Raw genomic sequence first — 105,608 nt, forward strand, 5'->3', positions numbered from 1 at the left:
ATCTTTTTCAAAACAAATTGAAACTGTCACAGCCGTTTATTAATTAATTACAATGTCTTGTGGGCCCCACTGGTTGGGGGGCCCAGTGCGGGCGCCCTGCCCGCACTGGGTCATGCACGGCCCTGACTCAATTTCGCTATTTACGACCTCTTTTCAAAATTGAGATCCAGGAGAAAACATTGCTTCTTTGTATGTTTGCGGTTATCTTTTTAATAAATATGTGAGGAAATCAGGACCATATATTTTGGCATTTTGTCTATTGCCTCTTCGAGATTCCTCTTTATTTTCTCCTGCCTGTGATTCTTAAACCACATTCTTTATATCATCTTTGTTTGTATTTTCATCGTTACTAATATTCTCAAATTCTCACTTTAGAGAACTTTTCTCATTTTCTAATTTACATGGAAATATGTTTTAAAAAAAATGTAGCATTTCTTGACTCGATTACCGTATTAACATGTAAGTCTTGAATTTCAGATTTATGTATGAGAAATCGGTATGCACTACTATTATGTGCATATCCTATGAAAATACAATCTATAGTTTTTGGTCCAATTTTAACCTTCTTAGGTGTTGGAATCGCCACTTTAACTAAACACCCCCACACTTTGAGATATTTATACGAAGGCTTTACTCCTTTCTTATGAAAGCAATCCCCCCCCCCCCCCCCCCCCCCCCCCCCCCCCCGTCACAAATTTTGGGGTAATCTAGAATTTATAAGTACTGCATTCATCATTTCTTTTAAAGTTCGGTTTTTTCTTTCAGCAACTCCATTTTGCTGAGGCGAATACGAAGTTATGGTTTGATTATAATACCATTTTCGGCACAAATATCAACAAATGGTGATCATATTCACCACCTCTATCACTTCGCAAAGTTTTGATATTTTTATCGAGTTGATTCTCAACTTCACTCTTATATATTTTAAATTTTCTACGACTTCATCTTTACTTCTTAACAAGTAAAAATGACAATATCTAGTACTATCATTTATAAATGTGATGAAGTATTTTTTTTTCCTACCTCTTGTTTGAACCGTTTTTAAGTCACATGTATATCACTATGTATCAATTCTAACGGTTCCGTATCTCTTCCAACTGAACGGAAAGATGATTTAGTCATTTTGGATTCGACACAAACTTCACATTTATATATGGTTGGTATTTAATTCGAATTTAGGTATAAGGTCCATGTTAAGCAATCTTCTTAAAGAATCGTAATTAACATGTCCTAACCTCTCATGCCACTTAATACAAGAATCCACAAACATAAGCGGAATTATTAATTTTATTAATCTTAGGAATAACAGTCAGTACATTCATCTTGAATAAACCTTCACTTAAATACCCCTTTCCCACGTACATCCTGTATTGGCAAAAAACAGCATTGGGCCTTCCTTATGCGCCCACCCTCGTGTAACATAAGAGGGGTGCCTTCAGTAGCCTCTATGGTCTAGCAAGGAAGCCCACCGAAAGCCCAACACGCCTCGCAAGCCCAGAAATTCTAAGCAGGCTTACACAAGCCCACGCTCCTGGCATGCCAAGATAAAGTCTGCCATGACGATCCACCCACACTCCAGCTAGTTGTGCGTACACGTGGCCAAGTTGTTAGAGATTGGGTCAGCCCAATCCTAGCATTCTGCTACACGTTGGGGTCATGGTAGAAGACCGAGTCTTGCGCTACTTTAAAGGAGTGGTGGACTATTTCTACTGGCAATGAACAGGCTAGGGCAACGGGTATCCTAAGGCTACCCTTCTCTCTCAAGAGATCAACGGCCACGGAAGCAGTCTAGTGTGATCCTACTATTGCGGATCCAACAACCCTGCGCCCCCAAGAGCGGTTACTATCCTCTACACCCTATAAATAGAGGAAGCCTCACTCTTGGAAAGGGTTCAGACTCTCACTCGAAAACTACTTATTCTCTACTTAGCACTCAAGAAGCTCTACTCCGATCACCTCACTCACTCTATACTAAGCTCCGGCTACGAATCACCTACCCCGACGATATCTGGTCTAAGCTAGCCTAAGGCAGAGATTCTGGTTAGAAGCTTCCACGAAACCACATCGAAACTTGCTAGAGGCTTCTTGTTTCTCTCATTCCCCGTTAATCTATCCTTCTGTAAGCAGGAGTCTACCCTTCTGTAAGCAGAGATCTACCCTTCCGTAAGCAGAATCCTACTCTTCCATAACCGGAAGTTTACTCTACTGTTTAAGTAGTCCTGAAGCTACCACAACTCACCATTCCGTAGAACCGAGCTCCGGCCACTCTACGAGTCGTGCCACCCCGACGCTACAACGATTCTACCATCAATAGTAACTCTACCTTCGGTTATTCACTTTATTACATCGAACTAAGTTACTGACTTGACCGTCGGAGGGTCCTTGGCCGACACCATCTCCGGTGCCCCCTTGGACTTCACGATTGTGTTTCCCTTGTGCAGGTTAACAGGCTACTGGTACCCGTTTTCTACCCTGGCGTTAGCCCGACAGTAGCTGTTTCCTTTTCTGACGTTTGCCTACCCGTCTACCCGGCTACCCGGCTACCAGAACCGACCTTCTACCCGTCAACCCGTCTATTTGAAGGCCCGAAGCCTAGTTGCTGGTGCCCACCCGACGATCCTTCTAACCGTGTGACTTTCTACCCGTCCACAGTTTGGCGCCCACCGTGGGGCCTCAGCAACAACTATCAAAGACGACCTTTGCAATGGCAGACGACATGGTAGCCACTCCGATCGATGTTTCAGCACAGATAGCTGCTCTCACAGCCCAAGTACAGGAGAATGCCCAAAAGTTCAAAGCTCTAGAAGAAGAGAATTCTCTGGTGAGAGCAGAAAACCAGCTACTTCAAGAGAAGATCACCGAGCTTTCTGTACCAAGATCAACAGGGCTAAGGTTTCGAGCTCCTGTTACTTCGATGCAACCTTTCACTCCAGAGCCAGGAAGTTCTTCCACCCAACCACCCATGCAATCGGGTACTGTCAGTGGTTCTACAACACTACCTGCAACTCAAGCTGGCTCTACAACACCCTTCATAATGCCTCTGCCTTCATTCCAGAGCTCTGCTTTGCCCCTACACTCTACTCTGCCCTTACACTCTACTGCTTCTCCTCTTTTCTCCTCTTTAATGTTTACTGTTCCCCCCTCACACACTGTGACAGGTGGGACGACCCTTAACTCACAAGCTGACATCCTAAACTTGTCTTTTACAGGTACTCCTCTGGAGCAGATCATGGCTAGGAAACTCGCAGAGATGGAGGCAATGATCACCAGGATCCCTGGAGTTCCTGCTCCGCTAAGGAAGAGTCTGCCCCAGAGCTACGCAGACTCACCTTTCGTTGATGCTATTGCCTTGGTAGAAATGCCTAAGAAGTTTTCGTTCCCTAACATGAGGATGTACGATGGAACTTCCGATCCAGACGATCACATCGCATCATATAAGCAGAGGATGTTCACCGCTGCAATATCAAGAGATCTCAGAGAAGCATGCATGTGCAAGAGCTTCGGTTCAAGCCTTGTTGGTCCAGCCTTGCAATGGTACACGAACCTGCCCAACAATTCGATCGCCTCCTTTGCCCAGCTCACAGACACATTTGTAGAGCAGTTTGCCAGTAGCAAAAAGCTAGAAAAGCTATCTGGCGACCTCTACCGAGTCCACCAGAGAAGGGGCGAGCCACTCAGAGACAACGTGGGGAGGTTCAACCGAGAAAAGGTGTCGATTCCCTACTGCAACCAAGAGACTGCCGTTGATGCGTTCAGAAAAGGCTTACTCCCAGAAGGAGAGTTGTACAAGGAGCTTACCAAATTCAATTGCACTACCATGGAGGATGCCCTGGCTCGCGCTTGGGTAGAAATTCGGTGGGAGGAAGACGAAGCCCACCGAAACAAATATTATTCTTATGATGACAGGAACAGGGACCGTCGCTCTAGACGACCAGATCGGAGAACAGATAGCAGACCAGGGGAGCCCTACCCAACTTCCAGACGTGGCCCTCCTAGAGAGAACAGAAGGCCACTTGACCCTCCATCAGGTCGCCCAACAGAGAAGCCTCAAGGACCCGTTCGTACCAGGATTCCATAGTACAACCTAAGCATTGAACCAGTCGAACTAGTAGCGGTTATGAAGGGCATGGGCAGTACTGTAAGATGGCCAGGAAAGACAAAGACTCCTGGCGAGAAGAGAGACACAACCAAGTGGTGCGAGTTCCACGGAGATCACGGCCACAACACTACAGATTGCATAACCCTCAGGCTAGAAGTTGCAGAGTTGCTGAAAAGAGGCCACCTTACCGACTTGTTGACAGAGAAAGGGAAGAGTACCCTGGCACAACGAGACACCCAAGTCAAGGAACCAGAGCCGCCGATTCCTACGAAGACGTGTCTAGTAATCTCAGGAGGTTCAGAAGTGAGTGGAGTCAGCCACTCTGCAGCCAAGAGGAGTGCTAGAATTGCAGCCAACCCTCTAGCCCACTCTACAGAAGTTACTCCTCATGCCTACACCAACCAGACAATAAGCTTCATAGACAATGAAGCCACAGGGCTCGTCAACCCTCATCATGACGCTCTTGTTATCTCTCTTAATATTGCAAATGTTCTAGTTAAGCGTATTTTGATAGATAATGGTTCATCCACTAATGTGCTTTTCTTGAATGCTTTGCAAGGTATGGGCTTAGATGAATCTTGCATATGTCGACGCTCTACTGTTCTGGTAGGCTTTAATGGAGAACAGAAACACACGTTGGGAGAAGTCACACTTCCCGTCTTCGCAGGAGGAGTCAACCTTAGCACTGTGTTCGTCGTACTGGACTGCCCTTCTGCCTACAATATCATACTCGGTAGGCCATGGATCCACAGCATGAGGGCAGTACCATCTACGTTCCACCAAGTGCTCAGGTTCCCAACTCCCTGGGGTGTCCGAGAGATCAGAGGGAAGCAGAGTACCTCCAGGAATTGCTATAAAAACGCAATGAAAGCCCCGAAGTCAGCCTTATAGCAATTACAGAAGGAGAAACTCAGTAGCACCGATCCAGACTGCCCAAGTATAGAAGATCTAGATGAAGTCCAGATCCACCCAGACTTCCCGGATCATAAAGTACAGATTGGTTCTAAGCTCAATTCTACCCTACGGAGCAAGCTCGTCGAGTTCCTCACAACCCACCACGATTGCTTTGCCTGGTCTCATGCTGACATGACTGGAATCGATCCTGAGGTAATGGTACACAAATTGCAGGTAGATCCTAGCCATCCTCCAGTAAGACAGAAGCGTAGAAAATTCGCTCCAGAACGAAACAGGGTAATAAATGAGGAAGTTCAGAAGCTGATCGAAGCTGGGTCTGTCCGAGAAGTCAACTACCCCGACTGGTTGGCTAACGTAGTCGTGGTAAAGAAGAAAAATGGGAAGTGGAGAGTCTGTATCGACTTCACAGACTTAAACAAAGCTTGTCCCAAGGATTCATTCCCGCTACCTCACATCGACATGCTTGTCGATGCCACTGCAGGCCACCAACTACTCAGCTTTATGGACGCATTCTCTGAGTACAACCAGATTCTGATGCACCCTGCAGACCAGGAAAAGACTGCCTTCATCACAGAAAGAGGCATCTTCTGCTACAAAGTCATGCCGTTCGGGTTGAAGAACGCAGGGGCAACTTACCAGAGACTGGTAAACAAAATGTTTGCAGGCATGCTGGGGGACACCATGGAAGTCTACATCGACGACATGCTAGTCAAGTCTCTGATAGCTGAAGAACATCTCAAACATCTCCAGCAGGCTTTCGACGTACTAGAAAGGTACAATATGAAACTTAATCCTACTAAGTATTCCTTCGGTGTTTCTTCAGGGAAGTTCTTGGGGTACATGGTGACCCACAGAGGAGTAGAAGCCAACCCAGACCAGATCCAGTCTGTGATGAACATCCCTTCTCCCACATGCATCAAAGATGTACAGAAACTAGCTGGTCGAGTGGCAGCACTCAGCCGTTTTATCTCACGTTCCTCTGAAAAATGCCACCATTTCTTCTCTACCTTACGAAAGGCCAAAGAATTTGCATGGACTCCAGCATGCGAAGAGGCACTCCAGCAACTGAAGGAGTACCTGACCTCTCCACCCTTGCTATCCAAACCTCAGGAGGGAGAAAAATTGTATGTCTACCTAGCAGTCTCCGAAACAGCAGTAAGTGCAGTGTTAGTACGGGAAGAACAAGGTAAGCAACTACCCGTTTATTATGTTAGCAAGTCCCTGCTTGATGCAGAGACCCGTTATAGCCAGCTAGAAAAGCTTGCATTGGCCTTAGTAATGGCTGCCAGGAAGCTAAGACCCTATTTTCAGTGCCACCCGATAGTCGTAGTTACGGCATTTCCATTAAAGAATGTGCTTCACAAACCAGAACTATCTGGTAGACTGACCAAGTGGGCTGTCGAATTAAGCGAGCATGATATTTCCTACCAACCTCGTACTGCGATTAAGTCCCAAGTGTTGGCTGACTTTATAGCCGACTTTACGCCTAGTACTCTAATTCAAGCCGAGAAGGAGTTATTGTGTCTTGCAGAGCAGAAAAAGCTGAAATGGACCCTGTCGGTTGATGGCTCCAGTAACATGAATGGGGTCGGGATAGGGCTAGTCCTCCAATCCCCTGAGGGAGACCAAATCCAGCGTGCCGTCAGATGTGAGTTCAAAGCCACAAATAACGAAGCCGAGTACGAATCATTGATCGCCGGGCTAGCTCTCGCCAAAGAAATGGGTGTTCGAAGGCTAGAGATAAAGTCAGACTCCCAACTGATAGTCAACCAAATGCAAGGAGCATACCAGACCAGAGATGCCAGGATGACCGCTTACCTAGCCAAGGTAAAAGATATGCTAACTGACTTCGAAGAGGCCAACATAACACAGGTACCCAGACTGGAGAATGGCCATGCTGATGCCCTAGCCAATCTAGGCTCATCGATCCCAGCCAAGTCAGAGCAGTCAATCCCACTAGTTACCCTCCAGTGGCCAGCCACATGGAAAAATCCTGCCCTGGAGGTAGCAAGTGTAGACTCCAGCAACAATTGGATGACACCAATAATAAGTTATTTGACCACCGACGAGCTACCAGAAGACAAGAATGAGGCTCGTAGACTAAGAGCAAAAGCAGCTAGGTTCACCATGCTGGAAGGTCAACTACTTAAAAGGTCCTACTCTGGACCCTATCTCAAATGTGTCACTCCAGAGGAAGCCAAATACGTGCTAGCCGAGCTTCATGAGGGAGAATGTGGCAACCACTCAGGAAGCCGTAGTCTAGCCAGTCGAGTCCTCACAGCCGGCTACTACTGGCCTACCATGCGAGCAGATTCTATAAGTCACGTCAGGAATTGCGACAGTTGCCAGAGGTTTGCCAACTCCTCCCATTTACCTCCAGAAAAACTCAACTCCATACTTTCACCATGGCCGTTCATGAAGTGGGGTATGGACATCGTGGGAAAACTACCCACTGCTCCAGGGCAGAGAGTTTACATGCTAGCCGTAACAGACTACTTCACCAAGTGGATCGAGGCTGAGGCATTCCACCAGGTCAGAGACCGCAAGGTAAAGAGTTTTATTTGGAAAAATGTTATTTGCAGGTTCGGGGTACCCAAGGAGATCGTTACCGACAACGGTTCCCAGTTCATTAATTTCGACTTCCAGGACTTCCGCAAGGGATGGGGAATCAAGCTTAGCTTCTCTACCCCACGCTACCCTCAATCTAATGGGCAAGCAGAGTCTTCTAATAAGACCATCATGAAAACTATGAAGAAGAGGCTCAAAAAAGCTAAAGGGGCTTGGGCAGACGAGTTGCCAGGGGTTCTCTGGTCGTATCGAACTACTGCTAGAACCCCAACTGGCGAAACTCCTTTCTCCCTAGCCTACGGTTCTGAAGCAGTCATACCAGTAGAAGCTGGAGTACCATCAGTACGTTGTCAATGGACTACAGAAGAGTCAAATTGGGATCAACTCAACCACAACCTCGACATGGTCGACGAGCTTCGAGATATGGCAGTAATAAGGAATGCAGCATACCAGCTAAAGGTAGCCCGTCATTACAACCGGAACATTAGAGCTCGTACCTTCAAAGTAGGTGGCTGGGTGCTCCGAAAGGTTTTCCAGAATACCAGAGAGGCTGGAGCAGGTAAACTAGCCCCCAACTGGGAAGGCCCTTACCTAATCACCAGGGTGATAGGCCAGGGAGCATACAAACTCCAAGCAAAAGATGGGCTCAATATCAACAACAGTTGGAACGCCACTCATCTAAAGTTGTACCACTTCTAACCCTACCTCTTTACTTTACTTACCACTTCTAATAACACTTGTTCTGACTTAAGCATCGGAGAGTCGGTGGCCATGCCACCGACTACCCCTCTCACCCATTTTGTGACAGGATTCTTGACAATAAAATGGGACACACCCCATTAGACCTGCTGGTCTACCAGCGTAGACATACACACCTGGTGAAGTTGGTTCAACTCCCAGACCAAGGAGCATAAGGGCAGTTGCGGCCCCAGTATAACTCGGTAGCATACGACATGCCCACACCGAACCCCTCAGAGGGGAACAGGGAGTACCACATATTCTTATTTCCTCTGTCCATTTTCTGTTCTCTCCTCAGAACATTACTGACTTGGGCGTCGGAGGGTCGATGGCAATGCCATCGACCACCCTTTCTTCTTTTCTGTACAGGTTGATTATCCTACGGTAGACATGGGCAAGCTGGAAACAGAACACTCTTCTCCCACCTTGCAGCATCAACAAGGATGACGACCTAAGCCCAGAACAAGCCTAGTCCGACCTTTAACCTGAGGGAGAGTAACACATGCCATTACCTCCTTTGTATAATTTTTTTTCTTTGTCATCTCAGGACGTTGCTAACTCGAGTTTCTGAAGGTCGATGGCGTTGCCATCGACCACCCATCATTCCAGTGTGCAGGCTGGTTATCTAACGGCAGACTTGGACAAGCTGGGGAAGGACGCCCTTCCCCCATCCTACGATGTCGACGAGGATAACAACTTAAGACCAGGACAAGCATGGTCCAACACTTTGTCTAAGGGAGAGTAACACATACCTCTACCTCCTCTGGCTATCTTTTTTAACATGTAAAAAAGTCACTAACTCGAGTTTCCGAAGGTCGATGGCATTTGCCATCGACCACTCCTCTTGCAGCGTGCATGATCGGCAATCTAATGGCGAATTTGGACAAGCTGGAATAGGACAACCTTCTCCCATCCCACGACGCCAACGAAAATGACAGCCTAAGTCCAGAGCAAACTAACTCTACACTTAGGCTGGGGGGACAATAGATGGCAAGACAGTGTTCACACGGACAATTCGACACCTCTGCCCAGATGACGCTTCCCCGCCGTTGGCATGCATATCCCTGCCCGGGTCGGAGTAGTACAAAGCAAAATGCGGGGCACAACCTACCCTCTACTCAACAAGACATGCAACGTCGATCAACGAGTCCACCAAAGACTAACAAAGTGTGCGCAGCCGACGACTCAGGCTACCCTGATGTGCGCCTCTCCTTACCCCAGCCCTAGGCTGCCCTGGAGCACCACCCTTTGTCCTAAGGCTGCCCCAGAACACCACTGTTTGTCCTACTACATACTTGTTGCACTTTTTATTGAATTACTGTACCCAATGATTACTAAATTCGCAAGTCATCAATAAAGCATAGTTAAAGCAATTCTAGCTTCATTTTTAAAAGTCAAACCCAGAAGTTAGAGCAACAAGGGATACTACAGCCCTCCGAAAGTCTAAGTTTAACACAAACTAACGACACAGCATTCCTGACATGGCCCCATGGGCAAGCAAAAGAAAGTAAACCTAACTACCACTCAGTGGAAGAAGCTAGCCCAAGGGTAGCACAACTCAACGGGCACGACTACCCGACGCTCTAGCCCTAGCTTGAGCCTGCTCTGCCTCTTCGATCGCCCTATCCTCCGCCTCCTGTTGGTCAAGAAGCGCAATCGTGCCAGCCGGATCCCAGTCGGTAAGGTGCGTCCCCGCCACGTACTCCCGCATAAGCATGCCCCTTGCATGTATCTGTACCCGCGCCTCGTGATCCTCCACCGCCTCATCGAACTCGTCTGTTTTTACCTTCAACTTGCCTTTGAACTCTTCAGCAAGGCGCCTCTGTTCCTCGACAAGACGAGCCTGCTCCTCGGCAAGACGAGTCTGCTCCTCAGCAAGGCGAGATTTCTCCTCGACGAGAAGATGCTCTGCATGGTATTTCTGCTTCCACTCGTTAATCTGCTCCTCTTGAAGATCTCTAGCATGACCCATGCCAGACAAAGCCTGCGACGGAAGCACATAAAAACACAACGTTAGATGACAAATCGATACGAGGGATGCTGAACACACCTAAGTAAGAAAGAAGGAATACAAACCCGATAAGCCTGGGTCATAGACCACTCCATGGTCCCGCCATACCCCATCTCCCTAAAACCTGGCCTGTCCCACTCCATGAGCAAGTGAGGGACCACCTGTGGCACGAAAGAAGAATCGTGAAGCGTTGACGATGGGGGTGACACCTCGAAATGCACCACACTGCCACTGCTACCCGCCGAGGGAGCCACGGTCATAGGCAGCGGCTCGGCACTTGCAACAGAAGGGGAAGGAGCGGCAGAAGGCCTGAGACGGATGCGCAGAGGATGAGGAGGCGACACTGCCGTACTTGCGGCAGCTGCTTTTCTAGCACCAGGAACCTCGGGCATACGATACCTCTTCTTCGGCATAACGTCCTCTGAAGGAAAATAAACACATACTTTAAAAGCACCAAAAGCAAGAAAACGGAACAACGAGATGCAAAAAGGATAAAGCACATACCAAGGGTCACTTCATCAACTCTCTTATGGCCAAGTATGACCTCCCAATGCCTCTCGATGGGGCTAAGAGCCAGGCAGAAGTCGAAACGCCTAACAGCGTCCCGTGCTACAAAGTCAATTTCGTTGCCCTGCCCGCTATCTACATGAACCAACAGACCAGGTAAGGCAGGAAACGACAAAACTCGCGTCAACATCGACAAACAAACAATAAATATCACTCACTAGCAAGTCTCCACCCCAGAGACATCCACGACACGTCACGCCCACCAAACAAGCTAGGACCCTGCGCGAAGAAGTACTGGTCGTATCGCCGCCTCTCGCTAGTAGGCAAGCCTGTCACCACATGGGTCCTACCATCTCGAATGCGAAACTGATACCGACCCTTGTCGAGTTTCAGGAGGTAGAATGCAGACACATCCTCTCCATGCAATACCCTACCCGGCCCAGCCAACTGGTCGAGACACAACAGAACCCTCCAAGCATTGGGCATCAGCTGGGACGGGTGAATCTCGAATCGCCTAATGATGTCATACACCAAGGTAGGGATTGGAAGCCGGAGGTCAGTTTCGAAGCAATGCTCGTATAGAGCAACCCAACCTGGCGTATCACCGTCTACCAATTCAGACGGCCCGGGAGCTCTAAGCTTCACATCCTTAGGTATCTTATATTTCTTCCTGATTCTCTTCAAACATGTGTTGGTAATAGCAGATGGAGGGTTTATCAACACCACAGGTCGCCCAGCAGGAACACGCGAACTAACCCCGTCTTGTGTCGAAGCCCCAGCGTACTCACTAGAAGAGTCGCCTACCCGTTCGTCCATCCTACGGAGCACACGTTCGAGTAAGAATAAGGTACTCCTACCAAGGATCTAGCCTACCCCTCGCAGTGGTGGCAACAAGGTCCTACCCTAGACAACTTGGCAACTACAAGACCAGCATGATTCTGCCCTGTAGTTACACATTTTCTGCCTAGCGTGATCCTACCCCGTCACCACACATGTTCTGCTATGGATATGTTAAGTTCTCTACACTAACAAAGCACACAGAGAACCTAATTTGGCCGAATTCTACGCCTACTACAAGAGTAAAGCAAGGCAAACATATGGCTACCCTAGCCCACATAGTCATGGTAAGTAATCTCTACCCTAGCTTGCACGGCTACCACCAGCCTAGCGTGATTCTACCCCGCCATTACACATTTTCTAGCATGCATGTGTCGAGTTCACTATACTAACATGGCAAGCAAGAAACATGATTTGGTGGAATCCTACCCTAGCTACCTCAAGCCTAGCGTGATTCTACTCCGCTGTTACACATTTTCTAGCATGCATGTGCCAAGTTCACTATACTAACATGGCAAGCAAGAAACATGATTTGGTGGAACCCTACTCTACCATAAGATCAAAATACGGAAAACATGCTACAAATTGTTGTTGAGGAGATCAAAATATAAGTTTTTCTACCAACATACGAAGAACACGAAGAACGCTGAAGAAAAATTCGAAGATTACCTCAAGATCTTCAAGTTTTTCTCTCTCCTAGCTTTTTCTCCAAACTCCACTCCAAAAATGACTCCAACAAACCACAAGGGTCCAAGACCCCTCATCCCCTTATATATGAGTCGAAAAGTAAGTTAAGCGGACCACGTCGTCCGACACATCTCATTGCTACACGGCTCGTCTAGAACCTTCAAAGGCGTCATGGACGAGATGCCACCAATAAGAGCAGAACTTGGCGGAGTAATTTTGCGAAGACTCAAGGTCGAGTGAACGACACTGGTCGTCACGTGCCGAACCGGCTTACTTGTCGAACCAAACCAACGATCCGGGAACAAAAACTTCAAGTACCCTTCTCCAATATATACTTATCATATATATTATATATATATGTAATAAAAAATAAAAAATAAAAAAATAAAAAGAGGCTCGGGACAGGAACCTGCTCGGGACAGGGCAGGAAGCTTCCTGCCCTGCGCGCTCCTGCAGGGCAGGACGCGCCTGCCCTGCGCGCACCTGCAGGGCAGGACGCGCCCGCCCGCCTCAGCTCCTCTTCCTTCGGTCAACCCGACCATCTCTCTCCCCTGACTTGTCGCGTCCCGAACGTGGCCAACGCTCTGGCATCCGTCTCTCTACCAATTACAAGCCTCCTTGACTCGTTGCCCACCAGTTACGGTGCCGCTCCATCCGACTCATGTCAAAACGCTCCGGCGTACCACACGGGAAAACGAAACAACGATACAAAGCTTCCGGGCACGATTTCAATAGTTCCAGCTACAACTACTCCCTAAGTCAGCCACTCGCTAACTAAGGGAGTGGGGGACAAACTGTATTGGCAAAAAACAGCATTGGGCCTTCCTTATGCGCCCACCCTCGTGTAACATAAGAGGGGTGCCTTCAGTAGCCTCTATGGTCTAGCAAGGAAGCCCACCGAAAGCCCAACACGCCTCGCAAGCCCAGAAATTCTAAGCAGGCTTACACAAGCCCACGCTCCTGGCATGCCAAGATAAAGTCTGCCATGACGATCCACCCATACTCCAGCTAGTTGTGCGTACACGTGGCCAAGTTGTTAGAGATTGGGTCAGCCCAATCCTAGCATTCTGCTACACGTTGGGGTCATGGTAGAAGACCGAGTCTTGCGCTACTTTAAAGGAGTGGTGGACTATTTCTACTGGCAACGAACAGGCTAGGGCAACGGGTATCCTAAGGCTACCCTTCTCTCTCAAGAGATCAACGGCCACGGAAGCAGTCTAATGTGATCCTACTATTGCGGATCCAACAACCCTGCGCCCCCAAGAGCGGTTACTATCCTCTACACCCTATAAATAGAGGAAGCCTCACTCTTGGAAAGGGTTCAGACTCTCACTCGAAAACTACTTACTTATTCTCTACTTAGCACTCAAGAAGCTCTACTCCGATCACCTCACTCACTCTATACTAAGCTCCGGCTACGAATCACCTACCCCGACGATATCTGGTCTAAGCTAGCCTAAGGCAGAGATTCTGGTTAGAAGCTTCCACGAAACCACATCGAAACTTGCTAGAGGCTTCTTGTTTCTCTCATTCCCCGTTAATCTATCCTTCTGTAAGCAGGAGTCTACCCTTCTGTAAGCAGAGATCTACCCTTCCGTAAGCAGAATCCTACTCTTCCATAACCGGAAGTTTACTCTACTGTTTAAGTAGTCCAGAAGCTACCACAACTCACCATTCCGTAGAACCGAGCTCCGGCCACTCTACGAGTCGTGCCACCCCGACGCTACAACGATTCTACCATCAATAGTAACTCTACCTTCGGTTATTCACTTTATTACATCGAACTAAGTTACTGACTTGACCGTCGGAGGGTCCTTGGCCGACACCATCTCCGGTGCCCCCTTGGACTTCACGGTTGTGTTTCCCTTGTGCAGGTTAACAGGCTACTGGTACCCGTTTTCTACCCTGGCGTTAGCCCGACAGTAGCTGTTTCCTTTTCTGACGTTTGCCTACCCGTCTACCCGGCTACCCGGCTACCAGAACCGACCTTCTGCCCGTCAACCCGTCTATTTGAAGGCTCGAAGCCTAGTTGCTGGTGCCCACCCGACGATCCTTCTAACCGTGTGACTTTCTACCCGTCCACACATCCCATTCTTAGTAAGAATAAAATTATCAGATTCAAATACAAGCTTAATGTCGTTCTTACTTAATAAATAACCAGAAACTAGGTTCTTTCGGATGTCGGGTACATGAAGCACATGTTTCAAAGTTACTTCTTTGCCAGATGTGAATTTGAGTACGACTGTCCTGTTGCCTTCAACTTTGGATGCTGCCGAATTTTCCACAAATAAAGGTTAAACATTTTCTACCTTTTTATAAGATGAGAATACTCCTTTATCTGAACAAATATGACGAGTAGCACGAGTGTCTACCCACTATTCTCTTGGATTGTTTATGAAGTTTACTTTAGAAATAATGGCACATAAATTAATCTCTTTCACACCGTCGGACAAGTTATCTATCACTTTGTCTTTGGTCTTTCTTTTCTTGTAATTCTTCTTCCAAGTTTTGGAGCGACAATCTTTGGCAAGATGTCCTTTCTTGTTGCACTTATAACAAGTCCCTTTGAACTTCTTTGAGTTTCCGTGATATTTTTCTTTACCGGATTTTTTTTTCTTTTTCAGCCCCCCTTCAACCACATTCACTTTTGAGATTTCAGAAGGCTTCTCGTTCTTTTTCTTGGCAAAACGACTATCTTCTTCAACTCCCAATTTTAAAATCAAGTCCTCTAAGTCCATTTCCTTACGTTTATACTTAAGGTAATTTTTAAAATATTTCCAAGATGGTGGCAATTTTTCAATGATTGCTCCCACTTGATATGACTCACTAATCACCAATTTCTTTGCCTTTAATTCTTGTAAAATTAATTGGAATTTTTGAACTTGAGTAATAACAGTTTTAGGTCTGTCATCTAGAAATCTAAGAACCTTCCTATGATGAAGTTTTTCACTCCGGCAGTTTCAGACTTATATTTATTCTCTAGTGATTCTCATAATTCTTCTGCCGTTTTTATCACACTGTAAACGTTGTATAAAGAATTATCGAGACCATTAATGCTGATGTCAAAAAGTGGCCTTCCGTTATCAGCATGAAAAATAAGGGACTTGAATGCATGACAGCGTCCATTAAGGTTAAAAGTTTTGTTACATTGATTGTGGTTTTAGATTCCTGCTTTGGGTTCTTGCTCTGGTTCCTCGCTCCTGCTCTGGTTCCTCGATCCTGATCCTGCTCCTCGATCTTGTTTCTCGATTCTTGGGGGACACCTGTAAAGGGTTTGAAAACCGCTCCGACGCTCAAGACAGTCAGGTTGCTCTTTGTAGTAAAATAATAAATATTGATTGATCCTTTTGAGGGCGAGTTATGGGAACTCTGTAATGATGGGGGATCTCTCTGGTTGGATATATCGTATGAGAAGCTTATGTTTTCAGTGAGAAGCTTGTCCAGTGGGGAGAAAGCTCGTCCTTTGTAAAGGACAATGGGGGCCCTTTTATAGCCTTAGTTAGGCCGACTGTGATTAGACGGTCATGATTAGGCGGTGATGATCCACCGTTTAGGTAAGTTTCCCACTGTTCGTATCTCGTATCTAGGACAAATAGAAGTTCTTAGGTTTAAGGATCCTTCGTAGATATCCTACCAAGGTGAGAAATCTTTGGGGGGATGTTTCCTCTCGAGGGACTCTTGAAGCCCAAACTTGCTTAAACACTTAAGATCTGTAGCCGACTAAGATCTTTAACGAGATTTTAGGATTGAGTCGGTAAGTTCAACGCGCTTTTGCCTCCCAAGTTTAGGGAGTGAGGCATCGACTTTACTTACCCGGACCCCCCTCATTCTTTGGAGATTCCAGGGTAGATCTGTCTGTGCTGAGGGCGAAACAGGGATGTTACTTTCAGCTGACCTCCCAGTTAGGGGTGTAGGTAGCGAGGCTTAGCCATTCTGTTTACCTTAAGCCGGGCTGGCCCGTTGGACTTCAGGTCCGTTCTTGACCTTTTGACGTTAGTCAACATCTGGACGATTTATGCATCATCATGATTCCCGCCACTCCTTAGTCGAAAGTAGAGAGACTAAGAAGTAGAAGTGACTCTGGGGATTGGTCTCTTAGTGTTTTAACTGGCACTGAGTACAAGGGGTATACCTTGACCAAAGCTATCTCGTGAAGCTCGATTATTCTCTTGAGTTTCCTGAGCTCTATCTTCGGAGCTCATTTTAGCGGAACCGTTGATGAAGTTCTTTTTCTTAACTGCACTGGAGGGGCGTTGTTCGTTAATGTTGTCTTGACCAGAACTGATTGGGTAGTGGTTTGTTGGGTTTGTATACACGTAATCTGCTCTGCTGACACGTTTTCAGTTTCTGCCCGAGGAGAGTGATTTCCGCTCCATGCGTGATTTTGTGATGTCATAGATCCGATTTTCTGATAGCGTGTTTTCGGCGTTGATCTTTAGGGTAACTGCACACGGTAACTTCTGCTGCCATGTCTGGCCACGTGGCATTTCGCGACTGGAGACGGGCGAGTTCTGTCGGGTCTTATTAATTCTTTCTGACCTGGTCAGTCTTGAGCCGCGCGTTAGCACTTAGTCATTTTTACTTGGTGCGTTACCAAGGCTATTTTTCTTTCCTTTGATTTTATTCTCTTTATTTGTTTGAGCGAATCCCTTGGTCTTCTTCTTCCGTTATAAATTGCCTCTTTTAACTTCTTTCTTCAACACTTCTGATGATGTATAAAATGTCCAGACGTTGACTGAAGTCAGAAAGTCAAGCCTTGACCTGAAGTCCAACGGGTCAACCCGGCTTAAGGAAGCAGACCAGCTAGGCCCTCGACGCTCCGCCACCTACACCCCTAACTGAGAGGTGTGCCAGGACAAGCTAAGAGGCATCAACTCTGTTTCGCCCCCGACACAGACAGATCAGCCCATGAATCACTGAAGCAAAGAAAGGGGGGTTCCGTCTAAGCTACGCCTCTATCTCACGCCCTAAACTGAGGAGACAGAAAATTGCCTACAGCTTACCGACTCAATCCGGAATCTCCCTAAAAGATCCCAGCCGGTTACAGATCTTAAGTGTTTAAGCAAGCTTGGGCTTCAAGAGTCTGAGAGGAGAAAGTATCTCCCCAAAGATCAATCACTTCGGCAAGATATCTACGAAGTATCCTTGAACTTAGGAACTTCCATTTATCTAAGATCCGAGATAGACTCTAAGGGAAACCCTAGATACAAATAAGAGGAAACTTCTCTAACGGTTTGACGGCCACAACCTCACCACAACCACTAATCAAAGTCGACTTAACATTGCCTATAAAAGGGCCCCCATCGTCTTCCACAAGACATGTGCACTTTCTCTGAGTAACACAGACTCGCCCCCCAAAATGTTCAATCAATATTCAATCTTTTACTACAAAGAACACACTGACTGTCTTGCGCGTCAGAGCGGTTTTCGAATCCTTTGCAGGTTTTTCCCCCTGGAATCAAGGAAGCAGGAGCAAAGATGGAGGAGCTTGGAGCAAGGAGCAAGGAGCAGGAGCAGGAGCAAGAACCAGAGCTGGAGCGAGGACCAGGCGAGAGAATCAGACTCAACATCACGGAATATTCATGCATAACGGAGGATGTCATGCATCAACTCTCTTTTTCATGCTGATATAACGGAAGGCCATTTTTCTACATCAGTATTTGGCGCTAGAAGGAAGGGGGCATTTCTCTCGCAACTCTATCGATTCGGTAACCCGAAATTTCTATTTCGCTATCAAAACTAACCGTTTTCACTAGCTCTTTAGGCAGCCATGTCGTCAGATGAACACACCTCTGAGGGGTCCCAAGCTAGGCTCCCAAACTCGATCGTGCTGTTAGCCAAGATCGAACAACTCAAAGTTGATCAACTGCAGAGAGAAGCAAAAGTGAAACAACTACAAGAGAACCTTCGCAAAGCAGAGGCGGCAAGGAGAGAGCCTACGATTGAAGAAAGGATGGAGGGATCAAGAGCCAAGCTCGCCAACTCTTCTCGACACCCGCATGACCTTTCTCAACGGGTTTGGCATCGAGCATAATTAGGTCTGACGACTAGATGTATCTGGAAAAGATGTGGAACGATGCTGGAACATTGAACCCGAACCTGCCCTACATCCTTAAGCCTCCTGGATCTAGCTCTGGATGCACAGATGACCCGACCCTCGGCGAAATACTCTTGCACCAGGTGGCAGAGTTGACTTGGCAAAAGGAGAAAGAAAAGATGTCGTCGAAGGCCATAATCAACTTGCCGCCCCTTTGCAAAGAAATCTTGGAAGCCGAGAGGCCCAATGACTTCAAATGTCCTACGCTGGAGCATTATCACAGGGTAGAGGACCTGGTGGTCTTCGTCAAAAACTACGTTTCGGTTATGAACCTCAGCACAGCCGAGCATAACGTATGGTGTGTGGTTTTCGCCACCATTCTAAGAGGACCGGTGCAAGCTTGGTACCAAGGCTTGGAACTAGGGTCAATCAAATCCTTCGAAGAACTCGCACATGCGTTCTGTAACACCTTCAGATGCAGCATCACAATCAAGAGAAAGACAGCCGACTTTTTCAACATCGTCCAAAGAAAGAACAATCCCCTCACGGTTTACTAGCAAAGATTCTGAAACCTCATGGTGCAAATTCCGAACCTCGAGCGAAAGTTTGCCTTTTCCGCCCTAAAACGGTGCCTTAGGCAGGACGACATCTTGCAAGAAATCGCAACAAAGAGCCCGATGACCTCGGAGAGCTGATAGAAAAGGGCGAACAATTCATCAAAAAAGAAGAAAATTACCAGAGAATAAAAGAAATAACTAGCATCCAATACGAGGCAGAACCGACTAGGAGAAAGGAGAGAGAGGAAGAAAGACCCACTAGGAAACGAGACCGTAGCAGGCAAATAAGACCCGATTTCGCTGCATACACTCCCCTGACTAAAGGCAGGAAAGAAATCTTGCAAATCCTCGTTTTATAGAAGACGGTCCAGCTGCCCAAACCTAATGACGATCAGGAGGAGTTTGGCCCCAGGGACATGACGGCATGGGCGCGTTCCACTGAGGGTACGGATACAGAACCGACAATTGTCGGCACCTTAAGAATCTAATAGAAGAACTCGTAAGAAAGGGAGAACTGGAGAAGTATATCAGAAGGTAGTCCCAACCCTACGACTACAAGAAGGAACAACAACCTACCCGACTATAAAAGCAAAAAGAGTTCAGGCAAGAGAGAAGTTGGGTCCGGTCTGGACACCAACATGTACTTCACATCCGCCAAAAAAACGGCTAAAGGACCCGATGAACACGCAAGCATTATCAGCACTATCCATGGAGGCCCGACCCTTAGTGGAAATACGAAAGGTGAGCAACGCAGATTCGCCAACGAAGCAAAGAATCCTCCAGCCTTATTCGTCAAGCCCAACAAGGAGACACCACCGATAATCTTCACTGATGAAGACTTAATGGGCATAATCACTCCACATACCGACCCGTTGGTGATAACGGCGTTAGTATCTAATTGGAATGTCGGACGAATATTGGTTGACACGGGAAGTTCAACCGAAGTAATGAGGAGAACATGCTTCCAGAAACTGGGGGTAAGCCCTCAATACCTCAAGACTTACAAGTCTTGCCTGACGGGATTCAGATACAATCAAGTTGAAACTGACGGGATCGTACAACTGCAAATGCTGATCGGAGACGGAACGGCCAACAGAATCATGATGCTCAATTTCGCTGTAGTCAGAAGACTAAATGCCTACAATATCATCCAGGAAAGGAACTTCCTAAGAGAATCCAGAGCTATCATATCCATGAACCACCTGATGATGAAATTCCCGATTCAGGGGACGAGCCTCGTAGGGACAGTTCTAGGAAATCAAGAGGTGGCTCGGGAATGTTACCTAATCTCGACACGAAATTGCAAACGGGAGTCAACAGTTCTGATTAGCGTTAGAGAAGAAGGAATCTTCTACGACGATCCCACTGCAGACATGCAAGAGTAAGACACAAATCCCTCAGGTATAATGAGTTGTACTCCCTTTCAATTTATCCTACAATAAGGCCAGTAGGCCATGATATGGCAATAGCTGCAGTATTTATGAATAAATAATACTTTTCGGAAACGAGTATTATTCAAGGAGGAATCCTAGTTAAACTTACTTTGCTTCGCCAAAACTTATAGCTCTGCTAGCGGAAGCAACGACCAGGGGCCTTAAGGAGGAGTCTTAGTTAAAACTTATTTTGCTTCGGCAAAACAGATAACCCTGCTAGCGGAAGCAACGACCAGGGGCCCTAAGGAGGAGTCCTAGTTAAACTCACCTTTATGCGAGCGAAACAGATAACCCTGCTAGCAAAAACGACGACCAGGGGACCTAAGGAGGAGTCCTAGTTAAACTCACTTTGTCTCGGAAAAACGGGCAACTCTGGTAGCCAAGGCCACGACCAGGGCCCAAGGAGAAGTCCTAGTTAAACTAGTCGTGCTCAAGCCGACGAAGCAGCCCTGGTAGCTAAGGCCACGACCAGGGGCCCAAGGAGAAGTCCTAGTTAAACTAGTCATGCTCAAGCCGACGAAGCAGCCCTGGTAGCTAAGGCCACAACCAGGAGCCCAAGGAGAAGTCCTAGTTAAACCAGTCGTGCTCAAGCCGACGAAGCAGCCCTGGTAGCTAAGGCCATGACCAGGGGCCCAAGAAGGAGTCCTAGTTAAACTAGTCGTGCTCAAGTCGATGAAGCAGCCCTGGTAACTAAGGCCACGACCAGGGGCCCAAGGAAAGTTCCAGGACTACCTCCGAAACCACTCAGAAATTATTATACAGGGCTAACTCGGGTTCTATATTTGGAGAGGGAAATAGTAAGATTAGGGCATGATAGAATAAGTATAATTTTCTTCCTTTTTGCAGAAGCAATCATGTGGAGCATGCGTAGTAAGTTAGAAGCGATGCATTAGTAAGATTAGGGGTTTCACAAATAATTGTTCCATGTTTAAGTGTGTGTGCAGGAAAAAAAAACAAAATCAAGAAAGGTTGTCAAGGAATATACATCATCGACCATTTACATATTAGACGAAGAGGAAGAGGTGGGAGAATGAGAAAACAAAGAGATTACATCAGAAGGAACTAGTTCTATAGAGGTTCGTATGATCACCGCCACAAGACGTCCGTCCATCGATCGAATTAGGTATCCCATCACTTCAAGGGTCACCGGCCGACCATCATTCACCACCTCTCTCGGGAAAAATGCAGGGGACAGAAAGGCTCGCTAAACTGAATCATCTCTAGATTCTCGAAGACAGACAAACCTATGAGGCAAAAAACCCTGATCGGACTTTCGCCTTCGACATCAACATGATAACGACGGACGAAAACTCATCAGTAAGGAGCGACAGGAGAAAGCTAATTCTACGATTATCACAAGGAAGAAGCCTTTGGATAAGCAAACTCGCATGAAGGAGACGAATGAAATTATCCGTCCATCCGAGTCATATTTATAGAACCATGGCATGGGAAGGCTGAACGAACAAATGTTTCGGTCGGAGCAATTTTAATAAAGCAATAAGTAGTAAAGACGAGTCGGCGCCCCTTCACGAAAAGGCGGTTGATACTCAGAAAACAGTAAACAATAAAGGAAGAGCAACAGCAAATGATTTTATTCATCACTCAACAAAGTCTATTATAAAAGAAATTGCAGTTAAGGACACCAAGACAACCGTGGGTGTCCGGGTCTATTACAAAAGAAATTGGAAAAATGGGTATAAAATCCACAAAAAGTAAAGACAGAACTAGGAGGAAACGGAAGAATGCAGAAGGATAGAAGACTACTTGCGCAAGTCGGTTGAGAGAAGATCATCCCGAGAAGCCACCTTTCCAAAGAATTGCCAAGGCAAGAAGACAACTGAGAGAGAAGATTCTCCTCCACCGCCATCACCTTCTCCTCTGCACCCCAGTTGGAGGCAGCACGGGGATCAACCCCTCCCTGGTAGTACATACCGAAATGGCACATGGGGTTACCACGACCATTATGAAGAAGTCCACCCTTTACCACGGTCACTATGAAGAAACGTAAACAGAACAAGGGAGAAACCAAGTATGAACTCGAACAGTGGCCTCATCTCAAAGTTATCAAAGCAGAGGAGCCAAAGACAAATCCTCAAAAGACAAGAATAGGTGGAAGAATTGTTCATGGAAGAAACTCAAACACAAGGCGGCTATTTATAATGGAAGAAGAAGATCGAAAGCCTTTCTCAACAGGCAAAGAGGCAATAAAGAGAAGAATTAAAATCCCCTCGGCAACACGCGAAGCCATAATGACAAGGCGTCTAGGGTGCGGCTCTAGACTGATTAGCGTCAGAGGAGGAGTTAATGATCGATAAAGACTAGCTCACTCGTCCAATTACAGAGCACCACGTGCCCACACATGGCAATAGAGGTGGCGTGAGAAGTTACCCAAACAACCAACGCTGAGAGCGCGTGATCAGAGAGCAGGACCTATGGCATCAGAAAATCGCGCATGGAAGCGAAATCCGTCTCCTTAGGAAAAAGTCGAAAAGTGTCGAACCGGCGATGACAGACCAACACGTTTCAAAGGAAACCCCGAACCAATCAGTTGGGCACTAACAATCCCGAAAAACAAAAACTTCATCAAACTTGAGAATAGCTCTTCAAAACAACTCAGCCAGAAACAACTTGGAACACGGAGCTCAGGAAAATCAAAAGAACTGACGGGGATTCACGAAACAGCTCTGGTCCAGGTAAACCCCTTGTTTTCAGGGTCATTTAAATTAACTTGACTTGAGAATTACTTCTACTCCTCAGTCTCATTACTTTCGACTAAGGAGTGGCGGGACTCATGATAATGCATAAAATGTCCAGACGTTGACTGACGTCCGAAAGTTAAGCCTTGACCTGAAGTCCAACAGGTCAACCCGGCTTAAGGCAGCAGAACAGCTAAGCCCTCGACGCTCCGCCACCTACACCCCTAACTAGGAGGTCGACCAAGACAAGCTAAGAGGCATCATCTCTGTGTCGCCCCCGACAAAGACAGATCAGCCTAGAATTACTGAAGGAATGAGGGGGGTTCGTGTAAGCTACACCTCTGTCTGACGCCCTAAACTGGGGAGACAGGAAAGTGCCCATAGCTTACCGACTCAATCCTGGAATCTCTCTAAATGATCCCAATCGGTTACAGGTCTTAAGTGTTTAAGCAAGCTTAAGCTTGGGCTTCAAGAGTCTGGGAGGAGAAAGTATCTCCCTAAAGATCTATTACTTCGGCAAGATATCTACGAAGTATCTTTAAACTTAGGAACTCCCATTTATCTAAGATTCGAGATAGACTCTAAGGGAAATCCTAGATACGAATAAGATGAAACTTCTCTAACGGTTTAACGGCCACCGCCTCACCACAACCACTAATCAAAGTCGGCTTAACATTGCCTATAAAAGGGCCCCCCATCATTTTCCACAAGACAGGTTCACTTTCTCTGAGTAACACATACTCGCCCCCCCAAAAGGTTCAATCAATATTCAATCTTTTACTACAAAGAACACCCTGACTGTCTTGAGCGTCGGAGTGGTTTTTCAACCCTTTACAGGTTTTACCCCTGGGATTAAGGAAACAGGAGCAAAGAAGGAGGAGTTGGAGCTTGGAGCAAGGAACAGGAGCAAGAACCAGAGGTGAAGCGAGGACCAAGCGAGAGAATCAGACTCAACATCACAAAATATTCATACATAACGGAGGTTGTCATGCATCAACTCCCTTTTTCATGCTAATATAACGGAACACCATTTTTTGACATCAGCAACTTCACTTTTTCCCTAATATCTTTTCTTCAAACATTTTTTCTCTATTCTTATTTAACCCCCGTTTTGTTGGAGATATAAAGATGAGGCCCTTGTTCGAGTTCATACTTGGTGTTTCTTTGGTAGATGTTTCTTCATAGTGACCGTGATAAAGGGTGGACTTCTTCATAATTGTCGTGGTAACATTACGTGCCATTTTGGGACGTCCCACCAAAGAGGTGTTGCTCTCGGTGCCGCCTCTTGTTTCTCTCATCGGAAAGATGGTGATGCGAGTGAAGGAGAATTTTTCTTCAGGGTTGTCCCATTCCTGGGCAGCTCTTTGGAAGATGCTTCTTGGGGTTTCACGATTTTTGTGGCTCCTCTGATTCATTCCCCGCGATCTGGGTTTTCTGCTTCCTTTTCTGTTTGTTGGTTTTATATCCTTTTTTCTTTCTTTTTCTCCGGTGCAGGCTTTTTGGAGTGTTGATCCGTTCTCTATCTTTTTACAATTTCTTTTGTAGTAGACCCGAACACCCACAATCATCTCGGTGTCTTTGATTGCAATTTCTTCTGTAATAGACTCCTTTTGTGAATTAATAAAAGTGTTACCTTTTAATTCTTATCTAACCCGCGTATGAATCTGTTGGTCTACTATTTTCGTTTATCTCCTTTCGTTGTGACCCTTCAGTGATTGTGCCTATTTATCATGACTGTCGTGTTCTATAAATATGCCTTGGATGGAACGAAAATATTGTTCCTTTTGTTATGGCTCTTCTGATGGTTTGCGGGACGCTGCTTGGAGGCGACGTGAGGACCATCTTCTACATGGATCTGAATGTCGATCATGCGACCATCAAGCATCTTTGTGGGGAAGTGGTCGGTGAAGGTTTTATCGACATCTTTCGCCCTCGCGATCTTCTGGATGAAGATAATCTCTCAGTCTTGCTTTCTGCTGATCCTCTCTACCCTTTAGTCTACTCACTGAATGGGACCTTGAGTAATTCCCAACCAGAGCATTTTTCGGCGGTCAGCTTTCTGGTTCGTCGGCCCGAAGGTGGTCGTCTTCTCGTCTTGTTCATCAAGGCTTCGGTAGACGTGATCGATCCTCCAACTGCTCTTCCTTCTAATATGTAATCATCATAGTTCTGTCTTCGTTTTTTAGATTGCATATAACGAATTCTACTTTTTGTTGACGGTTATTCCATTCTTCATCGTTGCCATTTGCTACTTTTTTTTTACTACACAGAAACAATGACGAAAAAAACACACGTTATAGTTAGTTCGATCCTAGGCTTACTAATGAGATTTTCCTAACTAACTACGCATGCTCCGTATGATCGCCCCTGCAACACAATTTGAGAAACTCAGTCCTATTCTATCATCCCCTAGTCTTATTAGTTCCTTCTGCAAAACAAAACCCAAGTTAGCCTTGCATAATCGATTTTCGAGTAGCTCTGGAGTTTTAACGAGGGCTTCCCCTCGGGCCCCTGGTCGTGCCTTTCGCTATCAGGGTTGTTTCGTCGGCTTGAGCACGTCTAGTTTAACTAAGACTTCTCCTTGGGCCCCTGGTCGGGGCTTTCGCTACTAGGGTTGTTTCGTTGGCTTGAGCACGACTAGTTTAACTAGGACTTCTCCTTGGGCCCCTGGTCCTGGCTTTCGCTACCAGGGCTATTTCGTCGGCTTGAGCACGACTAGTTTAACTAGGACTTCTCCTTGGGCCCCTGGTCTTTGCTTTCGCTACCAGGGTTGTTTCATCGGCTTGAGCATGACTAGTTTAACTAGGACTTCTCCTTGGGACCCTGGTCGTGGCTCTCGCTACCAGGGTTGTATTTGAGCAGAGCAAGTTTAACTAGGAATTCTCCTTAGGGCCCCTGGTCGTAGCTTTCGCTACCAGGGCTATCCGTTTTGCTTTAACAAAGTTAGTTTAACTAGGACTCCTCCTTAGGGCCCCTGGTCGTGGCTTTTGTTACCAGGGATATCCGGTTTGCTCGCGTACAGTGAGTTTAACTAGGACTCCTCCTTAGGGCCCCTGGTCGTGGCCTTAGCTACCAGGGTTATCTATTTTGCCTTAGCAAAGTAAGTTTAACTAGGACTCCTCCTTTGGGCCCCTGGTCGTGGCCTTAGCTACCAGGGCTATTCGTTTTGCCTTAGTAAAGTAAGTTTAACTAGGACTCCTCCTTAGGGCCCCTGGTCGTGGCCTTAGCTACCAGAGCTATCCTTTTTTCCTTAGCAAAGTGAGTTTAACTAGGACTCCTCCTTAGGGCCCTTGGTCGTGGCCTTAGCTACCAGGGCTATTCATTTTGCCTTAGCAAAGGGAGTTTAACTAGGACTCCTCCTTAGGCCACCTGGACGTGATTTTCGCTACCAGGGTTGTTTTGTTGGTTGGAGTACCACTAGTTTTGCCAAGACTTTTCTTTAATATAATACTTGTTTAACAAATGTATTATTTATTAAGAAATACTACGGCTTGTAGCGCTACACTCCAGCCTATCGGCTTTATTATAGTAAATAAATTAAAAAGAACTAACTGTGAAAGTTGCTCGTCATACCTGGACGATCTTTGTCTTATTCTTGCATGTTAGCTGTGGAGTCATCGTGAAAACTTCCCTCTCATCCAGCGGTGATTGAAGTGCCCATCTCTTTCCCGCAGCTAGGGGTGTACTCGAGTGGAGCCGAGCCGAGTTGTAAGATGTTCAAGCTCGGTTCGTGTATTTGACTGTCGAGCTCGTTCGAGTAATTGTCCACTTGTTCAAGCTCGGTTCGTATAAGTTTGAAAGAGCTCGAGCTCGAGCTCGCATTCTTTTAAACTCGTTTATCAAAATACTTCAAATGAAAACTTTCTAAATTATCAAAATACTTCAACGATCATTTGTCACATAATGATTTATATTCCGATAATTTTTTAATGGTTGATATTTCATGTACAAGTTTCAATACGAATACGTAATTATGTACTACAATATTATAAGAGTATGTTAAACGAGCTGTTGGTGATAAGAATACAAATGTAAAATATCAAAGTGTTGCTTAGAAACAATACAAAAACTAACTAAGTTGGTGATCTGACTTCACTTGATATAAGAAGGCAACAACAATTAATTAACAAGATGTGGCCAAACTAACATAAATGTTCATGTGAGTGCCTCTCCAAACAATATGCATTTACGTCCGATAGCCAACATTGTTTTGGTTCCAGTGAGTGATAAATTATTAGTTTATGCAAATTAGCTAACAGATTCAATTGTAATGGTTTCAATGACTTCTAATTTAACCAACCAAGTGATATTGCCAGAGAATTAGAGAAGATAGAGAAAGCAAACAATTAATTCGCATGCAAAGATAACTAAGTCAGAACATAAGGAAAAACTCTTATTCTGTTTTTAATTCTAACTATAAGGCCGAAAAGGTTAGATCAAATACACTACTTGTCGAGTGAAGTCCGATACACGGAATAACGTCTTAAGATTGTTGGACAATATTTGATTAATCGTTCTTCTTGAATATACAATTCTGTTATGCCAATCGGGATTAATATGATCAATACGAGTAATCAAGCAGAAGTAATAAGAAATAAAGAACAATCAAGAACAGAACACATAGATTTACGTGGTTCAGTTGGTGAGACATACTCCACGGCGACAATGGCGCGATGATTTCCACTACGATAAACAAACAAGTTACACAAGAGATTACGTGAGATTGTGCTACTGATATCTCCTTAGGGTTTAGTTTATATAGCCACTAAACCCTAATCCCACCGCCTTAACGACTCTCTCTCAAAATCCGAATTATACACGGATACGCTAACACTAATAACCGACATAAACCCAGCTTCGCATTCTAGCTCTGTCTCGGAGTCCAGCTCTGCCTCGGAGCCCTGCTTCGCATACCAGCTATGTCTCAGTAATCCATTAACGGGTCTAAAATTCGCTGCCAAAACCTAAGCGGGTTGGCGGGTCGTAAATCGGGTTCGATATCAACCCATATGCAAGACACTTTCAACAATTCTCCACCTTGACTTGAATATGCTCCTCTTGACTTAAATCTGCCACCATCATAGCTCAGCGCCTCTGAGCCGTCGTTGCTCCAGCCGTGCTAGGGCTCAACATCTGGAAATTTCAATCAAGTCTAGGCAATGCTTAAACTTGAAAGTTGTAGCTGTCTTGGTTAACATATCCGCTGGATTATCTGTCGTAGAAATCTTCTTCGTCGTGATCTTCCCTTCTTCAATCACGTCCTTGATAAAGTGATACCTGACATCAATGTGTTTAGTTCTCTTGTAATACATTTGATTTTTGGTCAAATGAATCGCACTGTGGTTGTCGTAGTAGACCTTTGTCACCTCCTGCTTCAGGCCCAAATCACCAACTAAACCACTCAGCCATATTGCCTCCTTCACCACCTCTGTTGCTACCATGTATTCAACTTCCGTTGTAGACAGAGCTACTACCGACTGCATCACTGCTCTCCAACTAATGGCACTCCCGCAGAGTGTGAACGTATAGCCCGTCAGCGACCTCATCCTATCAAGATCCCCCGAAAAATCCGAATCTACAAATCCAACTACGGAACCAGAAGTGTCAGGCCTTCTTTCGTAAACCAACCCAAACTCCGCAGTTCCTCCCAGATACTGCAGTATCCATTTCACAACCTGCCAATGACCTCTCCCAGGTCTACCCATGTATCTGCTTACTACACTGACAGCATGTGAAATATCAGGCCTTGTGCACACCATAGCATACATAATGCTACCTACTGCATTTGCATAAGGCACCCGAGACATGTACTCTGTCTCTTCATCAGTTGTCGGTGACAGTTCACCCAAAAGCTGAAGTGTGCTGCCAATGGAGTACCGATAGGTTTTACCTCAGTCATACCAAAACGTTCCAACACCTTCTCGGTGTACGTTTTCTGAGACAAGAACAGTTTCCTAGAAGATCTGTCTCTCCGTATTTCCATACCCAATATCTTCCTTGAGGCACCCATGTCTTTCATCTCAAACCCACCTTTTAACTGATCCTTTAACATGTGGATTTCTGACATATCCTTGCTAGCTATCAGCATGTCATCCACATATAGAAGTAGATACACATAAGAACCATCTGATAGTTTCCTGTGGTACACACAACTATCATACCTGCTTCTGTCATAGCCGTTTTTAACCATAAACGTTTCAAAACGCTTATACCCACTGCCTACGAGACTATTTTAGTCCATAAAAGGACTTCTTCAGCAAACAGACGTGGTCTTCTTTCCCGAGAATCTCAAACCCCTCTGGTTGACGTATATAGATTTGTTCCTCCAGCTCCTCATGTAAGAACGCAGTCTTAACATCAAGCTACTCCAATTCCATATTAGATCTTCGGGACTTTGAAGTTTAGTGTTATTGGTTTAGAACCTTTTTTAAGATCTTCAAAAATCACCGTTATTGGTTTAGAACCTTTTTTAAGATCTTTAAAAGTTAGCGTTATTGGTTCAGAACCTTTTTTAAGATCTTTAAATGTCCGCGTTATTGGTTTAGAACATTTTTTAAGAACATTTAAGTGACATGTTATTCATTTTTTACAAGATTTTAGAACTTTTAACCTAAAATTTGTCCGTAGATCTTCTGGAGACAATTTTACTTATATTTTTGTCTGATTAAAAGATCCACCTATTTAGGTGAAACTTTGAAATTCAAATTGTATTTGGGTGTGCATAAAAAATGTACGGCTGAAACAACCAAAACCCCTTTTTCTCCCTATAAACAACGACTTATTTTAATTCTTTTCCCCTCATAGCCGATTCTCTATTTTCTTCTCTTCTGTTTCCAGTCACCTCTCTTTCACATCTTTTCTTTCCTCTCTTCAAAAAAGTACTTCTCTATTTATCTTCCATCTTTTATTGTATTTAATAGGTTATTATAGGTGTAGGTGTTTCTTTTGTTGAGCTATTCAACAACTTCTATGACAAAGTTGTAGTAAAAATTGTATTATTTATTTTAAATTAAAATTGTTGTAGTGAATCGAGGGTTGTTGATTTGTTATTTGTACCGATCTTCAAAACTTAGTGTGTGGATTGATGTTGACTTGTTCTTCAACTTTTTACAAAAAGCCATCCCATCATCTTTATCCTTCCACCTAAATTAACAGACTAATGTAGATTTGTTTTTCAACTTTTTACAAAGAGAAAATCTCTGGACCCATCCCATCATCTTTATCTTACAAACATATGATACATAGAGAGATAAATATATGGCCTACAAACATATGGTACCTAGTTAGTAATATATTTAGTTCAACAAAAAAAAAGTTAGTAATATATTTAATTAAACTAAGCATTAAATCAATGTAACAACTTAACCAAATTATGAATGAAAAAAACAGAGTTCAATTTAATCCAATGACAAGAATGTTGATTAGTCAATATTGAATAGCCTTACTTTTGTTTATTTAAATTATGCATGTGTAGTGAAAATTAAACTGGTTATTTTTAAATTATGCATATTGGTGGTTGTAATGGTTAGAGTTAGAATTTATTTTTATTTCCTTCTTCTCTTTAATCTTAGGTCTTTTTTCTTCTTACATTTATCCTTTCAATAGAACATGTGAGCTTATCTTTATCTTAGAGAATACTATTGAAGCTTGTTTCAGAGTTAAATAGAATATGTGTTTATCTTGGTATTTCATGAACTAAACAAAATGTGTGTGTGCCCTTTCAATTTGTTTTGATTAGATGAGTTTAGAGAAAAAAAAAAGTATATGAAATGGACTACAACTGAAAATGAGTTGCTACTTCAACTTGTTGTTGAAGCCGTGAATAGCGATAAATGTGGTAAAGATGGTTCGATTTCAAAGAACTACTATGAGCAATTTGTTATTCCAACTCTCAATAAAAAATGTAACGGGAATAATACATTGGAACACGTAAGTAGTAAAATTAAAAAAATGGAAAAGCAAGTATAAACAAGTTAGAGACTTAATTGCTTCCTGCTCCAGATTTGGTTGGGATGCAAGTACCGGTAAGATTACCGCTCCACAAGAAGTTTGGGATGATTTTTTAAGGTAATTAAATAACAAATTACGTTCACGAATATACAACATATTTCCTACTTAAATATTGATTCAAGTAGTTTATTGCAGAAACACCCAAATACTAAGGATTACCAGAATGGAAAATATCCAGAATATGATGATTGGTGCACGATTTTTGAAGGGTCTTATGTCGTTGGAGATCATGCATGTGAAGCATCAACTGAAGGTTTACAAGGAATGACTGTAGACAATTTTGATGTCAACTTGGATCCTTTTCCTAGTGACACTAACTATGACGAACCTACCGACCCTTTAGGTGCGAAGGACAATACTTGTAGGTCACAACAACCTCATAGAAGCAAACTACCCGTACAACGAAAACGAACAAGGACACATCATGATGAGATTAGTGAAAGAATGGCTTTGAGTCTTGAAGAACTAGTTCAGACTACAAAGAGTGCAAACGATTGGTGTAAAGCACTTTATGATATTCCTGATCTGGACACCTCAATGAAAATGGAAGGAGCAAAACTTTTTAAAACACCAGAGCAAAAAATGATGTTTGCCATGATGGATGTGGATGAGCGAAGAAATTGGATACTATCTGAGCTTGACAAATGAGACTTTAGAGTTTAGAGATTAAGATTTATAGGGTTTGTTTAGTTTATGCTTCAAACGTTATTTTTCCTATACTACTGCATTTACATCATAGTTTTATTAAGACTTCGTATGTTAAACTTTCATGTTAATCTTATTAAGTGTTATGGAATAACTTTTTTTCTTACGTATTTCATGTATATGTTTATTTATTAGGATTTTTCAGATGGATAATGAAGATGGTGTCCAAGATGATGAACAAGTAGCAGTAATTAATAATCAAAATCAAACTATTATCCGTGCAGTTGCTATCACTTGTAGTTATAATATCCATGTAGGTAAACCTAATGCTCAAAGAAAGTCAGTCACTAGTAAAGGATTCATTTACATCCAACAAAAATTTGATGGTTCGCCTGATGAATTTCGTGAGATGTATAGGATGTATCCAGATCCATTTCTCAAGTTATGTCGTATTTAAAGGAGAAGTGGTTATTGGAGGATACACCCTACGTCAATGTGAAAGAGATGGTTGGGATGTTTCTCCTAACGGTTCGCCAGAATAATAGTTATTCTGTAACTCGATAAAGATTTGATAGATCCAAATTTTGTACAAGCATAAACTTCAATAAAGTGTTGAAGGCACTGACTTTATTAGCTCCTGAATTAATGGCAAAAACTCCAACAACCACCTCATTGAAGATCCTAACAGATGATCGCTTCAATCGTTACTTTCTGGTAACAAAAAAAGTTATTTATGATTAAATTCAATTCAATTTTATAATCAACAATATTGATTTTTTTATGTATCGAACACAGGATTGTGTGGGAGCAATTGATGGTACATATATTCCAGCTATGGTACCAATAAAAAGTTTGATTGCTTATCGTAATAGAAAAGGAATTGTATCACAAAATGTTTTAGCGGCTTTCACCTTTGATTTGCAATTTATATATGTTCGTAGTGGGTGGGAAGGTTCAGCAAATGATGCACAAGTATTAAAAGATGCAGTAGAGGGAAACGATGGATTTAAATTTCCTCGAGGTAAGATAGTTATTATTCATATCAAATTATTTTATATATATTTAGTTTGTATATGAAAATATAAATTGCATCAAATTTAATTGTTATCACGTGACTATTTTAATATTTTCAATATAGTTATACGCTGAAAAGCACGGAATATTTGATTTTTGTCTACCGCATCTCGTGTTTACATAAGAATATCTAAATTTTTTTGTCTCATTTTTACTTGGAATATATATTGTCTCGTATTTACATAAGAGTGAGATAAAGAGATGGGTAAAGAGAAAGATAGATTGATTGCGGGAAAGAGATTGGTGGTGTTTGGTGAAGAATGAAAATAAAGAGAAAATAAAGAAGATAAGTAAATATCTAAAGTTTATCTTTTAAAATATTATATCTTTTGTTTTAATCTCAACCATTAGTTTTGAACGACTTAGATTTAAAATGGACCATTTAAAGTTCTAGCAAAAAGTTTAGGGTCTTCAAAGTGATAATAAAAAATGTTTCAGAACTTAATGGTCTAGGAACTTAAAAAAATTTTAAGCATTAAAGTTTCGGAGCCTTTAACGTTTGAAACATTTATGGGCCAAAACTCTTAAAAGCTCTGAGATCTTTGGAGATCCGAGACAAAGAAGATCTAGTAAAAAGGTCTTAACGAATAACAGACCTAATAGAGCTATGTTTAACAACAGGAGAAAATACCTCATTGAAGTTTATCCCTTCTCGTTGTGTAAACCCCTTAGCTACTAACCGAGCTTTGTATTGTGCATCTTCCAACCCTAAGATTCCTTCCTTCTTCTTGAAAACCCATTTGCTACCAACAATCTTCTGACCCTTAGGTTGTTTGGCTAATTCCCAGGCATGGTACTTACGAAGAGACTCGATCTCTTCATTCATGGCAAAAACCCACTCGATTCATCACTCCTCATAGCTTCTTCATAGGTGCATGGTTCACCTCCATCAATGTTTTCCCCCACACTAGGTGTGAATGCAACCATATCTGCCATTTCATACCTTTCCGGTGCCCGAATGACTCTCCTTCCTCTGTTCCTCGCAACACTGTAATGAACCAGCTCTGGTTCATCTTCCTCAGCTTACTCATCTACCTGAGGTCGAACCTCTTCCGGAGTGTCTATCTCAAACTCCACCTGTTCTCCGTGATCTTCCTGCTCCACCTATTTACCAATACCCTCCCGAGCCTCTACAGGCGTTACCTTCTGAGTTACCATGGCTAACTCATCAAAAGTAACATCTCTACTGATAAGGAACTTCTTTGATTTTCCATCCGGATTCCACAACCGATAACCTTTCACCCCAGGCTCATAACCAAGAAATACAATTTTCTTAGGCCTCGGATCCAGCTTACCTTCCTTAACATGTGCATAAGTTGGGCAACCGAAAATCCTTAAGTTCTCATACTTCGTAGGATAACCAGACTACACCTCATTAGGAGTTTTACACTCAATAAATGTACAGGGTGAAATATTTACCAGATACGCTGCGGTGTTCATTGCTTCAGCCCAGAACACCTCCGACAACCCTGCATTTGAAAGCATACAACGAGTTCGTTCCAATAGAGTTCTGTTTATACGTTCTGCCACACCATTATGCTGTGGTGTCTTTCTGACTGTATGGTGTCTCACATTCCCTTGGTCTACACAGAACCTATTAAACTCGTTTCCGCAAAATTCCATGCCATCGTTAGTCCTCAAGCGTTTGATCGATTTTACAGTCTGCTTCTCGATCAAGGTCTTCCACTGCTTGAACTTGACGAATGCCTCATCTTTGCGTTTCAGTATGTAGACCCATACTTTCCTGGAAAAATCATCTATCAATGTTAACATGTATCTAGCCCCACCATATGAGCTAACCCGGGAGGGACCCCAAAGATCTGAATGGATGTAATCCAGAGTTCCTTTGGTAGTATGAACCGTTGTACTAAACTTTACCCGACACTGCTTCCCGAAGACGCAATGTTCATAGAATTCCAGTTTTCCAACCTTCTGCCCACAGATTAAACCCTGCTTGCTCAGTATAGTCATCCCTCTTTCACTCATATGTCCTAACCGCATATGCCATTACTTGGTAGTCTCAACTTTCTTGTCTGATGATGATACCACTACAGATCCGGTAACAGTGTTACCCTGTGGCACATATAGACCATTCTTTTCAACCCTTTCATAACTGTAAGATTCTCTTTAGAAATCCAAAGAACACCACCTTCACCAGTATATTTGCAACCATTATCATCTAGAATTCCCATAGAGATTATATTCCTCTTCAAATCTGGAACATGTCGGATGTCTGTTATAGTCCTCTTAACACCATCATGTATCTTGATCTGAATAGTACCAATTTCAACCACCTTACAAGGACCGTCGTTTCCCATTAACACCTTACCGTCATTAATGGTTGTGTAAGTGGGAAACCTTCGTGTCCCTCCTTCTTACAGTTAAAGTACCTGTACTTCCTAGGTTTCGATTTAGACCTAGACCGGCCCTTCCCATCGCCTGGTTGCTGCGTCTCAACTTCCTAGGTTTCGATTTAGACCTAGACCGGCACCTGTACAACCAAACCAACTCCTGAGCTGCTTTCTTCCATTGACCTTCGTCTCAACTCCTTCGATTTCAATGCTGCTTTAACATTCTGAAAGGTTGTAGTTGTTTTACCAGACATAAAAGAATCAACAAAGCTCTCATATGATGGTGGCAGGGATGCAAGCAATAGTACTGCCTTAGCTTCATCTTCGAATTTTGACATCTATATTTGCCAAATCTAAGAATACTCGGTTGAGTTCATCCATATGGTCTTTCAACGATTCTCCTTCTAACATCTGTAAACTAAATAAATTCTTCTTTAGATACAAACGATTAGTTAGAGATTTCATCGTATACCTTGTCTCCAGCTTACTCCATAGCCCATCGGGTGTAGTTTCCGTCGCTACTTCTCGCAAGACCTCATTGCTCAAACATAGCAGAATTTGACCCTGAGCTCTTTCCATGAGATCTTCTTTCTCTGCTTCTGATAATGATTCAGCGAGTGCAGCCTTCCCATTCAACGTCTTCAGCAGACCCTGTTGAAATAATACTGCTCGTATCTTAATCTTCCAAAGATTAAAATCGTTACTTCCATCGAACTTCTCTATCTCGTATTTCGCCATCACAAAAACCTCAAAACCAAAACTCTAATACCAGTTTGTTATGCCAATCGGGATTAATATGATCAATACGAGTAATCAAGCAGAAGCAATAGGAAATAAAGAACAATCAAGAACAGAACATATAGATTTACGTGGTTCGGTTGGTGAGACCTACTCCACGGCGACAACGGCGCGATGATTTCCACTATGATAAACAAACAAGTTACACAAGAGATTACGTGACATTGTGCTACTGATATCTCCTTAGGGTTTAGTTTATATAGCCACTAAACCCTAATCCCACCGCCTCGCCGACTCTCTCTCTAAATCCGAATTATACATGGATACGCTAACACTAATAACCGACATAAACCTAGCTTCGTATTCCAGCTCTGTCTCGGAGTCCAGCTCTACCTCGGGGCGCTGCTTCGCATACCAGCCTTGTCTCAGTAATCAGCTCTGTTAACGGGTCCAAAATTCGCCGCCGAAACCTAAGCGGGTTGGCGGGTCGTAAATCGCGTTCGATATTAACCCATATTCAAGACACTTTCAATAAATTAGACAATGATTCCGCTCGACAAATTATGGAAGCAAATAAGTAGAATAATAGTAATAGTTTTATGACCGAGTCGGGTATTGAATACTCTCTCCTTAAGACGTTATTCGTCCCGCAATGGTGCTAAGGCGGTTTGTATGTACAAAACTCTCCCAGGATAAAACAGTCTTACCTTCTTGAAGCGCAACACTTCGATCTTTAAGAAACTTCGAATAAAATATGCAGAGAACTCTCTTGATCTCTTAGACTTCTAATGCAAAACTCTAAACTTAAGAAATCTAATTGATTTTTTTATTAGCCCCTAAAATGAAAACTCAGTTATATATATAGAGAGAATGGTGACTATATGGAGAGACATAATCCTAGAGATGCGTCTCTGCTAATTTTAATTCAACCAAGGCAATGGTTCCCAATTGCCAACAATCCCCTCTCGAATCTTTCTCTTTTAATCTCTTTCCATTTATGTCGAGCTCATGTTCTCCGTCTCTGTATTTTCTAACGTTAAAAAGAGTAAAAGAGATAATAGAGGAGATGGGATTTTAAAGCTAAGAAATGGTCAAAGAGGAGGAGATATGGTGTAATATGGAGTATTGCAAGTTCTTGCTACGACTTCTCTGGATCGCAAGATTGAGCGGGATCAGAACTTACCGTTAGATCTTCACAAGTTGTGGTCGGTTGTATTGTAAATTTCTGTCCTGGGATGCATTAGATCAGGCATCCTTGAACATCCCAAAATGCACCCGCCAATGCCCGAAGATATACCGAAATATTCAAATTGTCATTTTGGATTTGCGTCACGTGTTACGGAAAGATCTGATTCAGATCCAAACTTTGACTGCCTATTATGCTCTCATCCAGATCCCGATTTGACTTCGGATTTTGCCGTTGGAATCGTCTTCCACTCTACTTTTCATACAAGCCCCAATGTTGGCTAAAATTACCAGAGTACTCTTGTCACCAAAATGACTGCAATGTCCCTTTGTGTGTCTGTCTCTTGTTTTTATCGGTTTATCGTGCACAATTCTTCAGAAAACACCTGGGTAAGAGAAACAATCAGATCATCAGAGTAACTGCTCGAAACGAACTAACTAGCCCGAGTTAAGAGATTCAGATAAGGCATTTTCATGTCTCACTAGTGGGCACGTGGTTTCATGAATAATACCATGCTCTTGAAAATAATGTTTTAACACATGCTTAAGATATTCGCCACCATTATCTGAACTAAGAATCTTAACCGTAGTAGAAAATTGTGTTTGTATCATCATCTTATGAAAAATTTGAAAACATTCTTGTACGTCATTTTGTGTTTCATAGGATACAACCATGTCATATGGGTACAATCATCAACAAATGTTAGAAATCAACGATCAACCAGTATTTCCATCATTCATGTCATATGGGTACAATCATACAACCATTTTGTGTTCCCATCACTCGCCCCCAAAAAAGGATCAATCAATATTCATTCTTTTACTGTAAAGAGCACCCTCGCTGGCTTGAGCGTCGGAGCGGTTTTTGAACTCTTTGCAGGTTTTCCCCCCTTGGGAACAGACGAACAGGAGCAAGGAGCAAGAGCAGGGAGCAGGGAGCAAGGAGCAAGAGCAAGGATAAGGGAGAATGAGGCAGAATAGGAGGCAGAGCAGAAAGTAGAGCAGGACTCAGAAACTCTAAACCAACCAAAAACTCAACGTAACAGAATAATCAAACATAACGGAGGCTGTCATGCATCAACTCCCGATTTCATGCTGATCTGACGGAAAGCCATTTTTTGACATCAGCAAGAAGCATGGTGGCTTTTTGCTAAATTGCAAATCTCACAATTAAAATTTGAAATATCACAACCCAAAAATAGATGAGGAAATAAATGTTCCAAGTAACCAAATGAAGCATGACCTAACCGCTTGTGCCATAACCAAATCTGATCTTCCTTAACATGAGATGATCTTGTTACTGTTATCCCTTTTCTGATGCAGACATCGTCCACATAATACAACCCCCTTCTCTTAGTACCATGCCCAAATATCTCCTTGCTGTTGAGATCCTGAAGCAGACAAAACGAGGTTACATTAATACTAAACAATTTAATTGTTCGGTCACTTGTGCCAAAAACAAAAGATTATAAGATAATGTAGGAACCAGTGATGTGTACTTCAGTGACAAAAAAGGGTGTTACATTAACAGTTCCTGATTTAGTAATGGGTACAAATACACCATAAGCGTTATCGATATGAGAGTAGTGAGGTGCACCGGGATTAAATAAATTACTGACTGGTCTGCTCTTTCAACATAAGTCCCAGAAACAGCTTCCCAAATGGCCTTAGCTGTTGGTAAACGAATAAATAAATTCATCACATCTGGTTCCATTGCACCAACAAGCCATCCTTTAACAATTGCATTTTCCGTACATCACTTATCATTTAGAGGATCGTGTATTTGAGGTTCAACATTTCTACCATTAATATAACCTAATTTACCTCGTCCAGCGATAAACTTCTTAACCACTTGTGACCAAAGTGAATAATTGATACCATTTAATTTTACACCATAAGGAATAGACATAGGCTTACTAGTATATATAGACGATTGTCCGGTGGTCATAGTCTGCGAACCAGACGACGCCGTCATTGACATATCAGATGAACTAGACATCTTACAATGTAGGATGTATATAATATATATTGATAATAATAAAAGATGACTTATAATCAATATATATAACACAGCCAACCTTAATAGTAGAGATAATTGATGACAAACACTGTCAACAACACCAAAAGAAACTGAATATGCTGAAAATGAATAAAAGAACCTCGTAGCCAATCAAGATTAATACAGCCTAGATCCAGAAATACTCTAGATCTGGACACAACCAAACCTTTATGTTACGAATAGTAAAAGCGACCATCAGTGATGTATTCTCCGACAGTCTTTTAGCGGAAGCGGAAACTGTTAAATAACCTGCACTTATGCCATGTTTAAAAGAGCAAGATTGATTTTGAATGATACTTTATTCATCTCATACGAGGAGTATATATAATGTTACATGGTAAACAAGAATAGGAATAAAGATTAAGTTTATGCTACAATTTCCTAACATTGATAATTATATATCTACAAATAATATTATTTCCTATATGATAATATTATTTCTTATATGATGATATTGGGTGATTCAAGTTACCATGTTTCACGCCAACAAGATAGTCCATAAAGGTCTAGCCAAGAAAGCCAACTCATGGAGGTTTAATCATATTCAAACCTTATGGAGGTAACTAAATCTAGGTATCAAATGGAGATTAACCTCCTCAAGGCATTCAACGTGTTATTTTATAGTGATCAACTTCATATAGAGTTTTCTATATACGGGTCATTATACTCATTGTAGAAGAGATATAAACTATCATAAGTATAGTGGGTATAATACAAGATACAGGGAGTCGATACATCCAATTTTATCTCTTATTATATCTTATCAATCTTTTTCTTTCACTATTAATTATGATATTTTATCAGCACGAGTTTCAACCTACTGGGTGAAGAACCGCTTTTATACTAGCAAGGATGGATCCATGGGGGTGCGGCCGCACCTCTTGGATCCTCCCGAGAAATAAATATAGTAGTAGTGAGGTTGGGGGATCGAATACCTTCTTGGGCATTCTAATTTTTTTTATTTATAATCCTGTGTACAAAGATAACAAGCAAAAATTGGCTTAGTGGTTGTGGGCTTGAGGTGTTGATATGTGGATAAGTGGGAGCATTGAGGTTGTCACGTCGAGTCTCATCATATATGCATTTGTATGTTAATTTTTGTGTTTTGAATTCATTCAACTCAATTATCCTAAATTCTCATAAAACTCAATTTAACTACCTTAAACTCTATAAAGTTCAATTCATCTACCATAAACCTTATAAACTTCAATTCATCTACCCTAAACTTTTATAAATTTCAATTTATCTATCATAACCCCTAAATTTATGTTCATATGAAACTACGAAGTCGATTATTAGTGATCGATGTGATGTTACCTTCTCTATTTTGATTGACGAAGCACGAGATATTTCTATAAAGGACCAAACGGATATTGCGTTTTGTAATGTGAACATCAAAGGGCGTATTATCGAAAGGTGTTTAGGGGTTGAGCATGAAATGGCATTAGATTCATTTTGTGCAAACATGATTTATGTATTTCTCGCTTGCGAGGCCGAGGATATGACGGAGCTAGTAACATGCAAGGAGTATAATGGTCAATTGTGTTTGTAATCGTTGATGTATTAATTTAATTAATGAATACAAGTATTTTGATAATTACTATGTTTGCAAAAAGAAAATTATTTAAGTATATAAGTTCCCACCCCCTAAATGAAAATCCTGGATCCCTCTCTATATACTAGTATATCTCAAAGAAAATCAAGTCATTACACTGGTGATAAATTTATAGTATTTGAAGTTCTAATTTTATTAATCACAATCAGTAACAAATATGTTGTTACAACTCTATATTTATCTGAAAAAGCTACCTCGAATGGGATGTAGTTAAACGGATTTTCATATACAAAGGTCATGAAAATACTATTATATAATGGAAAAATGAAAAGGAAACGACACCTGCATATTCTCTTAGTTTCATACTGCGTCACTTACATGATGACCTGGAGTTCGAATATTTATACGTGGAAGAACTTTTTTACTTCATGAAATGTTTTGAAAAACATATTTGACAACTTAAAGTTAGTCATCTTCCCTAAAGTTTGAAACAATTTCATTTATCTCTGTTTGCAAGATTTACTTTTATGTCGTCTTATAATTATGCTATTTATAAAATAGTCTTACAATTACAATTGGGTAAAGATACTATAATAGAAGAGAAAATGATTGACAAGACAGTAAGGACCTTTCACGCTTCGGATATAGTGCAACCGACTCAATACCGGGAGCAACATTTACCTAAGTTTTCTCAGTTGCTTACTTGTCTTCTTGTAAATGAATAAAACAACTAGTTATGGTTAAAAAAATTAGGAATCTCGACCTACATGATTCGCACCTGTGCATGCATGAAGCACAAATGTTGTCATCATATAAGCATTGGTGGAAACAAAACCACAAAGAGAAACATGGTTCCAAAAGAAACAACTGATGTGCATACCACGCCTCTCAACAACAAAAAACGTGCATACCACACGAATAAATGAGAAAGAAACAACAGGCAACCCCTTTATCACAATAAGTAGGAAAAATGGAGAAAGTTCTGAAAATAATACAGAAAAAAAGGATAGAGGAAAGGGTAAGGTGAATAACCCTCCAAATTTTTTGGGAACAAGTCTGTCGCCGATGTCGTATCCTTGGTCACTGGTCCTATACCTGTCGTACAACGAAACTCTTGGTTGATTTGCATCAAGCATCTCTGAAGCTTACAACTGCACCCGCGATGAATCTTAGATGAATCTTATGGAAATGGATCCACCAACCCGAGATGAATCTTATGGAAATGGATCCAACATTATATGTTGACTACCTAATGAATCTCCTTGACCGAGCTGATTAGTCGAGTGATATGATCAATAATACTAAGTAACATGTTGACTAATCAAACTACTTACTTTTGCAATGTGAAGAAATTACTTTTTTTATTTTAAATGTTTTTCTTTCGTTTGTAATAGTCATGCTTAAATACAAATACAAATACAAATAACGTATTTTTTTATACCTTCTCTTATTTACTTTGTTTTTTTGAAAGGGTATGGATGTCAGAAGAAACATATCTAAAGATGATGAAGATACCCGTCTAAAAGAAAATGGGACCACAAATTCGAAATTTAGAAGTACTAAATATTTTTGTTGCCTTAAAATTGTTTGAGGCAAATGCGATCACTATGAACATCTCATCAAGCCTTATTGAAGACTGTGAAAAAACTATTATAATGTCGTTAGGTGGTGCAAAGCTAACAATAGACAATGCTTTACAATCGACTTATCCTTGAAAATTTTGTTAAGCTCTAAAGACATACTTTGAAATAGGAATCACTTTGAATCTAGGTGTGATGGTAAAAAAAGTAAATGTATATCAACTCAAATTAACTACCTTATACTGGGGTCAACTAGAAGTTGCACAATCTAAATATGCTAAAAATTTGTTCAACAAAAAAAAATGCTAAAAATTTGGCATGATCGTCTTAGACGCACAGAGTCAACTATGATTAGTACAACCATAGTTTATAGTACAAATTTTTACAATACCTCAAGGTTTGTTATCAGATTTATTCATCAAACACTTTATGTAATTTTGATGTTTAATCTTTCAGATGTGTCCTAGAACCCCAATAATCTTTGCTTCATTGATTTGTAGATAAAATTTTAGAGAAATAGAAAATAAAAGTTACGCAAAACTTTAGAGAGAGTGAGAGATGGTGAAGGTGTTTAGTGAAGGGACCCAACTAAATAGTATCTGGACATGGTCAAAACATCATATTTTCAGATTTTAAGTCTCTCTACCAATTAGAAAAGGGGATTGTTGTTAGGGATTTATATTGAATAAGTTGATTTTTATTAGGATAAAAACTAAGGTTAAATACGGGTTAATTTCGTTTTAGCTCCCAATTTGTGACCAATTCTCCGTTTTGGCCCCCATAAGTGCCCGACATTTCGTTTTGACCCCAATTTTTACCTATATTATCCATTTTGCCCTTATGAATTTTGTAATTTTCTTTTCTTATTTTTTTGCTTCATGCTTCTATTTTTATTTTTTGGTTTCTTTCTCTCTCTACAATTGCCCTCCGCAAGATTTGACCCAATTCCTTCTACATATTTTTGAAAGTATAAAACTAAAAATCAACTTGTTAGAAGAGACAAATTAGGGCACTTGTAATGAAATAAGTTGGGGGGGTTTTCCCACTATACTATTTTCTTCTTCTTCTAATCACTACTTAGAACCCAAAACGCCCAAATTTTTTAACCCAGCAACAATGGATTCGTTGTTCTTCTTTTTCATATTTGCAGCTACATCACTAGAAATTTCTTCTCTCAAGAAGATTTGATATATGATCTTAAAATGTATTGGATAACCCTAATCAAAGAAATCAACCCAGAATTAGAAAAGGACATCCCTACTAAATACTCAGACAATTTCATCCAAATTTATTACAAAACCAATCTTTTTTCTTGGATTTGATTTTACTAGTTCATGTAGCTTCATTGATTCATGACAATTTTGCCTTGTATGGATGATGATCTTTCCCGGCTGAAGACCAACTAACCACACAATCATCGGTCTATATGGAGATTTTAGCACGAGATGCACAACTTTCTCTCGAATTTCAACACAACCTTAAAAGTACTCCATCTAATTGAGTCCTTGAAGAAAGAGCACTGGCGAAATTATAGAGGTACGGAAGAGCCGTGGGGATACTGTATCAAGCGGTGGATGATGGGTTGGAAGCAAAAAAAAGAGGAGAGAGAAAGTGAAAGTAGTTAATGGCCCTTGTTCTAATATTCTTCCTTGCATAACTTTTTAACCAATCCTGCTAAGGATTCACAGAAAAGTTGATACCCTATTTATAGACAGACACCAGCACAGGAATCCTAACATTTTGGTTGGACTTGAGTAAACAAACGTATTTATAGTAGAGGCCACAAAATTAGACATTTTAGTCTAAGGATTTCCACCTTTTTAGCTTCGAAAGAAATTCTATCTTCATGTTTGTAGTTTTGGAAGAATCAATCAAAACATAAAAATATGAGATATTAGTACCAAAACATATAGCACTCCAGTGTTGCCAAGAAAACCTTACAAACAGAAACATAAAAGCTAATCCTAATTTGTCCCAATATCGTCTAAATCATTGCATAGATTAAAATAAACGGATAAAAAGGATCCTACAGATCAGTTTGTTCATGGATCTGCAATAGTGACTTCGACCTCAACACCAGGTTCAATTGTGATTGAAGTTATCTGCTTCACAACCTCAGATGAGCTGACAAGATCAATCACCCTCTTGTGAACACGAAGTTCAAACCGATCAAATGTGTTTGTGCCTGTCAAAAATAACAGAACCGTTAACAAAACCCTTTGAAAATAAAAAGGATACAATAAACAAGCAATTTATTAAATAGAATTAGAGCAAATGAAACTCATTCCTTGTAAGAAAAATAACATCTTAAGAATGAGCACATAAGCTGGTTAAAATCCTACTCAAACTCAGTTTTGGCTAAACAACGTAGTACAAGTATTGGATATCATATTCTAAAGATGTAAACCTCGAAAAAAACCAAATTTTCAATTCAAAATGTATGAGAAGCTGTTATCTGACAAGCAACAACATAGATATGTTATTTGTTAATTAGCACTCAGGAACCATAAAGACGGGTCAATTTGAATTCAAAACTTAAGATATGAAAACTTGGGCACCTAGAGATGTCAGAGTGACAAAAATTAACTTTACTTTACATCAAGACAGTAGAGATGGAATACCATTCGCAGATCAAATCAATACTCATCAATGTTTAAGGAAGGGTTTTACAAAAAAGTTAAATCAGTGTTGAATAATAAGTAGTTAAATCAGTGTTGAATAATAAGTGTTTGAACCAAAAAAAAACTTACAAAACTTACCCATATCAAGTAATCAATAAAAAGTATAATAAACAGAAATTGTTACTCAGACAGTGGCAATATGGACTCCAGCCGTTTTACATGGAGTGCAACAAAAAATTTAAAACAAAAAAACTGTTGAAGTTCAAAAGAAAATGTCAAACTATACTTGCAACACATAGCAGACTACCAAGTAGCAAATAATACAATGCTGTAAAAATGTATGAACACAGCTAACAATTGGTTCCACATCAAAAACATGTGCGGATACTCCAACAGCCATCGAAATTATAGAAATCAATAGTGGCTGGATAGACAAATCAAGGTTATTTTATACAAATAAGCTGGAAAAGTTTAGACCTATTACGGGAAAGGGAACTTATCACGAAGAGACATCAGAATATAAATATTAGTAACCAATGATGTTTCTAACACATTTGTTAATTGCAAGAGAGGATAAACCACATACCTTCACCACAAGGAGACTTTCTGGTTGTGATGAGCAAAGTTTTTGTTGGCATCCTTACTGGTCCTTTTACTTTCAACCTCTTGTTTTTTGCTCCACTAACAAGATCAGCACACACTGTTACAGCACCGAAGAAGATGTTATTAAGCGCTTTGCTCAGACCGGTGAAAAAAATGGAAAGTTACGAAACAGAAATGTTATTGACCTTTCTCGAGATTCTTGACATTCTTGGATGAAAGGGTAATCCTAATGCGGTGAAGTTGTTCCTGTGGCTCCTCAAATCCAGGTTTTGCAGGCTTCATCATAGCAACAGCCGCCATACTTGCAAATTCAAATTATCTACAATTGCAAAGATTTACATATAGTCACCAATACCATTCTGAACAAGTGTATTAGATATTGTCGAATAAACGCATTTATTAAGTAATTATCTCTAAGATCAGTGTGGAACAAAATAAGCTTATAACCACCCAAATGGATTTCATCAAATGGCATAACGCGAAATGAAAATGAAGAGGAAGCAAACTAGATTGGGATGTTTTCTAAATCAATCATCAAACGAGAGCATCTAACCTTGAATAAAAGGAACCAAAAAAGGATTATTTCTATACCAAAAACCTCAAATGAGAGCAAAACATTAAGTAGAATAAAAAAGGATGATGAAGTTTTGACAAATATGAGAGATTTTGCTAACATATTAATGATCATGTGTATTAGATTTTATCATCAATTATTTTAAGCTATTAGTTTTGAAAAGGGAGACACCAGGTATCAACTGCTTTACGCAATTAGCACGAAGAGGGACGAAAATAAACCCTAGCAACCATTAAACTTAGTAGTTATAGCTTCATACGAGCTTAGCTGAGCCTCTAAAAATGATATTTAGTTAATATCTGTATCAATAGTTTCTCATTAATACTTACAATATGAAACTACATATTCAAAACCAGAAAAACGAATCCTCTTGCAAATCATTAAACAGAAAAACTCAATACAGAAGAACCAGAAAAATGATATCAAGTATTTGAATGATAATCTAAGCTGCCATTAATGATATGAAGAACTCGTTGAGAATGAAGATCTGAAGGGAAAATTAGATTAGAATAAGTTGTTACCTGCTTAGGATCGACTTCCTCGAGCACTTTGGTGAGACGGATCTGATAGCGGAAACGGCTACTGAAGCAGATATGGAGGCGTCAAAACCAAAACCCTAGTTTGATTTAAATCCTATTTTCTCTACCGAATAAGCACCCTTTGCATTTTTACGTATTTACCCTCGAACCCAATGAGATGGGGCTGGGCTCTTAATTTTGGGAGTCCTCCTGCCTGAACTTTTCGTTTCTAATTTCGTGTTCCCACATCCCAACTCAAATTTATTATGATGTACTTTTGTCGAAGGCTTTTGATCGGATTGAATGGAGTTATTTAGAGAACGTCATGAGACTGATGGGTTTTTCTCAGACTTGATTTAATCTAATTAATACTTGTCTTACGACTAGCTCTATGGCGGTGCTTAACAATGGTCGTCCTGGCATGACATTTGATGTTAGTCGAGGGATTAGACAGGGTGACCCGCTCTCTCCTTTCTTGTTTGGCATCACCATGGAAGGCCTCAGTCGGTTATTAGAGAATAATAACAAAGATACTCCTTTCATAGGATTTCTCATCCCTAACATGGATCTTACCATAAAGCATCTTCTTTTTGCAGATGATTGTATGATCTTCGGGCTTAATTCTCTCGATAATAACACCAGCTCAAACAGATTTTGAAGGAATTCAGCGCGGCGTCAGGGCAAATGATTAATTACTCTAAATCCAATATCTTTTTCTCCAAAAACTCTCACCCTAAATTCAAGCGTATTATAGAGAACTCAAAGTTCATCAATCTTCCGCCGGTGATAAATACCTCGGGACCAATCTTTTCATCAATCGGAGCAAAAAGCAGGCTTTCCAGCCAATTCTCTCCCAAATCAAGAATAAACTCGTCAAATGGAAAACTAACTTTCTTTCCCAAGCTGGTCGCTCGGTAGTAATCTCCACTATTGCAGCGGTTGTTCCCCGATACCAAATGCAGTGTTTTGCCATCCCTAAAGGCATTTGCACTAGCATTGAGTCCCTCCAACGGACTTTTTGGTGGGGAAAATCCAAAACAATCCACACTCTAACCTGGACCGCCATATGCAAACCCAGAAAACTTGGAGGATTGGGGTTTCGTTTCCCACTCCTTGATAATCAAGCCTTCCTCAACAAGATAAATTGGCGTCTCTTAAATAACCCTCAAGCTAATTGGTCTCTAGCTTAAACTCTACGATCCCTAAATCAATCGGACTTGATGATCTTATACATCAATTGTCCTATCCGACAAATTTTTCGCATTGTCACCTTGGCCGAAGGACATCTCCTTCAACTCCTTCAGCAGCTGGCAAAATAACATTAGAATTTTATGTTAAGTGGGGTCGTGACAAGTCAGGGATTGAATGACTTAGAGGAAGATTTTCTATTTTTAATAGTTTCCGAATTCTATATTTTCTTAGTTTTAGTAGTTTTAGAATATTAGTTACTTTAGAGATAATTTCCTAGTTTTTAGCAGTTTCCTAGTTTTAGTTATTTTCTTAGTTGTTAGCAGTTTCTAGATTCTAGATATTTTGGAGTTTTAGTAATTTTAGACTTCTATTATTTTAGGGTTTGAAGCCTATAAATAGGTCTTTTACGTTCATTGTTAAGAGAGCTTAGTTTATTGAATAAATTTTTATTTGATTTAATCAAGAGTTATTTCCTATTTGCCCCCTACTTTGTGACCAGCTTCCTTTTTTGGCCCCATATTTTTCATAAATTCAAATTTGACCCCCTATTTTCATGTAAATGGCGTAACTACCCTTCCTAATTTCAAAATAAAATATTAAAAAAATCTATTTCCACCTCACCCCCTCTCTCTCCACCTCACCTCTCTCTCCCTCCACCGAACCTATCTTTCTCTCTCCACCTAACCTATCTCTCTCTCTACCTAACCTCTCTCTCTCTCCACCTCACTCTATCTTCTCCGACCAAGTTCACCGGTCGGAAAAAATTTCGGCCGACGACCTAAAAAAAAAACTGTCATCTCTCTCTCTAAATATTCGGGCGAAGGGGTTTCCCTTCGCCGGAAATCTGTTGAACCAGACAACAGATCTAAAGGTCTGTTCCGAGCAGACCCTTCGAAGGTTTTTTTTTTAAGGTCGGAGAAGACAGAGTGAGGTGGAGAGAGACAGAGAGGTTAGGTGGAGAGAGAGACAGAGAGGTTAGGTGGAGAGAGAGACAGAGAGGTTAGGTGGAGAGAGAGACATAGGTGAGGTGGAGAGAGAGAGAGAGGTGAGGTGGAAATTTTTTTTTAATATTTTATTTTGAAATTAGGAAGGTTAGTTACGCCATTTACATGAAAATAAGAGGCTAAATTTGAATTTATGAAAACTAGGGGGCCAAAAAGGAAACTGGTCACAAAGTAGGGGGTCAAATAGGAAATAACTCTTTAATCAATCATAGAAGAGCGATCTCTATACTTTTAATCTCTTGCCTACTACGCGCAGCATCAGGTTTGCTTTTGAACTACTATGACATTTTAATTGGTTATTAATGTTACTATGACATTTTAATTGGTTATTAATGTTGGTTATTATTTGGAAGATCAAATCACGATTCATGACAACAATCTTACAAAGTCAAGATGTTGAAGTAAGCTGATAACCCAAAACCTTCAAGTTACAAGGGGAGGGTGGAAACCGATTGTTTGCAAATTTATTCAAATTCTGAAACTTTAACCTTACCCCTCCTCGACGATCAATGGTTGAACGAATGGTTCATAGACGCTTGCCGAGCAATTGTTTTCACCATTGATGATAATTGCAATTGTTCGCAAGAAGTCGCATTCTCTCTCACACTCACACACACACACACACACACACACACATACACAGATTGCCCGTCTCTCTCTATCTTTGTTGCTCGATTTTCACCATTGCTGCTATTGGCAATGTGTAAGTTATGCCACTTATGAGTCTCAAAGGTACGGTTTCTTGAAATATATCGTTACTTCATCTTAGATTGTATTTGCTAATTTTCCAAATTCATGAATTAGTAGAGTTTCGTCTGATAATAGAATAAGGTGAACTATATCAATAAGGTGAACTTTATAATTAGTAGGCTTTGTAGATCTAATATGTCGAAATAGGTGTTAGAAGATAACGGTATATTACCACCACCTCCTAATGGTCCAGATTTAGTTTCACGAAGATATATCAAGTGGTTGAGATTTAGTTTATTAAAGTTGGTTGGCCCACATTTAATGGCAATTCATCCAATTGTCTACATGTTAACAAAGAGCATCTACTCAAAGATCCTATTTTTCTTTCCCAAATTTCGCAAGTGTCCACATTTCTGTAAATTAATCATAAAGGTTTCGTTTTCCGTATGTTAATGTTGTTCAGCTGAGAACTGGTGCTATGAAAATTCTTATTTTGATGTCAAAATGTTAATTTCTTGATCTAAAATCTACTTAAACTGAAGTCGTTACTGTAAATCTAAACCATTCAAAATCTGCATTTGATTTAGTTTTGGCTTCAAAAGCAGTCCACCTTAAGTTAAAATGAAGACATTATTCTAAATCATTATCTTCTACGGATGTTAGTTTTTAGCACTGGTATGAACTTCTTTTTATTTGTTTGCAGCTTGATACGAGCATCGGGGATATAATGTTTGTATGGTTACAAAAGGATCACGACAAGTTCAAAAAACAGGGTGAAGACCTATTTATAGATCACATGTAGGCTCGGGCCGAAGTCTTCTGTGGGTTTTAGTTTGTGGTTGTCCCGTTTGAGAGTTAGGCATTCGCTTATGAAGACCAACTCTAGGAAATTTTTGTGAAGCTTGTTAAGATGCAATTTTTCATTGATAAATAGACCGTCAATTATACTGTGATCATGGTATTTTTGGTGATGTTGTGAAATCTAATAACAGTATGAATGTGCAATTTCATTCAGGTGATAAATGATGAGGAATGTCGATGCCCATGAGGTCGTTTAAAAGGAAAAAGCTATAAGTACATTTCATTGTGGAGTTTCCTGACTCTGACTCTAGAGCAATGCAACACACAGAAGACTGTGTTCCTGTAAGGGAAATAACTCAAATGATAGTTATGGAATTGGACGAATGGAAGGAAACAACAGTGCATGATGTGAACATTAAGGAATATATGATCCTTCTATACCAAGTTCAAGCTCCATAGACATGTGAAGAAGATGAAGATACGCATGACGATGCCAAGAATATTCAATGTGCCCCACATTAAGAAGGGAGTTAATGAATTGATTTTGACTATTTTTTTTTAAGTTAGTTTTTTTTAAATTGATTTTGGATGTTTAGCTCATGCTTATCTCAATAAAAGTTTGAGATTGTATGTTTAACGTTTTACTATATTCGAAAGAACTGTCTTGTGCCCCACGGGCACGGGTTACACACACGTAATAATACAAGACTTGACTATGAATCTACCCGCGAGCAATGATGAGGAAATAGGGAGAATTCTGGATCGAGAATTAGTAGACCGAAGACAAAAAATGACATTTTTACCCCTCTGCCTTTTCTACATGACGCATGAAAAAATGATGTGTTGGGAAATAACGTATTAGGAACAAACGTTTCGGTAGTATGATAGTTAAGGTGTTATGAAAAATACGGGATTCTGAAGATAGAAATAAAACAACAAAAACAATATGATCATTTCGATAATGAGATTTTTCAACTATATACCAAAAGAGTCATACAAAGATTGTCTCTGTAATATTATAAATGGACAACAGAATTCGTTAAATGAAAAACAAAATTGGTTTCTATACATGTAACAATATTGTGTTTAAATAGCTGATGATATACTTGATCTCCCTCTAATGGCGTTAATTATGAACTAATGATAAAATCTTACCTCTAATAGATAATCGAAGCGTTGATAGCTTGCATACGGAGGTGGAAGAAGACGAATTTATTCGAGATACTTGTTCAAATTTATTTGATTCACTAGTTCGAATTTATTTTTTACTCATGACATATCATGAACAATTATATTGTGCGAGGTTATTCATAACATATTATTTTTGTTGGTATAAGTATGTTTTTGTTGATAACGTATTATTTTTTAGGGGTATTTTGGTCTAGAAATAAGCACGATTATGCTTATATAAAACCTTGAATCTATAAACACAAAATCTCCAAATACATATAGAAAAAATTAGATCAAAACTAGATATTATCCAACAATTATGCTCCATTAGGGGTTGAAATATTCTAAATCCGATCAGAAAACTACTTATGTTTATAGGACTATGATAGTGTTAAGTGCAAGAAGGATTTTGTATGGTGAATCAAGAGAGATTGAGAGATAGAGAGAGTTTGTGAATGAGAAAGAATATCCATGTTCGGCAACAATTTGTGTCGGAAAGAAAGAAAAAGGCTGAAAGGTAAAAGTACAGAATTACATGAGAGGAGAGAGATCGCAAATCCGGCAAGAGTGAGTAGGAAATGGGATTTCTCATGTAACAGGTGGTAAGATTTTTTATACAATTCACACATTTTTTCTCACAATAAATCGATTTTCACACTCAAAGTCTATAATGAAATAGTGAAAAATTCATTTTTTCTACGAAATCAATTTTCCAACCACATTTTCACACGTATCAAACAAAGCCTTATTAGTAACTGATGTTGTTTATCTGGCATTCAGAAAAACCAAGAATCCGATCTTCTTGTCTTGATGAAAACGGGGATACACTTTATAGTGTCTTTCTGAAATAAATTCAAAGATCACCTTATAAAATTTTATGTCTAAAATTCTTACTATTTCCGAAATTCATGAAAAGAAAAAAAAATATATAATTTAAACAGAGATTAGAAGGTTAGAGAGAAAAAAACTGAGTCGAGTTGTCTCTTTCCTTAAGACAGTGAACACCCTGGTATTTGTACTAAAACTAATCAGATGTTTTGTCTCCTAGGATACAACGGCTATACCTTTCAGGATGACGACTAAGAGTACTTCTTCAAATTTCTGAAAACGTGCGAACTTTGAACAAGTAGTAAGAATGACAAATGAAATTGACTTCTTAAAAACTCTAAATGCTCATGTTACTTTGAATGCTAAAATTTTTCGTGTTTTGTTTGCTGGAATCTGTTTGGTATATAAAAGAATATTGACAATACTTCAGACATGTGCCTATAGATGAGTGAATGCTTCACAACAGTCATATTTGACTATTGATTTCGGGTAAAATCATGACCGTCAGATCTTAACGGATTTATCTAGATCTTGTGCCTTGGACGCCCACCGTTAGAGCCTCAAAGGATCTATCTTAAGGGCGCCAAACATCTTAACCGTCAGATCAAATTTATGATCGTAAAATGAAAGGCCCCAAATGCCCACGCCTCGCGTGCACGGTTATGAGGTGGAAACCACGCAAAACACCTTTCCATTTCAACTAACATACCATAAATATATGGAAGAATTTTTTTTTTGTTGAAACATGGAAGAATCTATATAAGAAAATAATACTTCTCCAATGTCATAGATGTGGTACTAACTCAAAATTCCAGTTTAGAGTTAGTGGTACTCATACCAAACTTAATTTATTAATAACTCATTTATGCGGAATGGGATTTGGACAAAATTTAGGTCTAAATTCAAGAGCTCCACGAGACGAATCCAACAAGACATCTTGTTCGAGATTTTGATCTAGATCTCTTAAATTTAAAAAATACCGGTCCAGCTGATTTTGAAGTAGGTACCGTTTCCAACAATCGAAATGTTCCCTATAGAGAACTAGTCTAAGGACTAATTTTCCTTAAATGTGGATATAAAATTTCCCACTATTCTTTAAACACTATTCAGAAGAGCCTGCCTCCTAATATGGGCCCAGAATAACCAAACCAGAGTCCAGCTCCACTAATGAACCCATTATTATGGCAGTGAGAAAACTGACCTACTTTTCTTAGTAGGAAAAGAGAGAGAAAGGGTTGGCGAGAGAGAAGTGGGGTAGAGACTAAAGAAAATGTTGAAGTTTCTATCGAAGGTAAGGATCGAATTCAATGCATTAGACCCAAGAACTGCAGCGTGCATGGAATTTCTAGCTCAGTGCAACGCAAGGAAGGCAAAGGAATCAAACCCAGGTTGTCAATTACAAGTGAAACGAAGAACTGATGATCATCCTCCCCAAATCACAGTTACTTTCGTTAATGGTGTAGAAGAGAACTTCGATGCAACTTCAACATCAGCACAGAGTATAAGGCAGATGATATTAGATAAGGGTCAGATGCTAGAGACTGAACAAATGTTTAAAGATAATGGTGAATCATGGCCTGTTGTTATCCCTGAAGAGGAGCTTCATCAACGCTTCCCTGGTACCAAGGTACCTTACTTTCTCTCTCAATTTGTTTCCCCACTATTTTAAATTGTATGTGTTCTCATTGGGGCATTTCATCAAATAGGTGTGGGTCATGTGAGTTTTCTTTATTAGTTTGTGTATGATGAAGAACAAAGAAAAACCCTAAAACCATAAAAGAAATAAACAATCACACATGAACCCTGAACCCAGTTCGCCAGTTCGGTCATAAAACCTAGTCTGCCTATCCGCGATCTCTCCCTAAAACCGATTAACATAACAACTCCCCCTACTCTATAGACTAGGGCTACATATTGTAAATGGGTCGAAAGAAAGTAAACCGGTTAGGTCAAAATTTTGGTCGGGGCTATGCCCTTGAAATGACGTGCGATCGACTCCTATTCATTGCATTTTTCACCAAATTTCGATCAAATACAAGCTTTTTTATTGGTATCTAAGGGAATAACCTCGTGTTGTGTCTGTCTGACTTGGTTACTTAGGGCCAAAATTTTATCTCCCTATAAGGTTTTATAATGTGGTTCTTATTGGTCAATGGTGGCATAGTTTGGTATGGGAAAGAACACATAATACCTTGTTTCAGGCTTACTAGTATAATAAGACCATAAAAATAATAATAAGATATTTGAGTACTAATTTCATATTTATCGGGCTACCGGCGTTTGAAAGTATTGTTTTGTGGGTGATGATAACAGTTCCTTGATCTTGAGAAATACAACAGATAGTTGATTTATCTTATCTGTCGAAGTTTAGCTAGAAAAAATTGTTTAGGTGATCTCAATTTAAAGAGAACCGTGGTGCGGGGAGGAGAATGTCATAGTCATGAGATCGTTTGATTCAAGGAGTAAGGAAGAAGGGTTTGAATATTTGATACATAAAAGAGTAACAATGTATGGATGATGATGAGCCAGTAATGGGTGTTTCAGTTGACATGTATCATATGTCTACTTGAGAATGGCGGGCAATGGGAAGAAGATGACTCTTTATTTTGTCGTAGAGTTGGCAACTATTTTACCGTGTCATTGTTATTACTAGCAAGGATAGATTCAAGTCAATTGACTATAATAGTAAAGTATATCTATGACGGTCTGAGAATATGAAGAAAAAAAATGACATCGGGAAGCTACGGATGAACCATACTAAGAGAGTTAGAGAATTTTGATTACTTGCAGATAATGAGATAAAGATAACATAATTGTTGATATTGAAAGGCACAAGGAGCACAACGTGCAACTTCATTTATTTGAAATTGAAATGATATTCTGTAACACCCCCTAGTACTAGCCATCTTTCATGATTTCGACGCCAGCCAGTTCCTCTCAACCCGGGACGACATGGTAGAAGACTTTCACTTAACATGGGCTTCTCCTAGACCAAATCGGGTGTCCCCATCTTACCAACCAAGAATGCAGAAGTACCGAAAAGGCCTAGCTCATATCTAGTGTGAAGTGCTACCCATACCCTAGGTTGGAAGTGTCTTCCCTACGCAATGTTGGAACTAGTGTACGTGAACTTTCCAGCTTACATAAGCTGCCGTACTTTGTTGAGCTATTCGACAAGCCAGTATTGACATTATAGAAAAAGACAATTTGACATTTCCATACTCTGATAATTCTCATTCATGGCCAAACAGTTCTCTTTTGAGAAACCTAAGAATGCTCATCGTCCTTACCTATTGTCAGCATCTTGCTTAGACTTTCCATTTCATTAAATTCATGTACAACTTATCTAACTTAGTATTTATACACCTTGTTTTTCAGCCGAGGAAGGCAGAAGAGAAGAAGCAATAACTTCACATAGTGACTGCTAGTTCGTTTTAAATAACCACTGTGAACATTATGAAGACAAGAAATTGGCATATCAAGAGGACAAATCTAAAGTAGTCTCTCATTGTTTTCATATATTCTGGACATGACCATGGTTGTCATTTGTTGATTTTATGAAAATTCTGCTTTTTTTTTGCTACTGTTGTTTATGCATAGGATGAAGTATTTATCAGCAACTTATACTTTCTTTGAGGGTTAAACCTATATCTAAAGTTTCTTCTTCCGCCAAATTTACACCCACCATAAAACCTCTATGAAGGTGATTATGCTCGATATGAAGATCATTTTATTGGAAACAAAGGATTTTGGCCAACAATATGAAATATGTAATCATAATTTTCGAATGAGGCCAACAGAGTCTTGATTGTATATGACATTTTTCTTATACATCATCTTTTTCTCCTTGAATATTTTGTGAAATAGGGTTTGTCTGTTGTGATAGTTTTCTAAAGATCAGGATTAAGATCCCAACCGGGGGAGGTAGACAATGGATGTTGCAACAAATCTACATGACCCGCCTCCTTGGACTCCCACTTGAACCGACTGTGAGAGAAACAAGGCTTTCCCTCTTCACGTGACTGAACATGTGAGAGGAGAGATAAATTCTTGTTTCTCTCACAGACAGTTCAAGTGGGTTGAGTATAATTTTTGTAAAATTACAATATATGTACCGGACATATTATTATTAATATTGTTATAACAGTTGATGTTATTATTATTAATTTAATTATTTAAAATTATTTTTATAAGGCTAGTTTTAAAGAAGCCCTGTAAGTGTTAAAGGTGCTCCCCAAAAGGAAGGGAGCGCCTTTAAACATGGCCGCGACTTTGGGGAATAAAGAATAATTTTCGTGAAATAAATTCTCTAGGGAAGCCATGTTTTTTTGTATATTCTCGGGGGAATATTTTCTTCTAGTCTAAAAACTCACTTGATCAAACATTATCCGTGATCTTCATCCTCTTTATCACCTTCACCACAACAACTTCCCACCACCGCCATCCCGACCACCATTACCACCTCTTCTCTTTCCTCTCTTCTCCTCTCTAACTCACTGTTACCCCCTCTCTCTCTCTCTCTCTCTCTCTCTCGCTTTCATTGGAGACCACTCTCATTATTTCTCTCGTTGTAGACATATCTCTTTCTCGCAGTCTTTATCTATCTTTCTCGCAGTCTCTCTCCCTCTCTCTCATTCTGTATAGATCTCTCTAAGGAAATCACAGAGTTCGTGACTACGAAACGTTTTATGGCCATGAAATCCTCGAGGAGGGTTTCCCCAGAAACCTTCCTCGATCTCAGGTTCTGACGAAGGGAACACTTCTCTTTGTCGAAGTGGTTTCTGTGTGAGAGACGGAAAGAAACAATGAGAGAACGATTGAGAAACAATGAGAGATTGAGAGAGAAACAACGAGAGATCGAGAGATATAAATAGTCAGAGCAATAGAGAGAGATAATAAGAGATAGACAATGAAGAACCGAGAGAGAGACTAAGAGAATAATAAGGAAATAATAAGAGAAAAAGAGATCGATGGTGCGAGACAGTGGGAGAGAGTGAGAGCAATAGGAGAGAACGATAGAGAGAGAGAGAGAGAGAGAGAGAGAGAGAGAGAGATAGGGAGTAAGAAGATGAAGATTAGGAGGCAATGTTTGATCACGTCAATTTTTGGACTAAAAAAAATATGCCCTTGAGTCAATATTTATTACTAAAATCTTTATTCCCCAGAATTTTTTTTTATTCCTCAAAGTCGCGACCTTAAACATTCCCTCGTTATTATAATTATTATTATTAGTTGTAGTATTTCTATTATTATTATTATTATTATTATTATTATTATTATTATTATTATTATTATTATTATTATTATTATTATTATTATTATTATTATATTTCTTAATCATAATATAAATATAATTGCAGACTTTTGTAGACATCTAGATATCTGTGGACACTCATGGACAATTGGTAGATACTTATTACTATAATATTATCATTTCGTGGCAGACCTAGGATTTTTGGCTTGTGAACATTAAATTGCAAATATTAAATGAAAACTCCAATCTTTCAACAAAAAAAAAAAATGAAAACTTAAATAACATAAAATTCATATCTATTTACTTATAATACAATAATTAAGTAGTTGGCCGCTCCAAGTTTCCATCTTCTGAAATCGCTGCATAATAACTTTATTATCGATAAAACCAGAAGTATCTCTTTCAACATATGCAATCAAGTTATCGCTCATCCGTTCATCTCCAATCAATTGTGTAGTCTATTTTTTTTACAATATTCATACTTGAAAATACACACTCTATTATGGCAGTTACGACCAGAAGGTTTAACGCCAATGTCAATAACACGTAAATCAATGGATACACTTTATATTTCATTTTCTCGTTCATCCTTTTCGTAAAATCAGCTAGGCCTTTAAATTCAATAAATTTGTTCTTATACTTGCATATCAATTAAATAATTTTCAAGCACTATAAGGTCGATGCTAGAAAAATCTTTAGAGTAAACTGTAACAAGATAGGTCAATTTTTGTTTGTCAAATGCTGCAAACGAGACGATCAGACTCAAACTAGCCAATAAATGAGCAACTCAGTGTTCAACTCATTATAACGATTATTTAACTCTTGAAGTTGCATATCCACGATTGAATAAAATCACTAAACAAGGTAGTGTGATTTTTTGAGTTTTATGTCTTGGTCGCCTTCGTGTATGAACATATCATTTGTATAGGAACTCCAATATTGTATTTCTCACACTCTCTACATCTTTTATTAGTAATTCTTGTGACAAACGATTTGTAATTCTCAATATATTTAAAATGGAGACAAAAAAAAAATTGAATGACAGAGCAGAATTAAAAAAACTCCTGTTTCAAATTTTTTATCATCAGCCACCACATCAAGTACATCAATTACAGATATAAACATGTTAATCAAACTTACCAATGTCTTGTGGTATGGTCCCCACCTTGTGTCACCAGCTCGTGTAAGACTCATTTATTGGTTTAGTCCATGTCCACTAGGAGACTAATTATTATTAATGGCCTCATAGATTACATTAGAATGTTTTTCTTGAAGAAGATCACGACCTAAAGACTACGTCAGAATATTTTTCTCGAAGAAGATCACGACGTTCAGGAGATGCCCCAACAATATTCACGACATTAACCGGCAAAATAAATAAATCGTTCATTTCTAATGATTGTTTGCAACATCAACAAAAACTAATTGGAGTTGATGAGCAAAACTATGAACAAAATAAACACACTCATTTTTTCTTAAAATAAGTGCTTTAAAGCCATTAAACTCATATTGCATGTTGTTTGCCCAATCGTATCCTTGTCCTCCCAATTGGTCTATGCTTAACCCATGTCCGGCTAGAAGACATCATTAGCTGCCTTAAGTGCAAGTGATGTTGTACTTCTTATATGCTCAATACCAATAAATTCCTAAATTACTGGCCTTCATGCACATTTCGTAATACCATAGCCATTTCCTCTTTTGTAAAATATATCACGAGATTCATTAATAAGAATAGAATACCTAGATTTACCAAATTCCCGAACAATTTTGTTGATAATTTGAAATGAATTAGCGTTTGAAATACCCCTTTGAAGTTTAGGTGACACGAGTTTTGGTTTTCAAGAGATTATTCCACTGTGACGGCTTTAATACCTACGTTTTTATCTCTCAAACATTATAAGAATTCAAGAAAATTACTTCTATTCTTGTAGTATTCAAATTTGTCGTGTCCTCGAAATGGAAGACCTTGCTTAAGAAGAAATCGAACACATTCAACATATCCATTTAACAGATTCGATAATTTTTCCGAACTTCATCAGAATATTTGCACAACATTGTTTCAATATGTTGTTCTTGTCATAATAGAGCTTTCACGTTTCTCACAACAATGTTATAAGCACTGCTGGTTCCTAAACACATGAATTTGCAATTTTTTTTTTGTTCTTTCAGCTTGAAAATGCTCCACTAGCAAATGGATCACAACTATTCAGAAATACATAGCAATATAAATAGAATACACCATCTTTTGATATACTATATATTAACCAATTAGCTTGTTCATTAAACCAAGCAGGACCGAACCTCTGTGTCTTTTTTCCGTAAAGCGTAAAAGGAAAATTCTGGCTTCGAGGTTGATAAGGGCCTTTAGTATATATGTTCTTCGAACTTGATCTCGAATATCGGGATGATAATTTAAAATTAGAGTGCGCATTCCAGGATTTGAATGAAGACTCGTCAAGTCTATGTTGTCATGTGTATTTTTTTTAATTGTTTTATTCTTCTATTGTTGGTGATGACAATTCGATGTTATCATGATTTTCTTCTAAATTGTTGTCTTCTTTTGTAGACTCTGGTAATGATTCAACATCTTTAGACTTCTCTCTCTTGCACTACTGTTGATACTTTTAATATTTGAAAACTCATTAATGGTACCTATTATTTAAAACATTTTGCCATTATCTTTTTATATCTAATGAATGTAAAACATGATTAGTTTTCGAAGAAAATTGATATATATATATACATATATATATATATATATATGTGAAACAAAAGAGAAGTAAAAAATACTTTGGTTTAAATTCAATTTGGTCATTGGTTAATATGAAATTATAAAATCATGGAAACACTATGACTAATATAAGAATTACCAAAATATATTGCTTTTTGTTTTTCCCTTCCAAACAGGAGATCAAGCAACCTCTATCTTATGCGGAGGCGATCAAAAAATTTCCCTTCCATACACACGGGTTATACTTCACTCTACAAGCAAGCAGTTTGACAAGCAGACAATATCACCTCTTATCTTTCTCTTTAATATCAAGTCAAACAATCACTTAAGCAGTATATCTATCCATTTCTGGTGACCATAAACATCGTGACTATCAAGGTTACCAGTTTCTCTCTCCAATAGCAACACAAGAAATCACTTAGGTCGTCAATCACTTAGGTAGGGAATCACGTTATCATTCTCTCTCCTTACGACCAAAAGGTAATTCTATTACTTTCTATCTCCTAGAGATTCAAATAGTAGACAAGCATTCACTTTACATTATTATCTCTTCTCCAATCACTTTATATAGGTAATCGGTATTGTACTGTACCAATTTATCGCTTTTGATGATCAAAAAAATGATCTTCAGTTGACTACGATCAATAAATTAAGAAAATACAAAAGATCAAGGGATGCACCCGTATCAAGCCACTCAGGATGTTGAAACAGAAAGAGGTATGCCGCACAAGCCTATAACTAGGGGGTATTGTCTTAGGCGCCCGAGTCATGCCTTTCCTCAAATACAACCATGTATGCCCTAGGATTTAAGAAAAGATAAGGAGGGTCAGTGTAAGTGGGGTCGATATCTCAGTCCTGAAATACGAGGAGGAGGGTAGAAGCATGCGTAATTTCGAAATCCTATCAAAGATCCAAGTCGGAGAGGATCTTAACTATTTATTAAACTTGGACCTCAAGAGTCTCGCATGGAGGAAACTTTCCTTAAAGAATCTACAATATCGTAAACACAATCCATCAAATATCCTTGAACAAGGTAACTTTTATAAATCAAACATACAAGATAGAAACGGGAATCCTAATATCTCATAACTACGAAATGGTAGTTTCAATACAACATGGTGGATCTCCGCATCAACACTGCCTATTAACAGTCGATCAAGTCAACCTATAAGAGGTAATCAAATCGCCTCGAAGAAGACACACACCAAATCAACGAATGAGTCACAATTCTTAAACTCAATATCACTCAATATTTCAACTGCAAGAGTAATTTGACTGTCTAGAGTGTTGGAGAGATTTCCGAGTTCATTGCAGGTTTCGTCTCCCAGATCGTGAGGAGCATATCCAGATTCAACGTAGAAATCTCAATACCTTGACTTATTCTAGGAAAACAAATTTTGACATTAACAGCTTTAATACTCATTCAGTAAACAATCGACTTGAGTTTATCTTCTCTGTACTATTTATTCTCTTATTTAAATATGTTTTTGTTTCATATTATATTTTTCTTCTTACTGTCCAAATTTATTGACTTGACTGTCAGAGACTCTTGGAACGACAACAACCCGATGTCCTAGGGTCTTACGGTCACACATGTTCAATTTCTTTTCGCAAGTTTAGCACAAGAATTTTACCGGTGCCCATAAATTAAGTACGAGCAGGGGTCTGATTCTTGTCAAAAGTCCAACTACGTTGACCCCATAACCCACGATTGCAGACCTCACACCGACCCACCTCACACAAAGATTAATGTGAATTATGGAGGTTGGAATACAACACCGGAGCAAAAACTTTATGATGACTTGTTTCTATTGTCCACTGAACTAGCCAGTGTTGCATCTGATAATGAAAGAAGTGTTAAGGACTTTCGAGATTATTTGCTTCAATATAAGCCGAAGACATGTACTTTGAATAAAACGAGCAGTTGTACTGGAACTACTAAATCCACAGGTTATACCGTTGATGGTGAGGATAATGCACGAGAAGATATACTTGATCCAGTGTCATGTAAGGCGAAGGGACGCCCTCGAGAGAAAAGATTTCAAAAGAAAGTTTACAAACCAAAAAAACGCGTAAGTATATCTTAACTTGTGGATTCTCTACTTTTATGTATGATTCTACTTTAACTTATATATATATATATATATATATATATATATATATATATATATATATATTTTAATTTTGGAGTACCAGTCCTACACCTAATCTTGACATATCAAAACAAAGTGAGTTTGGTGGTAATGGTACGCAAGAGAACGTGTTCTTTGAAACGCCTACCCACATGGTAATTTATAACTCTTACCATCATATGTTGGTTCGTAATAATGACTATTTGTTTCTATGCTAACTCTCTCTTCGAGTTTTAATATTTAGGGTACCCCTTCTACAATGCCTTCTGTAATCCGGTTTGTGATCTTCAAACTACACAAGAAAGTACACTTGGGAGTAATGATATACAAGGGAAGATGTTCTTCACACCGCCTACATATGTATTTCATCTTATCATATAATTCATTATATGTCAATGTCTTATTCTTTTGTATCCACATATGCAGTCTAATATGGAGTTATTAATGGGTGTTTATCGGCCTCCAACTTTGTTTTCACTGGTAAAGTATTCTGGTGATGGTAGTACGTAAAGGAATGGAGATGGAAATCAAATTATGGCGAGTTTGGAATATTTAATTAGTTGTTATGTTTCACTTGGAAAGATATTACAGTACTATTGATATATTGTTTTCGATAGGTTTTAGAAGATTTAGTTGTTTTAACTTTTAATGTTTTATTTTGATGGATCTTTAAATACTTTATTCATTTTCAATGGATATGTTACATTTTAAGGTCTTCTTTAATGTTGGGTTATCCTCTTCAAATTCCTTCAGAGTCTAATGTTTATGTAACAATTCACTGTGAATTGTTAAATCAACCACAATCTAAGGATATTACTTGTTGAAACCGCTAATATTGTAGGAGATCTCTTTGTCGGTCAGTGTTTATGCTTCCTTATGAATTTTTAAAATTAATCTGTTATGCTGTAGAAAAATGTGCATGGATAAGTTTTTTTGTTGAAATGTGCATGGGTAAGTTGGGTATTCATCTTGCAAACAAAAAAAAAGTTGGGCATTTATGTCACTTATAAGGAACTAAAATTCAATCATTAATGGATCACCTCCACTTTCAAACTATTCAAACTCCATTTAATTCACCACCATGACATCTTTTATAAAAAGATTGTGATAAACCCAAGAAGATCTGATAATAAATTTGAATCAAAATCGATCAAAAAATCTTCAATCCCTTACTTCAAAAGAAGAGCAGATCGGTTGTGGAATTTCAACAAAAAAATAGCTTGGTTGTGGCTTTTTGGTAGAGTGAGAAAGTGGGGGAAAGTAGGTTTAGGTTGGAATTATCTCTTAGCCATTGATGGAATTGTACAGTTCAGATTAAAACTAATTTAGGGATAAAATATCAATTGAGAGGATCTTAAAGCACTGAGTGAATTCTGACGTGAGGGACCCACTTCAGAATTCACTCCCAATTCCCTCCCCCATTCCCTCTTTCTATCATTATTGTTCTCTCTTATTTAACTCCTAATTTCCTCTATGATATACCCTCACAACTTTCTTTTCTCCAATCGGTATTAACTTAATTGTTTTCCTATTCAATTTGGAAACTAGTCACAAACCCAGGTATTCTCTTTATGTTTCTAGTTCATTATTAGTTCTTGCATGCGATCCTGGATAACTAGTGTTAATCATATGATGATTGACATTCCGCTTACAACATTAGTTAGATGATTAGTAGTCTTAGAGACGTACAAAACCCTACACCTATATCGAGCATCTCTGAAATCTAAAGTTGCACCAGAGATGAATCTTATGGAGTTTGATCCACCATTGTGTGTTGGAGATTATCTCCCTAAAGGAGTAAATCAAACTGATGATATGTTTAATATTACCGATTAATGTATTAACTTTTCTAATTATTATACTGCTAGATTATAAAGGAGTATATTATACTCCCTCCGTCTCATATTAAGAGTCCACTTTTTTTCATATATTTTGTTCTTCCATTTGTACCCTTATTTATTATAGAAGAAAAGTCTAAATTAAAGAGAGTCTCATTTTTCCACCTCACTAAACATTTAAGTGCTTTTATTGCAAAAACAAATTCCAACAAACTATAGTTGTCTCAAGGTAAGGACATTGTGGGAAAGTAGATGGATTTTATATGATGAAAAAGGAAATGGGACTCTTAATATGAGAGATCTCTAAAAGGAAAGTGAGACTCTTAATATGAGATAGAGGGAGTATATACTTGTAATAGTTTTGTTTATGTCATAAATATAAATAGTAGTGAATCTTATATTATATTATTTATGAAAGGTATGGATTCTAGAAAAAACATATCTAAAGGTGATGAAGATACCTGTCTAGCAGACAGTGGGACCACAAATTCGATACTTCGAAATACAAAATATTTCTCGACCTAAAAATTATGCGAGGCAAATGTGATTACTATCGCTGGCTCATCAAGCATTATAGCAGACTCTGGAAGAACAACTATAATATTGCCCCGTGTTACGAAACTAATTATCGACGATGTTTTGTACTCGACCAGATCCTTGAAGAATCTATTGAGTTTCAAAGACATTAATCTGAATGAGTATCGCATCAAAACTGGGTCTAAGAATAATAAAGAATATTTATATACCACCTCGAGTATATCATGCCAGAAGCGTGTTCTAGAAAGACTAGAAGCTTTTTCTTCCGGGTTATATCTCACACAGATTAAAACAGCCGAATCATATGTCGTAGTCAACCAGAAGTTGTACGATCCAATCACTTATAAAATTTGGCATGATCGACTAGGACATCCAAGCTCTACCATGATGAGGAGAATAACACAAAACTCTCAGGGACACCCAGAACCAGAAGCTTCTGATAGACAAAGATTTTACTTGCACAGGTTGTTCTTTGGGAAAATTTATTACTCGTCCATCCTTGACAAAAGTACATATGGAATCCCCCAAGTTTTTAGAAAGGATTCAAGGTGATATACGTGTCCCTATACACCCGCAGTGTGGACCATTTAAATATTTCATGGTATTAATCGATGCATCAACTAGATAGTCTCATGTTAATCTAATCTCGACTCGGAATCATGCGTTTGCAAAGTTACTTGCTCAGATAATTCGATTACGAGCTCACTTTCCTGATTACCCGATTAAGTCGATTCGTCTAGATGGAGCAGGAGAATTCACATCAAATAGTTTTGATTCCTATTGTCTCTTAGTTAGAATTAATGTTGAACATCCTGTAGCTCATGTTCATACTCAGAATGGTCTAGCTGAATCATTCATAAAACATATCCAACTGATTGCGAGACCAATGTTGATAAGGACTAAATTACATGTTACTGCATGGGGACCTGCAGTCCTTCATGCTGCAACCTTGATAAGGTTACGTCCTACTTCAAATAACCAATTCTTGCCTTTGCAGTATGTTCAGGGTCGGCAGCCAAACATATCTCATTTACGTATTTTTGGATGTGTTGTGTATGTTCCTATTACAGCTGCACAACGTACAAAGTTTGAACCTCAGCGCCGACTAGGAATATATATTGATTTTGATACACCATCTATTATTCGATATCTCGAACCCCTAACGGGTGAGACTTTCACTGCACGCTTCGTCGATTTTCATTTTGATGAGACAATTTTCTCGCCATTAGGGGAAGTAAATTTACCTGAAGCAAATATTACGAAAAAGGAACTTTCTTGGTTGACTCCAAATTTGTCTCACTTTGATCCCCGTACTAATCAATCTGAAGTTGAAGTACAAAGAATAATACATTTACTAGAGATTTATAATAAATTACCTGACGCATTTAATGACGCAACGAGAGGGACAAAATCACATATACCTGCTGCAAATGTTTCAGAAAAGATAGATGTCCCCGAAGGACGGGATAACAATATTGCAGCAAATGAATCGTCCAAGACACGTCTAAAACGTGGATGACCAATCGATTTTAAAGATATAGTTCCCCGGAAGAGGAAAAATCAACCACAAGCAAGCAATACTCCAAAAGAGACGACAAATCAACAAGATACTCTTTCAGCTATTACACCCCTAGAAGTGGGTGAAGCCCTAGAAGAGGCAGAAGCTCTTGAAGAGCATGAGTTATCTCCAAATGAAGAAATATCTATAAATTATGCTTGTAATGGCAAAGTGTTGAATCGAGATAACATAATCATCGATGATATATTCGCGCTTTCGGTAGCCACTGGTATTATCACTGAAAATGATGATTATGAACCACATTCTATAGAGTAACGCAGGAAAAGGATTGATTGGGTAAAATGGAAAGAAGCAATCAAGACAGAACTGAATTCTCTGTCAAAACGTAATATTTTTGGACCTGTAGTCCTCACACCCCCAAAAATGTAAACCCTGTAGGTTTCAAATGGGTATTCATTAGGAAACGAAATGAGAACAATAAAGTTGTTCATTATAAATCAAGACTCGTGGCAGAAGTTTTCTCATAAAGACCAGGGATCGACTATGAAGAAACCTACTCTTCAGTTATGGATGGAATAACCTTTGGATATTTGATCAGTTTAGCAGTTCCGGAAGAACTCGAGATGAATTTAATGGACGTAGTCACTGCATATCTATATGGAAAGCTGGATACTGATATTTATATGAAAGTCCCTGAAGGATTTAAATTGTCTGAAGGCAATCCACGTACCCTGTATTCACTAAAGCTTAATCGAGCTTTATACGGATCGAAACAAGTCGGGCGGATGTGGTACAATCGTCTTAGTGAGTATCTGATCAAAGAAGGTTATGTAAATGATCTCATTTGCCCATGTTTATTTATAAAGAAAGGAGATGCTGGATTCGCTATTCTTGCAGTATATGTTGATGATATCAACCCTATAGGAACTCTAGAAGAGCTCTCTAAGGCGGCAGAATATTTGAAAAAAGAATTTGAGATGAAAGATCTCGGGAAAGTAAAATTCTATTTTGGTTACAAATTGAGAAAATTACAAGTGGGATACTTGTACATCAAACATTATACACTGAAAAAGTCCTGAAGCGCTTTAACATGGAAAATTCTTTTCCACTTAGTACTCACATGGTTGTTAGGTCTCTCGATGCTCTGAAAGATCTATTTCGACCTAAAGAAGAAGAGGAAACACTCCTTGGTCCAGAAGTACCATATCTGAAAGCTATTGGTGCATTATCATAATTAGCTCAATGCACTAGACTGGACATTGCTTTTGTAGTAAATCTATTAGCCAGATATAGCTCTGCACCAACTAAGAGGCATTGGGTTGGAATAAAGCAAATTCTAAGACATTTTAGAGGAACCACCTATGTTGTTTGGGGCGTGAGGCGAGGCGAGGTGACAGACCCATTGCCTCGCTTAAACGAGCTTAGGCGAGCTGAGGCGACCGCCTCAAACAAATAGTATATATTACATACATACCCAAGTACCTAACATAAAAATAACTAAATAAACACTGAAATGCCAAAATTGAAGGTATAAAACTTAACATCCAAGCATTAAAAAATAATTCAAAAACATTGAGAATAATTCAAAAACATTCAAAAGTATTCAAACAAGCAATTAACCATCAAAACACAAGCAATCAACCATCAAAACTTAAGTCTAGTGAAGATCTAAAAGTCAATATCTTCATCATCTCCTAAATGAGGACCACAACTGTTATCTGACTTGTCTCCTTCTTTCTCTTCTATAAGTTCAGGATTGTCATCTTGACCCGCCTCTGATTCAGAGTCTTCATCAACAAGTTGACGTTGTGGTTCTGTCGGTTGCGTTTGGCTTTGGTTGGGTGATCTTCTCCTCTTATAAGATCTCAACCCAGTACTCGGACCAACATGATCGCCTTCATTTCCCTCAGCTTCTTCAACTAGTCCATATGTTATATCGGTGCCAACTACGAATTCATCTGATGCATTAAATGGAGCAATCCACTCATCTAGATCAGCATTCTTCAATATGATTGGATCTAAATCTATTCCACCAGGGCTAGTTCGATCCAGAAAATGAGCTTTCAACTTGTTGTTGTATTGGACAAATACAAGATCATTCAATTTCTGATGATCTAGTTTGTTTCGTATCTTTGTATGTAACTGTTATATCACGAGATAAACATTCTTATAAAAATAATGATTTTAGTTTTTGGAAATTCTAAATTATGAGCATATTTATTCATCACTTACATGGTCAAAGGCACTCCAATTCCTTTCGCATGGAGATGCAGCACAAGTTAGCCCAAGCACTCTTATAGCAAACTTCTAAAGTCCTTCCCCCAACTAAGCCACCATTAAGCTGCATTATGCGGATAACAAATTTATCGAATACTAAACTTAAAAGATAATTAAAATTTCTCAATAATATTTGATTGCTTAATACCTGGTGCTAGCGTTTTTCTTTTTGCAATTGCTTCCTCATCCCCCATTTCTCCAGTCGCAGAACGGTATTCTACAATTTGATCAAAAATCAATGACCGAGTAGCAGGATTTGGCACCAGAACCTTAATACAAGCATTCAACCCTCTTTTTATCTCCAAGTTACTTTCCATAGGTGGGTTCAATGATGGATCAAAGTAGATGCGAGGATTAAGATAAAATCCTGCTGCATGGAGAAGTTGATGTAGTTGATCAGACCACCTATGCTCAATAATTCTAAGCACTTCCTCAATCACCACATCATTTTTTTCCTCCCAGAGAACATCTAACTTCTTCATACACTCAGTCATCGCAAGATAAATGTAACCCATGCATGGTTTTTCTTCCTGATCGACCATCGTGATAATATCCACTAATGGGGAGATAATTTTAAGACAAAGATGTAACTTAGTCTAGAAATCGGACCTCCCCATTATCTTTGATACTCTTTTCCTTCTTGCATTTTCACCCATTTGCTCGTAGTCCATTCGTGGGAAAGCATCATTGTCCTCAACCCCGTTCTTTGGTTAAAAATACTATCCATCGATAAGTAACTAGTAGCAAATCTAGTTACTGCAGGCCTCACCAACTCTCTTCCTTTAGTGAACTTTCTCATCATATGCAACACTTGATTGTGGTTGTACATGAAAACAACAATATGCCTACAATCTTGTACAACTTTGTGAATCCTAGCGATGTTTGATACATCTTGGCACATGAGATTTACACAATGTGCTGCACATGGAGTCCAATACAAGTTATATTTCTTATCTTCCATCAACCACTTTCCTGCAAGCTTGTAATTAGATGCATTATCTGTTACAACTTGCAATTAAGTGATTAAGTCAAAAATGTCAAAATAAGAAATAAGAATACATCTAAAATAAGAACTAAGATATACATCCAAATACGAAGGGTTAAAGTCTTACTTGAACCACATTCTCGGGACCTACTTCCTCGATGACTTCAGTCAATAGTTTCAAGATGAGTTTTGCATCCTTTACATGTTCAGAACCATCAAGTGATCTCAGAAAGACAGTTTCTTTTGGACAATTCACTAAAAAATTGATGAGACATCTACCTTTTCCATTTTCCACCAATCCTTCATAATAGTACACCCATATGAAACCCAGAGGGGTTTAAATGTATCTATCCACGTCTTGGTGGAATTGACTGCTTTGACCAAAAGAGGAACTCTCAATTCCTGGTAAGTAGGGATTTTTAACCCCGGACCAAATTGTCCAACCACTTGAATCATCATAGCAAAACTAAGGCTTTTGATTACATTGAAGGCGATCCCATTTTCGTAAAAGTACCCAGCAATATACTCAGCCACATTGTCTCTTCTTCTCCTCCTATGCACATTGTCAATAGGATTTTGCACTAACTTTTTCAGGTTTGGTTTGAAATAACTATCCATTTGACCATGTATTTTTGGTGGTTTTGGAGCCATTCTACTAGTTGGTGTCCCACTCCCAGACCCACTTCCACCACTAGCTTGTGTACCATCTAAATGTATATTGTGATCTTTCGACTCTCCGTCATTCTCATAAGGTGCATTAGGTGATTTGTAAATATTGACACTATCAATTTGAGCTGTCCTCAATCGAATCTTTCCGTCTCTCTTTTTCCTTCCTTCGGTCATATATTTTTGTGTCGCTTCTTGTACACCCCTAGGCACCTCAGGACAAACTTTTACATCTTTGAAACCGCCAGCAAGATGTTGTTTTTGCTTATTAATTCCTCCATTCGTTATCAATCCACACAAGTCATACTGCACTTTATTCTTGTCACCATCCACCGGTTGTCCATAATTCCAACCCGGATCACTCGACGGTCTCACACGAGCCGTTGAAGTCGAAGAAGGCATATCACTAATTCACTATTCAGTAATTCATAAATCAGAAATAAGATAACATATCTTATGAGTTATGACAAGCACACAAACTATATAATTCACATAATCATGTGATTCACATCACAATATACAAAGAAGTAACAAAAAAAGTATGAAAGAGTTGCTGAAAATTGTTGTAAACAAGTAAAAAAAATTTCAAGTTAATAGTAAGTAAAATTAGTTAAGAGTAAATAAACAAGTTAAGAATAAGTAAAAAGAACAAAAAAAAGAATTGCTGAAAATTGTTGTAAACAAGTAGGTAAACAAGTAATTTTATTTTTCACGTTAATAATAAGAAAACAAGTTAATAGTAACTAGTAAGTAATATTAGTTAAGACTTAAGAGTAAATAAACAAGTTACGATTAAGAATAAGTTAAAAAAAAATTGCTGGAAATTACAAAAAAAACAGCAAAAAAAGGAGTGTAAAAACTAAAAAGTTGATGAAATAGAAACAAAAAGGAGAAGATGAAGAGGGTAGAGTAGAAACGACTTACCTAATGATGATTGATGAAATAAGGAGGTGAAGATGAAGATTCGTCTTGAACTCTCGTTCATGGAGGTCTCGGTCGTTAGGGTTAGAGCGAGAAACGTATTGAGACTTAGATGTTGTCGATTTGGGCTAAAGCCCTAAAAAAAACCTTGGGCACTACCCTAATCGACTTGGGCCTCCCCTCGCTTCCCCTGGGGAGCCTAAAGGCGCTCGCCTAAGCGTCTGAAGGCGCCACCAGGAGAAATCTGCTATTTTCGCCTCAAAATAAGGCGACTGCTCTCTTAACCCGTCCGTTTGGGCGCTTAAGCTCGCTTAAGCATCGCCTTTTACAACATAGGGAACCACTGACATGGGATTATTTTATTCAAAGAATTTATCTGGTATTCTCAAGTAAAAAGATACACATATACCGGTTATATTTCTGATCCGCACAAAGGGATTTCACAGACAGGTTATGTATTCACAAGTAGAGGTACAACTTTCTCATGGTGATCTTGTAAACAAACTATGCATGCAACCTCATCTAACCATGCAGAAATTGTTGCTCTCCATGAAGCCACAAGAGTGTGTATGACTCAGATCCATTATTGAGCACATTAGAAGCTCCAGTGGTCTTATCCCTATCACAAATTCCCCACACAGTTATTCACGAAGATAATTCAGCATGCATCGCTCAGATCAAAGAAGGATACATCAAAGGCGATAAACTGAGCACATCTCTCCGAAGTTGTTTTATTCACATCATCTCCTGAAGAATAATGAGATTGATATCTAAAAGATACAATCATGTGAGAATTATGCTGACTTGTTTACTAAGTATTTGCCTACTACAAAGTTCAGAAAACTAGTAGAAGGCATCGGAATGCCACGCTTGAATCAAATGATGATGTAAGACTCAGTCTATCTGATATTCATCAGGGGGAGTCTATTATCATGTGCAGGTTCATGTATCGTTATCTATGCTCTGTACTCTTTTCTCTTCGTCCAGTTTTTGTCTCAATGGGTTTTTCTGGCAGGGTTTTAACGAGGTAGTATTTTGCGTATCCGTCGTCACTCGGAATCTATTATTTGTACTCTTTTTTCTTCATCAGATTTTTTCTCATTGGGTTTTTCTGACATGGTTTTAATAAGGCAATTATTTCGAGTGATGGTCATTCAAGGGGGAGTGTTATATATGATGTTGGCTGCCCATAGACAGATTTACAGTTGCCTTGAGTGTTACAGAAATCTTATCCAGAGAAGTGGAGTTACTTGAGGAGAAAGTGTTGGTACTCCTACCTCCTCATACGTGTCTCTTCATGGAGTCATTACTCGGACGGAGATATGTAAGGGCCAGGAGGGGCCATGGCTCCTTCCGGTCCTTAAATGTTCACACTGTTTATCACTCATAAACAATTAAAATATTCAACCTACCCTTTATTGGCCGCCCTTTATTCCAAACTTAAACCAACCCTAATCTCAACCTAAAACCCAACTTAAATTCTTAACAGCCTGTCAGCCAATGACCTAATCAAAGATGCCGCCCACAACTCATAGCCGTCAATGCCTTCCGATTAGTTCTATCATTTTACGTTTCAATTCACCACCCACAATTCATAGCTACCAATCAACTTACCCAATGAACCAATTAACCCAACAACAAGTTTCTTTTTTCCAGTTTCAACTATTAACTTATTTTAATTTCTTTTCAATTTGTTAATTATATTGATTCTGGTTGTAAAACAAAATCAATTCGAGTCATCCACATTTTGAGCTCTCACTAACCAAAATCGATTGTCTCTCAAATCATAACTCGAGAACAGGTAAATTCTTAGGGAAGTAGTCTTTTTTTCGTTCTCTCTCTCTCTTTGTCTCTATCTATCTATCTATCTATCTATCTATATATCTCTCTATCTCTGCCTCTCCCTCTCTCTCTATCTCTCTTCTCTTCTCTTCCGTTACAAGTTAATTACATAATTGTGTATATTTTTGTAAGTAATCATTTAACTAATGTCAATAAAGTATATTTTAAGTAAGTACAATTGAAATGGCTAGCAGGAGCAGTCGAACTAGTTTATGACTATAATAGTTCAGCCCCCGGTAACAAACATTCTGGTTTCGTCCTTGCCATGCATCACCACTTGTCACTTCATGGAGCCATTACTCCCATGCATCACCACTTGTCACTTTATTGGTCTTTTCCCCTGTGCATCAATTACTATATATAGAGAACCAACTTCTCATTAGTTGGTTAGATAACTTTGGATTAAATCTCTCTCTCTCTCTTTACTTTTACTTTATGATTGTCATCTTTCTTATAATCCTTAAGTGAACAATATACAGATAGTATAATAACTATAAATGATATTATAGTTTCTATTTTTCTCTCCACCAATTTCTATTATTATTATAACAGTTGTAACTAATAACTTTACCATTGATCTCCTATTAATAAAGTTGTACTAAAATAATTGAATTCTTAAAATAGTTGGTTGTGGATCCTTACGTTGCAGAACCGAAATTAAACTAAATAGTTAGGACTTAATATCTTTCGTTTAAATATCTGAACTGCTCCCTTGACACTGCTACTAACAAGTGGTTTGTTCTATTTTGTTCACATTTTAGGCTAACCAAATGGTAAATTTGACTCTCATATGTTGTTTTTTTTTTTTTTTGATGAGATATCTCGATATCTCATATGTTGTTTGGAAGTTCAAATTTGACCGTCACAACAATTTTGAATAATTTGAACCTTAACACACTGAATAATTTATCTTTTCGTAACTTAGTCATAGACCCATACTTTCTCCTAGTGTAGATGGGGGACGTCATGTATTCCGTCAAAATAATAATCATAGTTTAGAAATGATATCGTATTCTTATCCAATTTTTCGTCTCTCTTAGTTTTGATTATCTTTTTTTAAAATTACTTATAAATTTTCTTATTGTAACAACTCTCATTACACCATATGATGGGAGGATAACACATAAATTTTGTTAGACATGTGGTTTGTCATATCTATGATATGGGAAGTTAGAATCTATCATCTTTCAAAACAAATAAAAGTTACAATCTATCATGGATAAGTTTTGTTAAACTTTTCATTGTCACATTAAAAAGGAAAATCAAACGGCATAATAGTATATTGGGAGAGGTTCCAAACTCTATCAAATTCATCTTTAACTCACCAATTTTCACTTTTAATGGGAATCAGACCAATGTTCGCGTAACGGAGTGAACCTCCAACCACTACACCAAGTAGTAGTGGACCAAATGGATTAATTTTGTTAAATAAGATGAATGGAAGTCTACGACAATTAGAAGACAGATCAAGTCCGAGCTCAAGTATTTCTATGGGTAGTTTTTCTTCATGGACCGCTATTAAACTCTTTTTCTACTGTTAATTAATGTATTACTTTTTGTTTGACCCTCTAGTTTATGACTGAATTCCTCCCTGGCTCCTTATTTTTAGAGAAATAACTGGATGGTCGTTTTGAAAGTTTTCATCTATTGACTATTCTTTGACTGTTTTATTTTGTTTACTTTTTTAAAATATCTTTTTTTCACTTATTCTGTATGTTCGAGGGGAGGCTAAAATTATCGAACGTTTTCAACAAAAGTTATACCTACATAAAGCAAAGTTCTCCAAATATTATTTAAACTAAAATGTCGGGTTTCAGGCCTCTTTCATCTTGTTGGGCTTTATGCTTCTTTCATTTCTTGGTTTAACTTAATCGGTTATCGTGCTCATCACATCTTCGTGTTGTATCAATGCCTTGTAACGACTAACGTAGAACGTAGTCAATTTTTCAAAAAATATCATTGATAAATGGTAAACTAGTATCTTATTTGACACGAAAGTGTTGCATTACCAGAAATATATAATTGAAGTCTTTGAAGAAAACTTACATAAATAAATTACTCTTAGTTTAATTCGAATTTAAATTTGTGCTTGTTGATTTCATATATATATATATATATATATATATATATTATTTGAAGTACCATACAACTAGTGGAGAGAGAGGATTGTAGAGAAAAAACTCTCATTCTATCAATCTAGTCAAGAAGGGTTCTTCTCAACTTTCCATTAAGTCCTAGCAGACATTAAGGAAGGAAGATCAAGTTAAACTACTCGGTGTCTCAAGTGGAGGAGCTACACTTGAAGCTCTGGATCTTCACACGCGATTGGAAAGGTTCGAGGGAAAATCGCGATAAAGGTATTTATTCCTCTATTAGTTCATTGATTAGTTCTTGCATATCGATCCTGGTAATCTAGTGTTAATATATAGATGTTTGAGATTCCGCTTAAAACACTAGATAGTTGTATTAGATACACACAAAACACTACACCCGTTACTTCGGGCTATAATGGGCGGGACACGGGTAGAGCTCTTTGGCCAACGTCCGACCCGCTAAACCGACCCTTAAACCTGAGATTTTAGGTCCCCCAGATTTAGGGTCATGATATCTAATGGCTAAGCTTTTCTTTCTCAAATAAGACTTAGGGTTAGACTTGGTAGCCATATATAAACCTCACTGTTTGCCTAAATCTTCATTACTACGAGGGTTAGACTTGGTAGCCATATATAAACTTCACTGTCAGTTTGTACCAATAAATGATACAAACTAACATATTTGTTCTCTCTCTTTGCTCATTCTATGTTCTTGTAGAGACATTTTATCTATATTTTTTTGTTTAGCTTTGTATCTTTTATTCTGTAAAAGGCATATGTTATCATTTTTATTTTGATAGAAGTGATGTCTTCACCTTTAAGAGATATCATGAAGTATCAACCAAGTATCAACTCAAGTTTCCTTTATTTAAATAGTAAGTCTGTAGCTAGAGCCCGAGCGGGCTAACGGGCAGAACCGCAGCCACACAAATGCCATTACTTGTCCAGCCCGAAATGTCCGATAGTCCGATCGGACAGAACACCCTCGAGCCCGATCCGCCCGAGTCTGTGGGAAGACTGCCCTAGCCTGCCCGATTCCACCCCTAGGTTTTACTTTACACAAATAATTAAAAAACATCACCGAGATCGAATCATATTCTCTCTCTCATTAATTTTACAAGTAACCCACTGACCCCACCAAGATCAAACCAGCCCCATCAGTGTGTGGGATGCGTAAAAGAGACAAAAGATCATAAGACTGCATTTTCAAGTTTTTTTGGCTTTGAAACCACACAAAGGTAGGAAACTTATGCCACTGAAAAAAAACTCTTTTTCCAAGTAAATACTTAACATAGGGGAAATTACAGTTTCCAGAAAAGGCACTCATGAGAAATCAAAAGCACCCCTGGTTGATCCGTGTTTAGATCATTAACCCATTTTCCTCTGGGAAATTATGCATCAGAAAATCCCACTGTCAACAAAACAAGATTTCCCTTCTCAAACTGAGGTTGCTATTCCATTTTCTTGGACTTGTCATGCAATCTAAGAGCGAGAAAATAGAACACGATCTTCATAAACTACATCATATAGTTGGTCTCGGCCGAGACGGCCGAGAATCTCGGGTCTCGTCTCGGCCCTCTCCCGAGACTCGGCCGAGACCCCGAGTTTCTCGGCCGAGACAACCCGAGACGAGACAGCAACTTCCAAATATTTAGATTTTTTTTTTGGAAAACTCTTTGACCTAAATTAAGTACTACTATTTATTATATTCTCAAATCTTAGCTACTTATTATATTCCCAATGTATCTAATATAAACAGCAATAATACTATATAGAATATTTAGGGTTTATGCCTCAGAGAGAAACTAATAAATTCTTTAGAAACTTTCAAAAGTTTAGTAGATTGGGATTTCCTTATACAGAAATTAAGTTATAATACATAGTACAACTAGAATTAAGAAGAAGCAAAGAATACAAGAAGTCAAGAAGTTTCAAAGAAGAAGAAGGTGATTCTAGAGAGAGAAAGTTGAAGTTTCTTCCATTATCTTCATATCGTGGTAAGTCAATTTCTTTCATCTTTTTTTTTTCTTTCTTAAGTTTCAATTATATTTAATATAGTTAAACTTTTTTCTATATAACTATTACAAATCAGATTTTAAAATTTAGCTAATTCCTATATTTGCTGTCTCACCGAGAATCTCAGCCTGTCTCGGTCTCGTCTCGATCCGGCCGAAGCCGGACCGAGACCAACTACATAGATTTGACTATTACAATTTGATTTGCAGTATGCCTAGCAGGGATTTTACTTAAAACACCTTGTTAGACCCATGGTTCAAAGATGTTACTATAGGTGAAAGAGTTAGGTGTGTTTATTCTCAAGTGACGAAGTCTCGTATGAAATTTGACTCGAGCTCTGATTAGAGCCGGAACTCAGATTGTTTCTTGTTTGACTTTTGACGTGTGACTCGTCTTAAACGTCTTAGATTAGGACAATAACTGAAAAAGTGTCATCTTAGAAAGTTAACTATGTATAGTGAAATATCTATAAAGCTGTGGTACGTTGGCGTTGGAAAGGAATAGGTTGCCAGGAATGTTAGTCCCATGTAGTCTATGTAGTTGGTCTCGGTCTCGGTCTCGGTCCGGCCGAAGGCCGAGACCGAGACAGGCCGAGATTCTCGGTGAGACAGCAAATATAGAAATTAGCTAAATTCTAAAATCTGATTTGTAATAGTTATATAGAAAAAAGTTTAACTATATTAAATATAATTGAAACTTAAGAAAGAAAAAAAAAAAGATGAAAGAAATTGACTTACCAAGATATGAAGAATGGAAGAAACTTCAACTTTCTCTCTCTAGAATCACCTTCTTCTTCTTTGAAACTTCTTGACTTCTTGTATTCTTTGTTTCTTCTTAGTTCTTAATTCTAGTTGTACTATGTATTATAACTCAATTTCTGTATAAGGAAATCCCAATCTACTAAACTTTTGAAAGTTTCTAAAGAATTTATTAGTTTCTCTCTAAGGCATAAACCCTAAATATTCTATATAGTATTATTGCTATTTATATTAGATACATTGGGAATATAATAAGTAGTTAAGATTTGAGAATATAATAAATAGTAGTACTTAATTTAGGTCAAAGAGTTTTCCAAAAAAAAAAAATCTAAATATTTGGAAGTTGCTGTCTCGGTCTCGAGTTGTCTCGGCCGAGAAACTCGGCCAAGCCCTAACTCGGGGTCTCGGCCGAGTCTCGTCTCGGGAGAGGACCGAGACGAGATCCGAGATTCTCGGCCGAGACCAACTACATAGAGTCAAATATAGGAAAGCATACAAATTTTGACTTTAACTTTCAAATGAGTCAAAATTTATATTAGTCTCACGCATAATCAACATATAAATTCAGCTTCAAAGAAAAATAAATAGTTTACATCAAAACCATTTGGGCATACTGTGTCCTCATCACTCACATTGGCATTTAGTAATATGTTATAATCATTGCATGAACAATGGACACAGTTATTCTGCCATAAATCTATTCGAACATGAGAACGGAAGTATGATTAATACATTTTCAGCACGAATGTTTGAATCAATGGTCCTCTGAAAGACTGATGAGCTTGAGGTTGACATAGGAAATCTGAACGATACCCAAAATCTATTGAAGGGCGAAAAGCACAGGCAATTACACTACTTCTACACATATATGTATATAGATCTGTATACAAATTTGCCACGATCAAATTCGGATCAATTTCAGGTAGGTAAGTGGGCTTAGGTTGAGTAAGTAAGACTTCAGATTTTCAAAATATAATTCTTTCATGAGCTTCTGTAATCTCATGTAATATTTTCAACCAAATCGGAGTTCTACCCAACGGATCGTGTCACTGTCACTGGATGAATGTATTAAATGATCTAAAGCAATGTTACACAAAAGGCGGATTGCTCCGATGTGTCGTACGGGCACCTATACGCAATACTCGACACGCTGCCATGTCGGGATCAGGTAGTTAGGGGTATATATGTCTTCGGAACAGTATTTTCTGCTGCAATACGTTTGGAAAAATTCCTAAACTATACGTACTCTAGGATGCATATATAATAAATCTTAACTAGCTAACTAAAAAAGTTCCTAGTTAAATCCTCAACCAGACGAATTTTCATGATTTTTACAATGAGATGAGATTGGGTTAATTATGTTGGAAAATCATGGAACGTCATGTTTGGGTACCCAACCGCTAACCCGCCCACAAAAGGTAAGGAATTTGGTACACGGTATGCAAGGGGTGAAGGGTAAGAGTATCTGGTATCATCAATCTTAAAGGAAGAAACGGTAAAACAAGTTTACCTGACTAGGTAGCTAGATCTACAATGCGTAAGTAATGATGCAATGGCTAGTCCGAAGATGAAAAACTTACAGAGCTTCGAGAGACTCACGGAAACATTACCTCGGAACAAGAATACAAAGCAATCGGTCAGAATTCATATTAAATTAACAGCTTCTAGATGTAAATTATTGACAATGAAATGGCAGATGAGATGCTCCGAAAAAGAAATACTCAAGATAGATAAACTTTAACGAAACAGTGTCTTCACTTGCCAAATTCAATTTTCAACCTCGTCCGCAACCATCCATCCCCAGAGGAATGCCTCCATAACGACCAAATCATGGATCAGATGTGATGGTTCGAAATACTATTATAAAACTAAAACGAAATCAGAGTTAACTACGAAAAAAATGTCTCTACGGCCACAAATAATACTAAATGCATGCCATTCAAGAGAAGAAAGAGAAAGAAGTTGAGGAAGGCGATAAATGAAATGAAAAAGAAGAAGAAAAAACAAAGACTCTGCCCAAGACGAATAAAAGAAACGAAACTCAAGTAGAGCCTGCAGGAACTGTACACCATAGGATCATGTATGTTACTCGACTAGATGTTCTTTTATATTTTGATCTTACCCTTTTAGTTTAGTTACTGTTTTAACAAGTTTTGTAATCTTTTCTGCGGAACTGTATTTCACTTTCTAGAATATGCATCAGAAACTGGTTTTATTTAAGCTTTTTACTTCTACATCGATCTTTATCTGATTTAACTTGAAGAAGATAAAGAATTCTCAGTTTTGTTTTCATGTCTTTGGGCATGCTATTTTCAGGAGCATCAATGCAGAAAATTTCATTTGATATGCTAAATCTTCTATGGCTTGAATAGGTTAAGATCTTTAAGTTTTTAGACTATCTAATCTTGACTATGCTAAGTTTGATATGCTCGTATGGCTTCTAGTGTTTTTTTTTTTTTACCGTTAATGCTACTTGATATGCTCATATTTTTCTGCAGTTTGGATTGCTCTTACATTATAACGGCACTTCCTCTAGTGATAAACAGGGTCGGTCGAGCATTTCCGCTGTTAAAAACTGAAATTAACGAGGATGTTTTAACAGTTGAAACTATCAAGAATGATTGTGCCCACTATTATACAGGATTCGGGCTGAGGCTAATGCAGGTTCCTTAGCTCGCCTATAGAGAAATAGTGTTGGGCCAGAGTCTACTACACGAGAAGCTACCAGGCAACTGTGATCTTTCCGACGAATGAAATTTCGGTATCGATGGGCTTGGTCGCGTGGATATAGAAATGTTTCGGTCGTTTCGGCCAAAATATTTCAAAATTTAATTCCTTGGCCAATCATTATTAAAGAGAAACTAATTAAAATCGTTTCGGTGAAAATTTAGGTAGACAGTAGACTTACTTGGATCTTTCTACAAGATGAACAGAAAGATTAAAGAATTTTAGAAGCTTATTTTTAAGATTGTTTGGTTCTCTGGTCTAGACTTCAGTGTTTGATCAAGTAACAGTGCCAAGATGGCAGAAACGCGTACCAGTTCCGCAGATGGACTAGCCATGAATATGCCGTTTACAAAGAACCAAGCTTTCTGCTGAGTCAGAACTTCCAATTTCCTTTTGTTTTTGAATCTGAATCAGATGAAATTTCTTTTGCTCAAGATAACTTCAAACTTAAGGAGGTTTTACACCAAAGATTCAAACTACTGAGATCTGGTAGGGGGGAAAAACAAAAGATAAATAACATAATGAACTAACTTCTCTACAAGTACACCTAACATCTCTCAGAGGCAAACCCAATTTGAAACAAAAAACTTGAAACAGAACAATTGCATTTGAACTGCCAAACCTAGAGTCATTTCATATCTGAGTTATAACTGACAAGGGACGGCCTTTCGAGTCTCGAGCTCATACAACGATGCGACCAAAGCCTTTATGGCCTGGAAGTAGGGATACCATCTCGAACTTCTGCATCTTCATTTGACCTGGAAACCCAAAATCCAACTGGTTAAGCTTAAAACAACTATATGAGCCTCTTTCTTGGCAAAGATCTTCTAAACATGAAAAAGTAGTAGAACCACACACATCAAAAGGGGGCCATATTAGAAACCTAAGAGCAAGATAGAATGAAACACCAGACTACAATCCATTCTCTCATTCTGATGCATAAAGGAATCTATATGTATAAGCTTCTGAGAGTACTACCACACAGTAGGGAACGGAACCACTACTACCTAAATATGATTTTATGTTGTCCTTTTGCAGGCTAAGCAGTGATAATTCACACAATTGAGCAACCTAATCGAAGTATGATCTACACAAATTGCTCGATAAAATCATAATTTAGATTCATCGAGTTCAGAAATAACTATTACTAGATATTATTTTGATCTCTATAAGCAATTATATATGGAATTGCGTTGAAGAGTTTATCATCATTCATTCATTGTTTATGCAAAGAACGAGATAAAGACTAAAATTAACATAAATATAAAAGAAATGAAGGCCAGTTGATAATCTTGAACTATTTGTTTAGAAGAAGAAAGTAAAAAATTCAAGTGATGCAAATAAATTACCGAGAACACTGTCAAAATTTCCGCTCTTGATGTGAAAAGCAAGATCACTGCCCGATCTTGCAGATATCCTCATAATCAACAGCCTGAAGTAACCGGCCATCATATATTCCTTTCTCTATCTGCACCTTCGCACAATAGTTATCTGTATCAACTGACAACAACCTAGCTTTCGATCCTCGATAAGCCCCATTTACTATCCTCACAAGACCCCCGATTTGAGGAATCACAGTTTCAAGCTCCTCTTGATCAACTCTAAGTACATGTTTGCTATCAAGCATCTCCAATTCTCCTACATACTTGTCTATCACCTTAACAACTAATCCTTTCTGTTTATAATACCCCTTTTGAGCCAAGGCTTTGCTCATTACCTTAACTATAATTCCCTCACATAACCAGTAATCTTTCCGATTGCTTCGCTCTTTTGCCTGCTCTTGCTCTTTCATCAACTCATCCAACGCTGAACCACCATTACCACTACCTCTATTTGAACTACCGTTAGCTTTATTTTTCTTCTCAACTTTTTCAGCTTCAGCTTCTTCGAAGACAACTTTGGAGCTCTCACCATTTTCTTTAGGAACGGGTTTAGAAGATGAAGCAAGAGCGAATGCAATCTTGCCCCCTTGTTCTGGTTTAGCTACTAACAACTGGTCAGACTGCTCAGGTTGTGTTAGTCCTTCCTCATTCGACATAGGCATTGATTGCTCCGCTCTTTCGATTTGTCTCCTAATTATCCTCTCTTGTTTCTCCTCCTCTGCTAAATCCGACTTAATTCGCTTGTTCTTTAACTTTTCCTTGAAAAGGGTCTCTGAGTCTCTATCTATATAGGTCATAAACCATCCTTTTGGTGTCTCTTCAACCTTGCACTTTCCCGTTCGACCTAAGTACTTAACAAATTCAGTAAGAGTAGCCCACTCAGTAGAATTCATATGAACATGGTGCCTATCAGCAATATACTCATTATAAACAACAGTTGCAGCAATTCGACTAAATCGATGACTCCTTTTAATATGATCAAGAAAAGTGCTCTCAAACTCTTCTGAGTACCCATCGATAACCCGATGAGGGTTTTGCCCAAAAACCTCCATTTGACGTTGATGACTCTCACTCATACAATGACACTTGAATCCATTCTCATCTCTACATTGTTTTTGACACATCTGACAATACCATCGAAGCTTCTGAAGCCCTTTTGCTTTGATTCGATTGGCAATAGCCTTAGGCGTGAGAAAATCGTTCTTACCCATTGATTTCTATCAGCACCTGAATTTATAAAGAAGCTTTAAAAAAAGATCGGTAGATATTGTTTCTGAAATCCAAATCATAGAATTCTAGGGTTTTAGCTTGAATTTGTAAAGAGGAAGTTATCAGTTTCAACTGATGAATCAATGTAAAGCTGGAAAAGTAAGGAAAAAGATAACTCAATCACAAACCTGGAGAACTTTGGAATTAGAAACTGCGCTGATGGTGAGAGAAAACCGACAGGAGGAAGAGAGCGTTAGGGTTCCTGATCTGTTCGATTGAAGACTAAGAACAATAGAGGCTATTAGGGGAAAGAATCAAAGCCACAATTGATTAAAAAAGAGTTAAATCAGACATCCAAGTCAAACTCAATGATGATAGACAAGCCACAATCCAACTTAAATATGAAAAACTCAATAATTTCTACTATTTTTGTGGTAAAGTTGGGCATTTTTTGAAGAGCTGTGATACTAGGGCAAAATTAAGAGAAGCCATTTTTGCCAATCGAACTTCAAGAAAAAGCGAAAAATCTCTTTAACCCTAGATTAATTGATTCTATAAGCTGAATTCAGACCAAAAATAAATTTTAAGAACAGGAAAATACTAACCGGAGAAGAGACGAAAGGACAATCGTCGTCGATGATGACGTGGGTGAATCGAGCCAAAATATGAATTCAGGAAAGTTTCCTCCAAGAATAGATGAGAGGAAATCTTCGATGGAAATAGAATCTTCTATTCCTGCCCAAACCGAGAAGAAACGGATTGCTAAGGATTCGAAATCTTTGGAAAATTAAAGATTGTGCTGAGTGAGAGAAGATTGACCGGACGAAGAGAGCGTTAGAGTATCTGCAAAACTTAAAAAAAACTGTATTTGTTTGGCTTATGTGATGAGACGGAAATAGGGGTGGGAATCGGACGGGCTCGGGCTTCAAAGTTCCGGGCTCGGACGGATCGGGCTCGGACAAGCCGAGTCCGAGGTAGGGAGTCGGGCGGATCGGGCCGGACGAATCTCATGTTTTAAGTGTTCGAAGCCCGTCCGAGCCCGCCAGCCCGAGTGGGTTCCAACGGGCTCGGACCGGACGGGTTCGGATTTTTTAGAATTAAATAAATATAAAAAAAAACAATTATTTAATAAAACAGGATTAATGAAAATTGGAAATTCTTTAAAATTAGAGAAAATTCATATCACACTAGGTGAACATATTTTTGTTTGAGAATCTCAAAAACTTAAATTTTGCCTTTCAAATACATAAACTCATTCTCAACAAAAAAAATACATACTCACAGAGATAACTCATTCTTTCTGATCAGCAAGAGTTACAAAGTTCCAATGTTAAGTTCATCAGAAACAAGTTAAAAGAATGAAAATAAGGAAGATGAACAAAGAAATAGAATAAGCCGGTAAGAACTACTTAAGTTTTAATCTGATTTTGGGATAGAATGAGGTTGATGTGAATTCCACTGCAACAACATCCATACTATCGATGCACCTGATAAGAAAAACCAGAAGCACATTTCATAAATCCAACTATAATCGTTTGATTTCTTGAGACAAGGTCATAATTTTTCATTAGAATGTACTGAGTGATTATGATGCAAGAGTTAAAAAGAGAATGATGATTAAACATGCTTAAGAAACAGTCCAAACGAGCTAAACAAGATAGAGTCAGTACCCATGTGATTGCAGAAACAAAAAGACAAACTACTTAGCTGTTTATCCAAATAATGGAGTAAGGCCTCATTTGGATAAGCGGAATTTTTCTGCAGCTGCTTTTCTTTTAGCGCTTAAAGTTTGAGCGCTTTAAAAAAATTATATTTGATCGTTTGGCAATGTTATACAAAAGCACTTTTTGTTACATAAGTTTTTTATGACGCATTTGGCAAAAATAAGCTGAAAAGACTTTTATAACAATTACATATTAAATGAAATTTCATACATGCTTATAAAATAAATCTATTAAATTAATTGTTTCAATTTAATAAACAACCAAATAAGGAAAATTCGTGACTTAATTATTCTCAATTTGCAGTAAGTATATCATTTGCTATAGAATCACGGATAGTGTCCATTTGTATATGGTTTTGCTGATTAATTGGTTGTGAGTCCTCATGGCCTTCTTCATTCTCTTCATCATTATCATCATCATTTTCTACTGTTTCATCATCATATTCTTGCAACAACCAATCATTAGCCATCTCTTCGCGAATGAAGTTGTGGACTGCCATGCAAGCTACAACTATTAATACTTGTGTTTCATAAGGATATGGTGGCATCGATTTAAGAATTGGAAATCGCGCCTTTAATACTCCGAAACACCTCTCTATAACACTACGCAATGATGAATGACGATGATTGAACAATTCTTTTCGATTTCTTGCTTGACCGCTACGACGAAAATCAGGAAGATGATACCGTACACCACGATATGGAGCCATATAGCCGTTCATATTAGGATATCCAGCATCAACCACATAGTATTTACCTAAGACAATATACATTTACTGATAAGATTATGTTGTGAAAAGAAAAATGACAAAGTGAGAAATTACCTGGTGGTGGATGAGGAAAATTTGTTGTAGGGTTATTAATTGTTTCTAATAAAACTTTACAATCATTAGATGTCCCCTCCCATCCTGCCATTACGAAAGTAAATTTCATGTCAAAAGAACATACTGCCATCACATTTTGTGTGCACTGACCTTTCCTCCCTCTAAACGGTACTTGTTTTGCCAGAGGGATGTGGGCACTTATGTGTGTCCCATCAATTGCTCCAATGCAATCCTACAATAAAAAAGTAATTTAAAATTCCAAATAATATTAATTATAAACTATTTTACATAAGAGTAATTAAATAATGTTGTTACCTTAAAAAATGGCCAATACGTTGAATTATGACGAATATGAGGGGGGACGACATCAAGTGAAGGAGGTTTTATGATCAAAGTTGCAAATTTAGTCATTGCTTTCAAGACAGAATTGAAATGACGACTGATAGTTTCTCCAGAGTGTTGAAAGCGATCGCACATCATTGAGTTTCTCTCGTTATGCCCAATGGTCATGAGAAATATTGCCAGTTGCTCTTCAATGGACACATGTCTGGTGCTCTTCAAAAATCCTTGTTCTCTAAGCGTGTGACATAGTCGTATAAATACATGTTGATCCATTCGCAACAAATCACGACATGGTTGAGGGTGTCCATGTAAGAGTTCTAATACGTATGCATGCCCTCTTAATATAGATTTTCTAACTGGATTCTTAATTATATATGTCTGATTATAATACTCTGCGACACTAGCAACTGCAAGAATAATAGCATCTTCTTCGTTTGAATCCATCTTATCTGTCGATGACGAAATAACAAATTAATAGGAAATATATATAATTTCAATAAACAACCAGAAATATAATAGAATATTAAACAGTATCAAACGTGAGTTTTAGCAATATATAATAAAGTGTATCTAAAGCGTGTCAATTAAGAATAAATAAATAGCATATTATAATTGTAGTGTCGCCTTTGCAACCATTCAAATCGAACTCCTGACGGGAGCGACATAAACACTTCCCTCACATCTTTGTCCATGAAGCTCTCTACGGCTGCAAAATACAATCCACTTCCCACTGGTATCGTATCTTCCATTCCGGTTAACGTCTCAATGCATTCTTTAATTGTATATACTTTTTCACTATTCTTAGTCCTGTTTTCAACTGCCTCAACTAATTTTTCCATTGAATTGCTGATCTTAGAGGCTCCAGACAATTTTCTTCGCTTTTTACTTTGTGATGATTGTTTAGTACCACGTTGAGTTTCATTTGTCTCTAACACAACATCGTCATCCGAAGATTGTTGTTGCGTTTCATACGTTTGAGTATCAACCGTAGACCGTGTTTCATGGGGATCTGCATTAATTCGGGTTTCTACTTCTAAATTCTGAAGAAATGATGGCATTACACCAGAATTAGGAGTAAAGGCCATTTCACCAACAGCAGTTGTACCACCAAAAAGATGGTCAAGTTCCTTTTCAAATTGTAGTCCGGTGTCTCGAAATTGTGCAGCCTTTGGATATGTCTGCGATCAAGATGAATATAAATTAGATTAGAATACAAAATATTAAACATTAAAATAATTATTAATACAATAATTTACCTTGATAAAATCACGCCAGAAATCATCTTCAGCAGATATTGTACCAGCTATCGGATCCCAACCGGAACCTGTCTTGCTAATCAACTTTTTCCATAATTTCCATAATTCTTTTGTGCTATCCCAGTGATTTTTCATTTGTATTTTATCGTATGACTTCTTTGTCTTGGCGAAAAATTTATCGCAAAGATTTTGATACCCTTCTCTGTTCAAGTGTGTACCGGGTCTGTTACCTTGATGTACTTGTTCTAAACACAAGTAAACAAATGCTTTGTGAAGTTCAGTAGTCCAGTGTGCCCTATTTGCAGTACTAGTTCCCGCCATCTTGAATTGGTAATTAAATTTTGGTAAGTGTTAAAAAATAATAAATCAAATTTATTTTTGTCTAATTGAATTACAAACAAAAAAGGTGGAGAAATTGAGGGTTTGTTTTCTTTAGTTCAACAAAAAAAAGCTTTAAGCTTTAGAATTTTCTGAAAAAATTGGAGGTTTAAACTTTAGTTTCAATGGTGATGTGCAACCTAAACTTAAAAATCATTCATCCAGATAGAGAACACTACCTATTAATTAATGAGAGATATAGAACAAGAGAGAGAAAAAAATAGTACCTTTCACCCTTGTGCTCTTTATGCTGTTGTGGAAAGCAAGATAGAGAAAAAACAAAATAGAAATCAATTAATAATACAAAAAGTACAAGTGAGAGAGAAAGGCATTAATTAAAGACAAATAAGATAGTACTTTCTCTGCACAACTAAGGAGATGAAGAGAGGAAGAAGGCAGTGAAAAACTCACCTTTTGGACTACAGCCAAAACCCTATTTTTTTTTAAACCTACGTACCATCACTCCGCCTTTTAAGGCGTGCGCTTCCCGAAAAAGTTATGAGCTGAAGCTACAATTTGTAGCTTCAGCTTTTCCATACAAAAAGCCCAATACGGCTTAAAATAAGCACCAGCTTAATTTTGCCAAACGGTACCCTAATACAACAAGTGCTTAAATTTAAGCTAAAAGCGACTTTTTACTGCTTTTAAGCTTAGCCAAATAGTACCTAAGTAACAGAAGATAATGGAGTATTTTAGGGTTCATACTTCTGGAAAAGGGAGAGAGAGAGAGGTGGAAAGAGAGAGAGGTGGAGGCGGAAAGAGAGAGAGAGAGAAAGGCGGAAAGAGAGAGAGGTGGAGGCGGAAAGAGAGAGAGAGAGGCGGAAAGAGAGAGAGGTGAAGGCGGTAAGAGAGAGAGGTGGAGGCGAAAAGAGAGAGAGGTAGCGGTGGTAGTGTTTAGGTTTAGGGTTGTCTCTGAAAGAAAAGGGGGTATTTATAGTGTGGGTGGATTTAATCCAACGGCTGAGATATTATTTAATTTCAGCCGTTGGATTTAATAAAAACACGCGGATCTGTTCGGGCTTGATCTCGGGCTCTATTTCGGGCAACCTATCGGGCACTTATATCGGGCTCATCTATCGGGCTCCCATCGGGCTCGGGTAGTGGACAGGCTTTACGGGTCGGGACTCGGATTTGAGCTCCTGTCCGAGTCCCGACCCAATAGGCCCGAGACATCGGGCCGGGTAAGCCCGACTCGGGTTAGGTTCGGTCATCGGTCTCTCGCGGTTCGGGCCGAGCGGGCCGGATCGCGGGGTTCCGGACCGTTTTCCCAGCCCTAGATGAGTCTCAATCCCTATGTAGCTAACTTGAGGGTCTCTAATTCAGTTCTTCAATGCAACACTCTAAAAAACTCTAATAGATACACATGTCATACACACATTTAATAGGAAAAAGTAGTTGAGAAAGAAAGGTTTTCCATTGGTCTAAAAATTAATTTTGATGACTAGGACACTTATTACTCTCAAAAGAGATCTCAAAAATAGAGTTTCTAGTTGAGACATCTTAAAACTTAATGCTTCCACATCATCTTAAGATCTTAATTGAGTTTTGGATGGAGAGGTTTTTTTCTCAAAAAAAAAAAAACTCTAAAGCCGATTTTAAGATTGAGTCTTGCATTGGAGATGCTCTTAGGGTTCCTGAATCTGTTCGATTGAAGGCGAAGAACAAAAGGGGCTTTTACCTTCGTTAAACCATCTCTATTCGGGGAAAGATATAGTATATTTCCACCCCAGTTTAAAAAAAATAGAGTTGATATAGTATATTTCCACCTAATTTTAGAAGTCAACCAAGGGGGGTAGTGGATTGGGATTTCGTGGACATTTAAGAGTCCGCGAAAGTCCGAGGCATTCAAATCCAGACATTTGAGAGTCCGCGAAAGTCCAAGGCATTCAAATCTAGACATTTGAGAATCCCCGAAAGTCCGAGGTATTCAAAACCCGACATTTGAAAGTCTATGAAAGTCTGAGGCATTCGATTATAGACAAAATGTCCCAGAATTTGGTGGACTTCAAAATCTGATGGATTTTATAAAGGATTTTGACCCCAAATTGTCTTTAGAAAACACAAGAGACATTTTGACTCCATTTTCTAGGGTTAACAAGGAAGGGGTTAAACAATCAACTCATCCGTCCAAATCGAAAGGGTGTCGCCGTGAGGTTAGTTCTTCAAATTTTTAAGTTGTAATTTTCTTGTTCTACTTTGAATTTATAGATTCAATATCAGCAAATGCTTATGTGAGTTTTGATTTTGATTTATTTCGTTGAGGTTTTAGTGAAATATCGTGCAGTTTTGTTTCTTCTTCTCGGGTAGCTTAGCGATATCAGATAAGATCATCAAATCATTTGGTTAATGTTAAATGACTCTGTGTTTAATGTTATTAATGTTCAATTTCAGTTCAACTTCAACTTGTTCTGCAATTTGTTAGTGATGGTTACATGTTTAGTACTCGTTAACACAACTTATACATTAATGAATTGAACTCTTCCACCCCCTGATGAGACATAAAAATGTCCCATCTGAATCTCTTAACTCAGGTTAGTTAGTCCAGTTCGAGCGGTTACTCTGATGATTTGTTTGATTTTCTTTCTCAGGTGTCTTTATGGAGTTTTTTTTCTTTTCTTTTTCATCTTCTAATCCTTCTCTTTGTGAGAGAGTGAAGGTTAGAAAGAAAGAATTAAGAGAGAGAGAGAGATATTGTAGAGAGAGAGAGAGATTTCATATTAATAAAATCGATTTTGTTTAAATCTCTTTATCTTCTTCTCCCTTTACTGGTTCGGTTGTAGAGAGAAAGAGAGAGTTTCTTATTGTTATAGAGAGAGAAGAGAAGGTTTAGAGTGAGAAAGAAGGAGAAAACAGTAGAGAGAGAGAAAAACCAGGTGAGGAAAATAATTTTCCCTGAGGGAATCCATTTCCGGGAAGACGAGAAAATTGTTTTCCCTGAGGGCGCGTTTGGCAGAATTCTGGGAAAACAGAAGGAAAATACAATTCCCTAAGGCCCTGTTTGGTTTGAAAATAGCAGAAAAAGTTAAGTTTTCTTCCATTCTCTTTTATTCTTCATATTTATTTAAATCTCGATCATGATTAGCTAAGACTCTCCATCTAGGGTTTTAGGATGAAACTCATACTTGAACATTTAGAGACATATTTTTATTTTGTTAATTCTCTTGATTGTGATTCAAAGTTGAAATTGTTTTAATTTGTAGAATTGATTTTCTTTTCATTGGTTATACTTTTAAATTTGATATATATGCTTAGATTAGATTCTTTGATGATATATGCTTACTGATTGATAAACAATAGTTTAGAGATTTGTTTTTCGAAATAAACAATTACATTGTTATAGATTACTGGGTTTAAACGAAAACCTTTTCCGGAATTAAGATAGTTCATTATCTGAAATTCCGAGTTATAAAAAAGGGAGAATTGACTAGTTAACTATTTGAGTTCACTTCCATTATTTGTTTTATTATTTTATTCGTTCTAATATTTTATCACCAAAAAAAATCAAAACTATTTTCAAAATCTTATTTTTCCTAGTTTTAGAATAAGTTTAACTAGTCTCTGAGGAACGAACCGGTCTTTCCGGAAATATTACAACTTGACACCCGTGCACTTGCGGGTGTAGACCTATTTAGGAAACTTTCTAGGCCCATCACCCCCTGATTGGAATCTTAATGATTTCAGTTGAACTCTTCCACCCCCTGATTGGAATCTCAATGATTTTAGTTGTAATGACGCCATCTGATTGCATATTGTTGTTCTAAAAGATAATATAATGGCAAGTTGATGAGTTCAGCAAGAGAAATCATTTGGTGCGCCTCTAAACCTACCTTAGCTACTTAAAATTTTCTAACTGAATAAGCATTTTTGGGTAATGTTAGAATGTCACAATGAGGAATATAAATATTTGTATACTAAGACATAATTGAGGGGAAAGAGAATGGTCTATTAGTTCTGTCCATCTGATGTAGCAACCCATAGGCACTCGAAAGCCGAAAATGAGTTTATCGGGTCTGATGAAATAAATTGGTAGGGGTCTTCCCTCAAGATTTAATGAACACATATTGCCTAACAATCTACTGTAACACAATACCTTATCCTCGGGCCACACTTCCTATTACGCTTTATTTTTATCGGGTGTGGCATAAGAAGAGCCTCACGTCACCTCAAGTTTATCTTAATGTAAAGTTGGATTGTTAGTGTGATGTTGTTCATTTTAATTCTGCCATTGAAGGCATGTGTTGCTAACCCTTCATAATCAAAATGTGAAATGCTTCTCTTTGCCATAAAGTTTGGTGCATAGATCATGTCATGATTTTTTTTGAGTAAAGATGGGGAGTGATTGTCGTACTTGTTTCTCATACAACCAATCTCTTGCTTGTTTATGTTGTTATGTTAGGGTAATGACACCATTATTTTAGTCTCATATGGTGGAACTTCTTTTTATTGATTTTGATCCCTAATTGTTAGCTTCTCTCTCTCTCTCTACATACTTTGTAGTGCTCAATTGACAACACTCAATGTAAACCAATGTTAGATCTTATCGACGTTTACCACCAAAACATCTTAATTATGAGTTTCCTAGAGCGACCTCATCTTTTATTCATGCTCTATTGTAACGAATGCCGGTTTTTTATACATAGTCTTCATCCGAAATCTTTGTGTCTATTCATATATTATCATGGGTTATTTCCCAAATGACCCGCAACTTTGTGACCAGCTTCCTGCCTGACCCCCTAGATTAGCAATAATTCCCGTATGGCCCCCTTTTTCCGTTATCTTTAACATTTTGTTACTCTCTCTCCTCCATCTCATTTTCTCTTTCTGCCAAGTCACCTATCGCGTCATATCATCATCTTCTCCAGCAGGGGTCGCCGGCCTGCCAAATTTCTGGTCGGCGACCTTCAATTTTTTTTTTTCTCTCACTTCTCTCTCTCTCTAAAAAAAAAATTTTATTCTCTCCTCTCTCTCTAAACTGCGGCGAAGGGAAACTCCCTTCGCCGGAGGGGTTGTTCATCACGAGAAGACCAGATCATGGTCTCCAACTTTGTGACCAGCTTCCTGCTGGGCCCCCTAGATTAGCAACAATGGCCCCCTTTTTCCGTTATCTTTAACATTCCGTTACTCTCTCTCCTCCATCTCATTTTATCTGGGTATGTTCATCACGAACAGACCATGATCTGGTCTGTTTGTGATGAACAGCCCCTCCGGCGAAGGGAAACTCCCTTCGCCGAAGTTTAGAGAGAGAAAAAAAAAATTTGAAGGTCGCTGGCCGGAAATTTGGCCGTCGACCCCTGCCGGAGAAGATGATGATATGGCGTGATTGGTGACTTGGCAGAGAGAGAAAATGAGATGGAGGAGAGAGAGTAACAGAATGTTAAAGATAACGGAGAAAGGGGGCCATACGGGAATTGTTGCTAATCTAGGGGGCCAGGCAGGAAGCTGGTCACAAAGTTGGGGGCCATTAGCGAAATAACCCTATTATCATTCACATTTAATTGTTTTTCATCATCCTTTGTGTTTATTCTTGTATATTTTGGTTGCGTGAATATCTTTACAATTTTCGTGAGTTGGTGAGATCGTGACTATGACAACATTGGATACTTCGAATGAAGAGGGTGCAATGAAAAGAAAAACAACATTGGATTCTTCGAATGAAGAGGGTGAAAAGAAAGGAAAAGCAACGTATAGAGTTTGGACTACTGTATGGGCCAAAATACGTCACCAGGAGTGCCCCCAGAAATCCACGATTGATGGGCTTACACGGTGACCAAGCCCCATGAATTAATAGCTAATGGGCCCGACCCATTTGTCTTCAGGCACCCCGAAGTAAAGTCAAAATACGAAAGTACATCTAGCTCTGGAATAAAGAGGTCCGCCCGTCCTTACCTCCTCAACATACCAAAATACGAAAGTACATCTTGCTCTGGTAAAGAGGTCCGCCCTCACCTCCTCAGCAGACCCCCCTCCGCATATACGTCGAGGAGGCGTTACAGTCATTCAAGATGACAATATCCTGAATATACCCGTTAAGAGGTTACAATATCAATATTAATGGTGACAGCTCCGTGTGTTACCACATTCAAGGCAACAGCTCACCACAGGTAACAGTTAACCAAAATGGACAGTTGACCACAAAGTTCTATATAGGGTTATTTCCCTAATAGCCCCCAACTTTGTGACCAGCTTCCCGCCTAGCCCCCTAAATTAGCAAAAATACCCATATGGCCCCCTATTTCAGTTATCTTTAACTTCCGTTACTCTCTCTCCTCCATCTCTTTTCCTCTCTCTGCCAAGTCACGCCACATCATCTATCACGCCACATCATCATCTTCTCCGGCATAAGTCGCCGGCCGGCGACCTTAAAATTTTTTTTTTATTCTCTCTCTCTCTCCAAAAAAAAAAAAAATTTCTCTCACATCTCTCTCTCTCTCTAACCTCCGGCGAAGGGGGTTTCCAACCCCCTTCGCCGGAGGTCTGTTCGTGATGGGAAGGTTAGAGAGAGAGATGTGAGAGAAATTATTTTTTTTTTTTTGGAGAGAGAGAATAAAAAAAAAAAAAAATTAAGGTCGCCGGCCGGAAATTTGGCCGGCCGGCGACTTATGCCGGAGAAGATGATGATGTGGCGTGATAGATGATGTGGCGTGACTTGGCAGAGAGAGAAAAAGAGATGGAGGAGAGAGAGTAACGGAAGTTAAAGATAACTGAAATAAGAGGGCATATGGGTATTTTTGCTAATTTAGGGGGCTAGGCGGGAAGCTGGTCACAAAGTTGGGGGCCATTAGGGAAATAACCCTTCTATATAAGGATCAGCTGATAATTGACTAAGGAAAAGGACGGATAACAACACCCGACATCCATATTCACTTGCAATCAGCTAACCACTTATTTTCTCTCTCATATCAATCATCCAAACCTTTGGCAGGCAACCAACGATTGCTACTACCATTATCTCCTCACCTGCTTAAGGAAGACGAGTGATCCTTCTCTCTCTAAACGATCACCTGCTCAAGGAAGACGGGTTATCTTTCTCCGTCCTAACGACCTGACAACCAAGGAAGGACGTGTAGGGATTTAAACCCTTATACTAGTGTTTATAGCGGAAATAAGACATCTAATGTCTACACTAGTATTCCCAGGATCACATGCAAAACTAGTAATTAAACTAATGGAGATAGTAGATTACCTTAATCGCTTTTCCCTCGAACTAGTTGAATTGATTGAAGAAGACCAAGAGCTTCAAGTGTAGCTCCTCTACTTAGGACACGAGCAATCAATTTAATCTCCCACCTTGTTGTATAGCTAGCACACCAATGGTGGTTGGAAAGAAGAACACCTTCTTCTTTGACTAGATAGATAATTAATGGGAATTAGCTCACTTTCTCCTCTCTACTTGATGTGGTAGAGTAAGAAAGCTTAGAGAGAAATTCCACACCTTATTCTCTGCCCTAAGAGTGTTTATATAGAACCCTAATAAGAATCCACCTCCTTTTAGGTTTCCTAAAACACCCTTTAGAATAAGATTTAGGGAAATAGTCGAAAATAGCAACTATTGGTATTTTCTCAATTCCCTAAGGAGATGACGTCCAAACCCAGCCAAAATTGGCAGATTAAATGTTCATAACATAAGGAAACGTCCCTCCAAAAATCAGCCCAATCCGAGCCCTAGAAGTGCCCGAATCGGCTAAGGCCCAAAAACCCTGTTTTTGGCCTTTTTGTACAATCTTTGCCTAATTCCTTTTTAGGCCTATGAGATATGTTTATGGGACACTCCCGTGATTATATCTCACTCCCACTAGTCATATCCTAGATCAATTTGACACTCTTATGTGTAACCCGTTGTAGGATCCGATCGAAGTTAGCCGCGAATTACTTCGTAATTCGACGATCGTAGTTGGTCTCTAGCTACAACTCTACGATCCCTAAATCAATCGGACTTGATGATCTTCCACATCAATTGTCCTATCCGACAAATTGTTCGCATTGTCACCTTGGTCGAAGGACATCTCCTTCAACTCCTTCAGACTCCCACTTGGACTTAGAACAAGTGCAATGCCTCGATTCCCGTGTCAATTTAGTATCCCATCTGATACGTCACGTCATTCAGACTTTCTTGATATCCGAGTACAACTGTAAAAGACAAACGATTAACTTTTAATCCGTTTGAGCGCGGCCACGCATTTTCAGTTGCTACTCATCAAGTGGCCTTGAGACACTTTGTACCTAATGTGATTAGGGTGACACAATCCATTCTTGCGCTCCCACTTAACTTCATGTCTATCCTGTCCTTCCCAGTATCCGTCTTTATAACCTCCTTTTACAGCGCGGCGTTTGACGGAACCAAAGTCGGACATTCCTTTCATAAGATGAGTGGAGCACTCATGTTTTGAGGAATCTCTCCAATTGTCTTTATGAGAAGTATTGACGTTCATCACGAGTGATGTACTTCTCATTTGAGGGTTATCCAGTGTATAAACCTTTTACACACCCACGTAGTCGAATATAATATACTATTCCTATAGCCCATGAAACTGCGCTATCCCATCGACTCCCGTGCTAGTCTTCGTGAGTCATTGTTGTCCATGCAATGACCTGGACCAGGGTTTTTGATAATAAATATTCCAAGTTCACTTAATAGGGTTTCATTCATCAGATCACGTATCTGACAAACCTATTCGGAATGTTTTATCATCAATGGACTGTCGTTTAAACACTAAACAAAATTTAGACGACTTGTGAAATAACTCTATTATTTCTGATAACGAGAGTTGTAAATCTGAGCCTCTTCCGTAAAACTCTTTTTACCCACTCAGTTTTACTTGTCGAGGTTTATTCCAAATTTACCTCATGCCTTAGACTGTGTATGAGTCTCATACTATGTCTTAGGTGACAGTTTAGATTGACTACGTATGTAGTCCGTTTTAAACTTTGCTAATTATCAATTAATTTGAAGATTGCTTACTTCAACCTTGATAATTTCTAGTAACTTTTACTAGAGTTAAGGCTTTTAATTCTTTATGTAGTATTTGCAACAGTTCCCGGCTTAAAACACTTTTAGCCTACTTTCCTTCCATGTCTGGAAGTTTGCTTCGATGACATGTTCAACTTTTGTACTACTTCATCCTTTAGCCTTCTAGGATGTTTCTATGTAGTGTTTTGGTTTTCAAATCCGAATTTGGATATTCAAATGCTAATCATATCCAATATGATTGACTTTATGTATTCGAACATAAATCTCCCTCTCATGCTTGTTTGCTTCATCGGTGTCTTTTAAAACTCCGATTTAGCAACGCTCTTAGTCATGAGTTTTGGGTCGAAATTCTTTTAGACTTTTCGAGTCTTAGATTTTCTGTTTCGGATCTCAAGCATCTCAGCGTACTGAGTCTCTCCAATCCTATCATCCTTTTGATCTATGCTTATAGATCTTCAGATGCCCAAAATGGCATTTCATCCTTGTGTGTGGTCCTTTTATTGAGTCAGTGTGTTCACTGTTACACAACATCTTATGTCGTACTCAATCTTTTTTATGTACTCAGCATACGGACCCGGAAGGTTTGTTTCTCCCACTTACCTTCTTGAAACTCGTGATTCAAGATTTTCTTCATTCCTCAGGAATCAAACTTCTTTGATTGCCTTTTTGAAGATTCTAACTCTTGCGTGCTTTTAATCCGTCGATAGATTTCTGAAGCATGCTTATGGACATAACTTGATTGAAAGAATCTTATTCTTTTTGTCTAGTTTCGGGAAACATGAATGTTTCCATCCTTCTCAGTTTTCTACTTTGGAAAACCAATTTAGGTCTTCTGTTGACTTAAATTATCAAGCTTCATGTCTTGACGAGATATGGATTCCACGATGATTTTGGCTTTTAGCCAAAATCTAGAGTCAGTTTCCGTTTCTGCGCAGGTCTTTTATCTCTTCAGAAATAACCTTTATTTTCTGAGTCTTTAAGATTTTATTTTGACCTTTCAGGGCTTTTGAACAACAATTTGGAATTTTCTCAACTACTTTGAGATATTCCTTTAGAGACACTTTCACTCGCTTTGAGAGTTCTCCTGCGAATGACATTCGCTTTTGTGCGGTGGGTTTACAAGATCATATCTTTAACCTTTCCTTTTCCGAGGAGCCGCAGTTTGTTGCTCTTGGTCGAATTTAATCGTCTTGTACAAGTTTCATGATTGTTCTTCATGACCCTCCATGATTTTTCTCATGATCGAATTAAATCGATTTGTACTTTTCTCCCACTTATTCTTGTAATAATTAGTACTTTTCTCCCAGACTGCTAGGTGTGCTAATTATTAGAAGAATACTATCATGAGCAACAAACACTTCGTTCTCTTGATTGGTTATGGAAGAAGCCCAAATTTCTTTCAAAAAGAAATTGCGTCAGATATTAGCTAGTTTTGTAACGCTTTTACAAATTTAGCTTTAGACGGAATTTTGGTAGTTTTGTGAGAAGCTATGTCTAGACTAATGGATTTTGGAGGATAGAGTTTTATTCGTGTTCTTCATCTTAATCCTTTTGGACACTCCAAATATGGATAGGTTAGAAGTACATTTGAAGATCAATCTCTGTTTCTGACTCAAGACTTTCTTTCTTGTCAGTTTGATTCATGTTTTGGTTATAGTGGACTTGTTGTCCTCATCCCTTTCAGATTGGGATGAACCTATCTTGTAGGTTTTTGACCAAGTTAAGAATCTTTTGGTATAGTTTGTTAAATTTAGCACTTATTAACATCTCAATTTAGAAATAAAGTTCTTTATTGATTCTCCGTAATACTTAGTACAGAGATGATGTTAAAAACTAGAAAAACTATTAATCTAGAATAGTGCCTAAAGTAGACTTCGATCCCTTTCAGCATCCTTAGCAGTCGAGGCTTCTGCTCCCTCTTGGATCTTGTCTTCCTTAGCCAAATACTCAGTTCCCAGTTGCGCCTGTACATTCACAATGATAGGGCAATTTTAGGTATCATATACCAAGGTTTGGGAATTTTACAGCATTTGATAAGTTAACTGTTTATACCTGAATTGGAAGCCACTGTTCCATTCTTCTTGTCCTCCAAGAACTTAGGGCAGTTTCTTTTCCAGTGGCCCTTGCCATCACAGTAGAAACATTTGGTGTCAGGAGGAGGACCTTTGTCTTTAGGTTTGGCAACTCGTTTGCCTTTACCTTTTGACGCAGTTTTCTTCTTCTGTTTTCCACCTTTCTTGAACCCTTTGTCCTTTTGTACCATAAGAACGTCCTTCTTAGTCTCCACTATAGCGACGTCCTTTTCGGCTGTTAGAAGCATAGAATGAAGTTCCTCCAACGTTTTATCCCATCCATTCATGTTGTAGTTCATCTTAAACTGATTAAAACCACTATGGAGGGAGTGAAGGATAGTGTCGGTAGCCGTCTGTTGGCTATAAGGGAAACCTAGTTTAGCCAGCTTGCCCATGAGCCTGATCATTTGACGAACATGAGGCCCAACTGGTTTTCCCTTTTCAAGGCGCATGTCCATAATTGCTTTAGAGGTTTCAAACCTCTCCAATCTCGACTGTTTCTGGAACATTTCCCGAAGTTGTCGCATCATGGAGTAAGCATCCATGTCTATGAACTGCTCTTGCAGAGTCGGTTCCATGGTTGCTAGCATTAAGCAAGTTACAGGCTCTGCCTTTTTCCGCACACTTCTTTCTTCATCTATCTCTTCTTTAGTCGAATCATCATCCAATACAGGAATTGGAGTTTCTAGTACATGTTGCTTTCCTTCCATCCTGAGAACTATTCCCAGGTTCCTCTCCCAGTCAAGGAAGTTGTGCTCATTCAGCTTCTCCTTGTCAAGTAGTGAGCGGAAGTTGAAAATATCTTTTGTCATCTTTGAACTACATAAAAGAAATGGCAAAGTTTTAAAACTCGTTATCGTTTTTGAAAAACTTAGTTTTCCCACATTATTCAATAAAATCGTCCCCGATTGAATAAGTGATTCCAAGATCTCACTTCTTCGGAGTGAAGCGGACTTTGGCCCTGCCCTCCACTTCCGTCGTCCTAGGTGAGTGAACTACTTCACTGATCATACCCTTATGACTCTTGGTTGATAGATAGTCATTGATGAATGGCTAATCTATCATTTTGCCTCGAGTATCCAAGACTCTCTTGCTGATCTCGTTGAATAGAACCATTTAGACGTGTAGGCCTCTTCTATAGGCCTACCCGCATTGTCCCAAGGTAGAGGAGGTACTCTGCTTTGGCCGACCCACCTTCCTCGAACAAGGGCGCAACGAGTGTCTTAATCTGGATAGGCGATTACTCAAGATTACTTTTGGGGACTTTTACGCTAGTCTGGCATTTGTTGTAGTGAACTATCTAGCCTAACTAACATCCACGACATAAAGCGTAAATAAGTAAGTAAATGCGCGCGAGAATGTAAATCAAGCAGACATGGATCCTAGTATGGCCCCTAACCTAGAAGATCTAATCTCCTTTGGTTTTCTTCTTGTTTCGCCTTTTGGTTCATCTTAGATCGCCATCTTTGAACCTCCATTGATTTCTCCCACTCGCCTTTGGATTTCATCCTCGAGTTTCTTCAATGGACTCATAGACCCTAAACTCTAATTACAAGACTCTAACGATTCGCAGATCGTATAAACTTGAAATTAAAATTAATTACAAAGCATGCACCCATCCGTGCTTAAAACAAGAATAAAGAAATAAATCTATGGCCATACTAGTTTCCCGCATTCACATCACATGCAATCATATAATATATCAAGGCTAAGAACTATATATGCATGATTATCTTGGGAGATACTTTTGTTAACATCACATGTCACATTACGGACCTTAAGTCTAAATTCGAAGAATTCAACTAATGGTGCGTTCCGATTTTATCTTTTATGATTTCTAAAATCATCTTTAAGAAAAAAAACTCCGTTTTGGGCTCGAGAAATCCCGGGTCAATTTCGGAAAAAATATTGGTTCGATTCTTAATGATTTCATAAATCAATTTAAAGAGAAATCCGTCTTGGCCTTCTGGATGGCCCGGATTGATTTTGGAATTATTTGGTTGGAATCGGAAGAAATTTTGGCAAAAACTCCCACTCGAATGATGGTCCCTTTTCGTGGTCCGAAAAGCCTCGAAAAAGCCTGGGACAAGTCCTAGACAAGTCCCGGCCCAAGCCCACAAAAGGGCTCGGACAAGGTCCGGACATAGCACGGCCCATAGGGCCGGCATGTCCTGGCCGAGGCCTATTAAGGCCTGGTCTCGTCCTGGCCGGAGCCAGGACGCTAGTCCATGTACCAGACGCGTCCTAGACGTGTCTGGTGCTGGACCGGACCAGCACTAGGTGTCTCGGACTAGTCCGAGACACCTAGAAACTCAGACGCGTCTCCAAGACGCGTCTGGTGGTAGCTACTGGACGCGTCCTGGTATAGCTACTGGTCGCGTCTGGAAGACGCGACCACAGTAGTGGGACGCGACCACAGTAGTGGGACGCGACCACAGTAGTGGGACGCGACCACAGTAGTGGGACGCGTCCAGGTCGCGGCCTTGGACGGGTCCTGGTCGCGTCCCAGACGCGTCCTGGTCGCGTCCTGGCCTGACCAGGACAGCAACCTTGAAGTTTCTAAAACTTCAAGTTTCCACTTTTTTTTTTTTTCTTTTATGCAACTCTAAGTTGCTATTTTCCAATTTTAAAACTTTTCTAAAATTTTGAAATTCCTTTTAGAACACTTCTAAAATTTTTCAAAACTTTTAGAAACTTTTAAAATTTTCCAAATTTGTTTTGGGAGTTTCCTAAACTCAAAACAACTCCTTTTAGAACACTTCTAAAATTCCAAATTTTGTTTTTCAAAAGTTTCCAAAACTTAAAAACAACTCTTAATCAAACCAATTTTGGATCAAAATCTAGGTTTTTGAAACTTTTCAAATAACAATTTTGAAATCAATTTGAAAAATCTTTGAATCCAATTCAAAATTAATCAAATTTTATGTTTAAAACCTTTTTAAACATAACTATCAACTTAATCAAGCATGGATTAGTCCGAAATTCAATCAAATTGAGTTTTTAAAACACTTTCAATCATCAATTTGATTCTCAATTTGAAATTCATTGAATCCCATTCAATAATATAAAATTGTGAGTTTAAATAATTTTAAAACACTTTTAAATACTTTTATAAACTCAAGTTATTAAACTATCAATCATATCCAATATGAACTAGTTCGATTCTTAGCAAAAACTAGTTAATTGCAAGAGGCTCTGACGCCACTGTAGGGATTTAAACCCTTATACTAGTGTTTATAGCGGAAATAAGACATCTAATGTCTACACTAGTATTCCCAGGATCACATGCAAAACTAGTAATTAAACTAATGGAGATAGTAGATTACCTTAATCGCTTTTCCCTCGAACTAGTTGAATTGATTGAAGAAGACCAAGAGCTTCAAGTGTAGCTCCTCTACTTGGGACACGAGCAATCAATTTAATCTCCCACCTTGTTGTATAGCTAGCACACCAATGGTGGTTGGAAAGAAGAACACCTTCTTCTTTGACTAGATAGATAATTAATGGGAATTAGCTCACTTTCTCCTCTCTACTTGATGTGGTAGAGTAAGAAAGCTTAGAGAGAAATTCCACACCTTATTCTCTGCCCTAAGAGTGTTTATATAGAACCCTAATAAGAATCCACCTCCTTTTAGGTTTCCTAAAACACCCTTTAGAATAAGATTTAGGGAAATAGTCGAAAATAGCAACTATTGGTATTTTCTCAATTCCCTAAGGAGATGACGTCCAAACCCAGCCAAAATTGTCAGATTTAATGTTCATAACATAAGGAAACGTCCCTCCAAAAATCAGCCCAATCCGAGCCCTAGAAGTGCCCGAATCGGCTAAGGCCCAAAAACCCTGTTTTTGGCCTTTTTGTACTATCTTTGCCTAATTCCTTTTTAGGCCTATGAGATATGTTTATGGGACACTCCCGTGATTATATCTCACTCCCACTAGTCATATCCTAGATCAATTTGACACTCTTATGTGTAACCCGTTGTAGGATCCGATCGAAGTTAGCCGCGAATTACTTCGTAATTCGACGATCGTAGTTGGTCTCTAGCTACAACTCTACGATCCCTAAATCAATCGGACTTGATGATCTTCCACATCAATTGTCCTATCCGAAAAATTGTTCGCATTGTCACCTTGGTCGAAGGACATCTCCTTCAACTCCTTCAGGACGATCAGACTACCGTTCATTTCTCTCTCCACACGACTAAGGGGTGCAAGAACTTTATTTCACTCGACGACCAGAGAACTAGGCAGGCATACATTCGACTGTACCACCTTTTCTCCCAACAACCGTCTCGCTCAATCAGCATATCTAACTCCATAGCTCCAACTCTGGTTTACAGTTCTTATTTACTCTTTGCCAAGTTTACTGACTTGACCGTCGGAGCTCCCTTAGGCCGGCATCATCCCAGTGTCCCCTGAGATCTCACGGTCACGTGCGTCGCCTCTTTTGTCACATGTTAAGCCCAAAGACGTCGTCGATGCCCGCAAAAATATTAACAAGTGGAGGTTCGACTTCTGGTCAACGACCCAGTCTCCGCTGACTTCTTGACCCACGATTTCTTACCCCCACAACTACAGAAGAGTCTAAATTTTTGTTGAAACTCTTGGTAGACGCGGTAGGATACAATTGGAGGGATAAGAATGGATCGTTCGGTAGACGCAGTAGATGCGGTAGGATACAATTGGAGGTATCAAGTAGTAATCCGGCAATGCCGGGATCGATCCAAGGATAGGAAGGTAGTTTGGATAACGAAGGAGTCTCGTTCGCCGGTCTAGGTATCACTAGCTAACTTAGACTAAGACGGAAAGAAACAAAGATAACGGGGGGTTTTTAGGAATGATTTAAGAGGAAATAAAGAAAACAATAAAACTAACTAAACAATATGTGTAAACGGGCGAGAGAGATTCGACAGAAGAGTCGGAGGAACAAGAGTCGGGAGGCAACATAAGTCGGGAGACAAATAAGTGAGCGAGTTGTCGAAGTCCGGGAATCCATAATGATAAACCTACGACTATATGTAGTCCGATCTAATGTTTCAAAGTATAATCGATGTTAGACTCCTAAAGTAGATGTCTCTAAGTACTACGTATATCCGGAGATCATACTTAGTCAAATAAACGTCTAAATCGGTTTATCTCGAGTCAACGAAAGTGTTGTCTTGTCGCCTAACTATGTGAAGTGCATGACAAGACACATGAAATTATGACTTAGACTACGATCGATATCGAATACTTCATTTCGTCTATTAACTATGCGAAGTGCTTGACAAGACACATGAAAATACGATCGAAACGATAATCGAAATAAATGAACATCAATTTATAATCAAAACATCAAATCATATTAAATATATTCACGAATTCATCACATTTCATCTCATATAATCGACACACTAAAGTTAGATAAACATGGTGATTGAATAAGAAATGGGAAGAAAATGATGAGAGAATCCCCCTTTTTCGTTGTGGTTCGAGGCTAAGATCATCGGAAAATATAAGTCTTTAGTTGCAGCTGATCTCCCCTTAGCAAAATTCTAGGTTCCCCATAGCGACCACCATCATCTTCTCCATTTAGAACACTAATAAGTATACTACGCAAACTAAGTATAATCGATTAAAGGTTAGTAAGCATCGAATATCAAACTAAGTACTCATTATCAAACTTTGTGTCAATAGACGATTAAGATCGAGGCTTCTAATTTATAAAACTAGCGAAATCAATTAAATTCACATGGAAGCAAATCATAAGTCATTCATCACATTCAAATCGTGTTTCAAAAGTATCTGAATACAAGAGTTAGCTAAAATGTTGAATGAACAATAAATGAAAAGAAAATGATGAGAGAATCCCCCTTTTTCGATGTGGTTCGAGGCCAAGATCGTTGGCAAATATTAGTCTTTAAGGTGCAGCCGATCTCCCCTTAGTAAAATTATGGGTTCCCCATAACAACCACCATCATCTTCTCCATTTAGAACACAACCTCCATTAAAGCTAAACCCTAGCTTTCTCTCTCTAACAATTTCTAACCCAAAATCAAATCAAACCACATGAAAAGCTAGCCAAGATGATGGGGAGTGAAAACCCTAAGTTTTCCGGCCATAGAAGATGGCCGGAAAACCTAGAATAATCCGGCCAAGGAAAGGGAAGAAATTCGGCCAAAAACCATGGTATCCGGCCAAATCCGGGTCCCTTGCTCTGCGGTCGCGTCCTCCATGCCGAGCAAGCTTCCCGTGCAGCGAACAGCAGCTTCGTGAAGGCTTGCTAGAACACGGAGCAGCTGCTGGTGTGCGGTATATGCTGTTGGTCGCACCGGTCCGTGTTGCTGCTGCTGCGTTCCGCTTGAGCAAGCTGCTGCTGTGCGCGACCTTTGATGAAGCAGCTGCGTCCTACAGCCCCCAACCCGTGCAGATCTGTCCCGAGTAGCCCTTGTGTTATTGCCGACTTGATCGGCTAAGTTTGGCCGACCTTGGTGATGGCCGGCCTAGCTTGGCCGGCTATTTATCTCTCTTCTTTTCTCCCCTCAACCCAACCTAGTTTCTTCAAGAACACCCCAAAAACCCTAGCCTCCTTTTCTCTCTCCAACTTCTTGTTTGGTTGATGAAAATGAAGAAGAAGATGAATAGTAACCTCTCTACTACTAAAACCCTAGGTCAAAACTTAGTCAATTTCTTTAGACTTTGTTGACTTTGGATCCATAAAGAGAGGGTGCCCATATAATCTTTCCTTGTCATTCTTCTTTGGGTTTGGGCTTGGCTTTGGGCTATGATTTAGAAACCAAGAGGTGCCTCCATCCTTGTCTCTACATCTTCAAATTGTCACAAAGGACTAAAATACCCTCGGACTTCTTTCTTTCATAACTTCCCCGTCCGAACTCG

The 105,608-nt window shown here is 39.2% G+C and overlaps 5 protein-coding genes and 1 pseudogene across 17 annotated transcripts; 2 read left to right on the top strand and 4 right to left on the bottom strand.

Annotated features, from left to right (window-relative positions):
* The first annotated feature begins 4,117 nt into the window (after positions 1-4,117).
* LOC147538582 (uncharacterized) lies at positions 4,118-4,990 on the top strand. The gene has a single exon (XM_086642975.1). It carries the CDS (start codon positions 4,118-4,120, stop codon positions 4,988-4,990), a length of 873 nt encoding a protein of 290 aa, XP_086499101.1.
* A 39,109-nt stretch (positions 4,991-44,099) lies between these two features.
* Positions 44,100-46,961, bottom strand: LOC147538583 (small ribosomal subunit protein uS10z/uS10x-like). Its single transcript, XM_086641165.1, has 4 exons — positions 46,602-46,961; positions 45,692-45,825; positions 45,490-45,603; positions 44,100-44,467 (listed from the first exon to the last, which is right to left on the bottom strand). Exons 2-4 carry the CDS (start codon positions 45,804-45,806, stop codon positions 44,325-44,327), a joined length of 372 nt encoding a protein of 123 aa, XP_086497291.1. The 5' UTR covers positions 45,807-45,825; positions 46,602-46,961; the 3' UTR covers positions 44,100-44,324.
* Positions 46,962-53,459: 6,498 nt separating this feature from the next.
* Positions 53,460-55,948, top strand: LOC147538584 (uncharacterized). Its single transcript, XM_086643711.1, has 2 exons — positions 53,460-53,909; positions 55,661-55,948. The coding sequence occupies exons 1-2, from the start codon at positions 53,553-53,555 to the stop codon at positions 55,688-55,690; spliced, it is 387 nt and encodes a 128-aa protein (XP_086499837.1). The 5' UTR covers positions 53,460-53,552; the 3' UTR covers positions 55,691-55,948.
* Positions 55,949-69,186: 13,238 nt separating this feature from the next.
* Positions 69,187-70,623, bottom strand: LOC147538585 (uncharacterized). The gene is made up of 3 exons (XM_086642977.1): positions 69,835-70,623; positions 69,703-69,751; positions 69,187-69,569 (listed from the first exon to the last, which is right to left on the bottom strand). Exons 1-3 carry the CDS (start codon positions 70,621-70,623, stop codon positions 69,187-69,189), a joined length of 1,221 nt encoding a protein of 406 aa, XP_086499103.1.
* A 7,734-nt stretch (positions 70,624-78,357) lies between these two features.
* LOC147538586 (KIN17-like protein pseudogene) lies at positions 78,358-84,058 on the bottom strand (annotated as a pseudogene). 12 transcript variants are annotated; one of them, XR_015225537.1, is made up of 7 exons: positions 83,775-84,053; positions 83,358-83,451; positions 81,928-83,187; positions 81,201-81,336; positions 80,890-80,983; positions 79,362-79,461; positions 78,358-78,653 (listed from the first exon to the last, which is right to left on the bottom strand). The product of XR_015225537.1 is annotated as a KIN17-like protein pseudogene, transcript variant X11 (transcript). The 12 variants fall into 12 exon arrangements; XR_015225536.1 differs by having other exon boundaries at positions 78,358-78,731; XR_015225534.1 differs by having other exon boundaries at positions 78,358-79,001.
* A 2,584-nt stretch (positions 84,059-86,642) lies between these two features.
* On the bottom strand, positions 86,643-87,635 carry LOC147538587 (L10-interacting MYB domain-containing protein-like). Its single transcript, XM_086642978.1, has 2 exons — positions 87,315-87,635; positions 86,643-87,236 (listed from the first exon to the last, which is right to left on the bottom strand). Exons 1-2 carry the CDS (start codon positions 87,633-87,635, stop codon positions 86,643-86,645), a joined length of 915 nt encoding a protein of 304 aa, XP_086499104.1.
* Between the last annotated feature and the right edge of the window lie 17,973 nt (positions 87,636-105,608).

Source organism: Eschscholzia californica, unplaced genomic scaffold (assembly GCF_041429995.1).
Source record: "Eschscholzia californica isolate CP2 unplaced genomic scaffold, dmEscCali1.0.p SCAF_5, whole genome shotgun sequence".
NCBI lineage: Eukaryota > Viridiplantae > Streptophyta > Magnoliopsida > Ranunculales > Papaveraceae > Eschscholzia > Eschscholzia californica.

Bases quoted from the DNA above. Each gene is read 5' to 3' on its own strand.
- LOC147538582 (XM_086642975.1), top strand. From the start codon at position 4,118: ATGAAGGGCATGGGCAGTACTGTAAGATGGCCAGGAAAGACAAAGACT.
- LOC147538587 (XM_086642978.1), bottom strand. From the start codon at position 87,635: ATGGCGGGAACTAGTACTGCAAATAGGGCACACTGGACTACTGAACTT. The intron at 87,237-87,314 runs GTAAATTATTGT...TCTTGATCGCAG, and splicing joins TCTGGCGTGATTTTATCAAG to ACATATCCAAAGGCTGCACA.
- LOC147538584 (XM_086643711.1), top strand. From the start codon at position 53,553: ATGTTGAAGTTTCTATCGAAGGTAAGGATCGAATTCAATGCATTAGAC. The intron at 53,910-55,660 runs GTACCTTACTTT...CTTGTTTTTCAG, and splicing joins AACGCTTCCCTGGTACCAAG to CCGAGGAAGGCAGAAGAGAA.
- LOC147538585 (XM_086642977.1), bottom strand. From the start codon at position 70,623: ATGCCTTCTTCGACTTCAACGGCTCGTGTGAGACCGTCGAGTGATCCG. The intron at 69,752-69,834 runs GTAGATGTCTCA...GAACATGTAAAG, and splicing joins ATTGGTGGAAAATGGAAAAG to GATGCAAAACTCATCTTGAA. The intron at 69,570-69,702 runs GTCCCGAGAATG...AAGTTGTAACAG, and splicing joins TGAAGTCATCGAGGAAGTAG to ATAATGCATCTAATTACAAG.
- LOC147538583 (XM_086641165.1), bottom strand. From the start codon at position 45,806: ATGGCGGCTGTTGCTATGATGAAGCCTGCAAAACCTGGATTTGAGGAG. The intron at 45,604-45,691 runs GTCAATAACATT...GTGCTGTAACAG, and splicing joins TGTCAAGAATCTCGAGAAAG to TGTGTGCTGATCTTGTTAGT. The intron at 44,468-45,489 runs GTATGTGGTTTA...TATTTTTGACAG, and splicing joins AAAGTCTCCTTGTGGTGAAG to GCACAAACACATTTGATCGG.